The sequence below is a fragment of the Eucalyptus grandis genome, chromosome 4 (genome assembly GCF_016545825.1).
Source record: "Eucalyptus grandis isolate ANBG69807.140 chromosome 4, ASM1654582v1, whole genome shotgun sequence".
Lineage (NCBI taxonomy): Eukaryota > Viridiplantae > Streptophyta > Magnoliopsida > Myrtales > Myrtaceae > Eucalyptus > Eucalyptus grandis.
Genome location: NC_052615.1, coordinates 24,107,187 through 24,251,365, shown reverse-complemented (window position 1 = coordinate 24,251,365; position 144,179 = coordinate 24,107,187). Strand labels below are relative to the sequence as shown.

At 39.0% G+C, this 144,179-nt stretch overlaps 1 protein-coding gene, 2 long non-coding RNA genes and 6 pseudogenes across 8 annotated transcripts; 2 read left to right on the top strand and 7 right to left on the bottom strand.

Annotated features, from left to right (window-relative positions):
• Window positions 1–28,823: 28,823 nt before the first annotated feature.
• Window positions 28,824–37,749, bottom strand: LOC104441322 (beta-amyrin synthase). Of its 6 annotated transcripts, none has more exons than XM_039311741.1 (18): window positions 37,267–37,749; window positions 34,525–34,635; window positions 34,075–34,355; window positions 32,898–33,173; window positions 32,590–32,787; window positions 32,372–32,456; window positions 31,944–32,110; window positions 31,660–31,848; window positions 31,439–31,552; window positions 31,153–31,272; window positions 30,925–31,047; window positions 30,731–30,829; window positions 30,460–30,516; window positions 30,153–30,343; window positions 29,898–30,075; window positions 29,704–29,784; window positions 29,520–29,603; window positions 28,824–29,208 (listed from the first exon to the last, which is right to left on the bottom strand). In XM_039311741.1, the coding sequence occupies exons 3-18, from the start codon at window positions 34,273–34,275 to the stop codon at window positions 29,086–29,088; spliced, it is 2,286 nt and encodes a 761-aa protein (XP_039167675.1). In that variant the 5' UTR covers window positions 34,276–34,355; window positions 34,525–34,635; window positions 37,267–37,749; the 3' UTR covers window positions 28,824–29,085. The 6 variants fall into 6 exon arrangements, 5 of the variants coding, with proteins under 5 accessions (XP_039167675.1, XP_018727606.1, XP_010052734.1 ...); XM_018872061.2 differs by having other exon boundaries at window positions 34,578–34,635; XM_010054432.3 differs by lacking the exon at window positions 34,525–34,635.
• Window positions 37,750–46,511: 8,762 nt separating this feature from the next.
• LOC120293019 lies at window positions 46,512–50,546 on the top strand. Its single transcript, XR_005550682.1, has 3 exons — window positions 46,512–46,644; window positions 47,203–47,257; window positions 49,970–50,546. It is a non-coding gene; the product is annotated as an uncharacterized LOC120293019 (long non-coding RNA).
• Window positions 50,547–65,137: 14,591 nt separating this feature from the next.
• LOC104442859 lies at window positions 65,138–66,747 on the bottom strand (annotated as a pseudogene).
• An 869-nt stretch (window positions 66,748–67,616) lies between these two features.
• On the bottom strand, window positions 67,617–69,094 carry LOC104442856 (annotated as a pseudogene).
• A 557-nt stretch (window positions 69,095–69,651) lies between these two features.
• On the bottom strand, window positions 69,652–71,294 carry LOC104442853 (annotated as a pseudogene).
• A 393-nt stretch (window positions 71,295–71,687) lies between these two features.
• Window positions 71,688–73,265, bottom strand: LOC104442852 (annotated as a pseudogene).
• Window positions 73,266–73,957: 692 nt separating this feature from the next.
• On the bottom strand, window positions 73,958–75,463 carry LOC104442851 (annotated as a pseudogene).
• Window positions 75,464–76,740: 1,277 nt separating this feature from the next.
• On the bottom strand, window positions 76,741–119,525 carry LOC120292438 (annotated as a pseudogene).
• Window positions 119,526–127,549: 8,024 nt separating this feature from the next.
• Window positions 127,550–129,823, top strand: LOC104441321. Its single transcript, XR_724900.3, has 2 exons — window positions 127,550–129,422; window positions 129,554–129,823. It is a non-coding gene; the product is annotated as an uncharacterized LOC104441321 (long non-coding RNA).
• Window positions 129,824–144,179: the final 14,356 nt, after the last annotated feature.

The following is a 144,179-nucleotide window of genomic DNA, read 5'->3' as shown; positions in this document are numbered from 1 at the left end:
TATATATTCTCCTGTTTTTTCAAACGAAATCTAGACACACAGGATCCAGCCAACATGATAAGGCGGTGTAAAAAAAGTGCGTACGTTTTACTTTATTGTGCACCAAAGCATTGACAATCGTGCAGTTGGGTGTACCTGTCTCTAATTTTGCTCCATTTTCTTTTCTTTTCTTTTCTTTTCATTTTGATTTTTCTTTATATTTTCTTATAGAAAATTCAACAATCCATGTGTGGGCCGGTCATCACTCCTCTCCATTAATTCAAATCTCCCGCTTCCTATTCTCGTACGTGGACTTTCCCAACAAGAAAAAGTGGATAACATAACGCGGGCATTTAATGTACTCTACTCAATGCTCGCCCCACCTCCAAGAAAAGACTTTTGGGTCCTCTTGAAGAAGATATTTATGCAATTATTATATGACAGGCCATCAATACATGAAAATGAGAGTTTGATGACGAGTGATAAGCTTTTTCAAAATTTAAATACAGGACGAGTCAAGATTCTTATCGTGCGGGTATTATAAATTGGCTCGTTAAACAAGTTCGTCTTTGAAACGATATGTTTTGCCATGATTGTCAAGACTGATTAAAAAAATCGATTTACGGTGCCATGCGATAGCACCTATTTTGGTATGTAATGGGGCTCCCTTGTCCACCTTGTCCAGTGAACAATTAAATTATGTCGCCAAACTTTGTACGCGAATTTTGCAAATTAATCTTAATATTGTCGATTATCAATTAATGGGTTTTTTTTTTCTCCTTTGCAAGAGAATATTACATCTTATCCATCCAAATCACTCTAGTAGGCTAAATGTTATATGTCTAGGGTAATATGATTAGCTTGGATGTCTATAGGAAAATGATTAATTTGAGTGAGTTTGTGATAAGATGTTTTGAAAGCACCTTAAAGTCTTTGTGTTTAGTATAGAGCAATGCTAGGCACACCATTACCGATATAAAAAAAATTAATATGATAACTAGCATGGCGGATTGTGAGAGCAATTAAGTATATGGGCCACTTTCAAATATTCAATAACAATGTATTGTGTCATTTCGATCATAACCTAGACTCAATATAAACATATATATTTCATTTGACATGATGTATGTACTGTCTCACTTGTTAATATGGTATCACATGTCCAATCAAGTCTTTGAAGCCATCGTGAAAATTGAAAAAAAAGAAAAAAAAGAAAAACAAAGGCTAATAGATCTATGACTCAATGAGAAAGTATTTCATGAATAAGGTACACATTTTAAACTTAATATCGACTGTTAGATGTGACGCAATTCATTACCTTCGATAGTCTAGATTTAATTTAGTATGTTCAATAAACACACTTATAATAATTGCTCATAACTTCACGTCAATATGATCCACGGTGCTGTTGAGATTTAGATGTATATTTTCGTCATCCAAAGAGTAGAGTGGGTCCAGAGGAATCCACTATATGCGCTTGCAAGCATAATTTAGAGAGAGAGAGAGAGAGAGAGAGAGAGAGAGAGAGAGAGAGTTTACATGGCGAGCATTCCCAAGCTCAACACTACCTAATCCCCTTAGAGAGAGAGAGAGAGAGTTTACATGGCGAGCATTCCCAAGCTCAACGCTATAGCGAGGACGGCTGTCGACAAAGCTATATCAGCCATCGCGACTGTCATCGTCTTCCTCGTCCGTCTCTTCGCCAACGCGTTCCGATGGAGCCGGTACCCTCCGGCTCTCACTTTTGGCCGGAGACACCCAGCTCCTCCGTATTGCGCAGTATGTCTGCACAATGTCGCCGCCGGCGAGCGCTACCGTAATCTGCGGGAATGCGGCCACTGCTTCCACGCCGAGTGCATCGATGTGTGGTTTGAGCGTCACTCCACGTGTCCTCTCTGTCGGAGTCGCGTCGCCGGGGTCAGTCCTCTGCATAACAAGGGCGGACATGGGCGGAGCAGCGGCGTGATCCTCAGTTTCCTGTTGTTCTCGCAGTGCATTTTTGGGAAGGGAGTTGTGGTTCCGGGTGAGAATTCTCGGTAGGCGACGTGGCTTGAATAAACGTTGATTATGCCGAAAATGATTTATTATCGCCACTACTTTAATTTCTCCCATTTAAATAATTTTTGGCATGGTTCAATTTGCCATTGAGATCAGCTTTGTTTCAGTTAACTGTATTATTGGTAAAGGAAGTGATGAGGGAACTTGCTCATGTTATTGGCTTTTGGCTTTTGGAAAATATGTTCGTTTGTTTCTGTTGAGGGATCGGATGGATGCGCCGAGTTCCCGCGAACCGAGTGCATCCAAGCTCATCAGATAACGTGAGACCAACCGCAAGCAAAGATCGTGATGCGTTAGACTCGTATGCATCCCGAGCACATAAGTATTTGAGTGTTATCAAATTGATTAGACACATAACCTGTCAAATAATCTATTGAGCTAAGATTATTTATGAATTTCCATCTTAATTTAAGTTTCTATGTTCGTCATTGACCAGCGATCCCCTCATCGGCATAGGAGTTGCGTTGTAGGTAGATAAAGCATTCTTAATTTTTAGTCAAGTGAAGTTTTTCCATTCATCATTTATCATCTACACGTGATCTTTAATCTATATTTTCGAATCCGGATAAGTTTGATTTGGTACTTGACTCAAATATGCTCAAATAACCTAACAAATTATTATATCCACATACTTTTAACCTTTATCATCGAACATGATCGGAGGCTTCTTCTGTTCTGCGTTCATATTTTATGTTATGAAGTATTTAGAGTGCTTTTAACATGAGAGAAGAATCCATGGAATAAAGCTTGTATGTCGCCTTCTTCCTCCGGTCGTCCGGGCCCTTGTTCTTAAAATTTCGTTAAAAATGGTTGGTAAGTCGAGATGCACTTTTCTCCCTCACATCCCAAGACACTCCCATCGGCATCAACTATTTTTATGACATTTTTCTTTGGCTAACCATAGATTATTTCAAATCCTAGGAATTGCTGGAGTAATAAGTGTACTCATCCTTGTTACTTGAGACTTAAATTTAAATCGACACACTTGCGCATTCTCTTAAGGCCCCCCATTTTTTTTTTAAATCGAAATAGGTAGCTTTCATTACTTGCCGAAAAATAAGTAGATTCAACATCTAAGCATAGGATTAAGAGAAGAGAGCGGGGAGGATTATCAATCCAACTCGGTGGGAATCCAACTCGGTGGGAGTGAGCCATTACGATGGGCCCTTGCTACCCAATCGGTTGTTTGGTTGGCTTCTTTGGGCTTAAAGATAAGCCGGGCTTGAGAATGAAGGCCCAACAGAAAGGTGCATTTGCTGATGAGGGACTTGGCAGCCCACAGTGCTTCCCTTTGTCCCATAATGTTTTCAACAACCACAAAATTATGTGAGGCAAAGAGAAAGTACGGGTCAGAAACTGAATTGAACTCAGTTCGTGGGGTTCATGTGTCCAACATCTTCTTCAACCAAAGCAGCCCCTCTCTCACAGCTAGGGTTTCCACCACCAGAGCCGAAGTAGCGTGATTGGCTTCGCAAGACCATCAACAAGAATGCCATGCTCATTTCTATAGATCACAGCCACTGATCCAGTCATGGATGAGCTACACCAAGAGCTGTCCATGTTTATTTTCCAAATCTGGTTCTTCATTTGCGTCCATGGTTTGGGGTGTGAATGTTTGTTGATGTTCGTCTTAAGACCATTCTCAAGAGCACAATATTTGCAGTGGGTATGCATGATATCATATGGGAATTAATTGGTGGTCGAACATGCCATCAATATAAAAAAAAAATCATTACACTATTGGTTTTGTAAAATTACGAATGACTTCAATTTTTTCCTTTTTTGTGTGCGACTAATAGATTCTCGATAGAATAAGTTATTCGCATGCTGTAAGCGTGGACAGTTAGATGACATGTCCTTCCATTTAGTACTAAAGTAAGTTCCAATCCACATCTTTTCTTCACGAGACTAACAATGTCATTCGTCCAATGTTTCTAAGTTCCTATTAACATGCGACACAAGTAATCTTAAATGAATTCAGCGCCGTGCCCAAGTTGTTCATTGTTGGTGAATATCAATTCACTAACTTCGTACTCACATTAAAAAAAAAAATTATGATAAAACAAAAATTTTATCCACCTCACTTGAATTAGTTAAAAAAATGAATCAATTCCTATTTAGAAAAATTAATTGTCCCTCCAACTTCAGTGGGTACACTTGATTTTCATGGGTAGGTAGATCTGGTATCATATTTGATTGAATCTGGTGAAAATTCGTAGACTAGTCATGTGACGGTACAGTTAGGTAATGAAAAATATGAAACAATACCTCTGTTAATTTCCTTAGATAATTCTTTCAGTATTTGCATTTATCTACCAATTTTTTGTGTAATTTCCTAAGTCTTGTCACTCTTCGTGTCCGATCTATTTCCTTCCAAAGTCGATAGGTTTCATCTATTTTGTGAAGATGAAGTTCATGGACGATCAGGAGGGCCCAAATCAGCATCCAACAACAACAAATTCATCAGTACTATTAAGAGATTAAAGTACGGTCACACGTTAATCATGAAGTTGTTCTTATTTGGCGATGTCCCTCTCGAGCGTCCGGAAAAACAGATCCAACATCGTATTTTAATGCCTTGAAATTGTGTTCGGTGACCCAATTTTCCGTAGTTGGAAGTTCCTTTGTCCATGTCCTTCGATTTCTTTTATCTATGTTTCCAAGTCCAGCTAATCGTTACCTTGCCATATCTTGGGGTGTTGAAGTAGGTAAGTGGGGACACTTGTTATGGCAAACCCGTTCGAATTAGTGTGAGAAAAACATTAGGATCCATGATAATCAATTAGAAAGAACCTGTAAGTAAATTGTCAAAAAATTTAGCACTAAATTGGCCAAATCAAAATTTTATAATGGATACAATTTATGTACAATGGGCTTAGGGCTTATTTGGTAATTATCATTATTCAAATTAGTATGAGAAGAATGTTAAGGAAAAAAAAATACATGAATTTTCACCCTTTGCTAAAAACATTAGGTCTACTTCTTAGAATATATATCTCATACCTCAGCTTGGTTAGAACGACTACAAGGCCCATCTAATGAAGAAAGCCCCGAAAGACTCCAGCCCCAAAACACCCACAGAGCCAACATCTCAACCCAAGTCTACCACCATCCTCCCTCACCACCTACCGCCGTTCCCGCCGCCTCAGACCACCCCACTGCTGCCAACAACACTGCTCACTATCGTCCCGTGACGCCTAAATGCCCTCTTTCTCTTCCTCAGAGATGGTTCGAATAGGGACCAGACGACTTATATAGGGCTATAATTTAATGGACGGGATTCAACCGAACCCATCACGCTGTTTTTGAGTATCTTATGGGCCCAAATAGCACCTGCCCGACAAGAGATCCGTCGAATTATGATCCTGTGTTTTATCATTCATAACATTCAATCGAGTAATTAAAAAAAACCTTTTCAGTTCCGTATAGAAGGGCAGTATTTAGGTTTTCTCTTAAGTGTGCAAAAAGGGAATAATTTAGAAAATATTTTTCTCAAAATAATTGCTTGTGTCGTCTACAAAAATGAATGAACAAAAAATATTTTCATCATCTCTAAAAATGTTTAGATATAAATTGTTATCCATGGTAAAAATATTTTTCATTAATCAATTATTTCAAGTGATGTAATCAATTTTATCTGAAAAATAGTTTCCAATTCATTCAATTTCGAAAAGTATTACCAGTAAAAGTACACATGCATTGCGTGTGTACGCAGAAACTTAAATTTTCGAGATTGTACATATTATCTCATATTTAAATTATAAATAAATGACAAGAATGATTGACCCAATTTTGCATTCATATACGTGAAAAAGAAACCGAAATAATTTACTGATATAATCATTATTTCGGAATGAGAATGTTGAATGAGTACACTCTTGAGCAACAAGCACAAACTGAGTGCTAAAAACTTAAGAATTAAATTCACATATCTCGCAACATTAACAAGCTCTACAGTTATATGTCGCTCCTAAACCCTCACGCCTCTTCTTTCCGATTTAGGCTCTTGTTGCTTCACATGGCCGAGTGCGCCCCGCGGGCAGAACTCGTGCTGGAGGCTCGCTTCCCATGCTTCCTCTATGTCGAACATCATGCTTCCACACTCTGTTCACGTTCCATCCTTCTAAAGCATGCACTATCCTTGCTACTCGCCAAGTACTCATCACCCTTCTCGGCAACCAATTTTGCTGGCCCAGAAATTCGAGTTAATCAAAGAAAAGAAAAGAAAGGAGAAGAGAAGAAAAGAAAAAAGATATGCTACGAAACGATTTCGCATGCCTTTCGAGAATGAAAAGAGAAATAATGTCATTTTAGAAAAACAAGTTCAAGACGACCTAATACTCGTCTTTACACGATCAACATGGGGTCTGATCTCCTGACTCTCAATCCAATGCCCCCTTTTTCAGAATAAAAAACAAGAAATAAAAATATTCAAAAATTAAGAAAAAATTTAGAAATTAGAATGAGTAGTTTTACTAAATCTTAGTGTTAATTCTAGTTTTTAATTAGTTTGACAAAAAAAAAGTGAAAATATTTTGATGAAAATTGGATTCAAAATTGAATAAACTTTTAGGGCTTTACTTTATGGATTTTTAAATATTGTTTTCTTTTAGAGACAATGCTAGCGAAAGTTTGGTAACTCTGGTTTTCTTCTCTTAAGATTATATTAAAAATTCTTTAAGATTATATGCAATTATGTTTTAATGGAAATTTAGATGGTTTGAAATAAGTTTTTTGCCTTACCATTTGTCTTGTGTTCATAGCAGTTGAATTAGCTTGTGCTCCATGGATTTTCGATGTCATTTACTTGAAGGTTTGATGAGTTTGTGTAAATAAGTGCACCAACTTTAAGATCACCTCCATCCTTAGTTCTTCTATCATTGCCCATTCTGCCAAGTAGCGGTTGCTCTTCATCTTGCAGCAAAAAAAGCTCAAAAGGTCTACACATTTGTTTATTGTAATGCCCAAAGATTTACTGTCAACCTCATCGTATTGTGAGTAATAAACCAACGGACTTTTTGTTGTCGTTTCAAGTCATCCATATTTGACTAACTATTATGTTGGAATTTTTGAGGCCATCTTAGAATATCTTGATCAATTAAATCCTTACAAAACTCCAGTTTTATATTGTTAAGTCTCTATCAACATTTTTATAATAAAATGAAAAAAATTGGGAATAAAATTTTTAGGGTCATATCAAATGCATTTCTATTCTTTTTTTTTTTTTAATAGAAATTTTGTGCATTTCGTAAATGCATTCTTTTGCTTAGAAATTTGTCCGGGGGATAGAAATGAGAAAAACTATTTTTGAATAGAAATTGTTCCCGAGAACAAAAATATTATCTAAGGCACCTAAATTCCCGCCTTTCTTATTAAGACAATATGCAAGTTATGGTTAGTCTTGTATGATAGGTTAATATATGTTTATAATATTATCAAATAATCTACTAATAGGCATCGAGGTTAATACATGATTAATAGGTAGTGGAGAGAATATCAATAACTAGGAAGATAGGTGGCTAAAACAAGGTATTATAAGGGGACCGACCATCTCTAGGGACCCAACTAAAGTTGCTAGTTTGATTATACAAGAAGAGAGAAAGTAGGATGTTGACATGCTCATCGGAATGTTTGATGAACAAATAGTGAACAAAGTTCTTGTAGTGCTACTTAGCTCTTGTGCCACACAAGATAAATTGATGTGGATGGCTTCCAAATCAGGTACCTACTCAATGAAAAGTATCCACAACACAACATGCAAGCAACATCTTCTTTCCAGATGCCTTGTAAATTATGGAATCGTATTTGGAGTATGAAGACCCCTCTAGAGTTAAGATCTTAATATGGAGCATATGTCAAAATTCACTCCCCTGAACATAAAATCTTTACCGGGAAAAATTATAACTTGGCTAGCATGTCCATTTTGTGACTAGGAAGTGGAATCTATAAAACACCGGTTCTTGCTCTATTCATGGACCAATTCAATTTGGTCGGACCCTTAGGTTAAAATTCAAGCATCGCATCACAATATCACGTGAATAGAGATACGGCTCCAAGACTTAATTGAACCGCGAGAGAACTTGATGACTTTTGAAGAAGCCGCAACTCTCTTGTGGTTTTTGTGTAAAGAGGGGAATAACTTTGTGTTTCGAAGACTTCCCCCAAATCTGAAAGCCCTAATCAACTCGGCAAGAATGTCACTTAGAAATTTCAGCAAATGGAACCATCAAAGCTTGAAACTTCACTCAAAAACAGCTCAGTTGACACAAAATTGGATCCTGCTTATTGACACTTAAATTTTGGCGACTTGATCATTTATTTATTGTATAGAAAATTATGGATTAATTTTTAATCCCTAAACAAAAAAATTAAAATTAAATTGTGTAGCATATAGTTTTAGGATTTTTTTTTTATTGCACTTGTATTGGACTAGTTCACAGATGGGTTTCAATTGATGGTTCTAAGCTTTAATCTGACAAGTTGGACTAAGCCCATAGGGAGAGGGAATTGGCCCTAGCCCGTTATTCTATGATAACTGAAAATTGACTTAAGAAGAATGGCGATTTGATATTTTCGAAAATGATTCGTATTATTCTTCAAATATTCGGTAAATCTTTTATATATTCATGCGATATATTTCGCAGTAGATTGGAAGATTTCAGATGAAATATCAAAATAATAAGAGGTAATATCATGCGCGGAAGCATATTTGATCTTGAGCAATATACCTTGCATATCCTTATCGTATATTTGGTTAGCGCAAGGGCACGAAATGGCCTATTCTCTGACCAATCTGTGAAGAGAGAATTGAGTATTGTGCCCTTGATTGACGGCGGACATGAGTAGAACAGGAAGTCAACATTATTTTGTGATATTTTGGTGCCCACTTTTATTGCGTTTAGAAACAAAACAGGAAAGAGAGAAGGGACAATCTTTTCTTACTGGTTCTGAGGTGCAAGAAGGGCACAATAAAAGCACAAGAAGACAGATAGAAAAAAGGGGGCTCTCGGACACACATAGAAAATATACGGCAGTTTTTGAGAGAGGTAGAGACGGAGAAAGCGTGTCGCGGTCGAGCCCCGTCTTGGCCGTGACCTTGCTTTCATCAACTTGCCACGCTTCACTCCCGACGACCAACGCTCCCGCCGCGGGTCTCATGCTGATGCCACACTCTTTGTTCCAGAGACGACTTGCTGCGCTGATTTCTAGCCCGTTCTGACGAGTCTGTTGCGTCGCTGGTCGTGAAGTTCATTGCACCCACAAAGACATAGCTCCCTCTCAGTCTTCGCCACGACTCCGTTGCCGCTCCCTTCAGCGATGCCGATGTTGACGCTACTGCTCTGAGACCACACATCGATCTGTTGTGCGTCGTTGCCCCATTGACGGCGTCCCTACTTTGTCGATCTGGTCGTTGGAGATTCTCTAGCAAGACACCAGAGCTACCATCTTTGCTGGATTTTTCGGACGATCCCTTCTTAGTTGCCGATATTATCTCCATCATCGAGAAACCGATTCATCCAAGATGAGGATTGAAGGCCATGAGTCCTAAGAGGTGGGTTTTGTCCTTTTCCATCACATCTTGCTAACCCAAGTCAATAATATATCGTCAGAGAAAGTCATAGCCGTGAGTCCTAGAAATAAAAGACAATCGGAAGGGAAGTGGCAATTGAGGACTTCGGCTGGCAAGCCACACGACATCCGCATTCGAGAAGAAGTCCATTGCCAAGTTCAGCCAGTTCAGCTGCTCCCGAGATACTTGGCTGAACCATCGTCATAGCCGTGCTACCGTGAACCACTGTTCGTGAGCCGTCGACAAATTCGAATTGGGAAGCAATATCCATACAATATTCAAATTTGGTAAACTTTCTTATACAAAATAATTTGAATATTTTATTTCCTACTTGCTGCATATTGACATCTCCTCAGGTAATAGGCACAATTTCCATTAGGATTTGTTTTCTAATCCGCAACCACACATCGATTTTTTTTTTCCATCTATAAGGTTTTAGATGGAATAATTAATCACGCAGGAATAAGATTGATATTTTGATCTTTAAGGCTTAAGATTAATTTATCGATTTTATTTGTGAAATTAGAAAGTTGATTAGATATTGTTTTCCTAATTTGAACAATGGATGATATCTTTCATGATTCTAAATGATTTAGTGCTTCCTTTGCTTTAATTGCTTTATTTGTGCTGAAAATACAAAAAAAATGCACATCATGTAGATTAGAATTAGTTTCGTAGATAGATTTGCCTGATATAATAGTTTTGCTACCTTTTTAAGGATGCATGTTTAGATAATATTTAGACTAAACAACATCTTTGCATTGAATTGCTTTTTGAGATATCTATATAGGTTAAGATAGGATTTAGGTTAGTCTATAGATAATATTTCACTTTAGGTAGAATTTTTATTTTTAGCAATTTTTAATTACGAATTTTTATAAAAAATACAAAAATATCATGCACATGTCATATAGAATTAGGTTCATGAAATTCATGTTATTTAGTAATTATTGTTGGGTCCATTTAATTAGAAATTATACGTCATTAGAATTAGGTCATTTATTTAAATTGCATGACATGTAGCTTAGATTTCATTAAACAAGAGAAAATCCTAATATATTGAGTGATTGTGTGTTAATTAGAAATCATATGTAGGTTGTCGATATGAATTCTGACCTAATATCACATATGATTTTTGTTGCTACGAGGTAAGTCCCGTAATTTATTTATTACTTTCTTGGGTGTTAAATTGGTGATTTGCGCACCCGCATGGTCACCTCATATGTTAGGAAAGTAAATTAAAATCAATCCAGTCTGCTTGCAAAGATTTTTTTTTTTTTGAAAATAAAAATAATGGTACCGAAAGGGAATTAGAGAAATCTGGTGTAATCAAGTCCCCGAACTCACAATCTCTGGTTCATAGAAGTAATGTTATGTTACTTTGCTTGGGTTTCTAATTGACCCACCAAAGAATAGATTAGTGACGACTTCTGGCTAATAATCTTTTGCATGCTAAATACTTGAACTTGAGTCACGAATTGGTATAGACTTGGGAGAGCCCGAGCTAAGTTTAGGCTTAGTAGTCCATTAGTTAAACCCTAGGTGGTACACTCGAGGTTAGTTGAAACACTACTGAAGGCACTTACCTTAAAAATCAACATTGATGGAGCTTATGTTGAAGGAGCAGAGGAATGTGCCATTGTGGGGGTTATTCGAGATATTACATGGACCTTTCCTGACGGTTTAACTAAAAATGATCTAGCCTCATCGGCGATTTAGACGGAGGCATTGGCCATGCCTAAAGCTTTGAAGCTGCTTTAGTTGAAGAAAGAGAAAAGTCTACAACTGGAGACTGATTGTGTTGAGCTTGCAGATGCGATGGTCAAAGAAGATCACGTGTGGTAGGAAATTAAGGCTATAATGGAGCAGGCTAAATTCTTGTTGGGCTCTTTTGAAAATATCTCTTTGGTCCATCATGGCCGATTCACAAAATGTGTAGTGGATTCAGTAGCTAAAGCTTGTAGAATAAATTTCTTGCTCTCTTCTTGGGAAGTATGACCCCCTCAATCCCTTTAGGATTTGCTTTGTTTGGATACTTTGTCAATGAGGCTTTTGTTTAAGAACTCTTAAGAGTGTGTTTGGTTTAGCATTTTAAAAGCCAATTGCAACCCCAAATGCCCATTGGGGAAAAATTGGGGTGTTTGGCAACCATCTCCTTAGAGGTTTTCAAGTGAAAGTTAGCATTGGGAATATTGAAAATTCAAGGCAGGTGGGGACTTACTTTGAGCTTTTAGCATTTTCAAAATGCTGAAGGGCTCATTTAATGAAAATTAGTAAGTTGCCTATTTTGTCTTCAAAACTTTATTGAAAAACCACTTTTACTCATTTTGAAAACTAAAACCCTAGATCTCGTTCTCTCCACACCATTCCATAGCTCTATACCCTTCCATCGCTCTCTCCCTTGTGATGACTGCTTCTCGCTTGATTGTGCTCTTCCTTCTGTCACTCAAGTGCTCATCCTTTGCAAGTACGGCTCTCCTCTCCCCCCTCCGTCTGGTGGATCCGCTTCCGATAGCTTAGATATGAGAAGTAACCAAAGCCCTCCCTCTTTTTTCATCGTGCTTGTCGTTTTTGTTGTGATGATTGAGTTTTCAGTGATGGTGATAATGATTTCCATTTGTGGTTGTTATGAATTATATTTGTCTTGGAGTTTTTATCTACTCATAATTTTTTTCCCAAATTGTTTGGCTTCGATTTTTTTGTTCATAATTTTTCTCTCGGTATATCCCAGTTTTTTTTTTTTTTTTGGCTTTTTAGTGACTAGTGAATTGGGATTCTAAATAATAGACTATTTTCTTGCTAGGAAAAATCTAATTGGGGAATGAGATGGCGTATAAATGTTATGGCTTCACTAAGGCTGAAAGTTAGTGAGAGTCATGGATTATAGGTTGTGTTTGGTGGTGGCAATGAGAAAGCGATGAGTAGGTAGAGGAAGCAACGTTGGTTCCTGATCTCGTCAACCTAACAATTTCCTCCATTTGTGTCCATCTATTAATTGCTTGTGAAAAGAATTTGGTCTTGTTTCTTTTTTCTTCCTTTTTATAGAGCTGGAGTTCTGAACCTATTATTTCTTCCCTCTTTCATTCAATTTCTTTTCAGCTTCTTAACCTTTTCCTCACCCATTAATTTCTTTCATTTTGCTTGGTGGGATTCAATTTTGGTCTTTCAGAGATTCTTATTCTTCAAGCTCTATGCTTCAAAATGATCACTAAGTTAAATTTTATTCAATTCCTATTCCAGCTCCCAACCGATCCGATCTCCTTTGCATTGCTCTAGGCTCAAGTTAAAAATGTGAAAAATGATGCTCTACCCTATGATCATCTAGAGATTGTTATGCTGATACACTCCTCTAATGTGAAAGCCTTTCTCTACATCTTCTGCCACCATATTATTCCTTCTCCCTCATCCATGATCACTTGTCGATTGCTTTGCTATAATTGAATATTGCAAATGCTAAAAAAAGAACGCTATTGTGTCTAACACCCCGCACCAAGAAAAAGTACATAAAAATGAAGCTTGCTCTCGGAAGAGGCACAATCGGTGATTACTAGAATGCTTATCAACCTACCACTGGCATAATGTAGTAGCTAACTTAAGGCTATGAGCATTAAATCAATGCAAGATTGAATCTGTCTCATCTCATCTTCAAATGTATGGAGATTGAGTTCATAATGACATCTTTTAAAGTTATTGTCTCTTGACTACTTACTTTTGAATTTAGCAAAAGGTTACAAATATCTAAAATTGAAAAAAAGCAATTCAATGTGGATTGCATATGTTGTCTATTGTCCCGAAACTCATGCATTTGTTTATGTTGCATTTATTAGTAGATGACAAGTTCATCAAACGAAAAAAGCATTTTGGAGCCCTGAAGATGTTGAATTTTGTAAGTTGTGCGTTGAACAAATTGACAATGGCAATCGTCCTGCAAATAACAAAAGGGATGGATGGATAATTAAGAAGTTTGAGGACCTAATGGGCAAAAAGTATGATAAAGATTAAATGAAGAGTAAGTGAGATAATCTTAAGAAAGATAGGAAAAGATGGAGGACAATGATCTTAAAGGAAACTGGATTAGGATGGGATCCAAAAAAGAATACTATTGATGCAAGTGATGAATGGTGGGAAAGGAAAATTCAGGTTTTTTTTTCCTTCTTTTGTTAATTCTTTTTAAGTTCATATTTTTTCTATAAAACTCACAAAAATGGTTGTTATAACAAGAAAATCCTAAGGTTAGAGCTTTTATAATGAAAGATATACATTTGGATCTTCAAGTTTTGTTGGATAGAATGTTTGGAGATATTGTTGCCATTGGAAGCATCATATGGAATCTCGCACAAGGCTTATGTGTGTGATGAGGATGTTGTGGCCACACAATTTAACATCAGTGATTGTGCAAGATTTACTGATGATAATATAGAGTGCAATGTGGTTTTTGAAAAGACTTAGGAACAACCTTGAAACGATTAAAGAATGATGTAGAGTACAGTGAGGCAATTTCAAGGACAGAAACAAAAGAAATTGAGTACAACTAATAAGCTAGCAATGCAAATGGAGATAATTTGTTCAGCTATTGAAAATAGAAGCTATGCCAAAAAGTTTGATCCTTACAAGAAACTCATAGAGATGTTGAAAGATATACCTAAGATTAAGGAAGACCAAGAGTTATACTTTTTTGCACTAGATTATTTTTTAGAAAAGAAAGATAATAGGCAAATCTTCATAAACTTGGATGATGATCAAGAAAAAGTCGCATTGCTCAAGTATAAGTTCGCATAGCGTAATTGTCACTAGGATGTTTGCTACTTATTTGAATTTTTTTCATATGTAATGTTGTAATGTGAGACATATTTGTACTAGATGTAATGTTGTAATGTGAGACATATTTGTACTAGTCATCGAGACATATTTATGCTATATTGTGAGACTTGTTTCCAATTGGTGTTTTTTTTTTTTGTGTGTGTCAAGTGGAGTTTGCATATCTATATATATATATATATATATATATATATATATATATATATGTATGTATGTATATGATATTGATAAGTGTTTTTTGTTGATGGATAATTTAGATAATTTGTTATATCTCTTATTCTAATTCTATTTTGTTACTTTAACCAGTTATGAATAATTCTCCTGAAAGGGAAAACTATGAAAAATAGAAAGAAGAATATTGGCAACTTTGTGCAGCTGCACATACCTACGGTATTTATCAAGCAACATATGGTCAAAAAATACTGTGCATGACTTCATCATATACATGAAATGCATGGTTAAGAGAGTTGATGGGCATAGATGCTCATCCTGAAAGGTTTTATCGAATGTCTAGAATAGATAGAATTGTGTTTAAGAATTTAATGCATGATTTAGTGACACGGTAGGAATATTGATGTTGCTGAATGCTAAGATTGTATTTTCATATTTTAGGACATAATATAGGTAAGTTAGAACAAGAACGCTTTTAGCATTATGAGGAAATGATATGCAGGTATTTAGCTTAGTTTAGAATAAAATATGTGAAATGGGAGCAGATTTGATCCAACCATCCGATCATCAATTTAGGAAAGTTCTAAATAAGATCAAGAATAATACAAGATTTTTTTTTCCACATTATAAGGTAAGTTATGATTATACAATATAAAAGATGAACTAAATATAAACAAAAAATAGTTTTGTTCTTATTTTAGGACTACATTGAACTATAGATAGTATTCATATTTCAGTGATGGTACTATGAGTGAACAACTTCATTTTATCAATCGAAAAGGAACATCGACACATAATATAATGGCCAAGTGTAATTTTAACATGGAATTTACTTATGTTTGGGCCTGTTGGGAGGGAATGGCTCATGATACTCGTATCTTTTATGAAGCCATTATGAGACATGATTTACAATTTTCTCATCCTATGAAAGGTTCATTAATTAATGGTTTTTACACATTAATATATGTACGTGTCGTATGTTGATTATATTTACAACGTTTTTGTGTAGGTAAATATTATTTGGTAGATGTTGGATATCTAAATTCCACAGGTTATCTGAGGTCATATAAAGAAGTTAAATATCATTTGCTTGAGTTTCAATGAGGTCCTCAACCGACAAGTTATAAAGAAGTGTTCAACTATGCTCACTCCTCACTACGACAAGAAATTGAGCGAGCTTTTGGCATAGTGAAGAAGAAGTGGGAGATTCCAAAAGAGTATGCCAAGTTTTCCATAAATAAAACAAGTGAAAATTGTGATAGTAGCGATAACTTTGTACAATTATATACGAAGAAATGTCATGAATGATGCGCATTTTGCTGAAGTGGATTTGAATACCAATTTATATATAATAGATTTTGATGGTATAAATGAGGAAGGTAATGCTTCAAATGATGACGTAGCATTTGGCATGGCATGTTTACGTGATCAAATAGCTATGAATTTAGGAAATAGTTAAGGATGTTTGTAATTTTTAAGGATAATGAGTTCCTCTCCTCGAAGCATTTGTTACCATGTTTATTGTAATGAAAGTATTCCTCTTGTAATTGAGAAAGAGAGAATGTAAAATTTTTTCATTTGATATTTTTTAGCATAAAAAAGAAATTTTAATTATAATAAAATTGTCTACACAACATCTTCAACATTGTTGTCAAATATAAATTAAAAAAGTCGCAAACATTATTTTTATAATTTTAAAAAACAAAAATTCAAAAGTTTAGATTAATCACCAAATGGGCATTTCAAATGTGTTTTCTACCATATAATAATTCTCTCAAAACAAGTTCTACAAGCAGAATTTCCAAACAGTCTTTGCATTTCCCCCTAAAGCCCTTTAGGCTAAGTTGTTTTGCATTTCCTTGATGAGCTTTCAAAATGTTGAACAAAGTGCACCATAAGTATTTATATTATCGTCATATTTGCAAAAAAAAAAAAAAAAGGAAAAAAAGAAGAGCTCAAGCTCCTCTAGGACATTTTCAATGAACAACTATTTAATGCTTAATATATTTTTATCCTTAGTTTGATTTTCCCTTAAAAATTTTCTTTTTGCAAATTGTCCTTTTATAAATAAATTTTTTCAACATCACTTAAATGATTCATTGAAGGCTTTCCCTTTTCTTTTAATAGTGTGAAAACAGTAGGTATATATATATATATAATGAAATCAGATTATGTATTGTGGGACTTATGATGAAGTGTACATTAAGTACTTGAAAGGTGAAAATCTGTTGAAGAGCTAATTAGTGATGAGCTAAGTTGTAGAGACCTATGTTGTTCATGAAATCAATGCACATGATGTAGTTGGTGAGGGACGCCATCTAAGTAGTTCTTGTGATCAACATTGTGAACAAGGGTATCGCGAATGGCATAAAATATGCTTTGTATTCCATGAATGGATGAGTCACAACGGCATAAAATATGCTAATAATTCCATGAATGGATGAGTCATAATAATGCAAAAAGAAAAGTGAAAGAAAGAAAAAAGGTAAATAATAATAATAATAATAATAATAATAATAATAATAATAATAATGGTTAATACCCTAAAAAACCCAAAACTGGTACACTTGTGACAAATTTACCCCAAACTATTTTTTTGACCACCAAAAACCCCAAACTGGTATACCTTTGACAAATTTACCCCAAACTGGTACATTTGTGACAAATTTACCCTATGCTGGTTTTCGTTAAATTTTATTCACAAATTATTAAGTTAAATGACACGTGATGCTTAACCGGTATATCAATTTAGGATTTTACGCTCCATTTATCACAGTTTACAATTTTTATGATTTTTTTGTGGTATTAATCCAATTTAGCATATGGTATATTTAACAAAAAATTACCAGTTTAGGGTTTTTTACAGTCGGATAAATTAGTTTAGGGTAAATTTGTCATAAATGTACCAGTTTAGGGTTTTTTTTTTATAGTCAGTCGGGGTAAATTTGTCACAAGTTTACCAGTTTGGAGTTTTTATGGTCAAAAAAATAGTTTGGGGTAAATTTGTTACAAGTGTACCAGTTTGGGGTTTTTCAGGGTATTAACCCTAATAATAATAATAATAATAATAATAATAATAATAATAATAATAATAATAATAATAATAATAATAATAATAATAAAAGTTTGTTTGACTATATCAATGAAGCAAAATGTAAACAATAAGAACCAGCTTTAGTTAAATGCAACAAGTATGTCAGCTATCTAATCATGATGAGTTATTGGGGCTTGCTAAGTACCACGTACGTGCCAATAATCCCATAGGATAAATAGATGTCCATCTTTACAAAGAGAAGTGTGACACAAAGCGCGATCCAATCAAATTTTGTAAATCATCTTAGTATTTCTAACTTGGGTGAAAAGAAATTGCAGTGGGTCGTTGGTCTAGGAGTATCAACTGGTTTTCAACATAAAAGACATGATAACACATTCAAAGATCGAGTTGTCATGGTTCGGCAGTCCTTTTATTGCGTAATAGGCTCAAAGAAATTGAGTTAAATGTGATGCGAAACATAACTTACATGAGATGTGCTTGGTGACAATGGAGAGTGGTGGTGGGAGTGATAGCAAGAGTAGAGAAAATGATGGTGTAGGGTTTGCTGAAGCCAATAATAGAGGAATTTTACGACCAAGGCATGAATTAGGACGGTGATGATCACACCGTTTGTTTTTTAATGTGGCAAGTGAGAGGCTTCTGGGATTGTCATGTAATCCACATAAAATAGAGTCCCATTGAGCAAGATCTGGTCATCCTTGCAGTGAAAAAAAAGAACATATTTCACCCAAAAAATGAGTAAGAACTGACTGAACTAGGACTCCCCAGAATAAAATGGAATACAAGGAAGTAGCCCAAGGCCCCTCGCCGGGTCCATTCGGAATGAATTAGTACGTCTCATGAGCCATCCATGGGACCAAAATCATGTACTATTCTAATGCCCGGAAAACCCCAAACAAATATAAGTCAATCACAAGTGAGTCATACTATAGAGTGAAAGACAAGTACCTAATCAAAGTTCGCAAGTATGTGCATATACATCTCTTATGCAAATAAAATTGAAAGATTATTGCCTGATGTTCGTTTGTTGTGGGGGTCTGTATCGTGGTTAACTAGTTATGCATTTAATAATATGATCTAGACATTAATAACATTGACATATGTTTCTTGTATGATATATAATTGCTGCATGTTGAAATTGACATATTATCACGGCTCTTCGCTGTCTAACTAGTAAAATTTATTTTTGCAGTTACATGTCAACCATACGACAAACCGGGGCACTACCAAGTGAATAACTTTTGCCTGAAAAGAGATAATGCATACAATATGTATCTATACAATTCTAATATATGTTCGGGTAACAGACACGGTATCGTAAAGAGCCTTAGACAATGATTTTGAAACCAGCCAAGTAACAGAATTAAGAGATCAAGAGGCTTCCATGCCCATTCGGTGAGAATTCGTGGTCTGGAAGCCATTTCTTCTCTCCGCTTTTTGCCAGATTACCCTTCTAGTGAATGCAAGACCCTTTGCGCTACAATTTTACAGGCACGTCATGCTTTAGAGAACTTTTTCTCTTACATTAGGTGCGTCCACCCTCTCCATGCACACTAACATGATGTTCCACCAACCAACGCTCCGGATGCTGACTTGGCCAACTCCTATTGGCGTCTTTTGGGCTAGTCATCGTTCTCCGCATGAAAAAAAAAGTACCAATCGGGACGGACTGAAGGGAAGGCTGAGGGAGGCGCCGCCCCTGACCGCTTGACATTCGGTGTGATTTTGTTAATATTTGTTGTATACTTTTAGAATTTTCATGCAAAGTCTGTGTATATAATCCTTGAAGTTAACGTGTTGTGAATTAGTTTGCTTGCTCAAGTTAGACTCAAGTCCCTCGTTGATCACAGTGCATAGAGGAGCATGCAATTCTTTCTTTGTGAAATTTAACGCAAGTGTCGCAACAGCTGATGCGACGGAGCAAATTAAATTGCAGCGTGATTCGCAGGAAGCATCATGTGGTTTTCTTAAAACCAATCGTGGGTATTATAGGAATAAATCTGTTGGCAAGTGCATCAAGGGAATTAATACGGCACGACAACTGAGGAAGTTGTTGAAATTTCGAGTGTACGGGCGTGGTTCGTCGCTTTAAATGACATGGTCCCTGTAATAATTTTGTGCGAATCACTTCTCCACTTATTGGACTTCAAAAGTATACGGGTACGACTCGAATTTCTTGATGCTGAATTGTGCTGATTTTTTGGGGTCCTTTCCCTTTTGAATTTATTTCTAGAAACAGCAGTAGAACCAATCAAAGGCCAAGTGTGTGCCCGTCATTGGTTTATGATGGCACACGGCTAACTTCAACATTTATAGGCTCCACCCAACCCAACTCAGATGCATGAGTTGTTGAATTAGCTGTAACTTGAAACCACTTTGTAGGAGTAGCTGGGTGAATACTACAGCGGCTCCTGTAAAATATCTTTCTCCTCACTTTTTCGAATTTTTTGGTTAAACGTTTTAATGATAGTGGCGTAGTTTAATAATTAATTACTCTACTACATCTCTCATTTAAATATCGATTTTTTGTTAATATTCAATTAAAACTTTTTGTTCAACTTTAGTATCTAAGTTGATGCATACGTGAGATACATAATTACTTCGATGAATGGAACGTAGCTTATGAGTCATGATATTTATAGCCCCATCATTACAATTCATCATGGACCAAAAAATGACCCGACTTTGTGGCGTTTCAATCAAGTCCCACTGTATAGCATGAATCAGTTAATTATACTAAACCAAAACATGACTCTCGTACGATACAAAGTCGGAGCAGAAGTGGGGAAAAAAAAAAAAAAATTATCTGACGAATTGTATTCTCTCATAAAAATAGGGCTAATAAGGTTGTTTACAATCACCGACCAAAAAAAGAGGTTGATTTACAATCCTTCGTTCTTATATTTCTCAATGAGACCTCAAATCTTTGTAGCTCTATATATAGAGATTATATCATGAGTTTGACCCAGTAAAAGAAATCCGATTTGAGTGTATTTTCTAATTTGAACAGATTTTCTAGTTCAGTAGTTTTCTAATTTGAGTGCAGAATTTTTTATTTTGTATCTAAATCTTTTCTATAAAAGAAGTGGCTATTATTTTGTGAATTGCCTCCAAAAGGGGCTTTTGGTGTGGGAGCTAATAAATCTTGCGGTAAAATATGTGAATGCTTTTGTGAAATTGATATATTATTTTGCAGGAATGATGAGGGCTCGACATTGTTTGGGGTATTACTTTAATTAGGGATAGGAGATAACTGAGAGTGTTCGAGTTACTCAAGTATGGTCGTAATCTCTATTAGCACTTCATTTATAGCGAATCATGCGTTGCTCTCCCCATGGGGCAAGTCACATAGATTAAACCACTTGAACCTAGTGTTCGGGTTTATTATGTGTTCTTTTGAGACAAAATTGTCCAACAATTCTTAATGTAATTTAATTGGCTGATTTTGAGTAGAAATTACTGACATAAGATCTAATCATCATCAGCCATCCTAAGTGGAGGTGGAATAGCCAGAGATGTGGCTCTATCAGATGACACCGTTTTGGGGTAATTTTATAAATTTTTTGAGTTTTTTTTCCCTTTTCCTTTTCATTTTTTTAAAAGAGATGGTCGCGGGGCCCAAGGAAAAAGTGGAATGGGGTTCAACGCCGAGCCACCTCTAGCTGACTCATGCGGTTGAAAGGATGCTTACCATAGTGGGGTTACACTCCATCCAATGATCCGCTGTGCCCTCGTCTCACGAATTGCAGACCAACAACTCGACCTCGGCGTTACCCTTCTTCATGAGCTCTGTGTAGGCGGTCTCCACCTTGTTCTCACCATCCTCATCCTCATTCAACAAGTCAGCAAAGTAAGCCAGCTTGGTCGGAGGGAAGTTGTGGGTCTAAATGGCTTGGGGTGGGCCGCGACCCTCACCCATTGCCAGCAAGGCTTGCTGGGCAAGAAACTCGGCGCTCACCTGTGGTCAACGAGCAATTGAGTAATTATGCCAAGAAATCCTCAGGCACAATGATCAAATGTGACAATACAAGTGCAATCAACCTATGAAGAATCCTATTATGCATTCAAGGGGTGACAAGCATTGAAATTCGTCATCATTTTATTTGAGAACATGTGAGAAATAGCAATATCTGTATTGAGTTTGTGGAATCGAAGTATCAATTGGTGAACATTTTCATAAAACCTCTAGACAAAGTTGCATTTGAATTCTTAAGGAATGAGTTTGGCATTTGCAATCCACTTGATTGAATCTCTAGCATCGGCAAACAAATAATCATCATATTACAGAAGGAAATACGTCATCAACGGTGCACCTGGTAAGTATAATTGTATAGGTATGCATGCTTTCAAAAACGTTACGGTTACATCGTACTTTTTGTTACCGATGATATATGCAGATTTATTGTTTCTGTTATGATTAATTGTCACATTGTGATTAATTAGGTAATTAATATTGTACTGTTATCCGCGGCCCCCCCCCCCCTTTCTTTCCTCTCACACTCACATTTACCACTCACCCACGTTCACCTATATATATATATGTACGCATGCATACGCATTCTTGGTGGTACAGCTACTGTCACAACCGTTGCTCTCAATCGCTCTATTCTCTTCTATTTCTACTCGTTTTACCCCCTCATTCTTAATCAGCAAATTCTCTCTTCTCTCCATCTTCCCCAAAATTCTTCAATCATGCCTCCCAAGTCCTTAAAGGGAACTGGCAAGCCAATGAGAAAATCATCTCGGACAGCTACTATTCCGTCTCGTGCTCCTAAGGGGCCCTCCAGGATCAACCTGACTCAACTTTCTAAGGGATCTATGGAAGTCAGCTAGTCCATCTCTCCATCTGGTGGTACTTTAAACGTATCGCAACAATCTGAACCAACCAAGAGGACTCATACTGATTAGACTCCTCAATCTCACTTTGAAGGACCATGAGAAGCCATTCCAGTTCGACCTATTCAAGGGGACATCATCTTTGCCCCTTAGATTGTATCAACCATAACTGAAGCACAGCAACATGACCTACTTGCTGAGCTTTTTCCTCGGCTTGAAGGCGCATTATCTCCCACTATAAGTGATCTATAAGTTGCTGCTCTCAATTTGCTCCAGCAACAGAAAGCCCTTACTTTAGTAAGCAGAACAATGGCCTCCAAATCTACATATGCACTAGCTCTACTGAGCACTGTTCCTTCAACTGAAGTTCTTACTGAGGAAATCATGCCTACTACTGCTGAGGCTCCGCCCAAAGAAAGGGGTGGTGAAACTACAACAGAGCATCAGGAAGAAGTAATTCTTGAAGAAGAAGAAATTCCTGAAACAATTGAGCCTCCCAGTATAGAAAAACAAGAACTTCCAAAGGACGTCAACACTCATGCTGGTGAACCTGTTTTTGATCCTTGCCTGAATCTGAAGAGAAAGACAACAATAACCGAAGCTACGCTCAAATTTGAGCCCTTTCTAGGTTTTGGATCCGATCCCTCTTATTCCTCTTGAGAATTTCTTTCTGTTGTTCATGAAAATCATTTTCTGTTACTCATATCCCGTGAACCCTTTGCCAATCACACTATCAATTTCTCTTAATTAGAAAGACATCGGATTTTCATTTTCAAGCTTTTTGAAAAGCTTTCTGTAACCTTCTTTTGTACCTTGCAAGAAGAAATCTACTCGTCTATAGTGGCACATCTCTACTCCTATCTTCATTTTCCAAACCATAACAGTTTCATTTCACTTTTGGCAATTATTATTACTTTGTTAATGTTGGAGATTTGGTTGATCTTATTCATCATCCTTTGACAAGCTTTGAAATAATTCCCATCTCTTCTCCTAAGGCATATGCATATATCTTGGAAAGCCCAAAAGCTGTCCGTCGTGATTGAACATGCTGCCTTTGAAAATGAATTTGATCTACAAAATCCTGATCATGTGTCTCTGACCCAAGTCCAACTCAACCAACAATCTCTCACACTATGATGCTCGAATCATCTAGACCATCTTGAATGGAAGGAATTTTTCTCTGGTTCACATGATTGTTCTGCATATGGCTCGTGTGGCACAAAGAAAAATTAGAAAATTGCCTTGCCGTGCCCTGATCACTCTCTTACTAAGGGCAAAGGGTATCATCATTAGTGATGATCTTAAGGTTGACAAGCTAGCCAATGTGGAAAATGGCAAAGAGACCCTTAAAAAATGGCAATTAGGATAACTCCTCAAGGTTGGGTGAATCGGTGAAATGAAATTCTGTAACGATGAAGTTGTTCAGCAAACTGTGCAAGCTAGACTCAAGGAAGGTGCGGAAAGGGCAATGCGTGGGAAAGAAATAGCATTAACAGCTCCGATAGGTCTCCAACCCCTCGTACCAGACAAGAGATCATCGACTCAGGGGGAGCCTATGTATCGAAGACAGAAGGATGAGATCTCCAATGCAGATTTCTATGAAGCGGTTAAGGAACTTGAAAGCACGGTCCAAAATCTTGGACATTTTCTCATGCGTATAGAGCAAACCATCCTCGGCTTTCAATGCTACAGTCGTGTTCACCCTACGCCCCAGCCATTAGTTGAAACTCCTCCCTCCACAAAGAAAAGATTCTATTGTTCTTAATTCCTTTTTAGAATTGTTGTTTGATTGCTCTTTCGTGTTACCATCCGCTATCCTCATCATTATTAATGAATGAATTTCTTTGATTATGACTATCAATCCTTGACTATGACAAAAAGGGGGAGAGTTTTAATGTGAAATATGAAATATGTTTAGAATGCTGATACATATGAAGACACGTCGGTAATGATCTACGAGATAGTTTTGTCATCATAAAAATATGGAGAGATTGTTGGAAACTATCCCTATAAGATTTTGATGATCACCAAACTATCCTTTGTTACTAGTAGTTATAATGATGAATGTAGATAGTGAAATAGCTTAATATCATCCATGATCCTTCCTATTGGCAAGGATGAGATACCAATTGAGATGGTGATCTTAAAAGTCTTTGGTACTGGTGACAATGGAAAAGATCATTGATCCTAACATTGCATATCATTCAATTGATATTATTATTGAAGATGGTTAGCCTAAACATTTACAATCTGCATTGGTGATAGTGTGCGTTAGATTGTGGTAGTGATGTATCAGGTCTAATGATAGTGAGATATACATTAAAAGAAGACCATTGGCAGTTCAGAAAAGAGCCGTTGCAATTCTAGATTCCGTAGCTAAAAAACCGAGTAAGGTAGTAGAAAAGTAGCTAACACGTTTCAAATAAGAGATATTAATGAGAGGATATTTGGTGTAAACTGCTCTAGACAGTGAAGCGACTGCTGAAGTAGTATAAATATTGTTAGAGAACTTCCTAGTGGCTCTCAAATGACTAGCTGATTATCCTTTAAATTCCTCAATGAATATATTGAAGACCTAGAGTATATAAGGAGGAGTGAGGCTGTGAAAAGGGTTAGCCATAAGAACAGAATACGTGAAGTATTGCTATTGTTTTCTAAGCTAAAAATTGTCACTGATCTTGATTTGTAAACCTCTTTGCAATTGATTTAGCACTGAAACAGCTTATAGCCAAATGTACAAAGTAAGTGTAATGTACAAAGTAAGTGTAGTGTTCTTGTATCTTGATACTATGATCTATCAAGTGAAGGGAATGACGCTAGCCATTTGTAACTATACAATTGATTACTAGTAGATTCTAGTTGCTGCTAAGGCTATTAGTCCAAGAGTGGACGTAGGCTTGATCATAAACCAAACCACTATACACCGATGTGTGATCTATGCACTTTAATTTACTTATCAGCATCACACATATTGATTAGTTTGCAATATCATCTTCAGTGCTGATTATTTGATACTTTGTAAAAGTTTTAATCCATCAACTCTCAGCCTATCATCCTTGCTTTTAGGTTGCATTGTTAGCCCCAGCAACCTTTATTGAATAAACAAAAAACCATCTAATTTTTTTCCCTTCTCTGGATAAAGAGTAAGGATGATTTGTAGTGAACGCCCAAGTAAACAGGCGTTTCTCGCTGCCCATCTTATGTGCCAAAATTTTGAAAAAAGCCGTTGCTCTATGAATGAAATAAACCAGTCGTATGGGGCTCCATGGAGGGTTTGGCATAGATGAGTAAATTAGGTGCTCTGAATATTGTCCATATTCATCTGACCTTACAAATTTAAGTACCCTTTTTAGACTTGCATTTCTTTTCATTATTATAATAACATAAAAGAATTCAAAGAGTTGGTATATATTGTCTAAGAAAATAGTGTTGTTAGGGAGTCTGTTAAAAGTTCTTGATAAAAAAAAATGTTATAATTTTCAAATTATTGATTACAAATAGTATGAGGTACGCACTGCATTTTAATCTGCAAACATTACTTTTTGCTTAATTAGTAAGCATCCGAAGGGCACTTGACAACAGAATCCTAAAGAAAAATGACTAATGACTTGACTAGAAACTAAGGCTATTGTTGTCACAAGTTAAGCTTTGCCTATTTAAGTACCAGAAGGTCCAATATTTACAGCTGTGGATGCAAAGTATGAGCATCCTCGGAAGAATGACCGGAAAGATTTTCAATTATTTCTATAAAAAATTAAGAGAAGCCTTGTGAACGACAGCTGCTTGATACAACCATTGTGCTTATCCTCAATCATAGTGCACTGAGTTTATGACTTTTTTGGTACTCTTCTTCCTCAATTCACTGCTTGGTTTTCTTCTCTCTATATAGTTAACTACACTCAGTATCTGTTTCCGAAGCCCAATTCCAAATGATGTCTCAGTTCTTTACCCTGTCCTTCATCCTTTCTTCTTCTTTGTTTCTGTTGATACTATTAGAAAAGTGATCTTTAAGAGATGGTTAAATTTTAAGCTACCTCCAGGTTCAACGAAGCTTCTAGTCATCGGAAATCTACACCAAATCAACGGTGAAGTGCCGCACCATCGCCTGAACAAGTTGGGCAAGACATAAGGATCGGTCTTCTATCTCTAACTCGGGGAGCTTCCTGTTGGGACGATAACAACTCCTGAACAGCTGAGGAGGTCCTAAAGACCCAAGACCCCAAGTAAATTCTTTGCTCCATACGGAGAATTCTGGAGGCATCATTTCGGAAGCTAACGATCTAAAAGATACCATCATAGTGATGACGATTTGTAATTTCAGCTGATCGAAGTGACGTGTCAGAAAGACATAAGTGGGTTGACTGTGCACAGAGAACGAAGCATCAGGAAGACAATACGCACTTCAGTACTGTTCACCCGTACGGTGCGGGTATTCATCTTTACAACGGGGGATATATTTACACAACCCGGATATCGACATGGGATGATTATGTGGCTAAAGCTTCAAATATTGTCAATGCACGTGACCCTGTTGTCAACAATGCTCAGTAAAAGTTATATTAGCACACATCGATAAATGTTACCTCCCAATTAATTGTCGACACACGAGGACATATGGTGAACCATGCTCGGTAAAAGTTATCAATTGGTAAGTAATCACATGCATGAGAAGTAGCCACGTGTGGTTGCAAGATCGGAGTTTAAAGGAGCAACCGGACCATAGCATTGAAGTAAAGTTAGGATAGGAAGCATCAAGACACGGTTATGAAGTATGAAACCACTATAAAGTGAAGCAATGCAGGTTGTGGAGTAATTGGTGCCCGATTTTGAAGGAGCAACCATTTGAAAAGAAAATTATTGGATCGTGAGAATATGGACACAAAACTTTCAAGACGAAGAAACAAGACACGTTTATGAAGTATGAAACCACCACAGAGTGAAGTAATGCAAGTCATGAAGTAATTGGCGCTCGATTTTGAAGGAGCAACTGTTTCAAAAGAAAATCATTGGATTGTGAGAATATGGACATGAAACTTTCGAGATGAAGAAACATGAGCACAATTGTAGGGAACCACTTGAGAGCAGTTATAGTATAACCACTATAAATATCTTTGATCGGCTACTGAAATATGCTCATCCCGCATATAGATCAAGCAAAATGCTATATTTCAATTACTTTTATTTTTTTTGCACTTTGCTTTTGATTCTCAGACTCGCATTGTTGATAAAATTCCAACGTTACATCTTTGCACATTCTCAAAGTTTATCATCGATTAAATTCCGACACGGTTTATACATGCAATTTGGTTTGAATTAAACTTTGCAGTTATTCCTTGTTCACTTGTGATATTTTTTGTCCGGAATCATCCAAGAACATGTCTCCTATCAATAAAAACTGAAAAATGACTTTTGATAAAAGATATTTCGTTGTGTAAGCAATTCTAGCAAAATAGTTATTAAAAAAAAATTGTGTATGCAAAGCTCAAATAACAAGGTCTGATCTTTAGTTTTTACCTCAATAATTGGATAAGATTGTTATTCTTTAATTTTTTGGGCCTACTGGGCCCAAAAAAAAAGACCACTTCCTTTTTTCAATGTTAAGGGCTCCTAGCGAGTTGCGAATGCCCTTCTTCCTGTTTATTTTATTTTATTTTCATCTCCATTTTTTGTTGTCAAGGTAGAAGAGTAAAAAACAATTAATAATGAAAAAGAAGACCTGTGTTCTACACGCAAAAAGAAAACATCCGGTGGCTACCAATGAGGTCGGTGGTCATTGTAGGTCGCTGTAGTTTTAAGGCTTCAAGCCAAAGCAAGCAACCTTGCAGATCTAGGAATTTATAAATCTGCAATGTTGGTCTGATTATTTTGTCGTTCAGATTTAGCATTTTCTATTTGTTAAGCTTTTGCGATTTTTTTTTAAGGCAAGAAAAGGCCTACAATTTTTTTTTCCTAAATTTCCTATTATATATACGAAGTTATTATTAATATCGAGGTGGTGTGATGAAGATGTTTAAGAGTAGGAACCAAGTTCGGTTCAATTAGAAAACTAGATCGAACCGACCTGTCGACACTGAAGTAGAAGTGAACTGGCCAAGACATTGTTTATCTGACCAAGACATTGTTTGTCGCACGGGCAAGATGCACCACCCTTCACCTCACTCTTACCTTCAAACTCCACTCAATAACCGACCCCGGAACCCATAGACAAGGTGTTCTCGTATGCCAGCACGGTGCCCACCCACCTCTCCACGTTGCCCATGTGTCACGCAAAGTCCTAGCCCCCAATCCAACCCGAATCTCTCACTAACTCGGCAAGCTGATATACGGAGTCACCCATTTTTCAAAGAAAACAATTTAAGGGGGAAAATATATAAATGCTCCTAGACGCCCCGAAAGGTGTAGGTAGAACGTGTAAAAACTTGTAGTTGATTACATCTCAATAACAGTTTAGATTATATTATAATGAAGTATGGATAACACCGCCATCATAGCTTGGATCCTCAGTTCTTGGACCGCAAGTTCTTTGGGTCTATCTGTCATGATTATGAAACTTGCGTTTTCTCAATATGGAAGCTGTGATGGTGTATGCCTTGCTTCTTCAAAGGGCTGCTGACGGTAAAGGAACCCGCCTACGATACTCTGCCAGAGCCCACAATGGGTGTATGTTCCTGTAAGCGGCATAGTGCAACATGCAGTTCTTCTTGAAAGCCCCAGTGATTTCCTGCCACCCAAAGTTACTGACTATTAATACTAATGGTAGGCACAGTCCATGCTTCGATCACGTCGTTTCGTTGTAAGGCAAATCTTACCGATGGAGTTCTCTCTCTCTTTCAGTTTTTTTTTTGATAGTTCCCAACAATGTTTCGAGTAATTAAACAAACTGTCTGGAAGATAATATGCATGGAATTATCGTCTCTCGGTTCCCCCAGTTGAATGGATTATTGCACAGCAAATAGGATATTGGTGGGGTGTACTCTTATATTTCCAGAGATATTAATCCCATATGAGATCAAGTAATAGAACGGCACAAACCTGTTGGGGATAATCCCCATCTTCCGTTTGTGAATTGATGAGCAACTTGGCGGCCCGGTGCAGCGGAGTCGGATCCCTCTCTGCCTGATAGTAGATGAAATACCAAAGTCAGAAACGTTGGTTTTACTATCATCATAGTATGGTTAATGCAATTGAGACCCCAACAACAAAATCATTCACTGACCTGCCCCGCGTGAATCAGACCCATCACAGCCCAAGCAGTTTGCACCAGATTTGATCTGTTTCCTTCGAGAGGTATGTATTCCTACTTGAAGCGATTGGACAACTAGAAAATTCAAGATTTCCATGTTGCCAGAAAAGCATGCAACTAAAACAGCTAAAGCCACTCATGCTGTAGAAGGTCACTCTAGGAATTACCTTCTTCAGGCAAGAAAGATAGCTCTCTCCCCACCCGCCATCCTGCAACTGTGCTCTTAGAAGAAAAGCGACTCCTTTGCGCATAGCTGCACAATTGTCATATGTCTTGCCAGAAGCTGCTAGTCCACCAAGGGCAAACCATGAGCCGTATGTAAAGCAGACACCCCAGTCCCCATACCTGCAAAATTTGCTCCATTAGTTGTTTCCTTAATTTATCCGAATTCTTCAGAAGTACCTTATGGAAAAGGAACATACCATGAGCCATCTGGATTTTGTGCATTCTCGAGATACTGTACAGCATTTGATATAAAATCCTCAATCTCCTCTTCCCTGTGCCTGGGATAGAACCTCCGGAACAAAGCTAAAGCATGGATAGCTGAGGATGTGCATTCAACATATTCATGCTCGATGACAATATCCTCAAGGAACTCTGTTGGATTTAGGAGCTGCAAGTGACAAACAATAATCGATAATGTCCTGATTTAGTGATTAATGAACAAAGAAACATGTATTAGTCTGTCGGGACTATCAAGGAATTCCTACAAATTTATTAAAAAATTACTTCTAGCCATTCCTGGGCTCCTGCAGGTTCCCATGCTGCCAATCCGCCATTTTTACTCTGGAACAAGTGACACGCATGACCGATGTGATGATACTATAATGTATAATCATACTTGGGAATCTGAAAAAAAAGTTATAAAACTCAAAGAAAGACTTGGATAACAACCTAATTTTGGGATGCATGGAGCTGACAATGTTTGGCCAATATATCTTGTCTAGATCAAATATTTTCTCAAGTCTTGCTCAGGAAAAGAAAACAATGGCGTACTCACTTGTAGAGAAAGTAAGACATTAACAGCATCGTACAATTTCTCTGGCTCCATTTTCTCACCAACAATATCAGGTGGCATCATTGAGAAAAGCAAGCAACACTGAATAGTCAGGATAAGAGATTCGGTGAGAAACAAAGTAATTTAGAATTGGATTGAAATTGTGGACGTAGTGTAGGTATTCCTAGCAGTATTACCTTCAGACTTTCTGCAGTGCAATCAGAGACTTGCCAGCCATGATCTTGGTCCGAAAATGTCCAAGATCCTTTAGAAATATGACGGTGCATGCTTTTGAAGTTACCTGAAGGGTTGTCCTTGACCTGGAATGTCATTGACAGATCAATGCAGTTCAGCTTAGAGGAAGCAAAGGAAACTAGGACACAGTTTGGAGGCAAGCAGATGCTCGCAAGAATCAAATTCAAAACCTGAGATTTTTTAATGAAGTCGTGTCCTCTAGCTAATACTGGTGCTATCTCCTCAGTCATATTACTGGCAAGCAAAGCTTGGATGGCGAAGCCCGTATCCCACTCTTGGCTACCAAAACTCTGCATGTGAATGAGCCAAGCACCAGACTAAGCTTTTCTCTAGTTGGTCCCGCTTTATTAAATCAATCCACTCATTATTATAGGAATACTTCCATCTTTCAAACATGTATTTCTCAGTTCAAACGTAAGCCCAATTCTGTTATAGTTCAGCGACACTACTACTAACCTGCATCTTCATTCCATCTTCTGCTACCCAAAGGTAATCCGGTATCCTAGCAAGATGCTTCTTGAAGGAGTCACCATCCGGGTCTTCTACCCAGCAAGCAAGTATGCATAACACCTGTTCAAGTCCAAAGCAAAAGATATCCTCTCAGTGATGTTTCTCTTGATGTGTAAATTTTGCGATTATGTGTGTCTCTCTCCTGTTTAAATGTATGTATTCATTACCTTTTCTACAGCTCCAATTGTGATGTATCGACTGTTCTCATCTTCATAGTGAATGTGCTTCATCGTCACCTGAAGAGCCTTTTCTCTAAGTTTTTTAAACGGCCAACAGTTGAGAAAAGGCTCAGTGAATATGTAAAGACTGTCCCACATCAGATCCTTCACTAAAAAATGGGGATAGTAGAGATCCTCCTGCGGCAACAATTCAAATCATTTCATTAGAAATTTGCCTACTCGCAAAATATCTTATTCTGGATCAATATTTTGGACCATCTACCGACACTTGCCTTGGCACAAAGATGGCGGACTTTTCTCCAGCAAATCATATTGTAGGGTTGAGTATGAAGTTCTTCTCTCAACTGTTGAACAAGAGGAGTGATTGGGCCAACAAATTTTTTCCCGTACAGGTATGACATGGGCATGTAAACCAACCGACAGTAGCACCATATTTTAGCTACATCATTCAATATTTGACAATTCAGATAAAATATCCATGAAACTAAGGAGAACGCAATTACACAAAACAGAAGTTGAAACTTTCTATCTTTCAAGGGGAATTCTTGAAGGTTGGTGACTTCAATAAAAAGCCAACGCCATATTGTTCTCGGAGCAGCAAAATTGCCACATGGTCCCAACGTGAAATTAGTCCAACAAATTTGTCTTATCACCTGGGTAAAATTAAATGTACAGGACTACTACAGAGTACCAAACATACCTGGATGCATGGGGAGGAATGAAGGCAACATCCAGAACTCAGGGGGCATTGGCTTGCTTCCAGACCAATCAAAAACACCAAGAATCTACAGAGCATGCATGACAGGACAACCCACAAGCACAAGCACAACGTCACATATATGATTCGCTCAGACGCATACACAGAACAATCTTGAGAACAATTTTTTGGCGATTAGCGAAGGAAGAGTGAGACAGTACCGAGAGCCAAGTCTTGCCCCAGGAGGGTATGTAGGTAACCCCTCCATGGTCATGAATCCACTTCCTGGCCCGAGTACAAGCATCCTCCCTGCCACCGTCGGGCCCTTCCCCAAGAATGCGCATGCATATGTAGCTCAGGACGGTGCAGAACATGGTGCTGTGACCTTCAATGTGCAAGCCCCACCCACCATCTTCATTCTGCAGCAACATTAATGCAGGACATAAGTACAGAGTTTCAAGTCGAAGTCTTTCATAGCTCCTCTGCTGTTTCTCCATCGATTGTCATTCTTTTTGTGAGAAAAGGGTACCTGGTGGTTGTAGATGTAGCGGAGAATCTCTTTGCGGTGCTCAACCGTGAAGACAGCGTTGAGGTGGCCAGTGATGTAGACGCACATGACCAGGGGAGGGAGGAAGAAGAGAGGGCCGGCATTCTCAGCAGGCCAATGGCCATCGCTGGCCTGCAGGGCAGAGAAGAAGTGGACGGCCCGCCTCAGTGCCGTAGACACCTTGTCCTCGGAGATCTCCTCACCGTCCTCCACCCTCACCGGCGGGATGGTCTGCTTGAATTGCTTCTCCCTCAGGAACTGCTCAGAAAACATGCACCGTGCGGCAGCTTAAGCTTGCCCATCACTTAGGTAGTACCACACGTTAACAAGTTATAAACTTGACGTCAAGCAACAACAGTAATGGTGCGCCGAACAATAACAAAGAAAATTATGACGGAGATTTAAACAACTGTCAGATAAGTTCAAAAATAACACACCAAAAGTTTTAAAGTGATGAAAGTGATATTTGTATGTTTAAGAAAATTCAATCCCTCCACAAGTGTGTTTATTACATCGTTTATCATTTTGTGAACAGCTTTAACTAAAAAATTTCTGTCCTCGACCGATATAAGTTAGTATTCTAATCTACAAACCCCAACTCCCGAGACCGAGATGATTACTTCGGCTATGGAATGCGTAAAATCTAGCATTTCTCCTAAGGCTACGGTGATGACTCATTTTCAGAGCACAGTTAAAAATTTTTACCTTTTGATGGACTTATGGGATTGAAGCCAGGGTGAACTTGTTTGAAAAGGAAAGAAGAGGAAACGACAAAACCAAGAACAGGGTAATGCGGTGAAGTCGGAGGAAGGTTGGGTTGAAATCTTTTGACCCGAGAAATTTCTGCGCCGCGGATCTTCTGCTTGAAACGTAAACGCCCGACATTAGCAACTGGATAGCACGCTATCTACTTCGCCGAAGTTAATTCCATAACTAGCTAACGCCATTGAAAATTGATTTTGGGCATCCATGTTGGGTTCAATATGTACGTATGTCATGCAATGCAGGGTACCTCTTTGCGTGACTGGGGATCAATTAGTCCTCAAATTTAAAGTCCGAAGAAAAAAAGTACACGACAATTCTTTCACACACTTAAACAAGAAATTGGCGGACTCTGAATGAGAACGGGCGCGCGTATGTGTTTAGGTGCGTGGTGTACCTGCATGCGCCAGAGGAGGTCGTGGGAAGGCTTGACGTGGTGGCGGTGGTGGTAGAAATGTTGGCGAGCGGCCTCCACCTCGGCGCACTCCTCCATGGTGCCAGCCTCAGGATCAAAAGTCCAAATCTGCCTCCCTGCAAAGTTATTGGTGCTGTACAAGGAGGCACCGTCTTCTGCCGCTGCTATCTTGAGCCTCCACATCCTGATCTTCTGCTTTCCTCTCTTCCTTGAACGAACTAGATTGCGATTCTCGGTATTTGCCTACTCGTGTACTCCCCTTCCTGATGATCATGCAAATGAAAAGTAAAAATGACCCACAGAAGGAAATGGCGGATGAGTTGCTGCAGATGCCAGGCTCATTAAACATTCAACTCTGTTTTCTGAGATAACGTCACCATTTGCATGCATGTGCCTTAAAGATATCGAAACTTAATCACGTGGTGATCTTACTGTAGCGCAGCGAGAAAGTGAAGCAGTTAAAGAGAGAGTGTCACGCCCCGAACCTCGAGCGCACGAACATCCCTCGATGGTCAATAGAATTGCGACGTTCCAGACGAGTCGCTGACCCAATCGTTTAATGCACATGCGAAAACGAACAAATAATTACCCAACCAACAGACAAACACATGGGATAGTAAAAGTAGGACAACAATTTTCACGAACCACACTTTATAAACAAACTAAGTTAAACCTACGGCTTCAAATACAAAGGTCCGTCTCCCAAAAAGAAGTCCTAACCGACCTATACCTAGATCCCTTCGACTGCGGCTCTGGACTCTCCATCCTAGGGACTTGAAAATTTTAAACTACGACGGGGTGAGACAAAATCTCAACAAGTCAACACCTAAACCTCGATTAGGATGAGAATTCACTCAGAGGCAGCCTAAACATGCATCATATGAGACTTATCTCGCCTCAGCACCCCCTTGCACATTAATACATCTCATATATCATATAAATACAGCACATGTATTTCATAACTGGAACACATCAATTTATGTTTCAATCAATCATAGGGGTCCCAATTATAAGGCCAAACCGTTATGACATGTCCCATTCCGTGCTACACAGTTTTGTCCCATAATCAGGCGCGGCTATCTCAATCACTCATGCGTGTCCCAGTTATTTACGACCCAACGGTCACGACACTCCACTAAGGAGCTTCGTTCCGGAATCCATCCGCGAATAGCAACGTCTAGTGTCCTCCGCCTAGATGGCATTCCACTCAGGAGCTTCGTTCCAAAATCTATTTGCGAAGAGCAACGTCTAGCATCCTCTGCCTAGATGACATTCCACTAAGGAGCTTTGTTCCGAAATCTATTCACGAATGACAACATCTAGCATCCTCCGCCTAGACGATACCCCACTGAGGAGTTTCGTCCCGTGTAAACGCCTTAGGACAGTTTCCACTTAGTGACCACACGCGCACATCCATATTTGGCCAATAACACCATACTTTGCACTCAAATACCTAATGTTCAAATAATGGATTTGACCATTTTTCTTCGTATTAAAAATCATCACAGTAAAATAATGATATGTAGTCACGCATTTAAATTGAACCAGTAAGCATGGTACACTTTCCTTTCAAAATTCCACAATTTTATATACTATATAAAATTTTGGCATAAAAAACTGACCCCCGGTATTTTTCTAATTAAATACCCATAAAATCCAATTTTGCAATAATGATAGATCACCAAGCACTTAATTGTACATATAAGCAATCAATTTCACATATAAAGTCAACCACGAGAATCAACGTAAAATTCTACAAAATGGCTATTCCGTCACAATTTACGTTAATTAAAATTAATTAAATAAATCTCGATTAAATAAATAAATTGCAATTAAGTAAACTAAATCATTTAATTAACCTAACAATGTAGGCACCTCATCAATCATGTCAACCTTATCCTCCCTCATATATAGTCATGAACACCAAAAATCCATTTTTAAAATTCACTTGGCAATCCTTTTTTTTTTTTTCAAACTTTCCGAAATAAATTCATACGGGGTCCCGTATTGGAAATTAACCAGCCAAAATTTGCATGTATCTCGTATAAAAACTCCTCATTTTATTGAGTACATAAAACTTGACGTCCAAACCTGACGCCGTATTTTTTTTCTAATTTTTTTTCCAATCACATTCTTTTGAAAATAAACCTTAGTAACCCCCCCTTTTTTTTATTTTATTTAAAACGTTTAGAAATAATTTCATAGGTACTCACGTACTCAAAATTAATACGTCAAACTTTACACGCACCTAGTTTAAAACCTCATTGTTTTATTGGGCAAATAAATTTTGGTGTCCATACCTGAAACCTCATTTATTTTCTATTTAATAGTCCATAAGGTCACCTTTTGCATCACCAATAAACACTCACCATAGCACAATCATTCACATATCATCACCCATAAGTTTTAAGCATGCCACAAGTCAACCACATCACCAAATATACACTATCCAGCAAGCACTGCACCAAGAATGAACACAAAACCACTACCGGTCCTAACCGACAGAAACCGGCCCACTTGCGCACCTCCAAGTTTAATTATAGAAACATAATCAAACGAACTTGAAAAATTCTCAAATTTGAATATATTTTAAAGGATAATTAAAAAATTTTTTTTCATGAAGACACCTTGACCCAGATCCTTCTAGATTAAGAGAAGTAAATTGCCCAAAGCATTTACAAAAACTGTGACCGTGCCAAGAAAGTATGTTTTCCAAAATCAGTTTTGTTCAAGGTCCAAAACTTGTCCATTTAATTTGAAATTTGACCATCTTATAAAAGATGTGATGAACAACTTTTGTGAAGGCACTCTTTTAAAAATCGAACCCTAAGAGTTGATAAGAATCATTTGAACACCAAAAAGTCACTGTTTCCAACATAATCCGAGATTCTGTTTTGCAAATAACAAAGCTGAAATATCATTATTTTAAATCCATAAAATCATGATTAAAATATATGTTATAGCTGAAGATGTCTAGAACATTTTTCAAGAAGAAATCAACCTCAAAATTATAGCATATTTTTCCCCACAAAAATGGCAAATGGTGAGTGTCCAGCAAACCAGCTCTGAAGATTAAGCTAATTTAATTAACTCTAATCTAACCAGCTAATTAACACTAATCTAATCTCATAAGCGCAATGAGCAACCTAATCAAGGATTAGGGAGTTAACTCACCGGATTAGGGCGGTGGCGGGTTCACGGGACGGCGGCGTGAAGGCGGTGAGATCCAGCAACTATGGTGACTGGGGCTGAAAATGGCGCACAACTCTCAGCCCAAGCTGAGATTTGATTCTGTGGTTGAGGGCTGATTGGCTCGGCTGTGACGGTGTTGGGAGCAAGGGGGTGCGTGAGGACGGTGTTGCTGGTCAGTCATGGTTGCTGGAGTTGGAGGCAGTGTTGTTGGCTGGCGTGGAGGAACGATGGAGCTGAAGCCGCTGGAATGGTGGCGTTGGACTTCGGGGGATGCTGTGGCGGTGAGGAAGTGTGGGGCTGACGTTGGTGGAATTCTGGTGGGGGTTGCGGCAGCAAAGAAAATGAAGAGCAAAGGAGGAAGGGGCTGGCGGTGAAGAGGATGGGAGGAAGAAATGAGGAAGAAGGGAAGTGAAATGGAGAGGAGTGGACGCGAGGAGGAATGGGCAGAGAGGAAAATGGGCGGCAGGGGAGGTTCACGCACGTAGGGGAAGGAAAAGGAAGAGAGAGGGAGAGAGGAGGGAAATGGAAGTCAAATGCTTGGCCAATCCAAACCTTAGACAAGATAGCAACCCATCATGACTTGAACCCCAAAGTCTTGATGCCAATTTTGTCAAGGGGCCACCCAATAGCCAATTTCCTTTCATTTCCTCATCAATAAAACCCTTTTGGCAGCCAAAAATCCTTTTAAAACAGCTCATCCGAATTTTCTTGATTTTAATTTGTCTAAAATTGATTTTTCCGTAAAAGTCCGGACACAACGGAATTTCTCCGAAAGATGAGACGACGTCCTAAAAATGAATCGTGATACGCTCGAACATTCGATTCCCGAAATCAAATTCAATTTCGTAGTTAAAATCGACCGGACGTGCTTTTAGCGTGACCTAACCTACCGGGTAGCTTTTAGGGATTTTATCGCGTTTGACCCATGGTCGATAATTTCCAATTTACATTTGGGCATCTTCGACTCGTCAGCAACTCTCGTTTGTCGTAAAAATTGCAAGGTTTCAATTACATGCACCGAGTATAAAATCAATGGAAAATCGGGTTAGTATCGTTCAACACGAATTTCGCAATCCTGCGGAATTACCCGCAATTCAATTACGTGTTTCCATCGAATCGGCCTATATCCGATCACTGATCGATTATAACGGTGTCGTATTGACCCTTGCCGATTATCACGGTCAAGCAATCGATTTCTGATCGAATTCTCAAATCTGCCGTGTTTATATCCCTTAATGGCTTCACCTGATAGATCAGTTAACTTGTGGCCAACTCAGAGAAAAATGACTATAGGCGCGTTGACGAAATGCCCATTTCATATTATCGAGAAGGGGTCGAAATTCAGGATGAAAGACATTTACCTCTTGTCTGATGAGAAAAGAGTCGAGATATCGCTTCAAAACCGAAGTGCTGTTGAGGTCTTGTGGAGAAGAGAGGGACCTCCGTTCATAGGCCCAAGTCGTCGGCCTTCAGCTACTTCCTCTTTCTCTGTCATTTTATCATAAAATTTACTAAGCATCGATTAATTGTCACGTGTACAGAACGACCCCCTCTTCTTCCAAAATCCTTTACTCTTTCCTTTTCCCATTTCTTCTCTCCCAGCAGCATCAGGACATTCGAAAGACGGGGGAAAACGAGGGATAATTATGATATTTTTAGATTGACGTAGCTTTAAACCGTAGAAATTGTTCTTTGTTTTCTTTCTTCTTTTTCGTAAGGCGCATATTTATCTCTGGAATATTCTCGAACGAAGTTGATTTCACCCAACCATAGATAACAAGACTTTTGACTCGTCATAGGGCAACTATAGCTACAAGAGAGAGAGAGAGAGAGAGAGAGAGAGAGAGAGAGAGAGAGTAAATTCTTGCATTCCATCGACAAAGCTGAAAGCTTGAGCGAATGAGCCAAGGACCGATACTTCTACAGCACTTGCTCAAACCTCGAGTTCACCGCTTGTGCCTGTCATCATCCTATAGGTTTTCTTCTCCTTTAGTCTCAAATGGTCGTCGAATGCTAACATTTTCCCATGAGATTATAGGCTGCTGGGACAAAGCGTTCCCCAAGTATTGACATTTATAATTCATTTTAAGAGTTGCGTTAATAAGAGCTCTGCAGCCATTAGTTAAGTATAATTTATGTGAAAATCTTCTAATTTCCACGAATTCATTATGCATATCACAGAGACAATTACTATCTTTAGAAAAAGAAATATTGCATCTGATGGTAGTCTTGAAAGACTGAAAGCTCGACTAGTTGCTAAAGGTTTTCATCAAGAAGAAGGAATAGACTTTACAGAGACTTTTAGTCCTGTTGTCAAGCATGCTACAATTCGAATAGTTCTCTCTGTTGCAATGATGAAACACTGGCCGATTCATCAACTTGATGTTAAAAATGCATTTTTACATGGTACCCTTAATGAGACAGTTTACATGGAGTAGCCTCCTGGTTTTCAAGATCCCAAGAAACCTCATCATGTTTGTCTCCTCAAGAAGTCCCTCTATGGACTTCGACAAGCTCCCCGAGCCTGGTTTGACAAGTTCAGCAACTTCCTACTTGAATGTGGATTCTTTTGCAGCTCAACTGACCCATCCTTATTCGTATTTCACACTGGTACAGACACGATTCTTCTACTACTATATGTTGATGACATTGTCTTAACTGGAAGTTCCTCTCAGTTGCTTTCTAATCTCATCCATTCTCTTAGTATCCAGTTTCATATGAAAGATCTTGGTCCACTACATTACTTTCTTGGCATTGAAGTTAAACATACTTCTGATCATCTATTTCTTTGCCAAACTAAATATGCTATTGATCTTCTTACTCGAGCTCATATGTTGGACTGTAAACCAATCTCAACTCCTCTGTCACTAAGACCAATCATTTTGAAAAATGATTCTACTCCTCTATCCAGTCCTATTGAGTATCGAAGCTTAGTTGGTGGTCTTCAATACCTGACTTTAACACGTCCTGATATTGCATATGCTACGAATTCATTATGTCAAAAATTACAGATACCTACTATTGCAGATCTTCATAAACTCAAGAGGGTTTTGCGATATGTTAAAGGTACCATCAATCTCGAAATTTTCATTCATTCTCGAAGCTCCTTACATCTATATGGTTTTTCAGATGCAGATTGGGCTGGATGTACTGAAACCAGAAGATCAACAACTGGTTTCTGTACATATCTCGGCTCCAATCTCATTTCTTGGACAGCTAAAAAGCAATCCACAATCAGTCGATCCTCTACAGAAGCTGAGTACCGTGCTCTTGCTTCCACCTCTACTGAACTTACTTGGATCAGTTTTGTTCTTCGTGACATAGGATGTTCTCTCCCTTGACCAACACATCTCTTTTGTGACAATAAATCAGCCATTGCTCTTACTGCCAACCCAGTTTTACATGCTCGCACTAAACATATTGAAGTGGACTTTCATTTTGTTCCGGAAAAGGTCTCCTCAGGATCACTACATGTAAGATATGTTCCAAGCAACTATCAACTTGCTGATATTTTCACAAAATCTCTGCCTCGCCTTACACATTTTCAGCTACGCATCAAATTGGGTATTGGTTCTCCACCCATTCCCAATTTGAGGGGGGATGTTAAGGAGTATAAATCAAAAACACCGACTGATATTAAAGGAGAAAGAACAGAAGCTGAGACTGATATTAAAGGAAAAAGAACAGAGGCTGAGATTAGAAAGAAGGGAGAGCTGCAAAGCAACAAAGTAGATAACACAGACTGGAGAAGACACGACAACTCAAATAAACGATCGTGATGAAGAGTGATATGGATCATCATCAATGGTGAAGAATTTGTGATGAAGACCGACACGGATTGCCAACTCATGAAGACTCGTGAGCAGTTATTCAGTTGAGAAATAAAACAGATTGAAAAACAGTCTTGTAAAAGTTAGTTTTTCTGTTGTATCTTCGTCTTCTTCAATAGGAAGACATATAAGGAGTCTTAGCAGAGTCATTTTGAGCTGAGTGAGAGTATGCAGGAAAATAGATAGGAGATTCCTGAAAATGAATGTTCTGTATTTTTTACAGAAGAAGAAGAGATAGAGAGGAAGAGCGTGTGTACAAATCTTGCTTGTTCATTGCTGATTCAAGATATACAAAGTCTGTATTACAATCATATAGAAACAAATGAAATCAAAGCTTCTTGATTGATCCTCTGGTCTTCGACATATCTCTCCTTCTTCACATTGTCAAGTTCTTTAGTTCTTCAGTTCTGTTCCTTCATCTTCACAGCTTCAGTTCTGTTTCTTCATCTTCATATCTTCAGTTCTGTTTCTTTATCTTCACAATTTCATGATCGATGATGTTAGTGCAGTATTTTCATGGACTTTGAGCTTGTCTATCTAAGATGGGTTTTCCAGTCATAAAAAAGATGCGCAAACGGAGTGAGCGAGTTTTATCTATCTAAATTATATGATCATCAACTAACGTTTAGAGTGGAAAGTTTGACTTTATCTATTGAATAAAAATTACGCTACATCTACGTAAATGTAAAGCTTGGATAATACAGGATAGCTAGCAATTAATTTGCATTTGAAAATCCATTGAGTTTATTATTCCTTTTGTGAAAAATAAGGGATGAGCAGAGCCCATGCCAATACGTGTTTTATTTTATATGAAACGGCATGTATTAGAAAGGCAGAATGACAAGAAACGAGGAAAAAAAAACGTAGGAAGCAAATGACTAACAATTTAAAATCAGAATTTCTCCATTAGAACTTGTTGAAAAGGAAAATCTTAAAACCTTTAAATTATATGATTACTTGCTCAATTAAGATTACCAAAGTCAGGATCACATGCCGGGTGGTGCAACTGCATTGCAGCTCTTGCCAACGTGGCCGAATCAAAGCATTATTTCTACCCCCATTAATAAGTGGAAAGTTTATCAATACAACAGCCAGATGTATAAAAACAGAAAAAGGCATCCAATGGAACTTGTCAAATCGTAACTTCAAGGACTCACCATCCTCATCTTCCCAGCAGTAAATTCAACGTGCATTTTTTAAAATATGCTTTGTGTCGACGAAGTGCTATATATAGCGTCCGGGGAGAAAGAAGCAAGGAAATTCCACTAAGGAACCAAGGCGGGGCCATTTACTGCGAATCCACAATAGGAAACTGCTATCTAGCTTAGAAATAGGCAGCCACGTGACTTGATGACTTTATTTAGTGGGGATTGATCAAGGATGAATCCTCTTCGTGAGTCAATGACTCCATTTCTGTATGCTTTAAGTCAAGTTGTTAGCCAAAAACAACTTTTTTTTTGTGGCAAAATAAGACAAGCATTCACATTTTAAGAAAAGTGATCATGGCACGGAAGTCTAATAAAGTCTCTCAAGTATAATAATGGGAATCAATAAATTTTTCAACCAAATTAAAACAAGTGCAATTGATGTGACAACCAAATTTTTAGTGGATGGCTAAAATTAATGTTGTTTGATATTGTCTTCAGAAATGAGATTAAGTTTAATTGTTGAACAAGCTCTTATGGATAAGGAAGTAATGAGTAGAGTGACATGAGACTTATTTAGACGAATTATTTGCTGATACTTTATTTTTGCTGAGTCAAAAAGCATAGCACAGGTGGCTTGCCAGCACGGCCTATATTTGACAAGTTTGACTATTCAAACTTCCATGAGTCCACCGCCAAAGAAGTTTGCCCAATTAAGATGAGTAGCGGAGTATATCTTGCTTTCTTGAAATTGAGAGAATTTGCGAGGGAGAAAAGTTCTGTACTTGGAAACATAAAGGAGAGTGAAGCTTGTCCGTGAACACAGGGAAAAGAAATCGTAGAGAGGAGAGAAAGTTTTGCACCCATAAGCCTTGGACGTTTCGACAAACCGAATCAACTGAGAATTGCACCACTAGTTAAATATTCAACCTTATTATTCGTTTACTCGGAATAATTTTTGAAGTCGGGTCTTAAATTCGGAATTATGTGAAAATTTGAACTTAGAGCTATTGAGCTATAGATTTATATGAAAATAATAGATAATGGCATTGTGGAGTTATGAGGATTCATAAAAATTGATTTTAAAGTATGATTGGATTGGAATTTCGCGTTCGAGATATGCGTAGTGCACAATTCTCATAATGGAGAAAGATGAACAATTGTTATGTATGAATTTCTTCGTTAGTGCATAAATGTCGTTTTATCAACGAATGAGTGTCATTAGTTGAGTTGTTCATTAGAGTAGTGTATTACTTGATTTTTTTTTTATATCATTTTTCAATTAATTAGTAGGAATATGAGTGCGTTGGCTTGAGAAACCATCGTAAGTTGGTTTTCGGCTTTTCTAGATGAATGACACTATCTCTTTTATGAATTTACAAATTCATATCTTGAAAATGGTAGAGATTTAATATAATATGAGTTATGAAAGAACATGTTTTTCTACATAAATTGGATCGAACATTTTACTACAATTTTAGTTGGATGAAAAGGCATTGGAAAGCCTTATTTGAAATAATTTTTTTTTTTTTTTTTGGTTGGAAAAGAGGATATATTTCTATTCAAGTTGGGAAATAGGAAGAACCCATTAGTAGGGCTTCATTACACAACATGTCTAGCATAACTTGAGGTGGATTAGTAGCCCAATTTGGTGAAAGGGATCCACGTTCGTGGGCCTTCGCAGCCCAGTCGGCTAGGGCATTTGCATCTCTTCGACAATGCTACAGCTTGAGGTTTAGGAAACAGGACAGCGTAGCTTCAGTTTCAGCGAAAAGGGCGCGACATTCCCACGATGGCATACGGTCCTGGTTGATGACTTCAACAAGAATGAGGCTATCGGTCTCCAACAACAGGTGGGAGCAAGCTTTTCCTTGTTTCGAGAGGTCCTTGAGGGTGCATAACAGTGCTTGAATCTCCGTCTCGAGTGCAGATGTTGCTGGAACACTCCGAGTGAAGCCTCCGATCATTTGGCCTGTATGATTTTGAGCAATACTAGTGATCGTGCCCATTTGATTGGCTATAGGAAAGGCTTTATCAATATTTACCTTGATGATGCCTTGCTACGGTGGGATCCAGGTGCGATTAGGGTTCCGCGAAGGACGTTTACTTGATTGCTGTTGCTGAGTGCTGAGATGGAGTTGAGCAGAAGTGAGAGCTGTTTCAACAAGCTGGTTCAAGTGGGTCTGTTGATGGCGAAAGACAAAGTGATTCCAGACTTTCCATATCTGCCATAATAGTGCTGCAATTGTCTCAAAATCAGGTATGTTCACTTTCTGTGCTATTAAATTAGCTAGCCAAGCGTCGATGCGGTATGTGCTATAATCTGAGATGTTAATTTGCACTTAGGGGTGGTTCCAGATATATTGGGTCCAGGGGCAAAACAAAAATAGATGCTTTATGGTTTCAGGTAAGTGAGAAGAACATAGTGTACATAGTGGGTCGGGGGTAATGCTTCGTCGGAATAGATTGTAAGGCGTTTTGACATATGGACCAGAGAAAAGTGCGTATTTTTTGGGCTGTTTTGGTTTTCCATATCTGCCGCCATAATTTGAAAGGTTGGTTTGTGAATGTTTCGATTAAATGTTCTATGAAGGGAATTGCCCAAAGTTATTCATATTGGTTGCGAAATATTATATGAAATGCATTCAAATTTATAAATGGAATTGTGTAAGGTTATATGATTTGGTTTATAAAACCAGTTTATAGAATGGCTTTCTGGTATTGAATTGGGATAAAAAGATAGTGTTTAGCCAGAATTTGTATGGACAAAGAAATACCTTTCATAAAAAGTCCTTCAATTTTTTTTTTTATAAGAGGAGATAGATTTTGTAGTTATTCTGGACAAGAAAAATCACAAGTATAGGAGAAAACTGATAAATATACTTCAACATAATCTAGTCGACATTAATGTAAAAAATATATACATATATATAAACACAATGTTGGAATTTAATCGATGATGAAACATTCATAATCTATAGCAAATATACAAGCTAGAACCTAATCGACGATGAATTATTTGTAAACCACAATTACAACATGCTCGAATTTAATTGATGATGAGATATCTTGAAACTATAGCTATAACTAGGATACAAGAATTGAAAGATAACGAGATTGGTTTGTTTTGTGCGGGGGCTCTCCATTACACAAACATTGATTTTTATAGCATTCACAATGTAATTGCCCATAAGTAGTTCTTCAGCCATTTTGAGCATGCTTTCACGAAATTTCTGGCCGCATACCTACACATTGTCACGATTTTTTGTATCTCAATGGATATACTTAAAAATTGCGTCCACATCCTCTACTTCTGCTCATCGCCATTTCGAATCCCGTCTGAGTAGTTGCCTTGTCTGGCTCACTTTCTTCCCACAAGCCGTTATGCTTCATTGTATTATCCACAAGCAATTTTAGGTTTAAATGCTACTGCACCTGGATTTTACACCCACTTTATTTGCCAGGCGGTTAACTTTGTGATGATTGTCAATTCAAACTACACCTTTCAATTGGCATCTTTCCCAACTAGTTTTGATAATCGGCAACTAGCTGCTATCGTATGTCGATAACGGATCATGCTATTTAGTTATCATTGTTAGCGTTTGCTAGAGGATTTTGGATCAGCAGATGTTGTGACTGTGATTGCTAGAGGTATTCAGTGACCTTTTTTTGAGGGTGTCATACAACCTCGTAAAAACAGATTTGAAATTCATTTGGTGCCTATCGGCAAGAAGAAATGCAATTTTATTTTCCACATTTCGATGTACTTGTTTAATAATCTCACTTTATATAACTTGGGGCGCAGCAGTAGATAACATGACCCCCATCATGACATCAGCCTTCGCCTTTAATTATCATTGTCAGGGTTTCTGTCCAAGCGAAGTATATGAATAATACAATGTAAGAGCTCATCTGCAGATGACCTAATAAGATATTACAATGTACAAATTCAAAGATTCAAGGGCTTTGAACAGGCTGATATGCTCGAAATCATCGGTGTAGTACCAAGACTGTAAAATATGGGTTTTGACCCAATCAAAAAGAGAGAGAGAAGGTTGAACGGTCAAAAGAAGAAGAAAAGAAGAGAAGAAGAATGAGGGGGAGAGGCCGAGAGTCTTCGGGAGAGAGGAAGAGAAAGAAGAAGAGAGAGAGAAGGAAAGAAAAGAAAAGAAAAAGAAAAAGAAAAAGAGAAAAAAGGAGGAAATAAAAAAGGCAAGAGAGAAGGGAAAAGAAGGAGAGAGAGAAAGGGAGACCATAGAGCTCGTGTAAGGAAAAGAAAGGAAAGAAAGGAGAAGGAGAAGAAGAAAAGGAAGAAAAAGAGGGTTTTGAGCATTTTTGCCATGGGAGCCTTGCCAAGCCACCTCAACTATGTAATATAACGCCTAGTAAGCACTCTGCTCCCCGTTCATTCAATCGAGGTAATTTTCGGACTTAGGGCTTGAAATTTGGAATTTTGAGAAAATCGAGTGGCGAAGTATGATTTTTGAGCCGTTGAACCGCGTATTTTTATAGAAATGATAGTTTAGGGTGTTGTGGAGCCGTAGGATTTCACAAATCGTGATTTAAGCTTACGATTTGTCTGAAATAAAATTTTGAAGTTTATCGTGCGTAATGAACAGTGCGCAACCAGGACTTCAGGGCCATAATTTGTTGGTTTATGGCTTGATTTTGGGTTGACTAAATTATGGTTCTTGTAATATGTTGGAAAGGCTTTCTAATTGACTATAAATACGTTTGAAACGGAATTCAATGGAGAAAATTATGACATGACCAAGTTTCGGGCTCAAGTTCCGCATTGCGGATGGCTTAAATAATCTCTTTGGATATGGTGTTTATTAGCACGTATGTGTCGTTTTATCTATGAATAAGCACAATTTAGTCAAGTCGTTAGTTGGAGAGTAGTGTATTCCTTGGTTTTTATTTTGTTTTTGATTAATTGATAGGAATACGCATGCGTTGGCTCGAGTAATTACATAGGTTGATTTTCGGCTTTCCCAGGTGAGTGGTGCTATCTCTCCTAAGAATTTATAAGCTCATATCTTCAAAATGATAAAGATTTGATATTTTATAAGTTATGAATAAGCATGTTTGTTGCATAAAATTTCGATTGGGCATTTACAACGTTTTGGTATTTGAGAATAGTGTGGGAACTTTCTAGTGTATATGTTTTGTTTGATTAATGAAGTTGAAAAATATTACATGTTTTTGGTTTGTAAAACCTTTTTACAAAGAGGTCAACTTTGAGATGGTTTATAGAATGTCATATAGATATTAATTTGTGATAAGCTTTTTGAGATGCATTTGATTTGATTCAGTTTGTAAAATCGGTTTATGAGATGAGTTATATAATAATTTGAGGAATATTTTATGAAAGTATTTGTTGCGGATGAATTGAGTTGCGAAATATTATGTGGTAGATTTATGAAATGTATTGTGACATAGGAAATGATTCTAGATTTGGCTTTGTGAATTGTGGAGGTTGTTATAGATTGGTGTTGATGCTTAATATCGTTGTGAGCGCAATGAGGGGCTTGTGGGTATGTGAATACTAATTTAAGATATCCTTGTGGACTGAGTCGCTGGCTAATAATAGGTGAAGGCCTTGCCAAGGGGAATCTTGGTCACTTTGTCACTAGGCATTGTACTGTGATCATGGTTTGATATTGAGCAACGTATTGGTCAATGGAATAGACCATTGACATGTGATATGAGTTTGGTCAATGGAGTGGACCATTGATATGTGATTTGAGTTTATTCATTGGATCGGACCATCGATGTGTTTTCATATAAGATGGATCAATGGAATAGACCGTTGATGTGTGACATGAGATTAATCGATGGAATGGACTATTGACGTGTGAATTAATGAGATTGATCAATGGACTTGACCATTAATATTTGTTTTAATATTATTATGAAAAGAATATTTTTACTAAAGCATATGTAACTTATTCTCTTATTTTATGTTTGTTATATGATAGATTTGAGTTAAAAGAGTTGTGGTTTGGTTTTGGAAATATGCATAGTAGGTACTCGATCCACTTAGAAAAGATGCATTACTTACTGAGCTGTGGTTGCTCACCTCTTTATATTCCAATCTTTTTAAGGTTCTTTAGCCAACAATGAGTAGTACAGAAGCGATATCAACGGGGAGACTTTTAGGAGTTGGATTTTGGGAGTTTTGAGATTGCGTCCTTCTAGTGAAAGGATGGCCGTGTCATCCCTCATTCATGATGGTTTTGGGGTGTGACGAAGACTCTTGATGCTAGAGATTCTCTAAAATCAAAACAAAATGCTGTGACTAAGAAATTAATTTACAAGGTGATAGTGTACGGTCTCTAAAATATAAAGAAGAAGAAGAAGAAATATATTTTTCCCTTCGAAAAATTTTCACAGACCGTCACTAGCCTATCTTAAGACACACACATATACACACACAGAGGATGTTAAGTGGTTGATCATTAGTTAATTGAGGATTTAAGATTTTTTCTAGATTAATCGAATTTAAGGTTTTATAAAGAATCTTAACCAAGTCTTGAGCTTGTTGTTGATGGAATTCATGTGTTGGAAATGACACATGGTAGATGACCAAATATTCCACATGGAAATCATGTCAAATTACCGACAATTGAATCCTCGTCAAATTCTGACCAAAAAAAAAAAAAAAAACGAAAGAAAGAAAATCTCCATCCAACAATAAGCTTGAGACTTGATTGAAGTTTTGTATTTTTAATCTAAAGTATTCAAATGATCAAAATAAAACCTTAAATTCCCAATTGACCAATGGCTAACCTTAAGTTATGTTTTTACATGTATCCTGTAAGTGTTTTGACCTTTTTCTATGTTAAATGATCATATCTCCGAATTTCTTTTTATCTCAATTTCTCTTTGAATTTTGATTGTCACTTCAAGTGGATTGACTATTTTGACCACCAAAAAAAAAAAAAAAGTGGATTGATTATATTTCTTTGATTTTTTTTTTTATGTTGATTGGCTACAATTCCAAATTGATTTTATCTTGGATTCTTTTGAGTTTTAATTTCCATTCATATAAGATTGACCATGTTTCATTAACTTTTCCTTATGTCATTGTTAGTTCCCACGCGATTTGAATAGATTCTTCTTTGCAGCCAGAGTTACACTTATAATTGAAATCAATTATAGAGAAAAATAGTTAATACACATGTCAAACAAATGTGGCTATCACAATACAAATAGCACGCGGTTATTGGTTGGCACCACTATGCGGCGGCTTAGACACACAAGTGCCATGCCACATGGCACGACCACGATTGTTCATCCCCAACTTCATATTGAAATACTAGATTAGAATAGATGTTAGATATAGATATCTATGTGTGCTTAATGAAATGTAAGTGAGATTCCTTATCAGTTGGAAAGAATTGGCGACTCCTAGAAGAGAAGGTCCTGAAAGAGAAAACAAATGGTTTAGTTTTTTTTTTCCTGTTTGATAGATTCATGTTAAAGAAAGGAAATTTCAAATAAAGTCTAAATTGAGATCATTTTCTGAAAAAAAAAATTATTCCTAAATGGATTTTGTTTCAAATGAGGATTTCAAGTGACCAAATCAATATCGAATAAAAGCATGAGGTAACCGGGCAATTTTTTTTTTTTTTTTTTTTTGGCAAATAATATACAGGCAATTTTGTCCCAAATTTACAATTGGGATCATGGTTCTTCAATTTTCAGGTTCTCTTCTTCCTCTCCCGCTGCTCAAGTAAATTGTTCTTGCCCGCTCTTCGCCCGATCCTCAGCTGCTCCACGCTCGACGCCTGGTCCTCATCGCTCCTCGCTCACTCTCGAGCTTCAATTCGCCATCATCTATTCTTGTAGGGATCATGCTTTCATTTCCAAAGTCACCGAATTTTTAAGAATCGGCGATTGCACTGCTATTAAATATTGGTTCAATCTCCTTTCCAATGTAAAAGAAAGTTGTTACCGAACTCGGAAAAATAGTTTGTTTTTACTGAACTCTCATCTCTCTTCTGAACCATTCGATAGTTTTCATGCTTTTGTAGGGACTGGGAAAGAGGTGTTATCTAGGCATATGCAGTCTGGTCTACAATTGATTGTCGCTTGAATACGAGATTCATGAAGAATTAATGCTTTCCAGTTTTTTGTAACTTAGCTATTTAGGTTTCTGTTTGTCATCCTCGTTAGTTTTCATTTTTTACCAATATGGCACAAGAGTGTAATGCATATTGGATCCTGTCCATCATGGCATTTGGATAAGGTCCCTCACTATTACGTCAAGTATTACTGCATTTTTATTTGGTAGGTAACATCGATGAAGTTACTATGAAAGCTATGAACTTAAAAATGGAGAGTAAATTGAAGAAATGACTTTACATCTTTGTGTACTAACCCTCCTAACCGAATTGTTTGGGATTTAGAAGTGAAAGAACTCATTTTATCTACTAATGACAAACAAATTGGTGCATTATCAAATCATGCAGCTTCCATAGCTGCTGATATATGTATTTTGAGATATAATCGATTTGTGGATGAAGTTGTAGAGATATAATTGCTTCGTGGCATTAATATTGTGACTTAAGATCATATAATATAGAATTGACTGATTTAATCTAAATAAGCAGTAAAATTACTGCTCATTCGAGTTGAGAGCGGACGAATAATAGTTCCAATTTGGGATTTTCTTTTAGTAAAATAGTTCTTTTTCCTTACTTATATGGTTAACTTTAATGGGTAAATCCCAATAAAAAATCATGCCAATACCATCTGTCACACCAAATCACACGTGACCTTATTCCAATCTGCCGAGTTTCGTTGAATCGTAGCTTTAGTCCAAGAACAAGTTTCCTCGACGCATAACTTGCGTTATCTCGTTAATCTGAAGTCATTTTTACAAGGATTTCTATCCTTTTATTTTCCTTGTGCAAGGATAATACTGGAAATATAACTATTTTGTTATATGGTCGTTCGTAAACGTGACGCGTGTAAGAGAAGGTAGAGTGAAGGGAATGAAATTCCTGCTCATGCTAAAATTTCGGCACCCAATTTTTTTTTTTATAGAAGGCTAAGTTGGAAAGGGTATATATATATAGCTAAGATCATCCTCAGCGGTGATGGTGGGGGATTTCTCTGTGACGATTGAGGATTGGTCTCGCTGGAGTCTTAGAAATCGTCCGTTGTCGATTGTTCTCGTCCGTGTCGGTGATTTTCTAGATTCCAGCGCCTTAGGCAGGGTTGGCCGCCATTCACGGACGACATTATCCGTTTTCAAGCTGTTCATCAAAGATCAAGCTCTATTTTTTGAGATTTTCTTGGCTTGAAAGGCTGAGTCTTTGTTTGAGATTCTTTCTCCGATTCTAGCATTCATCGCTAGCTATCGTTGAAAAGTCCATCAAGACCGATAGCTGGCGATGAAAATCAGCATCGTAGAAGGAATCTCGAACAAAGACACAGTCTCTTCATCTTTCAAGTCAAGAAAATCCCGAAAGTAAAGCTGATTTTTTATGAACAACCTTGGGAACGGACAATGTCGTGGATAAATGGCGGTGAACCGTGTCCAGGGCACTAAAACCTGGAAAATCGCCGAGACCCGCGAGAACAATCCCACCGTTTCCAAGACTCCAGCAAGACGAATCCTCCGTTGAACTTGGGGCTTAAAATTCGAGCTCTAAGAATTGCGCTTCATGTTAAAAATCTGAATTGCCCCTATTTTTTATGCTATTTATTATTTATTTTTATTATTGTTCTTTTTTTTTTATTAGGCCGTTTTTGAAACGAATGCTTAAAATGTCAAGGTATGAACAATAATTTGATTATCACTTACTTTTTATTTTCTACTAAAATTCTCAGATGAGATTAGCAAGTGTGAATCTGAAGCTTCATACAAAATATGTTCATAGTGTGTCAAAATCTACGTTGGATCCAATGGTTTGTGAAAAGACCCAAATGATCACTCTACTTCCTGAGAATCAATTCCTTCATAGTTACAACCATACATATGTAAAAGTTCATCTTCCCGCCTACAAGATGGTTCCTTGAGAGTAAATAAATATATTTTGTTAGATTATCTTAATCTCACACAGCTGTGAAATATATTGCATTTGCTCATATTCCGCTCAATATGTAGCGTATAGGATGTCCTTTTTTTATTAGTTATACTAGATATTTTCAAGGTATATGTGACATCTATATTTTTCAACCCTGTTTTCTACCGAATAAATCAGCATTTCATTGACGCGCATATAGGGTTATTCTCAGAGCCGATCACTCTCGAGATAATTAGACTATCTGGGGAAATTATTAAGGAATTTTAAGGCAATAGACTTGAGAACTCGATCAGGAATCGGCTTCTTGACCGTGTCCATCTTTAGAGGCCATTACGGCACAGTTAAAAATCGATTTGAAATCAGAGATAGACTGGTTTGATAGAGATGTGTGGCTAATCGTGGGTGACACCACTAAATTTGGAAAATTTTCGTCGACCTGCACTAAACTAATTTTCTTATTTTTTTGGTACTCTGTGCCCGTTTTTGGGTCATCGAGATTTTCATGACAATTGAAAGTTGCCAATGAGTCGAGTGGGTTCATAGTGGTTCGAAGAAAATCAACCACGGGTTCTCTGCCTTAAAAAGTTTTGAAAACTACCCGATAGTCTAGGTTACGCTAAAAACGCGCCGAATGAAAATTAACCGCCAATACGAGTCCGATTTCAGAAATTGAAATTTCGGCCATGTCACAATAAATTCTAGGAGTGTCGACTCAGTCTCAGAAGATTTTTCTGACAACTGACACTTTTTGAGAAAAAGTTGTCGCCGGGTTGTTTTAGTGCAGAAAATGCCGGAGATGGTTTTCAGTTGCGAAATTGAGATGCATGTTGGATGCATGGGTGAAGAAAAATAACGATTGAAACATTGAGGCATCGATTGATCTTTTTATGAGAGCCGATTGAGGATGAATTGAGACAGATTTGATGTGTAATTGATGCCTTGTTACTAGAAAATTCGTGTGCCCCCATGAGTAGTGACTTATGGACCAATTCAACTCTCAGAAGGGCGATTTGGGATGAAAATGGTGGTGGATGACGAGATATGTGGAGAGATAAGAAGAAGAGATATTTGTGCGGAAAAAGATCGAGCTTAAGGGGCCCTCACCCCTCATCTCTATCCATCTCTTTTTTCCCTCATTATCAACGGATAGCCTCTCTCTCTCCCCTCTTCGTTTCGTGCGACACTCCCAGCTGAAGAAGACAAAGCTGCTTGCTGAAGACCCCAGCTGCCGGCTGCACGTCACCGCTGCCACCTGCCAACGTATTGGCTTGCTTCGGCCAACAAGAGCAACAAGCGAAGCCGTTGATTGACCGCTTGAAGCCCACGCCTCATCCGCCAACGAAGACCCCTGCAGCAGCTCCACCGAAGCTCTATTTCTTCTGCTGCGTTGAAGATTGATCGCCCACGAAGCAAGCCCGTGAAATCCAGCAGCTTCGTCTCCTCTTGCGTGTGTTTGCAGCCAATTGAAGTTCTCGAGTCCAGTGGCTAGCACGTCTCTACTTCTACCTGCGGCTGCCTCGTCCAAACCTCGCGTCCACGAGTGTCTTCGGTCAGCAATCTCCACAGAATTGAAGCCCACGAAGACCGTCTGCCAGTCTTGCTCCCCTTCGGTCTTCACGCCCCACCATCACGTGGCCAGCTCCACCGAAGTTGATTTCTCCCTCCACATGTCCGAGACACCACCAGAGACGCAAGCTGCTTCCGTTTTCTTCGTTTGTGGCCCATCTTTTCTCTTTCGGGCCCAGCAAAATCCAGTCCAGCGGTCTTCAGTTCAACGTGCAGTCCAGTTCAGTCCTTGTAGGTTATTTGGGCCGCAAGTCAGGCCCAGAAAATTCAGCTCCGAAGCCCAACAAAGCCAGCAGTTTTCAGCCCAAGGAGAGCAGCCCATTTTCAGTTTAATTTCAAGTCCAGCAATTTTTCAGCCCAGTTCAGCAAAGCCTGTTTAGTTCAGTCTAGTTTCAGCGGGCCCAAGCCCAAGAGCAAGCCCAATTCAAAGCAAGAACAAATCTCAATTGGGCTGAGATTTGTTGGGCCAAGCTTAAGGCCCGGTCCAAGCCCGCCGGTGTTGTCGAAAGCCCAATTTCGGCCGCCGTCGCGTCACCATTGCTGTGATTCGATCCCCGCTTTTAACCAAGTGAGTTTTACTCACTAATACTTTCTTAGTTTGCTAATTATATTTAGGGTTGGTTATTTAATTAAATGTAATTAAGTGGTTAGATTAGTTTAGATCAATTAAATTAGAGACTTAATGATGCATGTTAGGTGGTTAGAAATAGACATTAGCAAGTAGGCATGCCATGTTAATTATGGAATGAGTCTCGGTAATTTTCTGAGCTCATCTTGGCGTCCAATTAGGCATTATGGGCCTAAATTGGATTTTTATTATTTATTTATTGATTTAATTTCGAAATTAATTATTTAATTAATTATTTTTCCGGAAATTCAACCGGGATGGTCAGTGACCGGAATTTCGTGCTGATTGTCGTGGTGCTGCCCGTTTATTTATTTGAGCTCTACGTTGTGTGGAATTGAATTAATTGTGGAATTTGAGGACTTGTCCAAAATTGTTTGTTATTAAATATTTGTTTGGTAGATGGCCGAATGTGGGTATATAGCGCCAGTTACGTTGATGGGCTATATAGTAGGGAGAATGGTGAGAGCTAACTGAGAACATTATTGGCTGAGACCAATCAAGTATGATATTATTAGACATACGTGGTTCGGTGATTGGAAGTATCATTGGTGAAAACAGCGCCTTAAAGAACACACGTGAATGACTTATAAACAAACGTGGTTAGGTGATTAAGGAAATATCACTGGTGAAAACGACACCTTAAAGAACTCACGATGTTGTCTATTGCTGATGTCACCTTGGCGAAAACGGCACCCTAGAAAGGACACATGGTTCGGTGATCAAGGATATCACTGGTGAAAACGGTGCCTTAAAGAACGCACGGTGTCGGTGATCGATATGTCATTGGCGAAAATGACGCCCAAGAAACACATGTGATTTGATGAAGGAGTATACCATTAGGGAATTATGGTATGAGTGGGAATGACCTAGAGATGGTCTGACTGACATGTAATCGACTAAGTCGATTGATCAATGCTTGATCGGATGTCGTGAATTGTTTGAATATCTGTGTTTAACCTTAAATTGCAGGTTGGAACTGAGGCCAAGGTAAGTCCTTTGACTTGTGTTGTGCTTAGGCAGCCCATAGTGTATTGACTTACTAATCAAGTCTTAGGGGGTAGGACTTGCTGAGACGTGGTCTCATTGGTTATTGAATAACCATTTAAGGACCATAAGGAGAAGTTGAGAAGGAGAAACTTGAAGGGGAGAAAGACTTTTGAAGAAGAAGATGATCCAGAGAGGGATCTTGAGTATAACCCGGATGTGGATTGAGATCCCATCCCTTTTGTGAACCTTGTCTTACTGTAGATAGGTGTGAGACAAGTATCCTGTGAATAGTATTGTAAATATACTATGAGTTGTGCTGTTAATAAAAGTGTGGTTGTGAATTTCAATATGAAAAATATAGCCTGCTTTTCTATCCCAATGTTTTATCGTTTGAGGATTTATAACTGCTTTCGCATGCGTAATAAAAAGAAAGGGTTGGTGATATTAATCCTGAGATATTGTACTTTAATAATCGACCAAATAAAAGGATGGGCGCGTCCCCGAGGATCAGGGCGTGACAGTATAGCTTCTAATAGATGATAAAGCAATTTATCTGAATATAATCTGGCCCTTTTCCTTGTATCGGGCCGTCAGTTTTGAGTACTAGTTTATCTCCATGTTCATGCTTGAGATCAATTTATTTCTATGTTTGTGTGGTTCTAATCGTGAATGTACTGGTTTTCCAATGGGCGGCGGCGCGATTTGCAGATGCTTTCTGCATTTGAGGATGCGGGTTTAAATGACCACAAGCTATGCCCAAGAAGTTTGTGGACATATTTGAAATATTAATAATGCCTGCTTAAAAAGCACCTTGGTCCTTGTGTTTGCCATTCATGTTAGGGTTACTCCTGTGTAAGGCAGTGATAGTAACAAGCATGCAATGTTGCCTTTTCTTCGCCCTGTGGACTAGTGGTCAGTAAACCAGTGAATGTCCGAGCAAGTAATAGAAGCCTGCCCGGAACTGATGAGTTTGCATACTATGTACACCTAACCACTTATATTGATCGCTCTCTAATGACTGTCCACATTAGGTAGACCCCGGACACGTGAGATTGCACACTTGCATTATTCCTAGTATTGCAGCATAGCAATGCTAATTCTTTCTATGAACGGATAGGCCCTACATCCTTGTTTCCATACCCTTTCAATCACAATGCATGGCTTATTTTCATACTTCGGCACCAATGACAACCAATGTGATTTGGTCATCCATGAGATCAAACAAGGGGGAAGTGAGCAATTGACAATGAAGTTCATTAGTGTTTGAGTTTGAGGTTATTATTGCACCAGCAATATGTCAAATGTAGTTTCTCTATTATCGGTGTCCACCTTTTGATCACATGTTACTTGAAAGCCCCTAATGGACGATAGGTGCACCTTCAAATTTGGGTAAGTCTCGCCCTGATTCGTTTCTTTTTCTAGTACTCCATGTAGGGTTCCAAGAACTAAACTGGTTCAGTAGGTTTTCTTCAGCTTTTTCCAGTTTCTTGGGTAGAAATAATGGCAACACAAGATGTAGTGGATTAGTACCATAAGAGGATTGGTAGCTGGAGTTTGCCTACCTGCTTGGATGAATTTGCAGAGATATATAATTGCTTCATGGCATTGGTAATGTCACTTGAGATCATATAATGCAAAATTGACTGGTTGAACCTAAATGAGTACTAAAAGCACCGTTCATTCGAGTTGGGAGTAGGAGAATAAAAGTTTCAATTTTGGGTTTTTCTATTAGTAATATGGGTCCTCTTTCCTTGCTTGTATGGTTAACTTTAATAAGTAAATCCCAATAAACGTCATGCCAATATTGTCCATCACAACAAATCACACTTGAAGTCATTTCAATCTGTCGAGTTCCATTTAATCGTACCTTTAGTCCAAGAACAAGTTTGCTCAACATAATAATTGTGTTATCTTGTTAATCTAAATCATTTTGTAAGGAATTCTATATATTTTTTCTTTTGCAATATAAGAGATATAATTATTTTGTTAAATAAAACATCTACTTTTGACTTTTCTAATGCTTAGTGACATGGCTGAAGAAGCATGAGATAATAACTACTTTTGAATTACTGAACATTATTTAATTAATGTGTTGTTAAATCATGTTTGTGCACGCATCAATTTGAAGATCAATTAATAAATTTACCAAAGAAGTATGATTCTACACAATTTTTGTGTTAATTTCTTAAGTAATAGATCAAATGTATGTAAGAAGAAATAACTAACTGCAAATCATTAAAAGGTGTAGTACTAAATTAGCAAATCATAAAAAGGTTTAGGATTAAATTGGTAAAATTAAAATGTTTAGGATTCAATTGACAAGTTATCAAAATGTTTAGAATTAAATTGGCACAAGTGAAAGGTTTATTACTCAATTGGCTTCCATACAATGAGTCTAGGACATTTTGGACAATTTTCCGATCATATCTAGGTCTCACAAAGATGACAAGCCCACAATTCGATTCACATCAATGCACACCAGTGTATGCCACCGTTCATGATCATGTTGCCACAGTCTACCAAACATGTCTAATGTGATATACTCATCGATCATATATTCCATGTATCACCATATTCACTTACGGAAAGACACAATTGACCATAGTAACATTTAACCCCAGCATTCAATCACTCGAGCGCTGGGGGATCTAACAAGTTCACATCAAACATCGTGCAAGTGCAAGGTAAGTTTCTGTTTCCTTCTAGTTGGCATTATTTTATTTTATTTTTTTAAAGAAGAAGAAAACCTAGGAAGGTACTCACAAGTGATATTGAAGTCCAAGGTGAGTATTCACAGGTATATTTTTTGACCAATTTTCCTAACATCAAGTGCATTTGCATAAGATGTTGATAAAATTGAAGTAATTTTTTTTTTTTTTTTGAAATAAACCCCTTCGAGTTCCCTTTAAAAAAGAGGCAACTATTAACACTTAAATTTTTGCCAAAAAATTGAATATGCAATTTCTGTGAAAAAAAATAACAAATAAATGACAAAAAATAAAAAATAATAATAAAGCCGCGTGGCCTAAGTCGGCGACCCAAAACAGTATATTTCAGCCCATACAGTGAATCAAATGGACTCATGATTTTAGAAGAAACGACAGAAAGCCCACAACATACAAGGCCCGGATAGATGCACAGAGCCCCGGTCCTCTCTTCTTCCTTTCTCATCCACCTTTCTCTCTCTTTCCTTTTTTCTTTAGTTCACTGAAACTTAGGACAAAACGGGGAAGAGGTGCGCATGCCTACTCTCTCTATAACGGCCTACTAAGTATTTTGAAACACTTACTAAGATGATGCAATTGCTAATGCGAATGTCTTGGATTTGCTCTCTTACTTTTGATTACAGCCATCCTGATCTTGTATGGCCGTTGATCAATACCACCGATTCAAAGTACTCATACCTGCACAGAAAAAATATGTATTTGAGATTTCTTGAGTTCTTAATTTTTAGAATTATGGTGTTAATAATTATTATCATTATGATCTTTTTTGGTCAATTGGTTGTGTACAAGAAGATGCGGGGATAAGAAAGGAAATGGTTTTAGATGCTTGCAGATTTTTAATCTCATGGCCTAGAATTTTACCTAGCAAGTAAGTTTGTGTCATTCTCAATACATACTCTTCATGTGAAGTCTTTGTTTATCCGAAGTAGTAATATTGTTGATTTTTGTGTTATGAAATGTTGTTGCCTGGGAAATTCAGAGAGAAAGCTAAAAGGAGGAATCAAGGAAGGATTGTAATATCACAACAACCTCATCAACAAGCTCCTAATTTGTAGTCTCATTGTGCTTCGATTAAATTTTCCAAGTGTTTGATTATTCTTAGTGTATTTTAGTCATATAGTTTCTCTAAATATAGTATTATGAATATATCTATTATATTGTATTTGGCCTACATGAAATGCAGGCATTCAACCTATAAGCCCCATTAGATATTTTTTGTTCTCTCACTTTTACTTCATGTAAAAGTTATGTCTAATCAAAATTTGGCCAAATTTGATTAAAAAAAATACATAAATGCCACTTTTTGAAATTTATTCTAATTAGATGACTTGAAATGCTCGACATTGTGCGATTTAGAGTTTTTTAATAATAAAAAATAATTAGGCTCAATCACAGCAATCGGATTTTTAATGAAGAAAATGTAACTAGCTGTCCATTGGGTTCACATCTTGAAAATTTACGAACCCGTTTTTTTTTTTTTTTTTTTTTTGTTTAAATAGAACCACATTTTGAAACAATCGGATCACACATTTTCCATAGGATTAGAAATCAAGTGAATGGAAAAATTATGCTTGGTTAAAGTTTGCCCAAATGAAGTAAAAACTACGGAAATATCACTTTTCAATTTTTTGTCAATTAGATATGATTTGATATGGTTGATTTTGTAACGTTTAAAATGTCCTATTATCTAAATTACATAGCTTCAATCATGGGATTGGATTTTCAAAGAAGAAAATGTTATGACCATTCGTTTGGTCCAATTTTTAGAAATTTGCAATCAATCACTTTTTTTTTTTTTTTTTTTTTTTTTTTAAAATGGAACTTAATTTTTAAAACAATCGAGTCATGGATTTTCCGTAGAAGCAGAAATCAAGTTAATAGGATGTCAGGTGGAAAAATTATGTTGGGTTTCTTACACTAAATAAAGGGATGCAATTTCTAGAGTAGGAAGACTTCTCGACTTCAAGTCCAATGACGCTTGATTAGAAGGATGAGAAGAAAATTGGGGCTTCTAAAATAACATACCATGAAAGAATGTCACATACTAATTCTCTCCAATAAAGTAAAGATCATATTAATATTTAAAGACTTTGCTAATGCACTCTCTACAATTTTTCTTGTAGAATGTAGTCATTTGGGAATTCCCGGACATTCGTAATAGTGGGAGAAAGTTACTATTAGGAATAAATTTGTTTTCACCCGAATTTTAAAATGTATCATTTTTTTAAGTACTTTGCTAATTCGTTTTCTACAATTTCTTTTTTAAAAATGTGGTCATTCAGGAATTCCAAGATATTTTAAATAGAGGTAGTAAGTGATAAATTATTAGGAACAAATTTGTTTTTCACCCTAATTCAGAACCTTTCTGACCATCGTTGTTCGGTCTTCTATAGGGAGGAGCCAATGAGATTAATAGCAGAAGCTTATTCTACGAAATATGATCACTCGAATAATAATTGCATGAACTAAGATGATGGTAATATACACGAATGACTATTAACGATCAGTAAAGTAAATTTTTAGATATGGATAGCTGGAGATGACATAACGGAAGAAGATGAGTTAAAAGCACCAAAAGGAACACTATTCATACCCTACTCGCAATTCCCTCCCAAAAAGTTGCAAGGTGACTGCTTCTACCACCACACACCAGCCAGGGTCGCTCCTCCGTTGCTTGAGAATGTGCATTCTTGTGAGGTATGATATGGCACATAATTCCCATTACAGTTAGTCTCTACTTGATAATTTTTGCGGGGAAGAAGACACGTGCTTTTATTACAAATACAAAACCGACTATACTAACATTCATAGTAAATTCATAGTGTAAAAAGATCGATTCTACCTGCTAGTTAAGACCAGTGACACGTGTCATTGTTACTTTGGTCGAACCACAATCCTTACATCGCCATATAGCCGTTTGAATTAAAATTGATTAATTCCACTTGAAATAATAAATTAATGAAAAATATTTTTATTATTGACAATAAAATATGTCTAAATATTTTTGTGGACTTTGTTATTCATTTTTGAAAAAGATACAAACAATAATTTTTAGAAAAACATTTTTCAAATGATTCATTCTCCATGAAATAAGGAAAGCCTAAGTGGAACCGTGGGAGTGAGTGCGTGAATTAGACAAATTTTTTTTACTTTAGGTAGACCGGTTTTTTCATAAAATAAAAGATATATTCTTTTAATATTTGTAATAAATATATTCAAAATTGAACCCTTGTAATTTAAGTGCATTTAAATGTATTCTTATGACACCAGTTCTCGCGACAAATGGACTTTTAGTTAAAAATTACTTGTGAATCATAATATTTCAACGATTTCCATTCATTGCACTACGCCCAATTTCGGACAAACCATAATCTTTTTATGTCGATCTACGACTGCATATACAGATCAATGGACCGGTCAATGAACGCCACATACGAGACATCCCTTCGAAGAGCAAAAGATTCGTCCGATGTGGTGCATTTGACGCACCTGACAATGCCAGAGTCTATCATCTATCGCTGGGATTCGCCTTGCTCGCGTCTTTGGCCTCACTCACCCAAGTGGTAACTGTGGATGATGTGGCCAGTTACGCTCACCTCCGCAGTGTGGACTGGATCTACAGCCACTCTTTCGTCTTGGAGAGGAACAGCTTCATAAAACTCGAGTTGCAATGTTGGGTGATTCCAAGATACAATGTCCAAGTAAGAGCTGAGAGAAACAGATTGTTATGTTTTCACACTTTGGTGTTTACTTTCCCTTGTTCCTGGTGTATGAACTTTGATTATATTCTTTTCTGCGGTATTGTTCACTTTAGGATTAGCAAAATGTCGTAGCGGATCACCGACCTGATCCCACCTAGGGGATGGACGGCCCCGTTTGTCCCAAAGTGGGAGAGATGGCGGTGGTAGAATGGAGGGGCAGAGACCGAGGGGATTAGGGTTGGCTGTTAATTTTTGGGGTAATTAATCTCTCGAAGCAGGGGCATATTACTGTTGGTAATATTGCTCAGGAGCTTCCAGCAAAGCCCATAAATGTGAATTTGTAAAGGGACTTATCGAGCAATAACTAAAACTTTGAGGGTCCGCAGAAGAAAAAACGTTGTTGAGCCGCACTTGATTCTGTCAGTTTAGCTGAGCAAATGCCATTTGCTAGGTCCAAGAAATGTTCTTCTCTTATATTACTAGCTAGCTTATGAGCAAAAAGTGTCAAAAAGTTTGGTATAACACTCACTTTAATATCAATTTTTTTTTTGGATAATTTTTTAAGTGTTTTTTTTTTAAAGAACAATCACTTATGTGTCAATTCTAATTTGGGTCGCTGGAAATTTGAGATGGCAATTTTTTAATTAATTTCTCTATCCGACGTGGCTCGCCGGCGTGCCTAGTTATCATATTATTCTCTAAACAATGTCGCTTATGAGTTTTGCGCCAAATATAAACCCTAAATTGGACAATCAAGCATTTTCTCAAATTCCCCAAATATAAACCCTAATTCTCAAAAGCCATCAATTAACAAAGAAGTTATACACGTGGTCACTGTAAATTGCTCGTTGAAAGATTGTCATCTAGTGTTGTAAATTGTCCGTTTATAGTGGATGTTGCAGTAACTCTAGCTCATCTCCCTTGGATCAAGGACGAAACCTGTACAATGAGCATGTCATACGAATCCACCTCCTAATTGTCTCTCCTCGTAGAGAAAGCCGAAATGATGTGTAGGCGAAGTCCAAATCCACCCCCTGCCAGATCCCAGCATTCAAAATTCCTCAGTCATGCCATCATAAGCATCCAATTTTTCAGAAACTTCCCTCCCCTAGTTGATTAGGACAATAGAAATCGGCACCAGATGCAAAAGCACTTAGAATTTACCTTTCACAACTTCCCTTCATCCACAAATTGCTCAATCCACCATCCACTATCTTCAATCCCTGTCAATCTTCATCGCCGACCACCTTGAGCTCATTGCAGCCAAAATAGAGCATAAACACTGTTGGTGATCCTTCTCCATCATTCTTTGGACATTGTCGCCATCGTCAACTGATGCCGTCCGTTGCTTCCAAGTCTTGTCGGCCATGCCTCTCTTCTCCCTTGTTTTCCTGATCCGAGTGTTTGAAGGTCCTCGTGCTCACTCAATCCTTCTTCGTTGACCCTGATCACCACTGCTTGATATTTTGCTTCAAACCACTACATCTTTCCAACCTAAGGTACCCAAGAACAAGGCTACCCTTCAAACCACAACATCTTTCCTTTAAAATTGCTGAACAACACTTTAATGAGAGTAAAAGAGAGAGAGAGAGAGAAAGATTAAAATGCTTTAAAAGCGGCGTCGTGTTGTGAAATTGCGCAAAACAAACACTATCTCAGAATAATTTGCAACTCCCGTTGAAGTTATAAGGACATTCGACAATCCTCTCAAAAATTTGGAAATTAAGTGATTTACTTTTCCATGGAAGGATGGGACATTTTCTCATCTCCTATCCCCCTCTCCACGGTAAAAATAAATGAAAATTCGGCTTGACCGGTTCATTTCCAAGTTTCACACCGTGAACTGTTGGTCTTAAACTTGTTTTGAACGGGTTTTACTTTTTATTTTTATTTTTTTATGTTGCCTAAAAAAAGATAATTATATCGGAGATGGGTTTTGAATTTGGAAAGTCTAAGGAATTCATTGATGCCTCAACTAATATGACATAGATCGTTCTCATGGTATAATTTGCAACAGTAATAGTGATATTATCTAAACTTAGACCAAACCCAATTCCCGAGTCAACCTTAGGAATCTTTCCAAGGGTGCGATTATGATAAAGTAAATTTCAGGTTTTAGAGCTAAAATCTATTAATTTTGAAGCCGATCGCCTCTATAATAATTCTCTTCACAAAGTAAACACAAAAAAGGGGTAGTTTCTTTCAACCTTGTTTTCATCTTGCTTCACGAGAAACTCTAGATGTTGCTAATGATCAATCCTTGTCAAGTCATCCGTATCATCTTTGTGTCTGTACTTTATCTGAATAAAGTTCCCATTGGTGTACCAAATAAAGCTAACAAGTTCTTAGGCCCACGTTATAATTATTTTTTAGTCATTCAAATATATCCGAATACATTGCATTTCTTTTAATACACATTTTGTTGTAAAATAGATTAAGCATATTCCTAACAAATTAATCAACTCTCTGAAAGAACTAAATCAGCCTTTTCAACAATAGCCTAAGACTGCTCTACATAAATCATACAGAAATTGGACATGTGAACCTATGAAAATTAATGTCAAATTTATTAACCTTTTCAATTAGTATGATAGGGAGAAAATTAGCCATGTTTTGGAATTATGATGTACCTAAAATTAAAAGAAATTTAAGGCCCACCTTGAACAATTTTTAAAAAATACGGAGATTAAAGTGAATATCGCATGGCTAGAGCTGAGTAATCATATGACATGTCCAACTTTTTAATATAAAAAATGCATACTTCGTACAAGATTCAACATGTGAACCCACGGAAATTAATGTCCAACTCATTAAATTGCCCATTTATTTTGAAAGGTTTAAGATCTTAGGATTTATTAATCATGATGTAGCTTTAACCAAAAGAGTAATTCATGGCCCAAATTGTACAAAGTCTAAAACATGGGGTAAAATTGAAATATCACTTGATGACGAGAGCTTAGGGATCATATGAAATGTTGAACCTTGTAATAAAAATATACATATCCCTCTTTTTGCGGTTCCGTAGCCTCCACTATCCCGGACAATCACAGTCAATCACAATTAATGACAGTTTGTATAACCAAAGAAAAACATGATGTACGAAGATGGAAAGAGTACATTATCGCGTGTATGGGGTCCTTTATTAAACGCATGTTATACATGAAGTTGTTCTTTAAGCGATGGATGCAGATATCCTTGTGTTATCTCTCTCTCTCTCTACTTTGGTTTAATCAAGCTTTGTGAGGATATAGATAAACGGAGAGTCCCTTCGTAGGCATCGGCATAGGGCCAACGGCAATTTTCTCGTCCGGAAGCAACTTCTCCCACCTGAACCTCTTCAACAGATTGTGCATGAATATGAGTATTTCCAGGTGAGCGTACTCCTTCCCTGGGCACATCCTGGGGCCATCCCCGAAGGGCACGAATATGTATGGTGCCGGTCCATCCCCTTCGAACTAGGTTGGGTTAAACTTCTCTGGCTCGAGGAAATATTCGGCGCTCTTGTGGGTTGAGTTCGCACTCCAATAAATCTAAGAAAATAATTCAATCTTAAGAGTTGTTAGTTTGACTGTCAAATTACGATTTCGCTAGTTAAGAGATGAACAAGCAGTGGATAGGGTGGGGTTGTGTTTGCCTTCCATCCCTTTGGAATGGAGAAACCATTGAAGATAAAGTTGTTGATGACTTCCTTGAACGCACCCTAGAGAGGAGGGGCAAGCCTCAAGACTTCACAGGCCACGTTCCACGAGTATTTCATCTTCTGAATATCATCCCAATTCAGCAACTCACCCGGAGCTTTCGACTTCGCGATCTCCATTTGCTCTATTTATTGCACGATTACATACAAAAAAAAATAAGAGTCAATACGTACAGATAAATATGGACAAAGGCATGGATCATTTACTAATTGCTGGGCAAAGCTGGGAGCATTTCACTGGTTATATATACCTTCGTTTTTCTCAAAGAATTTCAAATTGTTGGAGAAAACTTCCATATTTATTTTGAAGCTGACAAAACGTTTCCATTAGTCTAGTCTGAAAACTTGCAGACTCTTTCATCAAAGTTTGAAAACTATCGGACCACCAAACTCAAGATTCAAAGTCTACCCTCATTGGCAGTTTCTAGATCGTCGAAGAAGACTTATCTAGAGATGAGTATTTCTTTAAGGATTTAATTCTATCGACTGAAGAAGATCTTTTGACTGGATATAGCATCTTAGAATCTATTATTCGTTTTGATTCGGGTAATTTAGATCCGTTGATTGGCGAAGTATACTTGGAAGGTTTTACTTATGGACACCTAGATCTTGATTGTATGGGCGAGCATGATTGGTGGGCTATCCTCATATTCCTTAAATAACTCGAGATCTCCCTTGTAAACTTGTTCATAGATCACGGGAAGTTTAGCAAAATATTTAACGAAGAAAGTACAAGAAGCACTGGCAGTGTCGCGGCCACCAATCAGCAAGCCGAGAATCTTGTCGGCGATATCAAGCTCGGTCATGTGTTTTCCATCCTCGTCCGCCGCCAGGAGCATGTGGGACAATATGTCCTATGTCAGCGAAGCCTTCCCTTCGGCCAGATCGACCTTCCTCTTGCTTGATGATTACCCTCGACTCCTTCCTGATGAGGTTGGAGGCCTCAATGGCATGGTTGAACGGCATCTAGGGTAGGTTAATGGGGATCAAGAAGATGCCAGAGGCCAAGAGCTGGAACGGGTCAACCAACCATGCAACATAGCTTGGGTCCTCAACGCTGAGGAACAGGCGGACGGCGAGCCAGAAGGTGTACCTCTGCGTGAGGGGGAAGACGGTGACCTGACCCCTGCCCTCCCACCCCATGGCGAGTGCTCGGTCGAGAAGTAGAGATCTTTGGAGCTCGGAGCTGGGGTACTAAGCTCTTTGATGAGTTCTTGGTTCCTCTTAAAAATGATTCAAAGAAAACAAAATTGTTAAATTGACATTGGCCTTTATGAGCAAATTATTTCAATGATGTATTTGAAACTTAGATCCTTAAGAAACTTAGGGTGCTTATGGCAATGTTTCTATTCCGGAGAACTATTTATTTTCAGAAATAGTTTTTTTCTATTTCTACTTCGGGAACAATTTATGAGTAAAATAAGGTGTTTGATAATTATACAAAATTTCTATTCTTGGAATAGAAAAAGAATATAAATGCGTTTGGTAAAAATTTATAAACTTTTGTATTTATTTGTTTTTTCTTCTTACTCACGAACCATCGACCGTCGCCCACCGCCGCACGACTGTTGCACGAATGCTGCACAACCATCGCACAATCACCGCACAACCACTGCACAATCACCGTACAACCACCGCTTGACCATCGCACGACCACCGCACGACCGCCATCGCAGGATTGCCGCCCACAGCCCACTAGCCGCTGCCCCCTCCGCGGACAATCACAGTTAATCACAATTAATGACAGTGTGTATAACCAAAGAAAAACATGATGTACGAAGATGAAAAGAGTAGATTATCGCGTGTATGGGGTCCTTTATTAAATGCATGTCTCACATGAAGTTGTTCTTTAAGCGATGGATGTAGATATTCTTGTGTTATCTCTCTCCCTCTCTCTCTACTTTGGTTTAATCAAGCTTTGTGAGGGTATAGATAAACGGGGAGTCCCTTCGCAGGCATTGGCATTGGGTCAACGTCAATTTTCTCGTCCCTCTCTCTCTACTTTGGTTTAATCAAGCTTTGTGAGGGTATAGATAAACAGGGAGTCCCTTCGCAGGCATCGGCATCGGGTCAACGTCAATTTTCTTGTCCGGAAGCAACTTCTCTCACCTGAACCTCTTCAACAAATTGTGCATGAAGACGAGTATTTCCAGGCGAGCATACTCCTTCCCTGGGCACATCATGGGGCCGCCCTCGAAGGGCACGAATGTGTATGGCGCTGGTCCATCCCCTTCCAACCGGGTTGGGTCAAACTTCTTTGGCTCGGGGAAATATTCGGCGCTCCTGTGGGTTGAGTTCGCACTCCAATAGATGGAAGAAAATAATTCAATCCTAAGAGTTGTTAGTTCAACTATCAAATTATGATTTCGCTAATTAAGAGATGAACAAGCAGTGGGCAGGGTGGGGTTGTCAATGGAGAAACCATTGAACATAAAGTTGTTGATGACCTCCCTGAACGCACCCTGGAGAGGAGGGGCAAGCCTCAAGACTTCACAGGCCACGTTCCACGAGTATTTCATCTTCTGAATATCGTCCCAGTTCAGCAACTCACCCGGAGCTTTCGACTTCGCGATCTCCATTTGCTCTGTTTATCGCACGACTACATACAAAAAAAATAAGAGTCAGTACATACAGATAAATATGGACAAAGGCATGGATCATTTGCTGCTTGGTAGGCAAATTTGGGATTATCTTCACTGGTTATATATACCTTCGTTTTTCTCAAAGAATTTCAAATAAAAAACTTTGTCACATGGGTGTCTGATTCACCAATTAATTTGTTGAGATTAATTTAAAAAATGATTAGAGAATTTAAATGTAAAAAATCTCGTCCTAAAAAAGATTAGTTCAATTGATTTTTTGAATATTAACAAGTCACGTTTAGAGATTTTGTTTTTTTAATTATAGTTCCACAAAAAAATTTACTATCTCCTTAATTGTGTATATTACTCATATCATAATATTTACGTGGATATAACCAAAAAAGAAAAGAAAAGAATAGACTGAAAAAGAAGATCTTACCCTTGTAAACTTGTTCATAGATCGCAGGAAGCTCAGCAAGATATTAAACGACAAAAGTACAAGCAGCACTGGTGGTGTCGCGGCCACCAATCAGCTAGCCGAGAATCTTGTCGGCGATATCAAGCTTAGTCATGTGTTTCCCATCCTCGTTTGTTGCTAGGAACATGTGGGACAATATGTCTTGCGTCGGCGAAGCCTTCTCTTCGGCCAGATCAACCTTCCTCTGCTTGATGATTGCCCTTGGCTCCTTCCTGATGAGGTTGGAGGCCTCGATGCCACAGTTGAACGGCGTCCAGGGTAGGTTAATGGGGATCGAGATGATGCCGGAGGCCAAGAGCTGGAACGGGTCGGCCAACCACGCAACATAGCTTGGGTCCTCAACGCTGAGGAACAGGCGGACGGCGAGCCAGAAGGTGTACCGCTGCGTGAGGGGGAAGACGGTGACCTCGTCCTTGCCCTCCCACCCCATGGCGTGTGCTCGGTCGAGAAGTAGAGATCTTTGGAGCTCGGAGCTGGGGTACTAAGCTCTTTGATGAGTTCTTGGTTCCTCCTAAAAATGATTCAAAGAAAACAAAATTGCTAGATTGACATTGGTCTTTATGAGCAAATTATTTCAATGACGTATTTGAAACTTAGATCCTTAAGAAACTTAGGGTGCGCATGGCAACGTTTCTATTCCGGGGAACTATTTATTTTCAGAAATAGTTTTTTTCTATTTCTACTTAGGGAACAATTTATGAGTAAAATAAGGTGTTTGGTAATTATACAAAATTTCATTTTTGGAATAATGCATTTGGTAAAAATTTATAAACTTTTGTATTTATTTGTTTTTTCTTCTTACTCACGAACTGCCAACCATCGCCCACCGCCGCACGACTGTTGCACGAATGCAGCACGATCGTCGCACGATCGCCGCACGACCACTGCTTGACCGTCGCACGACCGCTGCACGACCGCCGTCGCAGGATTGCCGCCCACAGCCCACTCGCCGCTGCCCCCTCCGCGGACAATCACAGTCAATAACAATTAATGACAGTGTGTATAACCAATGAAAAACATGATGTACGAAGATGAAAAGAGTAGATTATCGTGTGTATGGGGTCCTTTATTAAATGCATGTTTCACATGAAGTTGTTCTCTAAGCGATGGATGTAGATATCCTCGTGTTATCTCTCTCCCTGGGTATAGATAAACGGGGAGTCCCTTCGTAGGCATCGGCATCGGGTCAACGTCAATTTTCTCGTTCGGAAGCAACTTCTCTCACCTGAACCTCTTCAAACTCTCACCTGAACCTCTTCAATAGATTGTGCATGAAGACGAGTATTTCCAGGCGAGCGTACTCCTTCCCTGGGTACATCCTGGGGCTGCCCTCGAAGGGCACGAATGTGTATGGCGCTGGTCCATCCCCTTCCAACTGGGTTGGGTCAAACTTCTTTGGCTCGGGGAAATATTCGGCGCTCTTGTGGGTTGAGTTCGCACTCCAATAGATCTAAGAAAATAATTCAATCCTAAGAGTTGTTAGTTCGACTATCAAATTACGATTTCGCTAATTAAGAGATGAACAAGCAGTGGACAGGGTGGGGTTGTCAATGGAGAAACCATTGAACATAAAGTTGTTGATGACCTCCCTGAGCGCACCCTGGAGAGGAGGGGCAAGCCTCAAGACTTCACAGGCCACGTTCCACGAATATTTCATCTTCTGAATATTGTCCCAGTTCAGCAACTCACCCGTAGCTGTCGACTTCGCGATCTCCATTTGCTCTGTTTATCGCACGATCACATACAAAAAAAATAAGAGTCAGTACATACAGATAAATATGGACAAAGGCATGGATCATTTGCTGCTTGGTAGGCAAATTTGGGAGCATCTTCACTGGTTATATATACCTTCGTTTTTCTCAAAGAATTTCAAATAAAAAACTTTGTCACATGGGTGTCTGATTCACCAATCAATTTGTTGAGATTAATTAAAAAAATGATTAGAGAATTTAAATGTACAAAATCTCATCCTAAAAAAGATTAGTTCAATTGATGTTTTGGATATTAACAAGTCCAGTTTAGGGATTTTTTTTTTTTAATTATAGTTCCACAAAAAAATTTATCCTTAATTGTGTATATTACTTATATTACTCGGGTCATAATATTCACGTAGATATAGCCAAAAAAAAGAGAAAAGAATAGACTGAAAAAGAAGATCTTACCCTTGTAAACTTGTTCATAGATCGCGGGAAGCTCAGCAAGATATGTAACGGCAACAGTACAAGCAGCACTGGTGGTGTCACGGCCACCAATCAGCAAACTGAGAATCTTGTCGGCGATATCGAGCTCAGTCATGTGTTTCTCATCCTCATCCGTCGCTAGGAACATGTGGGACAATATGTCTTGCGTCGGCGAAGCCTTCCCTTCGGCCAGATCAACCTTCCTCGCTTGATGATTGCGCTTGGCTCCTTCCCCGATGAGGTTGGAGGCCTCGATGCCACAGTTGGACGGCGTCCAGGGTAGGTTAATGGGGATCGAGATGATGCCGGAGGCCAAGAGCTGGAACGGGTCGGCCAACCACGCAACATAGCTTGGGTCCTCAACGCTGAGGAACAGGCGGACGGCGAGCCGAAGGTGTACCGCTGCGTGAGGGGGAAGACGGTGACCTCGTCCCTGCCCTCCCACCCCATGGCGTGTGCTCGGTCGAGAAGTAGAGATCTTCGGAGCTCGGAGCTGGGGTACTAAGCTCTTTGATGAGTTCTTGGTTCCTCCTAAAAATGATTCAAAGAAAACAAAATTGTTAGATTGACATTGGCCTTTATGAGCAAATTATTTCAATGACGTATTTGAAACTTAGATCCTTAAGAAACTTAGGGTGCGCATGGCAACGTTTCTATTCCGGGGAACTATTTATTTTCAGAAATAGTTTTTTTCTATTTCTACTTAGGGAACAATTTATGAGTAAAATAAGGTGTTTGGTAATTATACAAAATTTCATTTTTGGAATAATGTATTTGGTAAAAATTTATAAACTTTTGTATTTATTTGTTTTTTCTTCTTACTCACGAACCGCCGACCATCGCCTACAACCGCACGACTGTTGCACGAATGCAGCACGATCGTCGCACGATCGCCGCACGACCGCTGCACGACCGCCCTTGCAGGATTGCCGCCCACAGCCCACTGGCCGCTGCCCCCTCCGCAGACAAACACAGTCAATAACAATTAATGACAGTGTGTATAACCAAAGAAAAACATGATGTACGAAGATGAAAAGAGTAGATTATCGCGTGTATGGGGTCCTTTATTAAATGCATGTCTCACATGAAGTTGTTCTCTAAGCGATGGATGTAGATATCCTTGTGTTATCTCTCTCCCTGGGTATAGATAAATGGGGAGTCCCTTCGTAGGCATCGGCATCGGGTCAACGTCAATTTTCTCCTCCGGAAGCAACTTCTCTCACTTGAACCTCTTCAAACTCTCACCTGAACCTCTTCAATAGATTGTGCATGAAGGCGAGTATTTCCAGGCGAGCGTACTCCTTCCCTAGGTACATCCTGGGGCCGCCCTCGAAGGGCACGAATGTGTATGGTGCTGGTTCATCCCCTTCCAACTGGGTTGGGTCAAACTTCTTTGGGTCGGGGAAATATTCGGCGCTCTTGTGGGTTGAGTTCGCACTCCAATAGATCTAAGAAAATAATTCAATCCTAAGAGTTGTTAGTTTGACTTCGCGATCTCCATTTGCTCTGTTTATCGCACGATCACATACAAAAAAAATAAGAGTCAGTACATATAGATAAATATGGACAGAGGCATGGATCATTTGCTGCTTGGTAGGCAAATTTGGGAGCATCTTCACTAGTTTTATATACCTTCGTTTTTCTCAATGAATTTCAAATAAAAAACTTTTTCACATGGGTGTCTGATTCACCAATTAATTTGTTGAGATTAATTAAAAAAAATGATTAGAGAATTCAAATGTACAAAATCTCATCCTAAAAAAGATTAGTTCAATTGATTTTTTTGGATATTAACAAGTTAAGTTTAGAGATATTTTTTTTTTTTAATTATAGTTCCTCAAAAAAAATTTATCCTTAATTGTGTATATTACTTATATTACTCGGGTCATAATATTCACATTGATATAGCCAAAAAAAAAAGAAAAGAATAGACTGAAAAAGAAGATCTTACCCCTGTAAACTTGTTCATAAATCGCGGGAAGCTTAGCAAGATATTTAATGGCAAAAAGTACAAGCAGCACTGGTGGTGTTGCGGCCACCAATCAGCAAGCCGAGAATCTTGTCGGCGATATCGAGCTCAGTCATGTGTTTCCCATGCTCATCCGTCGCTAGGAACATGTGGGACAATATGTCTTGCGTCGGCGAAGCCTTCCCTTCGGCCAGATCAACCTTCCTCTACTTGATGATTGCCCTTGGCTCCTTCCTGATGAGGTTGGAGGCCTTGATGGCACAGTTGAACGGCGTCCAGGGTAGGTTAATGGGGATCGAGATGATGCCGGAGGCCAAGAGCTGGAACGGGTCGGCCAACCACGCAACATAGCTTGGGTCCTCAACACTGAGGAATAGGCGGACGGCGAGCCAGAAGGTGTACTGCTGCGTGAGGGGGAAGACGGTGACCTCGTCCTTGCCCTCCCACCCCATGGCGAGTGCTCGATCGAGAAGTAGAGATCTTTGGAGCTCGGAGCTGGGTTACTAAGCTCTTTGATGAGTTCTTGGTTCCTCCTAAAAATGATTCAAAGAAAACGAAATTGTTAAATTGACATTGGCCTTTATGAGCAAATTATTTCAATGACGTATTTGAAACTTAGATCCTTAAGAAACTTAGAGTGCGCATGGCTACGTTTCTATTCCGGGAAACTATTTCTTTTCAGAAATAGTTTTTTTCTATTTATACTTCGGGAACAATTTATGAGTAAAATAAGGTGTTTGGTAAAAATTTATAAACTTTTGTATTTATTTATTTTCTCTTCTTACTCACGAACCGCCAATTGTCGCCCACCGCCGCTCAACTGTTGCACGAATGCTGCACGACCATTGCACGATCGCCGCACGACCATCACTTGACCGTCGCATGACTGCCGCACGACCGCTGTCGCAGGATTGCCGCCCACAGCCCACTGGCTTCTACCCCTTCCGCGGACAATCACAGTCAATCACAATTAATGACAATGTGTATAACCAAAGAAAAACATGATGTACAAAGATGGAAAGAGTACATTATTACGTGTATGGGGTCCTTTATTAAATTCATGTCTCACATGAAGTTGTTCCTTAAGCGATGGATGTAGATATCCTTATGTTATCCCTCTCCCACTCTCTCTACTTTGGTTTAATCAAGCTTTGTGAGGGTATAGATAAACAGGGAGTTCCTTCGCAAGCATCGGCATCAGGTCAACGACAATTTTCTCATCCGGAAGCAACTTCTCCCACCTGAACCTCTTCAACAGATTGTGCATGAACACGAGTATTTCCAGGTGAGCATACTCCTTCCCTGGGAACATCCTGGGGCCGCCCCGAAGGACATGAATGTGTATGGCGCTGGTCCATCCCCTTCGAACCGGGTTGGGTCAAACTTCTTTGGCTCAGGGAAATATTCGGCACTCTTGTGGGTTGAGTTCGCACTCCAATAGATCTAAGAAAATAATTCAATCCTAAGAGTTGTTAGTTCGACTGTCGAATTACAATTTCGCCAGTTAAGAGATGAACAAGCAATGGACAGGCTGGGGTTGTGTTTGCCTTCTATCCATTCGGAATGAAGAAACCATTGAACATAATGTTGTTGATGACTTCCTTGAACACAGCCTGGAGAGGAGGGGCAAGCATCAAGACTTCACAGGCCACGTTCCACGAGTATTTCATGTTTTGAATATCATCCCAGTTCAGCAACTCACCTGGAGCTTTCGACTTCGCGATCTCCATTTGCTCTGTTTATTGCACAGTTACATACAAAAAAATAAAATAAATAAGAGTCAGTACATATAGATAAATATGGACAAAGGCATGGATCATTTGCCGCTTGGTAGGCAAATCTGTGGGCATTCACTGGTTATATATACCTTCGTTTTTCTCAAAGAATTTCAAATAAAAAACTTGGTCACATGGGTGTCTGATTCACTCATTAATTTGGTGAGATTAATTAAAAAAATGATTAGAAAATTTAAATGTAAAAAATATCGTCCAAAAAAATATAAGTTCAATTGATTTTTTGGATATTAACAAGTCAAGTTTAGAGCTTTTGTTTTTTTAATTATAGTTCCTCCAAAAAATTTACTTCTCCTTAATTGTGTATATTACTTATATTACTCGGATCATAATATTTATATGGATATAGCCAAAAACAAAAAGAATAGACTGAAAAAGAAAATCTTACCCTTGTAAACTTGTTCAAAGATTGCGAGAAGCTCAGCGAGATATTTAACGACGAAAGTACAAGCAGCACTGGCGGTGTCGCGGCCACCAATCAGCAATCCAAGAATCTTGTCGGCGATATCTAGCTCGGTCATGTGTTTCCCATCCTCATCCGTCGCCAGGAGCATGTGGGACAATATGTCCTGTGTCGGCGAAGCCTTCCCTTCGGCTAGATCGACCTTCCTCTGCTTGATGATCGCCCTTGGCTCCTTCCTGATGAGGTTGGAGGCCTCGATGGCACGGTTGAACGGCGTCCAGGGTAGGTTAATGGGGATTGAGATGATGCCAGAGGCCAAGAGCTGGAATGGGTCGGCCAATCGTGCAACATAGCTTGGGTCCTCAACACTGAGGAATAGGCGAGCGGTGAGCCAAAAGGTGTACCGCTGCGTGAGGGGGAAGACGGTGACCTCGTCCTTGCCCTCCCACCCCATGGCGAGTGCTCAGTTGGGATGTAGAGATCTTTGGAGCTCAGAGTTGGGGTACTAAGCTCTTTGATGAGTTCTTGGTTCCTCCTGAAAATGATTCAAAGAAAACAAAATTGTTAATTTGACGTTGGCCTTTATGAGCAAATTATTTCAATGACGTATTTGAAACTTGGATCCTTAAGAAGCTTAGGGTGTGCATGGCAATCATTCTATTCCAGGGAACTATTTCTTTTCAGAAATGGTTTCTTTCTATTTCTATTCCGGGAATAATTTCTAAGTAAAATAAAGTGTTTGGTAATTATACAAAATTTCTATTCTTGAAACAGAAAAAGAATAGAAATGTGTTTGGTAAAAAATTATAAATTTTTGTATTTATTTGTTTTTTCTTCTTACTCACGAACTGCCGACCGTCGCCCACCACCGCACGATTGTTGCACGAATGCCGCACGACCATCGCACGACCGCCGCACGACCACCGCTTGACCATCGCACGACCACCGCACGACCGCCGTCATTGGATTGCCGCCCACAGCCCATCCGTCGGCTGGTTGGTTGTGGGCAACGGCCAATGGGCTGTGGGTGGCGGTGACCGTCGCCAACAGTCATCAACGGTTGGTTGTCGACGATGGCCGCAAGTGGCAGGAGGTGACCGACAACCCCCATCTAACAAACGAATTGCCTCAAGTGACGAGATTAAGGGAATTGAGGATCCTCCTCAACTCCCAATAAACTCGAAAATTTCACTCGCTAATGGTTAAACTGAATCGCTTTATGATAGCAGTCTATCTTAGCTCGTTGCTTGGTGAGCCAGTCCATGTCAATTATCACATCAAAATCATACATGGCTAGTACTATCAAATCTATCCTCCCCTCTCACTCACTAATTACTAACTTGCAACCAGAATAGCCCATTGCAAACAACACCTTATCCTTTAATGGTGTAGATATGCTAACCATTGATTCCAACATTTCAAAACTCAATCCTAATAGCATAACAAATTGCTCAGCTATAAACAAATGAGTTGCCCTGGGGTCAAATAAAGCATAAGCAGTATGGTCATTTAACAAGATCGTACCTGTGATCACATCAAGCGAGTCCATAGCCTATCATCTGGTGGTGGTGTACACTCTCCCTTGCGCTGGAGGTCGGTTCAGTCCACCTTATGGTGTGTTCTACGGCATGTACCCTCGATTCTAACCCATCGGTCTTCTAGGACAATTCCTGGCTATGTGACCCTGCTAGTCACACTCATAACAAGCAGCCGGCCTAAAGTGGCACGGGGCTAATCCATGTCGCCAGCTCCTGGTATTTCGAGATTGCCATTCTTGTCACCCACTTGGGAGGTGACTAGACTGTACAGCGTCCACGCCACTGGTGAAGCCTAGTAATACTACCTCCACCATATAGGAATTTGCTGCATCTGTCAAAATGAAACAAAAAGATCAACACACGGTTCTCATGTTGCTGATGATGCTGAACTCTAATGTTTCTTTTTCCATGTGCCAAAGAATCTAGTGCACAGCAAGAAGCTTGAAATGTGGACTAAGCTTCAGATTGTGATGTTTTAATCCGAACGCTGCTGTCCTTTGACAAGATTATGCCATCAAGACCAAGAAGAAATATGTTTTGTCCCAAAATTCTGTTCTTAAATTGACAAGCTATAACTTCTCCAAAGTGAGCTACTGAAAATGCCTTCAGGACATAAGTAATGCGCCAAATTAACGAGTGTGACGTTTTGTTCTGAAAGCTGCTGTCCTTTGACAGGGTCATGCCATTAAGACCAAGAAGAAATATGTTTTGTCCAAAAATTCCGTTCATAAATTGACAAGCTAGAACTTATTGGAAGTGAGCTACTGAAAAATGCCTTCAGGACATATGTAATGCAGCAAATTACTGAGTGAAAGCAGACATACCGGCCTAGGGATAAGGAAGCCAGAGAACGAGTTCCAAAAGCTCAGGAAGAAGGACATCACAATGGCAACGATCTGGTGGCCCGACGTCAATGCTGCAATCATCATCCCAGACATCATGAAGTAGATGAAGCACATCAGCATGTAGCAGTAGAACCACAAGAACTTCCCAGCCTTCCATTCAAACCCGAACATTGAGTAAAGGAAAAGACTGTAGACAAATGTCTGAATAGCCACGTAAATTGTCTCAATGGCCACCTGCAAAAAATCATTTTATACTGTTCAGCCTTCATATCATTGGGGTGGTAATTGTTTTCTTATATCCTTTTATGCTTCAAAGAGGACTCGACCTTGCTAAATTAATGTGTTCATACCTGAGCAAATGCGTATGGCAGAGGAGAGTACATTGCAGCTGCTCGTTCACGGTAGAAGACCGTCCTCTCAATGGCAACAATAGACTGCACAGCAGAAGCATTTCACGCCCCAGGGAACAGCACAGCTGCATACATGGCTCCTAAAAGACTCATCGGGTCTTGTTGCTTGGTGCTGTCGAGATTAATCATAGCCAAAGTCTGAATATGCAGATATCATGAATGACTTGCATCTCTAACATTTAATGATGGGGAATCTATTTATGTTTGGTCACTTTGAAGAGTTTACTCAGCAAAACACATAAGATGAAATAAATCAAAACTTACGTCCGGTCTCCTTTATTTAAGAATATCAGACCGAACAAAATGCCAACGATTGTAGTCATGAAGAACCGAATGGCATTGTACTGAGGATTTCTCCAGTAAGACCAGTGCTGTTTCCAAACACAAGCCTTGCATTGTGTGAGAAAAGGTTGCGAGTGCTTGGTTGAGAAGTAGAGATCTTTGGAGGTCGGAGCTGGGGTACTAAGCTCTTTGATCAGTTCTTGGTTTCTCCTGAAAATGATTCAAAGAAAACAAAATTGTTAAATTGACATTGGCCTTTATGAGCAAATTATTTCAATGACGAATTTGAAACTTGAATCCTTAAGAAACTTAGGTTGCGCATGGCAACATTTCTATTCCGGGAAACTATTTTTTTTTCAAAAATAGTTTTTTTTTCTATTTTTACTCCGGGAATAATTTCTAAGTAAAATAAGGTGTTTGGTAATTATACAAAATTTATATTCTTGAAATAGAAAAATAATATAAATGCGTTTAGTTAAAATTTATAAATTTTTGTATTTATTTATTTTTTCTTCTTATTCACGGACCGCCGACCACCACCCACCGCCGCACGATTGCTGCACGAAAGCCGCACAACTATTGCACAACCGTCGCATGACCGTCGCACGACCGCCGCACAACCGCCGACAGCCATCACAGGATTGCCGCCCATAGCCCATTGGCCGCCGCCCCCCCTGCGGCGGTCGTGTGGCAGTTGGTGACGGCAGGCTGTCAGCGAATGGTGTTGATCGTCAACCGGTGGGCTGTGGCAGTGGTTGGTGGGCTACGGGCGGTGGCGACCATCGCCAACAGTCGCCAGCGGTTGGCTGCTGATGATGGTCGCAGGTGGCAGGAGGTGGCCAACGGTTGGCAGGCGGCCGGCAGTGGCCACAACAAGAAAGAAGGATAAAATATAAATAGAAAAGAAAAAGAAAAATCTTTTTGTAGAAATTGTTCCCGGGAACAAGCTATTTTTTTTTTTTTTTGTTTCTTGCTTCTGTTCCAAATCTATTTTCCAACCACTTTTCTATTATGAGGAAAAGAATAATAAGTTGGCATTATTAAAAAGATTTATGTTCTTTTTTTGTTCCAGGGAACAAAAGAATAGAAATCGGGAGAAATAAAAACGTTACCATGCATGCCCTTACTTATCAAGATCAGAGTTTGCATAAATGTCATCAAAGTCGATATGGAGCTGAGCCTCAATTGCCGAAGCACTCACTTCCAGCATCCACTTGGCCGAATTGTAACCATTCATGATCTTCGGAACCCCTAGGACAGCCTGGTGTAATTCACATATTTACCAAAATTCAAGAATTACCTGAAGATTCTGAGGGAAAGAGGCAACCGGGTAGACGCTAGGTATTTAGGAAACAGAAAAGGCTCACCTCAAAATATTCTACGAGCTTGTGGGAATGGCGACCAAGAGGTCCAGCATAAACGACCCGCCCGCCTCTTTTCATCAATAGCAACTGCAATAGGAACATTTCTGAGTCAATTACTCAAGAGCAAGGCATTTCAAACAATAAAGATAATAACATCGAAGGATTAGCGACCAAACCTCATCAAATGCCTCAAAAATGCCGATGCTCGGCTGGTGAATAGTGCAAACAACAGTCCTCCTATATCTACTGTGTTCCTCACTGTACGCATCACCATGGCAGCTGCTCTAGCATCGAGGCCGGAGGTTGGTTCGTCCATGAAGATAATAGATGGATTAGCCACCGACTCTACAGCTATTGTCAGCCTCTTTCTTTGCTCAGTTGACATGCCATCAACATCGGGAAGCCCAACAAGGGTGTCCCTGATCGGGTTGAGCTCGACTAACTCCATGACTTCTTCCACAAACATCTGTTACGAAATTAGAAGCACAAGTCCAAAATAGAAAGATTACTAAACCATCCGATTTAAGTTTTTCCACGAGAGAATGCGAACTAGGCCCTAACAAAAGTGGGGCATCTCGAGAGACAAATATTCCCTACCTTGTGGGTTTTAGTCTTAATGTCGGAAGAAAGACAGAGCCAGGCTGAGTATAGGAGGGATTCGTAGACGGTGACAGTAGGCGAGTGAATGTCACTGTTCACAGTAACTGCTGACCTGAGCAAACGTAGATTGGTTTTTAGGGTATCCGGAGATGTTAATACTTCCTTCTATGTAACTACCCGTCTTCCTTCTGGCTAGCACATCCATGAGGATTGTCTTTCCGGCACCACTAACCCCAACCAGTGCTGTGAGTACCCCGGGTCTGAGAGCGCTGCTGACATCTCTCAACAATTGGAGACGGTCTTCCTCTAGTCCTTGACTCTTCATTTCCTAATATCATGAAAGTAGTAGTTATTATCACTGCTCCTTTGCCTTGTGATGACAAGAACAGGAAGTTCAGTCCATCACAATTGCAGGTAAAGTAAAATTGGACATGAGTAACGCCGGACAAAAGAAAAAATGACACTGAATGATCATATGTAGTATTAAAGATTCGCACAAGCTCATGGTTACATTTAGGAAGAAGTTACTGCTTCCAAGATAAGAATAGACTCTTTAGGAGGAAGGTACTCACTGCAGGCATATCCACATAGTAGTTCACATGGTTGAATGCGAGAGAAAGGGGTTGGAATGGCAGAACCATCCCTCTTCTCTGTATATTCTCCGAAGTACTAAAGATTTCTGAAGAACTTCTGACTTGCATTTCGATTCCTGGGATATCATGACATATGTCAGAGATCAGGCAATTCTTTTTCTTGATAACTGATCAGGCAACTTATTTTGGAAGTCAATTATAGAAATTCCTCGATCTTAGTTTTCTTGAGAAAATTGCTCTATCAGCTATACGATCATGACTAGAGTCTTAGCAAGTTTATCATCAAAAGTAGCCTAAAGTTGAAAAGCATTGAGCAACTGATGAATTTTGAGAATGTGCAAATCTTCTTTCGCAGGTTGAGAAGACAATGATTTGTTTTTCTTCTTATCTGCCTCTTCATCCAAGACAACTGCTTTTGTATCTCCCAAAGCTGCAAACAATTTCATGCAGGGAGTGTCAACACTATTACATCACTTGTGTATATGAGCTGATATGCTAATTTAGCCAACTTACGACTTAACCAAGTCGATGCTAAATTAAAGAAGATGTTGAAGAGGAGTGAAAACCCAAACAGTGCTCCGATGCAGATCCAATACCAATACTCTTGCACAAAGAAGCCTCGAGACTGCGAAAGCATTCTTCCGACCGTGGGCTCATTAATTCTCGGATTCAAGTTAGGCTTCAGCTCGCATGATGGCAATCAGGTTTCAATAATGCATTACCTGCGTAATATGAAGGACAACTGATTGGTGAAAGAATAAATAGATTTTACCTTGCTCCATCTTTTGTCGAGGAATTCATTTATCACTATAGCATTTTGCCCATACATCACAGGAGAAATGTAATATCCCCATATCATCCATGGCTTGATGTCATCTGTAAATGCAAGGAAGAATAACATGTCCCCATTAAATTAAACATTAATGTAGGCACAAAAAAACTGGTAGAATCGATTTAACGGCACCCAAGAATCTATGAGCAGCCCGGCAACAAATGCTTTAGTCAACAAATAGACATGGTTGGCAAAAGTATGAGGTAAGTTGTACTTGGTAAGTTGTACTTACTTTTGGCAATCCTTCAAGAACGAAAATCAGTAGCAAAGTGAAGAGTCCCAGGGTATTTGCAACAACCAGAGTTCGCCCAAGTGATGCAATGAGCCGAAAGGGGGACAGTACCATCTGATGGACGCTGAAGAATGCCAAGAATTGCTTGAAGAACCTGATAAGAGTAAGATTGATTAGTTTCCTAGACTTTTCCTTCTTATAAAGCACAGTGCGCAAATATTATGAGTAAATAAGCCGAGAACCATTAGCTTCAAATATCTATGGAAAACCCAATAGCAAATTTTCACGTACCTGCTGGCAGCAGTAGCGAAACCGATGGTGTAGTATGTTAAGATGATCCATATCCCGATTCCATGAATGACAACGGAATTCGGAGTACCCGAATAGCCAAGCCTAAAGCCCAAGCGGGGTAAAACAAGAAATCTCTCTGCTTATAGAACACAGGAAGCCTGAAAATGGTCATTGCAAGTTCTGCCATTCCATTGAACATGACATTGATCAAGCTGAAGAAAAGTACTCCAAAATGTTTCCCTCCATCTTCCAGGGTCCCTACTTGTCACACCCCGGATCCCAAGTGCGTGCACATCCCTCGGCAGTCAACTAAAAAATGCGATGTTCCAAAACGTGTCATTGACCCATTCTTTTTTTCTTTTTCTTTCGATTAAGCACATGCGGAAGTATATTTAAATACACCATCCAGTCAATCATCAGAAACAGGGATAGTACAAACACACCACAAAAGTTGCCGAAAACAACTTATTCAATTAACCATTGTTCGGAAAAAAAAATCATTGTTATCTTTAGGGATGTTGGAGAAATCTTTCCAGAATATTTTGAAGCTGACAAAACGTTTCTATCAGTCTAGTCTGGATATCGATAGTTAAAGTCTCAAGACTTTGTAATCTCAAGACTCAAGACTCAAGACTCAAGATTATTCTCACTGACAGTCTTTCTAATCCAGTGACGAAGGATATCCAAAACTGAAGTATATGGTTGAGGATTTGATCCTATCCTCTGGAAAAGATCCCTTGGTTGGATAATCATTTCGGATTCTTTGATTCTTATCTAAGATCAATTGAAGATCCAATGTTCGACGAAACATTCTTGGAATGTTCTATTCTTGAAACCAAAATCCTAATTGTATGGGCGAACGGGATTGATGGGTTATCATCGATTCCTTAAATAGCTCGGATGATCTTCTTAATTGATTCCGTCCAACGGGTAGATTGGAGGAATTCCTTTGGTAAGTGCCCACGGCTATGATGGCATAAAGGAGTATAAAAGGAAGACGTTCTAGTTGTTTTAAGTGTGTGATCGATAGAAAAATTCCAGAGTCACCTTGATTGTTAGTCGATACAGTTCGAGCGAAATTGTATACACAGAGAGTGTTTATACTTGGTGATACCTTAAGCGAGTGTAGTAGATCATCTACATCGAGAAATCAAGGAAGTGGAATCCAGCCAATCGGCTGTCAGTGCAGAAGAGTGGACGTAGGCTTGAATCAAGCCGAACCACTATAAACCTCGTGTTTAATTCTCTCTTTCCCTTACTCAGTCTTACGATTGATCTTTTTAATCCTTCATCTGTCTAAGTATTGTGCAATCTTCAAGAAAATTTTTATAAACCTATTCACCCCCCTCTAGGTACTCATACTAGCATTATCAATTGGTATCAGAGCATGTGTTCTTACTTTATTTGAAGTGTTTTACTTCAGAGTAAAAGATCCATGGCTAGTATGCTAGCACCAGGGCTGGTGGAAGGGCAAAGCAATACCAGACCACCCTACTTTGATGGAAAGGATTACAACATCTGGAAAACAAGATGAAAGCTTTTCTACGATCAAAGGATCCTCTAGAATGGGATGTGGTGGAAAGAGGAATTACTCCTACTGCTGCATCAGCATCCGAAAGAGGGAAAGAAACTGTTGAAACCAGCGGAATGTCTCAAGAAGAGATAAACAAGAGACAAGCACTCGATGCAAAAGCAATTTACTCTTTATATTGTGCTTTATCACCAACTGAATATAACAGAATATCTTCTTGTGATACAGCAAAAGAAGTCTGGGATAGATTACATATCACTTATGAAGGGACAGACCGAGTGAAGGAGACCATAATTAACATTCTCCTTGGTCAATATGAAGCCTTCAAAATGAAACAAGGAGAATCTATAACTGACATGTTTAGCCGTTTTACAGATATTGTCAATGGTCTTGAGAATCAAGGACAGAAAATTTCTGATCCTATGAAGGTGAACAAGCTACTTGCGTGGACTCTCCAAGGATTGGAATCATATAAAGACTTCAATAAGAGAGACGCAAAGAATTATGCCATTATCTGTAGACGAGCTGATTGGAACTCTTCAATCTTATGAAGTGGAACGAATTAATGAAGACGAAGATCCAAGAGGTAAGAAATCCATTGCATTAAAATCTAACGATGATTCTGATGATACAGACTCTGAAGAAGATCTAGACGATGAGGAGCTTGCACTTATGATTAGAAGGTTCAGAAAGCTGAATAGAAAAGGAAGAAGGTTCAACTCGAGGAAACAAAGTCTTCAGAAACAGCAAACCAAGTTTGTTGATAATGAGGAACCAAACAAAGATGTAGTTTGCTTCGAATGTAAGAAAAAGGGACACATCAGACCAAATTGTCCTCTCCTGAAGAAGAAAAGAGGAAAAGCTGAAAAGTCTCGAAAAGCTCTCAAAGCCGAAACTTGGAGCGATACAGAGTGTGAAGAAAGTGATGAGGAATATGCCAACCTGTGTCTAATGGCACAATCAGACTCAGATTCTGGATCGACTCGACAAAGTGAATTTGAGGTAAGTGATTATAAAATCCCCTCCAAAGTCTCTAAATACATTGATGAATTATGTTTTAGTCTTAAGACTTCTCTAAAAAGGATTTCCGAACTTAAAAAGGAAAACTCAGTGTTAAAACAAAAGGAAAATATTTTAAAAGAAAAAGTGAAAAGTTTAGACTTGAATGTTTCTACTCTTAAGGAGAATGAAGATAAACTTTCAAAAGAAAATGTTTTCTTAAAAACTGACTTATCAAATATTTCAAAGAAATTTTCAATAGGGTCTGAAAAACTTGAAAAAGTTCTTTTAGTCCAAAGACCTTACTTTAATAAGTCTGGTTTGGGTATGACAGCAGAAACAATTCCTTTAATTGATTTTCCAAAAGTAAAAGAAAGAATTAAGAAAAGACCGTCAAAAGAGGCTTACAAAAATCATTTCAAGAAAGTCTTTGTAAAGTCTCGTAGGTCGAAGTGCTTTAAGGTGTTCAAAGTGTAAATCGGGATCATTTTGAAAAAGAGTGTCCTATGGTTTGGAAGCTCTGTTAAGAAAGTATGGCCTAGTAATGCTTATTCTACTAACGCCAAAGGACCCAAGAAAATTTGGGTACCAAAGAAAGCTTGAGACTCTCTTTTGAATGCAGGTCTCTGTCAAAAAGAAAGTTAAGTGGTATCTTGACAGCGGATGTTCAAGACACATGACAGGAGACTCAAATTGCTTCATAAAGCTTGTTCAAGTGAATGGTGGAAAAGTTTCATTTGGAGGAAACAGCAAAGGAAGCATTGTGGGATTTGGAACTGTGAAAATTGGAAATCTCACAATAAGCAATGTCTCTCTAGTGGAAGGACTCAACTACAATCTTCTAAGTATTAGCCAATTGTGTGATACGGTTTCAAGATCTCCTTTCAAGAAGGCACATGTTCTGGAATTAGCAAAGACTCAACTCAGTCTTTCATGGGTCGAAGGCATGGAAATATCTACCTCCTTGATGTAAAACCAAATGAAGCACAATGCCTAATCTCAATTCAAGATGAAGCAGTCTTATGGCACAGAAAGCTTGGCCATGTCAACATGAAACAATTAGCCAAAATCTCATCAAAGAAGTTTGTTCGAGGTCTACCTAAATTGCCATACCAAAAGTCTCGATTCATGCACTCCATGCATTGGGAAAGCAGGTAAGAAATTCATTTAAGCAAATAAACCATGTTTCTACTAATCATGTACTACGGTTGCTTCATATGGATCTCTTCGGACCAACCGTAACCCGAGCATTGGAGGTAAGAAATATTGCCTAGTAATTGTGGATGATTACTCCCGCTTTTACTTGGGTATATTTCATTGCAAGTAAGTCGAAACCTTTTCGTATTTTGAAAAATTTGCTAAAAAGGTTCAAAATGAAAAAAAGGATGTGCAATCTCAAGCATAAGAACAGATCATGGAAGTGAATTTGAAAATCAAGATTTTACGAAATTTTGTGATAAATTTGGTTTTAATCATATGTTTTCCTCTCCATATACTCCAGAGCAAAATGGAGTTGTGGAAAGAAAGAATAGATCTCTTCAAGAAATGGCTAGAACACTTTTAATTGAAAGCAAAATTTCTTCACGATTTTGGGCGGAAGCTGTCTCAACAGCATGCTATATTATAAATAGAGTCTTTTTAAGACCTATTTTAGAGAAAACCCCCTATGAATTGTTCAAAGGTAAAAAGCCTATTGTTTCATACTTTCATGTGTTTGGTTGCAAATGCTTTGTTTTGAAAAATGCAAATGATCGAGTTGGTAAGTTTGAAGAAAGATCAGATGAAGGCATCTTCCTTGGATATTCTACATCAAGCAAAGCCTACAGAGTCTATAACAAGAAAAGCCAGTCAATGGAGGAATCAACGAATGTTAAATTCCAAGACTCAATGCAAGATGAATCCAGCCGATTCAGCATGAAGAATCGAACCTACCTGCACCCTCCATCGCTTACAACTCAAGAAGCATCTCGGTTTCGGAAGTCCAACATCAAGAATCTCATGAAGATTCAAATAAAGAAAGAGATCATCAACCAGGCAGATCAACCAGTAACTGGAAGCATAAATCCAGTCATCCTAAAGATCTCATTATTGGTGAAATCAATGAAGGAATCCGCACCAGATCAAAAAGGCGTGAAGAATCTAGTGCTGTGGCTCTTATTTCTGAAATCGAACCAAAAAGCATAGAAGAAGCTTTATCTGATGAAAGTTGGATCGAGGCTATGCAAGAAGAACTCAGACAATTCAACATCAATGATGTCTGGGAATTGACATCTAAACCAAAAGGTAAAACTGTTATTGGAACCAAATGGGTATTCAGGAACAAGATGAATGAAGAAGGAAAAGTCGTACGAAACAAAGCAAGACTCGTGGCCAAAGGATATACGCAAGAAGAAGGAATAGACTATGATGAGACTTACGCTCCAAAGAGCAAGGTTAGAAGCTATTCGTCTATTACTTGCGTTTGCTTGTTATAAAAATTTCAGGTTATTCCAAATGGACGTCAAAAGTGCATTCCTAAATGGATTCATCCATGAGGAAGTTTATGTAGAACAACCACTTGGGTTTGAAGACCCAAAGAAGCCAGACTCAGTCTTCAGACTGAAAAAGGCATTGTATGGTTTAAAGCAAGCACCTCGAGCTTGGTACGACGTGACTAAGTAAGTTCTTATTACAGAATGGTTTTGTCAAAGGTAAAGTAGATACTACATTGTTTATCAAAAAGGAAAGCAAAAGCTTTTTACTTGTTCAAATATATGTGGACGATATTATTTTTGGATCATCTAATGAAAGTCTATGCAAGAAATTTTCTAAGTCTATGCAGGATGAGTTTGAAATGAGTATGATGGGAGAGTTAACATTCTTTCTTGGACTTCAAGTGAAACAAATGAAGGAAGGAACTTTTATCCATCAAGAAAAATATGCGAATGATCTTGTCAAAAGGTTTGGATTGGTAAAGTGTAAAAAGACCGACATACCAATGTCATGTTCTCGAAGATAAACAAGGATGAAGAAGGGAAGAAAGTAGATCAAAAGCTGTTTCAATCGATCCCGAGAGAATCCCATCTCGGTGCTGTAAAACGTGTTATCAAATACGTTGCCTCATCTTCAAGCATCGGTCTCTCGGTATCCCAAGAAGGGAGACTTTAATCTTCTAGGATACTCAGATGCAGATCTAGCCGGATTTGCGAGTCGATAGAAAAAGCACCTCGGAACTTGTCAACTACTTGGAAACAGAACGGTGTCTTGGTTTTCGAGGAAGCAAAGCACTGTAGCTCTTTCTACAACAGAAGCAGAGTATGTAGCTCTTGGAAGCTGCTGTTCACAAATTCTATGGATAAAACAACAGCTACAAGACTTTGGGATTGAAGACTCATGCACAGAAATCAGATGTGACAACACCAGTGCGATCAATCTCACCAAAAATCCAATCCTTCAATCAAGAGCAAAGCATATTGAGATTCGACATCACTTCATTAGAGATCATATTCAAAATGGAGAAATCTCGATTAAATTTGTTGATTCAAAGAGTCAACTAGCGGATATATTCACAAAGCCTTTGGAGAAAAATCAATTCGACTTTATCCGTTCAAGACTCAACATTTTGAAGCTTGAAGAAGTTAAAGTCTAGAGACTCACCAACTCTAAGACTCTAATCTTTCGACTTTAAATCGATTTCGGACATTCGTGGCTATAGACTGTAAGTTGTATTTCATCTAAGAGGTACGAATTTTCATTTAGTTATTTTAACTCGAAAAGGTACGATCTTTTATTCAGATATTCTATAATCCGAATGAAATTTGAAGATTTTTTAAGAATAATTTTGGCAGTTATTGATTTTGAAAAGAAGTGATCGTTCACTTTCCTTGCACCGATTGAACTTCCCTTTTCAAAACTGAGTTATATATATATATACAGTTTTTCTTTTTCCCATTCTTCAAAACCCTAAAAGGCACTCTCCTCCCGATACTGTTTCTACTACTTGTTCGTTATCGAGAAAGTGGTCATTTTACTTGGGAAAGCAAATGAAGGAATCTTCCAATCGACAGAGAAAGATGTCTTCTTCGAGGAAATCATCAAGAATCGCAAGCAGGGGACCACAAAGAATGGAGAAGGGACCGACTCACTTCGATCTTACTGAGGAAGAAGACTTAGCAAGTCAGCGACAAAGTCCGATTCGCTCTCATCCACGTCATTCAACACCTCCTGGCCCACAAGGTGAAAGTCATTTTCTAGAAGAAGAGATAATCGAGGATGCAGACCCAGTAAGAGTTCAAAAGCCCTCCTTTTTGTATAAACTTTATCGTGCATTGAAAAGCATAGGTACTCCATTGAATTATATAGATGAATTCCTTAAGGACAAAAATTATGGGAATGAGTATCTTTTTGAAGAAAATGGAGGAATGGGGAATTGCCCCGAAAGGAAAAGCAGAGGAAGCACTTGCGAACATTCCAAGTGATCCTCGTATGCCAGACAAAATTTAATTGAAGGGAACGATGATGACAGAATGTTCCTTGAATTTCAACCGAAAATGGGAGTGGCAGCAAAGGTGAAAGGAAATCGGATGGATTTGTTCAAATCCAAGGATCAAGAAAAAGTGTATTTCAGGCTGTTGAAAAGAGGGGTGATAAACCCTAGAAGTGTCGATTTTGACTTCCTGGACGCCATCAACATAAACTTAAGAGAAAAGTTGAATTTGTTTCAACTTGAGAATTTTTGCTCTGACTCTACGGACGGGTATGCTCATCTGACCGCTTATTTCTATTCAAATCTTAGCTTTCTGGATACGAATAGAATATCATTTAGTGTACGAGACCAAGTCTACTTGGTAGATGTGAATATGTTGGCTGATATAGTTGGAGTTGAACGAGGACGCTATCTACCAATCAAAGTCTCACCGCCGCACTACTCGGAACCGGTCAAAGATAGGGACGCAGAGAAGAAAGTTACCTATTCCAGGATGAATGCCATCAACATCGTGCTTCATAAGATTGTGATCAACTGTCTCGAGACCAAAGTCTACGTCAAAGACTTCGTGTCTCTTTCTGAAGCAAAGTTGATGTATGCGATCAACACAGGACGGAAGTTCTCTCTTCCGCACACTATTCTCTTCCATATGTACAGAACAATGTCGAAAGACAAAGGACAATTGCCTTATCTTGGTCTGGTGACCAAGATCTTCAGACACATGAATATTGAACCGCCTCAAACTCTTTGTGTTCAACCGTGTGATAAGATGGTGGTAGGCTTGAAGATGTTAATGAAGATGCGTCTGCAAGAACTTTCCAAGGAAATGGAGAAATTCGAGTGAAATCTCCTGTTCAGTCCGCTTCAAAGAGAAAAGGAAAGGAGGCCATTGGAGCCCCATCAAAAAGGAAGAAAAGATCTCTCATCCTAGAGGATGAAGATGAAGAGGATGAAGATCCTACTATCCAAGCACTGACAAGAACCAGACGTTCTGTGTCTCAGCCGAGAGAATTTCAGAAGAACCAGAGAGAAGAAGAAGAGCAGAGAGAGAAGGAGAACGAAGCCGAAGAAGAGAAAGAAAAGTCTGCTGCTGAATCTGGAGAGAAGGGAAATCTAGAGCATGATCATCACTCTTCCCCTTCGGATGTCCTAGAGACAGGGGGAGTTGGCGAGCAAGAAAAGTCTACACCTCATGCCGCAAATAGTGAAGGTCCAAGACAATCTCAGTAGACCCGGTAAGAATTTCAGGCTTCTCAATTGCCCGAAGAAGGTGATACGTCGACACCAAATCTGCAAGACTATACAGAAGCACCATCGTCTCCATCTGAAAAAGCTCATGCCGCATACACGGACGGACAATTCTGCAGATTTTCATCGCATCATGGATATTCTTCGGAAATGCGTGGCCAAATATATGCTGGAATGTGAAATTCAAGCCATGAAGAATGCTGGACAAGCATCTTGAGTCCCGGAGGACAAGATGAAAGACCTCGCTCTGCAAATTCAAGCCAATGCCAAAGGAGAAGAGGTAGCTCATCTAAGGCAGGACTTCAAGAGGCTAGAAGGCGTAGTCCAGTCAATGGGAGAATTCTAGATCGTGCGCATTCCCAAGCAGACATGACTCCTTTCTCACCCTCTTTTAATGATGACAAAAAGGGGGAGAACCAATTTGAACAAACAAACATTATTTTAAAACTTTGACTTTTGTGGTTATGTTTATGACTTGAGAACTTGAACTTGGGTGTGAGACTGAATTGGCTGTGGATTTTGATGCTTGATTTGTTTGCATTTATATCAAGTATTGTTATATGGTATTACTCATGAAAGACTAACCTATTTGCTGTGGATGCAGAGTCTGGTTGTTTATTAATCTTTATGAGTTACCCATATTGCTTGAGAAATGTTTTTGCAGGTCAAAGTTGTTCAAATCTACAAGAAAGTTTTGTCACCATCAAAAAGGGGGAGATTGTTGGAGAAATCTTTCCAGAATATTTTGAAGCTGACAAAACGTTTCTATCAGTCTAGTTTGGATATCGATAGTTAAAGTCTCAAGACTTTGTAATCTCAAGACTCAAGACTCAAGACTCAAGATTATTCTCACTGACAGTCTTTCTAATCCAGTGACGAAGGATATCCAAAACTGAAGTATATGGTTGAGGATTTGATCCTATCCTCTGGAAAAGATCCCTTGGTTGGATAATCATTTCGGATTCTTTGATTCTTATCTAAGATCAATTGAAGATCCAATGTTCGACGAAACATTCTTGGAATGTTCTATTCTTGGAAACCAAAATCCCGATTGTATGGGCGAACAGATTGATGGGCTATCATCGATTCCTTAAATAGCTCGGATGATCTTCTTAATTGATTCCGTCCAACGGGTAGATTGGAGGAATTCCTTTGGTAAGTGCCAACGGCTATGATGGCATAAAGGAGTATAAAAGGAAGACGTTCTAGTTGTTTTAAGTGTGTGATCGATAGAAAAATTCCGAGTCTCGAAGAACCTTGATTGTTAGTCGATACGGTTCGAGCGAAATTGTATACACAGAGAGTGTTTATACTTGGTGATACCTTAAGCGAGTGTAGTAGATCATCTACAGAGAAATCAAGGAAGATCAACACCGTAACATCTCTTTGTTCATAGTGGAATCCAGCCAATCGGCTGTCGGTAGAAGAGTGGACGTAGGCTTGAATCAAGCCGAACCACTATAAACCTCGTGTTTAATTCTCTCTTTCCCTTACTCAGTCTTACGATTGATCTTTTTAATCCTTCATCTGTCTAAGTATTGTGCAATCTTCAAGAAAATTTTTATAAACCTATTCACCCCCCTCTAGGTACTCGTACTAGCATTATCAAGGGAGATTAATGATTTACCAGTCCTTACACTGTCATCTTTCAATTGACCCTCTCAAAAACCTTAAGGGATCATGGTCACCCTAAACTTCGCTAACGGCAGGGTCAGCCAAAAGGTGTTGCATCTTGCGCCCACCACATTTGCACTAAGCATTTCTCCATACTACGGCCCTGAAAAAGGTTAACCCACAACGGGGTGAGACAAAATCTCAGCGAGTCAAATCCTAAGCCTTGATTAGGACGCAAATTCGCCTCGAAGACGGTCCTAAGCACACACTATATAGAACTTACCTCACCTCAGCGCATGCCTGCACGTTAGCTCATCACATATGCTATTATTAGTACAGCAAGCGCAGTTCAATAACCGGAACACATCATTTCAATCACAACCAATTACATGGATACCGATTATAAGGTAAAACCGTTATGACATGTCCTATACCATGCCACACAATTTTACCCTATAATCAAGCACAACTATCACTGTCATGCCCTGATTCTCGAGCATGCGCACATCTCTCGGTGGTTGACTAAATTGCGATGTTTCCAGGACATGTCGCTGACCCAAACGATTCATGCACATGCGGAAGTGAACTATAACTCTAGACAACAATCAACATGGGATAGAAAAGCCAGACAGTCGAATCACAAAAGCCACACTTTAAAAACACAACGAGTTTATATACAAAAGAGTCTACACCAAAAAGAAGCTACCAAGCTCACTAAACTGCGGGCTCTACAGCCAAGGGCTCCATGTGACTGCCTGAATTTTCAGATTTTCTTTTCGATTAAATAAATCAGGCCTTTCATCGACGCACCTATAGTACTATTCTCTGAGTCGATCACTTATGAGATAACTGGACTATTTAAGGAAACAATTAAGGAATCTAAATATAATAGACTTGAGAATTCGATAAGGAATCGACTGCTCGACCGTGTTGGTCTGCAAGGGTCATTACAGCACTGTTGAAATCGATCATAGACCGGAAATAGGTCGACTTGATTGAGATATGTGATTAGAGTGTGGGTGATTCCACCTGGTTACAAAATACTCATCGATTGGCACTAGACCGATTTTTCTATCGTTTTGGTACCCGGTGCCTGTATTTGAAATCTCGAGATTTTCACGACAACCGAGAGTCGCCAATGTGTCGGAGATGTACATTGTGATTCGAGATAAATCGATCACGGATCAATTGTACCAAAAAATTTCTAAAAGTGACCTAGTAGACAGGTCACGCTAAAAGAGTGCCAAAGTGAAATTAACCCATAATTTGAACCCGATTTCAGAAATCAAAAGTTCTATAGTGTCACAAGCTATTTTTGGAATGTCAGCTCATCCTTCGAGAAATTTTCAGAGATTATGAGATTTTTGTAGAAAATCGGTTGGATGTTGCGGGAAATTAGTGGAAATTTGTACAAGCCAAATTAAAGGAAATTTGGACTTCCAAGCCAAGCCTTTGATTGTTGAGGACTAGCAGAAAATGGTACGGATTTTTCCTTCGAAGAAATCGGACCTCAATTTGAGAAATTTCACAAAGGAATTGAAGATAAATTAAGTGAAATTCGGATCCTAGGAAGAGGGCTGAGTTTTTGGCTTCAATTTGGATAATTGGTGAGATTAGAATGTTGGAAAGTATTAGGAAGCAAAGCATTTAATTAGATAGCTAAGGTTTGTTGACTTTCTTCCATCCGTGCTTCTCAAGCAAGCGTCGACAGCTGCTCCTCTCCTTTGGCTCTTCTCCCTCGACTTTGGCTTTGCTTTCACTTGTCGATCGCTATCTCTCTCTCTCTCTCTGCCTTTCGCTTCACCGAAATCCCATGCCCACGTAATTCTTCATGGTTGTTCCCGTCTCCCTCATTTCCTTCGTCTGCTGCCATCAATGTCCATGGAAGACCACCTCAGCGCCTGCACCATCCTTGGTCGGCCACCCAATTCCCTGCAAGTTGCTGCTGTGCCTTCTTTCTCTCGGTCTCAATTCCATGAAGCCTTTCTGACCCGAAGCATCGCTAGCAGCTCACGCCAGCACAGGGGCAATAGAAGCAGCGAACTTCTCTCCATCCACACGGCAGTCCACCACCACCGAAGTCATGATCCCTGCCCTGAAGCTATTGATGCCACTTGCTACATCTTCGTGCCCTCCTGCTATCTCACGCCACAGCCCTTCGTCCATGCGTCCTCGACGGTCAATGAAGCAAATCTAGTTGACTCGAACGGCGAAGCTTGAAGCCCAGCAGCTCGCCCATGCACGAAGTTGCATGCGTGCGTCTCGGCCCAGCTCCAGCGCATCTTCTTGCCAGCAGCCCACGTGAATTCTATCATCAAGTCTAGCCCAATGAAAATTTCCAGTCCAGCCTTTGAAGCCCAGCAACCCAATGAACTCAGCGGCCCAGTCCACTTAGAGCAAGCTCAACTTGTGAGCTTCAGCTTCAGCAATCAGCCCATCAACCCAATAGCCCAGCCCAAGTTGGTTCGGCCCAGCACACATTCTTTTCCAAGCCAGCGAAGCCAAAGCCCAGCTTTTTGAAGCCTAGTGAATTTTTTAGGCTCAAGCCCAACGTCTGCAGCGAGCCCAATCCAACGCAAAAACAAATCTCAAATTGGGTTGAGATTTGTTGGGCCAATTCCAGGCCCGATCCAAGCCCGTTGGTGTCATCGTGAGCCTAAGTTCGACCGACGTCGCATCGTTGTCGTGGTGATCCGGTCTTCACTTTTAATCAAGTGAGTTTTGCGCATTAATCCCTTATTAGTCGGTTAATAATGCTTAGAGGTTGATTAGATTTAATTAAGTGCAATTAAGTGGATAGATTATATTAGAGTAATTAAATTAGAGACTTATTGGTGCATGTTAGGTAAGTGGATAGTGTAGTTAGCAAGGAAAAAGGTCTTGGTATTTATTGAACGAGTCTCGGTAATTTTCCGAGCTTGCCTCGGCTTCCAATTAGGCATCACGGGCATAAGTTAGATTTATTGCATTTATTTATTATTTTCCATAATTATTTATTTATTTATTTATTTATTTTTCGAAAATTAGGCTGGGATAACTGACGACTGAAATTTTGTGCTGAAAACTGTGGTGCTCTTTGTCTATTTAATTAAGTACTGATTTGTGAAAATTGAGTGTGATTGGTGATTATGGGGATTTATCCCAATATTGGAAAATGTCGATATTTGAAGGGAAAATAACCGTGTGAGGTTGTGAGTTGAATTTAAAATTTGCCAGGTGGGGTCGTGATGCCACCAAGTCTAGAAAGTTTGCTAGGTGGAGCCGTGATGCCACTAAGTCTAAAATCGCCGAGTGGGGCCATGATGCCACTAAGTCTAATTATGCCTATAGGGCCGCGATTCAGAGTCGAAAACGAATAGTCGGGATGATCGTGTGATGGTCTTGATGACATGTAATCGACTGAGTTGATTGATCGTTAAGTCGTTCTGATTGATTGGATGCTATGATTGTCAGTATTTATTATTTGAACTAACTTGCAAGAAGGAAACCGAGGTCAAGGTAAGCCTTGTGACCTGTGATGTGCTTAGGCAGCCCTTAGGGCGTATCTTCTTACTAATCGGGTCTTAGGAGGTAGAACTTGCTGAGACGTTGTTTCACTGATTATTTAATAACCATTTTTAGGTCCTTAAACGGTGTTCGTGGATGACTTGAAGTCTTGGAATCTGGGGAAGTGAAGGAAACAGAATCGGCAAACCTGTCTGACTCACTAGTCATAGGACAATACCTTTTTTATTAGGGATAAGTGTTCTAGAAGTCCTATAACTTGTCACGAAAATGCATTTCAATCCTAAAATTTGCAAAAAGTGCATTTAAGTCCTAAAACTTGTCAAATTGTTTCAAACGAGTCATAAGATCAACGCCGTTAGCATTTTCCGTTAAAAATGCTGACATTGCATTTTAAATAATTTTTTATTTTCCACGTGAATTTTTTAATTATTTTTTAAAAAATTAGATTTAAAAACTAAAAAAATCAAATTTATTCATTTTATCTTATTTTCACCAAAAATTTAAAAAAAAAATTAAAATATTTATTAAAAAAACATTTTAATTTAAAATAAATTTTTTAGTTAAAATATTTATTAAGAAAACATATTTAAAAAGTCAACATTATTTTTCTAATTTATTTTTAAAAATTTTAAAAATAAATTTTTTAACTTTTCTTTTTAGTTTTTGTTGAAAATAAGATAAGAATAATTTTTTTTTTTTTGGTTTTTAAATCTAATTTTTTAAAAAATGGATAAAAATTAATTAAAAAATAAACCTGGAAAATAAAAATTATTTAAAATGCCACGTCAGCATTTTTTACGGAAAAGACTAATGTCGTCAATCTTAGGACTCATTTGAAACAATTTAACAAGTTTTAGGCCTTAAATGCACTTTTTGCAAGTTTTAGGACTGAAATGCATTTTCGTGACAAGTTGTAGGACTTCTAGAACACTTATCCCTTTTTATTAAGCCGATAATTTTGTAAGCGACCTGATGATGTAAATAAACTTATGTGTTTATAAAAAGTTGATTTTGGTTTGAAAAATTTATGGCCCTACTTTCCTATCCCATTGTTTTATTGTCTGAGGATTATTTATATGCTTCCGTATGCGTATATTAAATGAATTGGTCAATGATGCGTTATGGGACATCGCTATTATATTAACCAAGCAGGGATGGACACGGGTCCGGAGGATCGGGTCGTGACACTCCGGGTCTACCATGACACCACCAGAGGCATCGAGATCCTCTACATACTTGCCATTGACGACAGATTCGTCAAAGCCATCCAGGGGGCCCTCCCAAACTCCGTTGGGCTCGTGGCAGAACCACACCTTGAATCTATGAGGGACCAATTGAGGTAGGCCCTCATTGACCCAAATAGTAGTGATCACAAGCTCACGAGTCTAGTCGGGGTTCCCGTGGATAAGGAATACGATGCACTTGGTCTTGGCCTCGGCCTCTCGCGACCACCCAAAATAGACCAGTTGCACCTCCATCTAAGGACCTGAAAAGATAAGCCCACAATGGGGTGAAACAATGTCTCAACGAGTTCACGTCCTAAACTCCGCTTAGGAAGGAAATACACCTAGAGACGGCCTAACCACATAACCAATGATACTCACATCGCCTTAGTTCCTTCATGTGCGTTAGTAAAATTCATATAACAGATATATGCAGTAAACACACTCAACCATTGGAACACCTCACTTAACAACTAAATCAATCACAAGGGTCCCGATTATAAGGCCAAATTGTTATGACACGTCCCATTCCATGCCACACAATTTTGTCCTATAATCAAGCGTGATTATATCTCACTTTAACACGCGTTCCAATTAATTACGGCCCCACGGGCACGGCTTACTCAATGTTCGGTGGTCTTCTAACGTAACCGAGCATTGTCTCGCCCCATCGAGCACGGCATCATCTATCCGTTAACAGCAATCTTGAAGGAGCATTGGTCTGGCCTCTACTGCAACCGGCATTCGTTGGCAAGGGCATTCCATATAGGAGCATCGTCTAACGTAAAAGCTCGCAACAGGTTCTCATACTGTTCACATGCACATCCAACATCGGCCAAGGACATTATGCTTTGCACTCAAACGCCTTAATTAAAATTATGAACTTGATATATTTTCTTCATATAAAAAACACTCGGTTGTAATCGTGTGTGGGTACATAGTCAACTTGAGCCATAAAATGCAATATCCTCACTTTTAAAAATCCCACTATTTGATATAGTACTTAAAAACATTTTTGGTATAAAAAATTGACACCCAGTATTTTTCTAATTAAATACCAAAAACCCATATTTTTGAAGTAATAAATCAAAATTCATCAATTAGCACTCAATTTGCACAAACTAATTGCACTACGACAATCAGCACGAAATTCTAATGACCGGCTATCCCAGTATAATTTCTGAAAATATTAAATAATAAAATTAATTACAAAATTAATTAAATAAATGCAAAATAATTAGATAAATGCCTAATTAAGCCAAATACACTAATCTAATCACCTAATTGGACTTAAATAAATAATGGACTAAGCTAGATAAATCACAAAGTCTAATTAGCCCCTAATTAAACTAATATAGCCACAAATTAGCCTAATTAAATAATTAAACTAACTAATTCACCTAAACTAATCTTAGCCTAAATTAATCCTCCCCTAAGCATAATTAACCCCATAAGCAAGGTTTAGCAAATAAACTCACCGGATTAGCGAGCCGGTGAGTGCATGGCGATGGCGATGCAGAGGCAAGCGAGACTCATGTGACATCCTGAATTTTCAGTTTTGTTTTTAATTGAATGAATCGGGTTTTTCATCAATATGCCAATAGTTCTATTTTCTCAGCTGATTACCCACGAGATAACTAGTATGTCTGGTGAAGCCGTTAAGGGATTTTAACACAATATATTTGAGAATTCGACCACATATCGACTGCTAGACCGTACTAGTCTGCAAGGGTCAATATAGCACAGTTAAAATCGATTAGAGACCAAAGATAGGTCGAATCGACTAAGCCATATGATTAAGTGTGGGTGATTCCACCTAATTACAAAATTTTCGTCAATCAGCACTAGACTGATTTTTTTGTCGTTTTGGTACCATGTGTTCGTATTTGAAATCTCGAGATTTTCACAACAATCGAGAGTTACCAATGTGTCAAATATGTACAATATGGCTAAAAAATAATCGAACATGGGTTAATTGCACTAAAAAATCCTAAAAGCTAACCAGTATATTAGGTCACGCTAAAATCGCACCAGATTGAAATTAACTGCTAATTTGAACATGATTTTCGAAATTAAAAGTTCTGTCATATAACGATTTATTTTAGGAATGTCGACTCATCCTTCATTTGTTTTCTACAAATCGAGATTTTTGGCAAAAATTCAAAATAAGTGTATTTTGGACTAGAAAAATCCAAGAACCGTTTTTTGTCGCGTTTTTAGGATTCAAGTTGGTTCAATTGGTGAGTAAAAATGTTGTTTGAGATGATGGCACCTTGGTTGAACATATGGGGATCGATTTAGATCCAATTGAAGGAGAATTGAAGTGGATTTGGGGGAATTTGTTCCAAAATTCGTAGGCCATGGGGGAGGGAACAATTGGACCACTTGGTTGGCTTGTTAGGGAAGTTTATGGGTTGCAAATTGGTTGTGCATAGGGCAGAGCCGGTGGGGGGCCAAGCAATGATCAAACTAACGGATATTTAGGCATTTTGGGCCCCTCCAAGGGCAGTTGTCTTCATCTTCTCCATTTCAGATTACTCTTGAAGCTTAGAGAAACCAGAGTGACCGAGCAGCCTCCCCCTAGCCGTCGGACACTCGCTCAAAGCTACTAGACCACTGCTCACGTTGTGCGTCATTGGCAAGCGTTGTTCGCCCGTTTCGCTCGTTTCGTGCCCAGTTGCCATCCCCCCAAGCTCGTGGTCGTCGTAGGAGCTCAGCCGAAGCTCCACTGTTGCTGTCCAGCAACCACCATCGCTCGTCGTCGCCCGCTACAGTCGTTGGTCCACCGCCTTGCCCGTTTCCAACCCAAGCCGAGTCCACGCCAGTTCTCTCAACCCAGCAACTAGAATCGAAGCCAACAAGGGCTTTGTGACTTCAAGGCCCGTTTTCAGGTCTATCCGGTTGTTGTTTGGTGTCACCGCTTGGAAGTTTGTCGTTCGTCTTCGCGTCACCATCTCACCAGATCGCTAAACCGGTGATTTTACTTGCTAAACTCTATTTAGAGATTTAATGATGATTAATGGGTGATTAGTTTTTGCTAAGTATGGTTTAGGTGGTTAGTTAGAATGGATTAGCGATTTAATTATTCGTTTATGCATATTAGGTGGTTAGAACGGATAAATTAGAGACTAGATAAATTGTGCTATTTATCTAAATGGGTTTGAAAATTCTCTAGGTCTTTTCAGGCAGTTGATTAAACATTTCCGGCCTAAGTTTGCATTTTTGGTAATTAATTGTATTTATTTAATTATTTTTTGTATTTATTTGATTATTTATTAATTTTCGGAAATTATACCGGGATAGTTGGTGACCGAAATTTCGTGTTGATTGCAATGGTGTGTTTAGTTTATGTAATTGAATGCTATTTTGTGTAAATTGAGTGGCGATTGTAATTTTGGATATCTATTCCAAAATTGTGTAATTTCGGTATTTAATTAGAAAATACCGAGGCGTCAGTTTTTAATGCCAAAAATATTTTCAAACACTATATAAATAGTGGGATTTTTAAAAAGAAAGATATAGCATTTTGGCTCAGACCAATCATGTACCCACACATAATTATTTTTATTGAGTATTTTTAACACGATGATATTAGGCTAAGTTCATTATTTTAATTGAGAAATTGGTGTGCAAAGCACAATGTCCTTGGCCGGGATTGATTTATCGTGTATCAGCTTGTGAGAGCATTATTAAATCGTCAGCTTATGCGAGCATTATTGTATGGTAGCTTGTGAGAACAGTATACTATATCAGCCTATGTGAGCTTGATATGTCAACTTGTGAGAGTAGTACACTATATTAGCTTGTGTGAGCAATGATCGTTTATTAGCTTGTGAGAGCAACGATATATATATTAGCTTATACAATCTACCATCTATCTATACATCAGCTTGTGTGAGCAGTTATCATATCGATGATTGATAGATGGTGTTGATCGTATTGATGGTATTGAATGGATTGAATGATCGATTGGATGGAATTGATTGGTTGAGATAATGAACTGTACTGACGTGCATGAGGGAACTAAGGCAAGGTAAGTCTTTTGACTTATGTGTATAGCTGTCTCTAGGCGTATTTCTTTCTTAATCGGAGTTAAGGGGGTGAACTTGTTGAGATATTGTCTCACCCCGTTGTGAGCTCAATCTTTTCAGGTCCTTAGATGGTGGTTCCTCCGGAACGTTCTGGCCAGCCTAAGAGGATTACCGAGCAGGTCACCAATATCCTTGTTCCCGAGGGGTCACCATCGTCTAGGTCGATGCAAGTCTACCTACCCCAAAGGGTACCCCCATCAATTCAAAGTATGGTATCGTCGCAGGCTCAATGGATATGGAGAGGGTCCCCTACAGGATTTTGAGGTCTCAATATCGATGTTAGAAGTCACTTTTGCAAGGGTACATCTTGATAACGCTAGTATGAACACATAGAGGGGGGGTGAATAGGTATTAAAGAAGTTTTTGCAAGACTTAACAACTTAATTCGATTTTTATGAAAACAGTAGACTGAAGATATAAAAGACTGTAAACGGTTATATAAGGCTAGGAATTAAAGTAAAGAGCTTAGGGAAAGAGAATTGAAACATAAGGTTTATAGTGGTTCGGCTTAAACCAAGCCTACGTCCACTCTCCCACACTAACAGCCCATTGGCTGGATTCCACTAAGAACCAAAAGAGATTTTACAGTCTCATGCCATTCATTCCACAGTGTAGAGACTCTACTACACTTCCTCAAGATCTCACAAGTATTTAATCTCTCTTTTGAGTACAGTTTAAACTCAACAAATTATAACAGCAAAGAACTAAGAGTTTCAAACTTTGGAATTCTTCTTTCACACACTCTCGAATAACTTGAGCGTCCTCCTTATATACTCCTCCATGCCATCATAACCATTTGCACCTTCCAAAGGAGTTTTTCCAATCTACCCGTTGGACAGAATCAATTAGGAAAATCTCGAGTTATTTTGGGAATGTGATGATAGCCCATCAATCATGTTCGCCCATACAATCAGGATTTAGGTTTCTACGAGTAGAACATTCCAAGTATACTTCGCCAATCAACAGATCTAATTGTTCAAATTGATTTCAATAAAAATAATTGATCATGAGATGCTATCTCGAGCCGTGAGATATCCTTCAACCGTACGAACCAAATCCTTAAAGATATACTTGTATCTGGATTAGTCTTCTTCATTGGATAAATATTTTTTTCGTCGGTCTGGAAACTATTAGTGATGGTAGACTTTGAATCTTGAGTCTGGAGGTCTTTAGACTTTGACGATAGAGTCTGCAAGTTTTTAGACTAGACTGATGGAAACGTTTTGTCAACTTCAAAACAGATAAGGAAGTTTTCTCCAACAATCTCCCCATTTTTTATAATGACAAAACTTTCTCGTAGATTTGGACAATTTGCCTTGCAAAACAATACTTAAGCAAACCAAGATTCTTAAAAGATAATCAGATATTAGGATAAGGATAGTAGCAATTTTGCAATCACAGAAAACATATTAGTCCTATAAAAGCAACTATCGTTACCATAATCAATACTATAGCTTAAGCATCATCAATCCAAACTAGTCCAAAACATAACCACACCCAAAAAATAAGTCCAAATAGTTAAAACAAAAAGTCATCAAATCTGCATAAAACCTCTCCCTTTTTTTGTCAACAGCAAAAAGTGGAGAATAAATGAAAAAGAGTTGGTTGAAAAGAGAGAAAATCAAGGCTGTCTGGGAAGGCAAACAAGCTCGAATTCTCCCATAGAATGCACTGTCTTTTCAAGCCTTTCAAAACTCTGCTTCAGTGATTTAAAATCTTCACCCCACACAGTAGTCTACACTTGATTCTTCAGGGCGTTCAACTAGTCATGCAAAGACACTGAAGTGGCATTAAAAGCACTTTTGAGATCCTGCATCTCAAATCTCACAGCATATTGTTGTTTCCTAACATCCAATAGAATTTCCAACAGTCTCGAAAAGTCTGCTGTTTGAGCTATTGCAGAACTAGGACCAGCTGAGTCAATTCCAAGGATTTTGAGAATCGATGGAGCTTTAGCAGATTGTCCACCATGACTGTCTCCTAGGAAATGCGAAGCATACACATCCTTTGGGTCTGTTGTAGAATGACTAACATCACTAGCAAATACAGGTGAAGAAATACATTTTGGTCCAACAGCTCCTCCTGTTTCATTGCCTTCAGGTGGAGTAGGTAAGATTTCTTCTTGATCAACTTTAGCTTCAGAGTGATGAGCGTCAGCAGTTCCAGTTCCTGCCATCTCAGAATTACTTGACAGGGAGACAGCCAAAGTTGGCCCGAAAGAGTCTTCTTGACCCTGATCTTTTTCTCTTTCTCTCTCTTCTTATTCCTCTTCTCTTCTTTCTTCATCCGTCCTCCTTTGTTCTTCATCTTCCTTCTCTGTGTCTTCTCTCTCTTTTCCTCCTTCTTCTGGCTCTTCTCTTGTCTCATGAAAGCTGACAAAACTTTTTAAGTTTTTTAAGGTTGAAAGAGTCAGTTCATCCTCATCTTCTTCATCTTGCAAGATGAGTGTTCTTTTCTTCTTTGCTGGAGCAACCATGGGCTCCTTGCCTTTCCTCTTCACTACAACAAACTCTTGTTTAGCTTTGACGAGAGACTTCTCCTTCATACGTTCCAACATCTTATTTAGCTCTTTCAAACACATCTTTGTGACCATTTTAAAACCAATCACCATTGGAGAGATGGATGTCAAACGTAATGATGCAAGAATGTGAATTTTAAAGTGTTTGAAGAGACGCATGATAAGAGCAGAATAAAGGAGTTGTCCCTTATCTTTTACCACTGTTCGGTACATGTGAAACAAGATGGTGTGAGATTGAGAGAATTTGAATCCAGTGTTGATGGCACACATCAATTTCGCTTCAGATCGAGAGACATCAGTCTTGGATGTCGACTTGGGACGAATGCAGTTGATCACAATTTTGTGTAGCAAGATGTTAGAAGCAGTCATCCTTAAGTAGGAAATCTTGCCTTCAACATCCCTATCCTTCACCAACAATAGAGTAGCATGAGCAATAGATACGCTAATTGGTTGAAAACTCATTATTTCCACCCCAATTATGCCAGCCAACATATCCATATCCACCAAAAATTCCTTATTCTTTACTGTGAAAGAAAAACTGTTTGCATTCAAGAAAGATAAGTTTGAGTAAAAGTATGTAGTGAGTTCTAGATAAGCAGTAGAAGATTCAGAATAGAACCATTCCAATTGCAGTAAGGCAAGCTTCTCTCGTAGATTGACTTCTATTGAATCAAGGAAATCAAAGTCAACAGTCCTAGGGTTCATAACTCCTCTCTTCATAAGGTTTGAATAAACCCTCTTGTGATTTTGCGATTTGAAAAAAACTTGAGCCATCACTAACAACTTTTGCAGCAACACCTGTTCTAGGTTGAAAATGAGTAAACATCCGTTCATCGTCGTCCAAAACTTGTGGTTGATTTGTGGTGCCGTAAAATGGGTCACTCGAGAAGTTCGCAAAAGTTTTTTCAGCCGTTCCTCTCTCTACAACTCCTAACCTTTCCAACTCCCGCAAGGACATGGTTTCATTCTTGTATCCTCTATCTCTTAAGAATTCATCAATTAAAGACATCGGTGTTCCTCCTTTCTTCAAATTAGAGTAAAGTTTGAAAGCAACCTTGGGAGTTAGCGTTCTTACAGGTTCAGCCTCTTCTATAACTTCATCGTCTGGTTGAGTCGATGGAGAAGATAGATGTTGTTGGGAAGGTTGTTGCTGACTTGGACGCAGTGGTGGAGAAGAATTTTCTTCCTTGGCCAAGTCAAAATGCGTAGGACCCTCAGGCATATGTCGTGGTTCCCTGCTTGCAATCCTTGAAGACTTTCTTGAAGATAGAAATTCACAAACTTGCTCAAAAAATGTGAAAACTTTTGGACAAATCGAGAGAGAAAGTGAAAGCAAATATGAGTTTTGTATTCTAGGGTTTCAGTGTAAAAACGAAGAAGACAAATCTCAATAGTATATAAGGCATGTGAAGCGAGATAAACGAAACGTCGTAAAAGGAAAAATAAAAAATACATTTTCAAAAAGAATAACTTCCCTTTTCGAAAATAACTGTCTTTTCAAAATTGATAACTACCTTTTTGAAAAAGAAAGACGTGGAAAGATAATTTCAATCAATCAGCAATTAATAAGTAACCATACATTTTTCAAGTTTAAAATACTGGAATAGAAATAACTTACAGTCATAACTTTTGGTCTTTTGAGTTTGAACACCTTCAAATTTTACCTTTGAGTCTTGAGCACATCCAGACTTTACTAGATAAGAGATATGATGATCAGTCTGGTGTGAATAGACTCGAATAGGCTTTTCTGTAGAGGCTTTGTAAATATGTCTGCTAGTTGATTTTTTGAGTCAATGAATTGAATCATAACTTCTCAATTTTGAAGATGATCTCTAACAAAATAATATCGAATCTCTATATGCTTTGCTCTTGAATGAAGAATTGGATTCTTTGTGAGGTTAATTGTGCTAGTGTTGTCACACTTGATCTCAGTGCAAGAGTCTTTGATTCCAAAGTCTCTCAATTGTTGTTTTATCCATAAGATTTTAGAACAGCAACTTCCAAGAGCTACATACTCTGCTTCTGCTATTGAAAGAGCTACAGTGCTTTGCTTTCTTGAAAACCAAGATACTGTCTTGTTTCTTAGCAATTGGCATGTACCAGATGTACTCTTTCTATCGACTCTGCAATTTGTTAAATCTGCATCTAAATATCCAAGAAAGGTAAAGTCTCATTCTTTGGAATAGCACAGACCTAAATTTGAAGTAGTTGCAATGTATTTGATGATACGTTTAGCGACGCTTAGATGAGATTCTTTTGGATCAAATTGAAATCTAGTACAAATGCAAACATTAAACAGAATGTCAGGTCTAGAAGCAGTAAGATAAAGAATGTAACTAATAATACTCCTGTAAAGCTTATGGTCAACTTTCTTTCCTCCTTCATCTTTATCCAGCTTTGAAGAACTAGACATTGGTATTTCATTCTTTTTGCAATTTTCCAATCCGAACTTTTTAACAAGTTCTTTCGCATATTTTTCTTGGTGAATGAAAATTCCTTCCTTCAATTGTTTTATTTATAGTCCGAGAAAGAAGGACAATTCACCCATCATGCTCATCTCAAATTCATCTTGCATAGACTTAGAAAACTTTTTGCACAGGTTTTCGTTAGGCGATCCAAATATAATATCATCAACATAAATTTGAACAAGTATAAATGTTTTACCTTCCCTTTTAATAAATAAGGTAGTATCTACTTTTCCTTTAACGAAACCATATTGCATTAAGAAATTACTTAACCTGTCATACCAAGCTCGAGGTGCTTGTTTTAATCCATATAGAGCCTTTTTCAGTCTGAATACTGAGTCTGGTTTCTTTGGATCTTCAAATTCAGGAGGTTGTTCCACATAGACTTCTTCTTAGATAAATACATTTAGGAATGCACTTTTGACATCCATTTGGAATAACTTGAAATTTTTATAATAGGCAAAAGCAAGTAATAATCTAATTGCTTCTAACCTAGCTACTAGAGCGTAGGTTTCATCATAATCTATCCCTTCTTCTTGCGTATATCCTTTGATCACGAGTCTTGCTTTATTCCTGATCACTTTTCCTTTTTCGTCCAACTTGTTCCTGAAATCCCATTTAGCTCCAATAATGGATTTACCTTTTGGTTTATGAGTTAACTCTCATACATCATTGATGTTGAATTGTCTAAGTTATTCTTGCATTGCTTCATCCAGCTTTCATCAGCTAAAGCTTTTTCTATACTTTTGGGTTCTATTTCAGAAATAAGTGCCATGGCACTAGACTCTTCTTGCCTTTTGGATGTGGTGCGAATCCCTTCATCAATATTACCAATGATTAGTTCTTTGGGATGATTAGATTTGTGCTTCTAGTTGCTTGATGTTCTGGCAGGAAGCTATTCTTCAACTTCCGTTGAATCTTCAACTTCCATTCGCTGATTTTCAGAGGTCTAAGCTACTTCAGGGGAGGTAGACTTTACAGAGTTTGAAGCAGGTTCAGATTCTTCAGGATGAGTCTGAATCAGTTGATTCTACAAGGAGTCTTGAAATTTGACATTTGTAGATTCTTCCACAAACTGAGTTCTTTTGTTGAATACTCTGTAGGCTTTGATGGTGGTTGAATATCCAAGGAAGATTCCTTCATCTGATTTCTCTCCAAACTTACCAATTCGATCATTTGCATTTTTCAAAACAAAACATTTGCAACCAAATACATGAAAGTAAGAAACAATTGGCTTCTTTCCTTTGAATAACTCATACGAATTTTTCTTAAGAATAGGCCTTAAAAAGACTCTGTTCATAATATAACATTCTGTAGAAATTGCTTCAGCCCAAAAATGAGAGGAAATACTACTTTTTATTAAAAGAGTTCTTGCCATTTCCTGCAAAGATCTATTCTTTCTTAACATAACTCCATTTTGTTATGGAGTATATGGAGAGGAGAAAACATGCTGAAAACCTTATTCATCGTAGAATTTTGCAAAGTCTTAATTTTCAAACTCACCTCCATGATCTGTCTGAATGCTTGAAATGGTATATCCCTTTGAACTTTCTTAGCAAACTTTGAAAAGTAAGAAAAAGTTTCAGACTTACTTGCCAGAAAATAAACCTAAGTGAATCGAGAGTAATTATCCACGATTACTAGACAATATCTCTTTCCGCCTATACTTTTAGTTCTGGTTGGCCCAAAGAGATCCATATGCAGAAGCTACAAAACACGATTAGTAGAAACCTGATTTATTAACTTAAAAGAACTTCTAACCTGTTTTCCCAATACACATGGTGTGCATAGGTCATATTTTTGAAACTTCAGGTTGGGCAGTCCTTGAACCAGATTCTTAGAGGAGATTTTGGCAATCTACTTCATATTGATATGGCCAAGCTTTCGATGCCAAATATTCGCTTCATCTTGAATTGAAATTAGACTTTGAGACTATTCTGGTTTTATATCCAGAAGATAGATGTTCCCATGTTTTTGTCCAGTAAAGGATTGTGACAAATCTTTACTAGTTCCTGAACATATTCCTTCTTTAAAATTGATCTTAAATCCAGTGTCATACAATTTGCTAATGCTAAGCAAATTGTAGTTGAGCCCTTCCACTAAAGAGATGTTGTTGATTATAAGATTTCCAATTTTTACAGTTCCACATCCAACAATTCTTCATTCGCTGTTTCCACCAAAGGAGACTTTCCCACCATTTTACTTGCATAAGTTTTATAAAATAGCTTGAATCTCCAGTCATATGCCTTGAACAACCATTATCCAAATACCATTTTACATTTTTCTTGATAGTGACCTGTAATCAAGAAAGAAACTCAAGCTTTCTTTGGTATCAACATTTTCTTGGGTCCAAAGGAGTTAGTGCGATAAACAGTTTTTGTCCATTCCTTCTTAACAGGCCTTTGTTTGATTCTTTCTTTCACTTTTGGAAAATCAATTAGAGGAAATAGTTTCCCAAGCCTAATTTGTTAAAAGGGTCTTTGTCAATATTTTCTAACTTTTCAGATCCTATTGAAAACCTTTTGAAATATTTGAAATGTTATTTTTTAAAAATGTATTTTCTTTTGAAAGAGAGTCTGCATTTTCTTTTAAAGTAACAAAAATTTTATCTAAATTTTCAAATTTTTCTTTCCATAAAATTTCTTGTTGCTTCAATGTAGAATTCTCTCTTTTTAGCTCGGAAATCCTCTTGAGAGAGGTTTTGAGACTAAGACACAGTTCATCAATGTATTTCAAAACTTTAGTAGGGATTTTTAAATTGCTTACCTCAATTTCACTATTCGAGTCTGAGTCCATATTAAATTCGGAGTCTGAGTCTGATTTTGCCATTAGACAAATATTAGCATAATCTTCATCACTTTCTTCACATTCAGTATCACTCCATGTCTCTGTCTTGAAAGCTTTCTTGTATTTCTCAGCTTTCCCTTTCTTTTTCTTTAGCATGGGACAGTTGGATCTGATATGTCCATTTTTCTTACATTCAAAACAAATCACATATTTACTGGATTCATCATTCTCATTTGATTTGTTTTGAAACTTTTGAGTGTTTTGTTTCTTCCAATTGAATCTTCTTCCCTTTTTGTTCAGTTTCCTGAACCTTTTTATCATAAGAGCTAACTCTTCATCATCCATATCATCCTCAAAATCTGTAACATCATAATCATCATTAGATCTCAAAGCAATTGACTTCTTACCTTTGCGATCTTCTTCCTTGTTGATTTGCTCTACTTCATAGGATTGAAGAGTGCCAACCAATTCGACTACAGAAAATGGCATGATCCTTTATATTTCCTTTATTGAGGTCTTTACGTGATTCCAATCTTTGGAGAGTTCTCGCAACAATATGTTAACCTTCATGGGTCCTGAGATTGGTTGTCCCTGATACTCTAGACCATTTACAATTTCTATAAAACGACTAAACATGTTAGTGATAGATTTTCCTGGTTTCATCTTGAAGGCTTCTAACTATCCAAGTAGAATATTTATCCTTATTTCTTTCACTCGATCAGTTCCTTCATAGGTAATGTGCAGCCTGTCCCAGACTTCTTTGGCTGTTTCATAAGAATATATTCCGTTATACTCAATATGAGATAATGCACAATATAAGGAATAAATTGCTCTAGCATCAAGAGTTTGTCTCTTGATTATTTCTTCTTGAGTCATCTCGCCAGCGTCTGCTACTTCTTTTCCCCTTTCTGAAATTGATGTACATTTAGGAGTAATTCCTTTTTCTACCTCATCCCATTCTAGAGGATCTTTCGATCTTAGGAATGCCTTCATCTTGTTTTTCTATATGTTATATTCATTTCCATCGAAATAAGGTGGTCTGGTGTTGCTTTGGCCTTCAATCAAACCTGGAGCCAACATACTAGCCATAGATCTTTAACTCAAAAGTAAAAACACTTCAATTAAATGAGTACACAAGCTATGATACCAATTGATAACGCTAGTATGAATACCTAGAGAGGGGTGAATAGGTATTAAATAAGTTTTTGCAAGACTTAACAACTTAATTCGATTTTTATGAAAACAGCAGATTGAAGATATAAGGTTGTGAATTAAAGTAAAAAGCTTAGGGAAAGAGAATTGAAACGCAAGGTTTATAGTAGTTCGGCTTAGATCAAGCCTACGTCCACTCTCCCGCATTGGCAGCCCACTGGTTGGATTCCACTAAGAACTAAAAGAGATTTTACAGTCTCACGCCCTTGATTCCACAATGTAAAGACTCTACTACACTTTCTCAAGGTCTCACAAGTATTTGATCTCTTTTTTTAGTACAGTTTAAGCTCGACAAATTGTAATAGCAAAGAACTAAGAGTTTCAGACTTTGGAATTTTTCTTTCACACACTCTTGAATAACTTGAGCGTCCTCCTTATATACTCCTCCATGCCATTATAACCGTTGGCACCTTCCAAAGAAGTTCTTCAAATCTACCCGTTGGACAGAATCAATTAGGAAGATCTCGAGTTATTTTGGGAATGTGATGATAGCCCACAAATCCTGCTCACCCATACAATCAGGATCTAGGTTTCCATAAGTAGAACCTTCCAAGTATACTTCGCCAATCAACGGATCTAATTGTTCAAATTGATTTCAATAAGAATAATTGATCACGATGCTATCTCCAGCCGTGAGATATCCTTCAACCGTACAAACCAAATCCTTAAAGATATACTTGTATCTAGATAAGTCTTCTTCATCGGATAATTTTTTTCTTTGTCGATCTAGAAACTATTAGTAAGGGTAGACTTTAAATCTTGAGCCTGGAGGTCTTCAGACTTTGACGATAGAATCTACAAGTCTTCAGACTAGACTATTGGAAACGTTTTGTCAACTTCAAAACAGATAAGGAAGTTTTCTCCAACATATCTAACCCTCCTAGTGGTGTAGTGGTGGACCCAAATCCCCAGGAGACCTCGAAGTTTTCGGTTGGGGATTCGTCAGCCTAATGGGCTTGTAAGCTTATCTACTTTAGTAGACTCCTATTTATAGACTATTCCATATATAAATCGATGTGTTTATAAAAGTGTTTTGGTTGTGAATATGTTTATAAATGAATCGGCGATGTGTCCTGAGACATCGCAAATTTATCGACCACCGAGGGATGAGCACGCGCTCAAGGATCGAGGTGTGACAACTCAAACCTGCGGCGACACCTAACGAGGTCTGGAAAGGCCCGAAAAACAACCCACAAGTCTTACCCCACGGCTAAGACTAGCTTATGCTTTGGGTTGGTTCAAGAGCTGAAGGGGCTGGTCCAGCTCGGTGTTGGTGAGATGGACCGAGTGGCGCTGTTAGGACGGCAGCTGGACAGGCGATAATAGCTTAAGGACGCAACAAGAGGTGGCTAGGCGAACGACGACACGCGATTAGGTAGACGACAAGCGCTGGTCGCGAGCACGGGGACAATGCATGAGCAGGACGGCGAGCGGGCTCGAGCGGCTACTCAGCGATCAGGCGAATGGCAGAGGTTTTGGAGGTTGATGGCAAGGGCTAGCTCAGCTCTCTCTAGTTCTCTACTACTGTTTTCAGTAACAATGGAGCACAATGCAACAAGGAAGAAGAAGAAGAAGTTATGCTGGTTGAAGAGGGACAACAAGCCCTATAAGTCAACATAAATATCTCAAATATTTGAGTGGCTACCCCCAACATCTTCAACCTCATCCACAGCCCATTTTCCTCCCTCAAATCTTCCTTAGCAAGCCGAGAGGATGCTGAAATGTTGTAGTAGCCCACCCCCCCCCAATGGCTACGAATTTCAAGTTTCCAACTTCAATTTCACTTCAATTTCTCTCCAATTCAATCCCAATTGGTGCCCAAAATTTCCAACTAATGTATCCACATCAATTCCATGTTTTTCCTCACTTATTGCTTCCACTTGAAGGCCAAAAGCGTACTCAATTTAGCCCATCCGAATTCTTGAACCAATTTCACCAAATCTTGATTTTTCGCCAAAAATCCGAACTTGTCGAAAATTCTTCAAATGATGAATCGACGTTCCAAAAATAAATCGTGACATGCTAGAACTTTCAATTTCTAAAATCGGATTCAATTTCGTGGTTAATTTCAACCGGATGCGATTTTTGCATGACCTAACCTACCGGGTAGCTTTTAAAAAAATTTAGCGCATTTGACCCGTGGTCGATTATTTTCAATCCACATTGTGCATCTTCGACACATTGACGACTTTTAGGGGGTGCATGATAAAAATTATTTCTATTCCGAAATGATTTTTCTGTTCGCACCAATTTCTGGAACATAAACTTGTTTGATAACGCTTATCAAATTTTCTATTTCGGAATAGATTTCTATTCCGTAAATAGAAATGGAGGAGAAATCAAAAGTAGAAATTTTCTACTTCTGATTTCTTCCAGAAATCAATTTCTGATTTCTCCCAACCCTAATTTCACTCTTCTCTCCCTCCTCCGCCTCTTCTTTGCCTCCTCCTCCGCCTCTTCTCTCCCTCGTACACCTCTTTCTTTGCCTCATCCTCCGCCTCTTCTCTCGCCTCTCCTCCACCTCTCGCTCCGCTCCGCCCTCGCTCCGCCTCCGCCTCCGCTCTCCTCCACCTCTCTCTCCGCCTCCGCCGCCTCCGCCCTCCGCCTCCGCTCCGCCTCGCTCCGCCTCCCTCCGCCCGCCGCTCGCTCCGCTCCGCCTCCGCCTCCGCCTTCGCCTCCGCTCCGCCCCCCGCCTCCGCCTCTCGCCTCTTCTCCGCCTCCGCCTCCTCCGCCTCGCCCCCGCTCCGCCTTCGCCTCCGCCTCGCCTCCGCCTCTGCTCCACCTCTCCTCCGCCTCTACTCCGCCTCTCCTCCGCCTCTTCTCTTGCTCATCCACATCTGCTCACGAATCCACCCCCTCGCCGCGACCCACTGTCCCCGCTTGTTGTCCGAGCACCCCTCGGCAACAGATCTCCTCCGCCTCTGCTCCGCCTCCGCCTCCACCTCTCCCCCGCCTCTGCTCCGCCTCTCCTCCGCCTCCACCTTTGCTTCGCCTCTCCTCTGCCTCTCCTCTTGCTCATCAAACGAATTTCTATTTCTAAAATAGAAATTTTATTCAGTTATCAAACAGTTTTTTTTCCTTAGAAACTCGTCCAGAAATAGAAATAGAAAAATTCATTTATGTTCCAGAAACTATTTCTGAAACAGAAATGTTGTCATGCACCCCCTTAGTTGTCGTAAAAAATCTTGAGGTTTCAATTATAGACATAGGGTATAGAAACGACAAAAAAATCGGTTTAGTGCCGATCGACAAGAATTTTGCAGTCAAGTGGAATCACCTACACTTTAATCACATGCCTCTATCAAATCGACCTATCTCCAGTCTCTGATCGATTTTAACGGTGTCGTATTGACCCTTGCAGATTAACATGGTCTAACAATTGATTTCTGGTCAAATTCTTAAGTCGATCGCCTCTAGATTTCTTAACAGCTTCAGTAGATAGATTAGTTATCTCATAAATGATCAGCTTAAAGAAAAAGACTATAGGTGTGTCAATGAAAAGCCTAATTCATTCAATTGAAAACAGACTTAAAAATCAAGCTGTCACAATCACAACCACTCAGGCGTGTTCCAATTATTACGACCCATCGGCCATGGCTAACTCAACAGTCGACAATCATCTAGCGTAATCGGGTATCGTCCCACTCCGTCGGGCATGGCATCATCTTGTGTATTCATATGCATCAATGACATTCCACACAGGAGCATCAACTCGGCCTCCACCACGACGGGCATCCGTTGACGTGGGGCATCCAAACTTAATTAGGTATCGTCTCGTGTAAACGCATCAGGACGGGTTCATTACCCCATGTAAATGCATCAAGGTACTTAGGTGATCACACGAAAACATATTTAGCCAAGAACACCATGCCTTGCGTTCAAATGCTTCGTTTTCAAATAATGAACTTAGTCAATTTTTTTTCTTATTACAAATCTCCCAGTAAAATAATCGCATGGTCACGCTTTTAAATCGAACCCTCAATTCAAAGCTCCACGATTTGATATAGTACATAAAAATTGACGTAAAAAACCGACACTCGATATTTTTCTTATTAAATACCCATCAAATCGAGTTTTATACTAAAAATCAATAACTATCATCCAGCACTCAATTACACATTATAGCACATATAAGCCATTAAAATCACGCATAATGCCATCATATAGCCAAGAACATAAATTCATACGGGGTCATGTATTTGAAATCAATCCATCAAACTTTGCACACATTTAGTTTGAGACTTCACGGTTTTATTGAGTAAATAAAACTTGGTGTCCAAACCCGACACCATATTTCTTTTCTAATTCTTTGTCCAACCACCCTCTTTTGAAAACCATTTAGAGTAACCCTTTTTTTTTTTGGTGTTCAAAGCTTTTGAAAATAAATTCATAGGTGCTCTCGTACTCAAAATTAATCAGTCAAACTTTGCAAGCACCTAGTTTAAAACCTCATTGTTTTATTAAGCAAAGAAGTTTTGGTATGCAACCTAACGCCTCATTGTTTTTCTAATTAAAAAAGCTCATAAAGTTATCTTTTGTAATAACAATAAACCATCACCATAGAAAAACCATTCACATATTATCACACATAAGTTCTAAGCATGCCAAAAGTCACCCACATCACCAAATACAACTTATCCAATAAGCACGACACCAAGAATAATCACAAAACCACTACCGACCCTAACCGGTAGAAGTCGAGTCCACTCGCACATCTCCAAGATTAATTCCAAAAACCTAACCAAACGAGTTTGGAAAATTCTCAAATTTGAATATGTTATAAATGACACTTAAAAAAACACTTTTCATGCAGACACTTTGACACAAATATTTCTAGAGTGAGAGCAGTAAATTGCTCAAGTCGTTACCAAAACTGTGTCCGTGTCCAGAACTTAGGTTTTCCAAAATCAGTTTGGTTCGAGATTCAAACCTTGTCCGTTTGATCTAAAAATTGACTATGTTAAACTAAAAAATGTGATGAACAACTTTTGTGAAGAAATTATTTCAAAAATAAAACCCTAAAAGTTGATAAAATTCTTGGAACACCAAAAGGTTATTGTTTCTAGAACAATCCGAGATTCTGTTTTGCAAATAACGAACTGAAATCTCACTATTTTAAATCCCTAAAATCTTGAGTAAAATATATGCCATAACTGAAGATGTCTAAAACATTTCTCAAGAGGAAGTAACCTCAAAATCATAGCACATTTTTCCCCACAAGAATGGCAAACGACGAGCGTTCGGTAAACTGATTCAGGAGAAATCCACTAAACCAAGCTAAATCACCCTCATTAGTACTAATCCAACCAATTAGATCAACACTAATCCATCTTAAGACTAATCTAACCAAACTAGACTAACTTTAATCTATCTTAAGGCTAATCTCACTTAATACTAATTTAACTAAGTTAATTTGCACTAATCCAACCGCCTTAAGCGCAATTAACAACCTGATCAAGGATTAGGGGTTAACTCACCAGATTAGGACGGCGGCAGGTTCATGGCAACGGCGGTGCGACGGTGGTGAGATCCTGAGACAATTGTGTCTCCAACGAAGACTCGACGGAGGCGGGGCTGGCCTTACAAGGGCTCGGCCAAGGAGGGGAGGTTCTGCTGGGGTTGCTGGTCAGGGCTGCTGAGTGGTGCAGTAGGAGCCGAGCTGCTGGTCGTGACTCGGCTGGACGGGCTATTGAACAGTTGGGGCTGCGGGCTCTGGCGTGAGGAGCTAGACGGGGCCATGTGCTGGTGTGTTGTGGGGGAGACGTGAGGGTGGTTGAAGCGGTGGAGAATTTGTGAGGGAGAGATGGGCTGGTGTTGGGATGAGGGGCGTGTAGGTGGAAAGTGGTGGAGGCGTTGGCGTGAGTGGAAGGGAGGATGAAGAAATGAAGGTGGCGGCAACAGAAAGGAAGAAGAAAATTGGAGGTGTAAAGGAGAAGGAGAAGGAAGAAGGCGTGAGGGAGAAATGGGGCTGGTTTGGCAGAGAGGGGAGGGGGTCATCACGCATGAAACAAAGAGAGAGATGGGAGAGAGAGAGGGAAAACATGAAAGTCCAACCATCAACCAATGAGAGCCTAGGTCAAATATCTATTTCATGATCACTCTTGCCCCCAAAGTCTTCATCCTTAAGGTCAAGCGCTCCTCCAATGGAAATTTAACTTCAAAATCCCCTAATTAAACCATTTTGGTGTAGAAAAACATGTCCATCTTCAGCCATCCAAATTTCCTCTTCTTTTCCTTTCATTTCTTCACAAAATAAGTCATTTGGGCAGCCAAATTAGTCCCTTTCACCTCCCATCCGAATTTCCTTTTCTTTTCTGAATTGTTTGAAATTGATTTTCTACAAAATTCCAGACTTCACGGAATTTCTCTGAAAGATGACACAATGTTCTATAAATGAATCGTGACACGCTTGAATGTTTGATTCTTGAAACCTAATTCAATTTTGTGGTTAAAATTGACCAAACGTGATTTTAGTATAACCTAACCTACCGGGTAGATTTTAGAGATTTTAGCACATTTGACCCATGGTCGATCATTTTTTATTCACGTTTGTGCATCTCCGACTTGTAGATGACTCTCGGTTGTCGTAAAAATCGTAAGGTTTCAATTACATGTCCCGAGTGCACTATCAATAAAAAATCAAATTATAGCCTTTCAACGTGAATATCGCAATCGCATGGAATCACCCACAATTCAATTATGTGTTTCTGTCGAATCAAATTAAATCCAATCTCAGCTCGATTATTCAATGTCGTATTGACCCTTGCCGATTATTATATTCGAACAACCGATTTTCGATCGAATTCTTAAGTCTATCGCATTTATATCCCTTAGTGGCTTCACCTAATAGATTAATTAACTCGTAAATAGCCAAACCAAAGTAAAATGACTATAGATGCGTTGATGAAATGCCCATTTCATATAATCGAGATGGGATCGAATTTCAAGATGTCAGACTACTGGTATCTCAGTCCTAAGGAATGTTGTCATAGTAATAAGCAACATGATAGTGATTTGGGTCATCTTGAATATGTAAACAAAGGAGTTTCGCTTCATTAGTAGCCATTCTCTAGCAAAGCATGCCTTGGACAGCTCCATATTTGAAATCACATATTTCTCTTTGACTAGTGCAGCTGGGTGAGTTTTAGATTTGTCATAAGGAACACTAAGATCGGATGAGAGCTGTTGGCCAATGTGAAAAGATTTGAACCCATGAACGAAATCATCTTCAGAAACATATCGTTCAGGTTGGTTATTCTTCAACCAATACTGTTCTTGATCTTTTTTAGATGTCACTTCTCACAAGAAGTCGGCAACTCCTTTCCTTTCTGGTTCAAGAATAACCAACCTTACCAATATGTTTCTGTAGATGATTTCGTGCATGGGTTCAAATCTTTTCACATTGGCCAACAGCTCTCATCCGATCTTAGTGTTCCTTACGACAAATCTAGAACTCAGCCAGCTGCACTAGTCAAAGAGAAATATGGGATTTCAAATATGGAGCTGTTCAAGGCATGCTTTGCTAGAAGTCGGCAACTCCTTTCCTTTCAGGGCACTCGAATCCCATGTGCTCAAGAAACTCGAGGACGTTCTCTCGTGGACCTTGGTAGACGACTTGACCCTCCGAGAGAAGGATAATGTCATCAACGAGATCGTAAGTCTCGGGTGCTGGCTGAAGCAGTGAGATGATCATGGTGACATCCATTATATGAACCAGCTGCCTCATGAATTTGCAAATTTGAAAAGCAGTGGAACTGTCCAACCCTGTGGATATTTCATCCATGAAAAGAGCCTTTGCTGGTCCTACTAACATCTCTCCTGCAACAGATCAAACAAGAAGACTTTAGTGTGGAGAATGGTGCAATGAGGAGCACGAGCAATGTAACACTAGCAGAATCCCACATTTTAGCAGTTGTCATATCATAAGCTAATATTAACCTCAAAGTTTATTAATCACCAACTTAAATTAACAAGTCCTGAAGAAACTAGACAAACGGAGAACTATCCTATAAAATGGAGCAGAAGCTCCAAGGACATACCGGTCGTAACACACTTTTTCTTCCACCTGAAATGCCCCTTTGCATCTCATCTCCAACCATAATGTCTGCAAATATGTCCAATCCAAGAATCTGCAATGTGTAATTTGGGAGGTTGGTTTCCATGAAGCAACTCCTACCAAGGAATCAACTATAGAAAGATATTTGAGAAAAGTACATAATCAGTGACCAAGCTTGTCTCTTGACCCGACACAGCTGTGGCCCTCATAAAAGCATTGATTTCGGGATCCGGTTTGATTCCGGATTCACCCAAACAGCTCTCTCTAACTGTCATTTCTCCATAGTGAAGATCCATGTTGGCTGATATAAGCACATGTCCTCCAAGGAACGAACTCATTTAGCTCATGACCACAGAAGGTGATTCTTCCAGTTACCTGTCAAAAGTTTAAACAAATGGATGTCACGAAAAGCATAATATTTGTTGGAATCTTACACTAATTATATGAGACAGAAATCAGGATTGGCACCCTCAGATCGCTGTCAAGTTTCCCAGCAGTGGCCAGCAACAATGTTGTCTTCCCAGCTCCGGGTGGACCCAAAAGTAGGGTCATCCTGAAATTAGCAGCATCAATTGAGGATTGATCCGCATCGAAATTCAAACATGACAAAAGAATGAGCCAAAACATAAAATACTTTGCCTAAAGACAGAATGAGAAAAGAATACAGAATTTGGTATTCTAGTCAGTGCAAACTTGAGGCATATTCGACAAGTTAATGTCCCCATGATACCATTTAAAGTGTTTTGCTTTCCAATTGTCAGTTCAATGCGTCCAAAAAGGACTCTGTAATGCTGGTAAATGCATGAAAATACCTTGAAGGCCTGACTAATCCGCTCACATCCTTAAGTATCTGGATTTTTCTCTTCTTTGATGGGGCTAGGCGAATAAGTCCAAGAACACTGTTGCCACACACAGGAAGGGAAGGAGTAATCAATAAATTCAAATATTTCTAGTCAGATGATGACTACAGCAGTAATCCAGGCAAACGAAATAGTCAGGTCAGTCCGAAAGTAAAAACTCATCCCATTCGAAAGTAAAAACTCATCCTAGAGATGCTAAACTATCAGGAACAAATACGCAAGGTTAACTTCATATAATCCAGAAACCATCTGTATACAAAATCATTGCCAGCTCCAACAGCTACCACCAGGTCATGAATTCACATAATTTGAACTTGAAAATTGATTAAACAGATTACCTCTATTGTGTTCAGAGTGGCATTGAGAAGGGTAGGGAGGGCTCTGCTTCCAATGTACGCATCTCCTTCCACAGATAAATGCTCAAACCGGATTTCGATCTTCGGAATTTCCATCCCGACCCTGCACTCGATACCCCCCGCCCCCAAAAAAAAAAAAAAAAAAAAATAAAGGAAAAAAAGAAAATCAATGCCAGAACACAAAAAGAACAACATTAAATAAATTTTATATATGATCAACCCGAAAAAACAATTCGCTGACCTATCAGTCCTGTCTCTCAGTCTCCTCAGGAACTCCTGATTGTCTTCTTCTGCAACCTTAAGTACGCTCTCCATCAACTGCTTCTTGTCCTGAATTCCGAGGTTGGTCACGTCCACTTCATGCTGGACCCCCCTCCCAGTGTCGAGTACTTCCTTCAGTATGCCTTTTCGGAGGCAGTCATACGTCGGCAGCCGCTCAGTGGCCCTCCACCAGAGCTCCTCCTCATCGTCCTGCCTCCCGCTCTGTGCAAACACTTCCGGCAGGGCATTACTCGCCTCCTTGAGGCTCGTGGAGGCCCAGCTCTGCTGGCTGCTCATGGATCTAGCCAGATCATCCCCTGCTAGAGCCGACGCCATTGATATTCCCGGCTGATTTCATCAGTCAAATGCCAACGCCAACCTATATCAAAACCGAAAACTGCATGTTCATTGAAGCTTGACAGCTTGCACTCCCTTCTCCGAAAGTGGAGTCTTCCCTTTTTCAAAACAAAAAAACAAAACCGAACTCGTCCCTTTGGTTCTTAAAAAGGAAGTATACGACGCGGTCTGATGGGATTTAATGATTCTTGCCATTTGGGGGAAATATAATAAAAAGCTCTGCCATGGGTGGAGCAATGGCGTGATCCTCGGTTTCCTGTCGTTCTCGCTGAGCATTTTTGGGAAGGAAGTCGTGGTTCTGCTTCCGGGTGAGAATTTCCGGTAGGCGACGTGGCTTGACTAAACGTTGATTCTGTCGAGAATGATTTATAATAGTCACTAATTTAATTTCTCCCATTTAAATTATTTTTGGCACAGTTCAATTTGGCGCTGAGATCAGCTTTGTTTCGGTAAATGTATTACTGGTAATGGAGGTAATGAGGCAACTTTTGCTCATGTTATTGGCCTTTGGCTTTTGGAAAATATGTTAAATAATCTCCCGAACTAAGATTATAGATGAATTTTCATCTTAATTTGATTTTCCATGTTTGTCATTGACCAGCGATCCCCTGTGGGCATGGGAGCTGCATTGTAGGTAAATGAAAAAATATTAACTTTTATTCAAGTGAATTTTTTCTATTTGTCATTTATCATTTGCACGTAATCTTTAATCCATATTTTTGAACCCGAGTAAGTTTGATTTCGCACTTCCCTCAAATGCGCTCAAATAACCTAACAAATTCTCGTATTCACGTACTTTAACCTTTATCATCGGACACGGTTGGATGCTCCTACTGTTCTATGTTCATATCCTTATTGGATATCCAAAAATAATGCTTAAGATAAGAAAATGACTTACCAAAATTGATTTGCTTGGTAATATCAATAGACTTTTATTTAATGGTTAAATGTTCAGATAAATTTTGGATATAAAACTTATATAATCCCTTTTAATATGTATTTTTTATATCCAAGATTTATAAGAACGATATTAACCCCGAATGATCTTGAAATGTTTCTAATACATCATTGTCGTTGAATTGTTGAATTTGACAAATCTTACCGAATATAATCTCACCACATGATGCCACAATCATAGTCCCACCACAACAAAGACAGTCTCCACGGGGCGAAAGTTTGGTTCGCCACAACATACATCTATATCCATGCTTAGTCGCCAACCTAAAGTGCATGGCAAACCATGTAATAAATCACTGCCCTGGTATACACGGGTTGAACCAAACGAGTTAATGCCAAGGCACTCTCAATCGTTAACTCTTAAAGCATTCCATGGACTCCCAGCCTTGAAGCATCTACAAATAGTTAACTTCAAATGACCCTATGAGCAACAAAATAATTGGGCTATGTCACAAATTCTAACTTGAATCTGCGCACTAAAGCCTCTAATCTAGCTGGAGTCTAAAACCAGCATGAATCTAATATAATATTAGCTAGTCCCAATTGAGAATGCAAACCAGAATCATAGACTTGAGCAGAGGGCCAGGGGATGCCATTCATCATGCCACATAAAAGATAGATCTTCTATCTCCAATAACATGCTTGATGAAAAGCCAAGAATCATTTCTAGACTACTTAATAATTTGGGATAAGTGCATTAAAAGTTTTAAAATTTGTTATGGAAGTGTAATTGAGTCATAATACTTTCAAATAGTGTAATAAGATCCTAAAACTTGAGTGAACATGAAGTCAATACTTGTAATTCTGTTTGCACCAAAAATTAACCCAACTCTTTATAGTCAACCTGAAGTCAATATTGGTAAGTTATCAATGATGAAGCAACCACTGATGACCATAAGCAATATTATCAATAACTAGAACATGTGACCATCGATATACAGCTTCGACTTCGATACTAGGAAACGAAGAAAGGAGACAAAATGAAGATGTTGATTGTAGAGGAAATATTGATTGATGGTTGAGCCATGTGACACTTAAGTTGTCACCTATGCATAAGGGCGATATGCAACCATGGAGCCTAAAATTGTGAAATTCCAGTTGTAACCATAGGTAGAATATTAATTGCTCATAGTATAAAAGGCAGGGTGTAATTACTATGAGTGGGATGATCATCACCAACGAGCACAAATTCGTCATGTGCTCTTTTAGTTTATCAATATTAATTCGTTTCAAATTCCTATCCTTTGCAATCTTTTATATCTAAATTTATCGTTCTTCATCCTTATTACATAATTCAATTCCTAATTGAATCACCATTGAACCCATTTTACAAAAAAACCAAAGATCAACCTTCCGTGAAATTTTTTTCACTATTTCGGTCAACACTCATTTCTAGAGAAACAATTTTGGGGACAAATAGGTCAGAGAATTAAATCCGTAACACAGACACACACCATTACAAATCTAGGTGTATGAGGTACAAATAAAAATTGCAGAAAAGGAATGGCATAAGAAAAAAGAATATTTACCCCCGAAGTTTGGCAATAAACATCAAGTGAAACGTGTAAAATCCCTTTTAGTTGTTGTAAGTCTGTACTTATTTTCTTCCTCTCTACTCTTCTGAAAATTGTACTCCCTTGTCTAACGATTCTAAACTAGAGAGTGAATCACCCACTCAACACTACTTCGATCTTGCCATGGATATAAATAGCTCGCAATCATTAAAAGTAAAATCAAAATTGCAAATACGTAAATAAAAAAGGGAAATCCCAGACTAAATGTCTATAAACCCGTGGATTGCATGCTGAACGCCCAAAAACCTCGCGGCTCCTCCTGGATCCAAATACCCCATCCAATTCCTTCTTTTACGAGTGCAACACGGGTTCTATTCCCCATATTGCCGTTGCAAACAATTTCTGGTTGCCAGCTCGAGTTTAGGTTTGAGACTCATTTCATGGTAGATGATGTTAGTGGAGTATTTTCATGGACTTTGAGCTTGTCTATGTAAGATGGGTTTTCTAGTCCTGAAAAAGAAGCGCAAACAGAGTGAGCCATTAATTTATCTATCTAAAGTATATTATCATCAACTAACGTTTAGAGTGGAAAGTTTGACTTCATCTATTGAATAAAAAGTTCCGCTACATCTATGTAATTGTAAAGCTTTGATTATACAGAATAGCTAGCAATTAATTTGCATTTGAAAATCCATTGAGTTTATTATTCCTTCTATAAAAAAAAAATAAGGGATGAGCAGAGCCCATTCCAATGCGTGTTTTATTTTACATGAAACGGGATGTATTAGAAAGGCAGAAAGCCAAGAAACGAGAAAATAAAAACGCAGGAAAACAAATGACTAACAATTTAAAATCAGAATTTCGTCATGAGAACTTGTTGAAAAGGAAAATCTTAAAACCTGTCAATAATATGATTACTTGCTCAGTTAAGATTACCAAAGTCAAGATCACATGCCGGGTGGTGCAACTGCATTGTAGCTCTTGCCTACGTGGCTGTATCAAAGCATTATTTCCACCCTCATTCATAAGTGGAAAGTTTATCAATACAACAGCCAGATGTATAAGAACAGAAAAAGGCATCCAAAGGAACGTGTCAAATCGTAACTTCAAGGACTCATCATCCTAATCTTCCCAGCAGTAAATTGAACGTGCAATTTTTTAAATATGCTCTGTGTCGATGAAGTGCTATATATAGCGTCCGGGGAGAAAGAAGCAAGGAAATTCCACTAAGGAACCTAGGCAGGGCCATTTAGTGCGAATCAACAATAGGAAACTGCTGTCTAGCCTAAAAATAGGCAGCCACGTGACTTGATGACTCTATTTAGTAGGGATTGATCGGGGTTTTATCCTCTTCGTGTGTCAATGACTCCATTTCTGTATGCTCTAAGTCAAATTGTTAGCCAAAAACAACTTGTTTTTTGTGGCAAAATAAGCAAAAGTTTTCACATTATAAAAAAGTGATTATAGCACGGAAGTCTTATAAAGTCTCTCAAGTATAATAATGGGAATCAATAAATGCTTCGACCAAAGTAAAACAAGTGCAATTAATGTGACAACCAGATTTTTAGTGAAAGGTTAAAATTAATGTTGTTTGATATTGTGTTAAGAAATGAGATTAATTGTTGAATAAGCTCTTATGGATAAGGAAGTAATGAGTAGAGTGACATGAGACTTCAGGGACGTATCTTTAGATGAATTATTTGCTGATGCTTTATTTTTGCTGAGTCAAAAAGCATAGCACAGGTGGCTTGCTAGCGTGGCCCATGTTTGACAAGCGGAGTTTGACTATTCAAACTTCCATGAGTCCACCGCCAAAGAAGTGTGCCCAATTAAGATGAGTAGTGGAGTATATCTTGCTTTCTTGAAATTGAGAGAATTTGCGAGGGAGAAAAGTTCTGTACTTGGAAACATAAAGGAGAGAGAGACCGCAAGAAAAAGTATTTATTTTAGATAAGAACATTTCTAGCACCCATATAATTGGCTGGAAGTGTTAATTTGCCTGACGATTGAAAGTGTTAATTGCTCCTTTTTCACCATATTTTATAGCCTGCTGCCATTTTCACACATGTTTTACCTAATATATATATATATATATATATATATATATATATATATAATTTTTACATTAAATCGTCAAATTAGCCTTCAACTTCATTAAGTAAGTATTAGTATTTCGTTACACCCCTTTTTAGACAAATTAATTTTATATGAATTGTTAGCTTCCTATCTCCTTTCTATACAAAATTTTAATATTCTTTTCTTTCTTGAACTTGGCCCCGAGGAAAACAATTCATTTTTTCCCTCCAAAACAGCAAAAGCAAAACCGAATTTGTATGTAAGTAGAAACTCAATTCAAGAATTTAGTTTACTTGTTCATTCCCACATTTAAACCTAGAAATTAGATATCATATTTGTTCACGATCGCAAACTCAAATTTCCCGACATGAAACATAATACAGATATCATATTTGTTAGCTTCGTATCCATGCAATACAAACCACATCTTTTCAATCTTCTTCCTCTTGCAAAGCCAGAAAGGATCATTCTCTCAACTCGTGCCCCCCCTTGCAAACTGAGAGTTCCCACAAATTACATTATTTTTGCTAGGCTTTTCTTATAATTTTAAACATTTATCTTTGCATTTCCGAACCGAACCTTTCTCGTAATTCATGCAAAAAAAAAAAAAAAAATCATTGCGATGAGTCATCAATGGATCCAGAAAACAAAAGGGATGAGATCCATCTAACAAGAAAGATTGCAGATTATCCTAATTGAGTAGCAATGCCAAAATTAGGAATACGAGATCAATTCAAATTTTCATTTCATTACTTGAAAAGGCTGTTGGATCTTTTGTGCATTAAAACATGATATTTTCAAATGATATTTCCCAATTTGCACGTTTCAACTAGTCATAGATTTGTTATAGACATTTCGCCCAATTACATTGTTTGTAGTTACCCCTGAAATTCAAGAAAACACAACCGCATAAGAAAGGAAAAACCTGTGAGAACGTTGTACAATACTATCATTTCTCGGATCCGTGAAAAATTATCATAGAAAACGAGAGGATTCCTTTCGTTTCTATTCAAAACAGTTTAATGCAAACTCGCGCAAAGTGCAACATATACAAATCAGAGACAGGGCCGAGAAAATCAGTCTTGCCGCCCATTCCATACACAATCGCCGTGAAGATTGATGGTTCACTGAGATCACAAGAAGCCACTAAAGCAACGAAAGATTGCCCAGAACTTCGATTCTCACCGGAGGACGAAGTTTGTCTCCGGCGTTCGCTTCACCAGATCGGAGAACTTCTAGCGGAACACCGAGTTCTGTCTATTTGGACGGTACAAAAATTTCTAAGCCGCTAATAAGGTATCAAAAGTGAACACATAGTTTTGATCATGTTTTCATCCTCTGTCTCAATTGCTCTATTGACTGTTCATTTCAGCCAAACATCGTCTCATTTTAGCTTATTCCAAAGATATTCATAGGATTTATAGTCAATTATGATGGTGTAAAAAATTGGTTTTTGCCTAAAATCTCCTTAATATTTTAGATTAATGTCACAAAAAACTCCAAATTAGTACACATATTACAAATTTAGCTCAAAGTAATTTTTTTAAAACAAAATCCAAAACCGGTACATCTATGACAAATTTAGTACATCTATGACAAATTTATCTCAAATTAACATTTGTGAAATTTTTCCTCTTTGTTAATTTCCGTTAAATTGGATCAATGTTGCAAAAAATCATAGCCTAACTTGTGATAAATGGAGTATAAATACCCAAACTGGTATATCCGTCAACTATCATATATTATTAAACTCAACAATTGGATGAAAAAATTTAATGAAAACTAACAGACGTAGATTTATCGCACGTGTTCCAGTTTAGGGTTTTTCATGACATTAACCCTATTTTTAGTTTCTACCAGCTAGCGGTTTGCTTCTACTTGGTAGATTGCATACGCCCCTTGCTTTCCATGGATGATTAAGGGCCAGAATTTAGAGCTTGAAGAAGATGCATTCAGATATTCTGTACATGCTTGGAGTGAGACTTTTTGTTATGCAGCGGCTGATTCAGCCCGGGTTTCTGACCGGAAAGCTTTGCACTCGGCACCGTGGCAAGCGAACACCTATGCCGGTATCGCTGAAAGTTGTGATCTGAAACCCTAAGTCGACCCAGATTTCCTCCACAAATCCAATTCTTGGCGTGACTTTTTGCGATTTGGATTTCTGATAATTTCGTGAGTTCTCTCTCTTGACCTATTCTTTCTACGAGGCAATTGCCGGAGAAGATGGCTTTGGGTGCATTGCTGCTTGAGGGTGATGATCATGAGTTCTGGGCGGCATTGGGACGTTTATCTGATAATTATGTGTGGAAACGACAATGATTGATCAGAGCATTCCAGTTAGATGCATTTCTGGCAGTTGCTTGGTAGGTTACATGGTATCTACTAGCCGATGCTTCCATTTTAGCATCTTTGTGAATAGTTATTATCTAGCTCTTCGTTTCGACATCGTGAAAACTGCAGATGGTTCGTTGCTCGTTTGATTGATTAGCTGCTAAAAGGGGAACTAATTTTGAAACTTGGGTCGTCTTGAATATGGTGAGCACTGTAATGTAAATGAAACGGTTGAAACTTAAGGCTTTATCAAATGCCCAAATAATGAATTTGCTTTTAAGTGTTACTTGTCAATGTCCCGACTTTTAATTGATTTGCTATATCTTGTTGCGTTTTCTCCGAACCGTCTATTGGAAGATATGCACGAGTCATACAACATTCCTTGGGATTTAGATTGATATGCTAGATCAATCAATATCAATCTAATATTGGAATTGATTTTGTAATATACTTTATTTCCTTTTCTTGTACATGTCTAATGCTATAATTGTAGAACACTATACATTGAATGAATATGGAAAAGAAAATACAGAACTTATTCCCATATTTTTCCTCGTTCTTCCTTCCTTTCCTCGCTTTCTTTCACCATCGTTCTGAGAGTTAAATTAGTCATAAAATAATATCAAAAGCAGAATTTATGCCAAAGCTCCAAGAAAACATGATTGTTGAACAAAGCATTTATATGTGCAAAATTAATTAGATTGAAATAACCTCATATAATTTATCGCTCTTTTAGTCTTGTATTTAACACGAGTGCATCTATTTGATTTAATTACCTAATTTGATATTATTTAATTTTATTTTATCGAATTCACAATACAGACTTGATATCATTCCACGAAGCTAAAGATAAATGGTGAGAATTTAAGCAAGTGTTCACAAATTTAAGTCCCCATGATAATGATAATAATAAGAATATCGAATAGTTGTTTGAGGAAATAAACTAAAGCTTGATCACCGGATACTATTAATTTCTCATCACACACGAATTTATTATCTCGAGGTATTTTTAGCAAGATAATTGGCCGAATTCTAATAGTCATCGACACTTTATGACTTAACGACAATTAAGTATCCCCTTCCTTACGTGAATCAATTTGTGTTATTAAGTACAATTTGTCAAAGGGCCCGACGTTCCGGAGCTTACGGATGATTCGGAGAAGATGCATCGTCAACTGAGCGGGTGCGAGGAATAGGTTTCTTGAAGCTTGTTTCTGTTTCGTTTAATGTTCAGGCCACTTCGATTGGTTTTGACGTATTGCATATGAAAAGCGGGTTGTTCAAATGCATCGTTTGCATCTTTTGCATGAGTGAATAATGGGAATTGTGTTCGATCGCACACACTGTGGAAGTGCTTCTTTTTTGTTTATTTTGGGATAGCGATTTAGGGTAGAAGTCATGCTTGCCGTGTTGCAGATGCATTCTTACCTTGCATTTTGACATTACTGTTGAGGGATAAGCTTTAGCTGTCCCTGATCTAAAGAATGATGTGGTAATGTGCGACAGAGACACAGCTGGCAAATATTTTCTTTGTGAGATGATCATTCGCAATCTATATGTTACTTGTCATGGTCACCTAATGGTAAACACATGGCAACATCTTGTTTGGATAGGCAGGTTTTAATTTGGGATGTTTGATTAGAAGCAGGACATTGACAGCCAGAAATTTGATGATAGGATATGTTGCGTGTCATAAAAGCCCATTGGCAATGCCTTGGCTGTCGTTGATACCACGGGCAGGTATGGTGTGTGGGTATCTGCTATTCCTTCTATAATGAAATCTCCAAGTGAAGGAATTCTAAATTCACGATCAAACAACAGTAATAGGTTGCTTTTATTTGATGAGAAGGACGCAGAGCCTAGTGCTCCTGGGAACATAAGTGATCCTGGTGAAGATAGTTTTGGTATATCTGGGTCACCTTGCAGAAAGAAGTTAAGAAAGTGGTCCTCTTATCATGAACGGTGAGAGGAAGACGACGGTGACGATTTAAGCTTCTCACCAAAGCTCAAATCTCAAAATGGACATCGCGATAAAAAAGCATCAGATAATGGTCTTGAGGGTCTAGGAAGCATAATGTCATCTGCTATGTCCAGAATGCAACTTTACAGCTTGGTAGCACTACTGTGTAGCCAGGGAAAAGGTGGTTCTTATGCTGTAACATGATAGGAGGTATAACTACAGTTGAGTAAGAGGGGTACTCCCACATACAAGTGATGGTCTCTTTAGTTTATGTGCACTCTTTTTTTCCACACGATGGATGGCTGTCTAATTATGAACGCATCTCGGATATTTCATGTTGCACTAACTATTTTTGCTGCAAATAGATTTTCACGATACTGGACTAGGTCCACGAGTCCCATCAAATGACAGATCACTCTAGTTTCTCTATGGCGTCCATAAATGAGAATGGTAGTGTCTTTGGAAATTTCTGCAAGGGTGAGAAAATCTTGAGCACCCTCATGTATCACCCGTATATTCACTAAGGGTGGCTTGCAGGTTTGTCGCACAAAAATAGAGACGAAGTTTCTGCATTCTGCCTTGGGAATGGTCGTCCTATACGATTCATAGCATCTTTCTTTTATTACTGTCCATGCTTATCTTGGAATCCTAAATCAACTAGTACTCATCAACAAGAACATAGAAGCATTTCTCTCCTGTTTTATCGGTAGTAATTAATATCCTCTGTTTCACCATAACAAGTGGGGCCACATATCAAGTTACTGGGGTAGGGTTACCATTGGTGAATAGTTGCTTTAACTAACAGAACATAATGGAGAAGTTGCAATGACAGCAATTCTTGCCTTCATTTGTCTCTGTGCATGTTCATGCTAGCTGAGCCAATTCATTCCAGATCTGCACTCAATCTCTGATTCTCTGCCCTATATTATAGAAACACATGGTCTCACTTGATGGGCCTATGGTCACTGCAGCAGGCTTCAAGAATGAGCTTTTGCAGTTGTCACTCGTGCTTCTGATGGTCTTACTTCTGGTGATTAGGTACTGAATCCTCATGTTTGTGCCTCAATGAATTCACCATTTCTACTCAATGGTGCTTGATAGCTGATTATGCACAAGCTAGTATTAATTTGTTAACTTCTTTTCAATTTTCAATGAGCTGTGGAAAGAAGCTGGAAATCAAAACCCACTCTTCACCGCAAGATGCTCGGCATTAATGTGGTTTAACTCCGGTGAAGAGCGGCTGTTGAGTTTCTATGACTCAAAGGTACAATTGGATTTTAGCCATGTTGTTTTTTCTTTTCCTTCTTGTGAAACATCTGGGGAAAAAAATTAGTTGACAGAAAGTTAATGTGCTTTTCTAGATTACTGAAGTAGCATAAAACTTTGGTTTTTGATGTAAACATTTTCCTCATATGTTTGGTTCATTCTGATATCGCCAAGCTTTTTGTGCCAAAGATCGTTCTCATGGTTGAGAGAGAGAGAGAGAGAGAGATCTTGACTCAAATTACTCTGGGTCAAACATGCTCCAAAGAGTAGTGCAATTTATAAGAGATCTTGACTCAAATTACTCTGGTCAAACATGCTCCAAAGAGTAGTGCAATTTATAACTCAAAAATGGCACAACTGAAAAGAAGCAACATTCTTAACATCGGCGAAGCATTGGAAAGCATGTCATCTCAATCATTCAAACTAAGTCAAAGGGTACTCCAAACGGAGTGCTCTTGAGCTTATCGACGGTCATATATTACCAGCAGTTGCAGAATTCGAGCATAAAAGGTTCGACTAAAAATTCCTTTAGAAGCTTATATGTTTGAATTTTTCAAAATCAAAACTTGTCAAGAAAGAAGCACCGACCGTTCCAAATTTCGCTTCAAGCTGAAATTATTCTCCACACATAATATAACATAAGCTAGGCCGGTTCAAAATCCGACTTTAACCCAATGGAATAAGGAAAACTTAATCTAACAATTGCTTGTCCATTACCATTACGAGTCCTAAACTTACATCTACAGTAAGCCTTGAGTTTCGAGAAGCCCTGGCACAGCAGTTGCAATGAGATTTGGGAAGATAACTGATCAGAAGATCTCGTTTGAATAAGGGTTTATGTCCTCCACATCTCCCGCACCATCACCGTCATTGGCATTGACCTTGAGATGACAGCCAAATCAAAACGCTAGTCAAAGATTTGTGTATGTAATATGAGAGAGAACCTAGGGATTGGACGGAGTGGATTGATGATTGGACGGTGACAGAGAACGCATTAAATTGGAATTGGAACAGGCATCATATGTTAAAGTTTTCGACTGAAATTCATTTCATTGAGCAAGATTTTTGTGTGTGTGTGTATATATATATGGTGGCTAAATTTTTGATAGGGCACCTTGTAAAAATGATTAAAAAATAAAATATGCTCATCAGGTTTATGTAGTCAATTTTCTCTCGTTGCCTCTATATAAGTTGCGCCATTTCATTTACATGATTAAACAAATTTTTTTGAAATATTAACGCGCAGGAATGACAAATGAGTCGTGATGGACCGCATGAGCCCAGTAGATGGGCCTATTTTTCAGCCCATTTAGGGAGTAAAAAAGACAAGGGTGTGGCATTGCTCTGTAGGATGTGGGCCCACCGAAAGGCCTTTCTTCTGAGGGCCTAGCATTATTGAAGTAGGAAAGTGCGCTATTCAACCGTGCGTTTGCTCCGATATTGCGTTTCAAAGAATTCTCGCAGGGAAGAGTGAAGAGACCGAAGGCAAAGTTAATTTGAATTTATCAGTGTGTGAAATGGCGATTGACCTAGTCGGTTGTTTTTCTGTGTAATCTGAGTGGAAGATCCATCTCTTTGATAGAGAGATCGAAATTCCCTAGTTTTCAGAGTTCCGAGAATTGATGGAAAAAATAGTTGGGTTATTAGGCTCAGTATGTTATCAGCTAAATTAACAGCCTGATAGATCTTTCTGTTAATGTCCAAATTCATAATGGTACATGGTGATATATATATTTGGTAAAATGTAATAATATATTGAACTTTAACCAATAATTATAAAAGATCCGGTATCACAAAACTTGTACTCAATAAGACAACAAGTCAGAGTGAGTGGAAGGGATACATGGTGATTTTTTTATTACCTTAAGAATCAAGAATCAGACTGGTCCAATGGAAAGCACCCAAAATCAACCAATTCAGTCCAATTCTAGTTTCAATCAATTGGCTATAATTCCAAACTTTTTTTTTTTTTTTTATCTTGAATTCTCTTTTGAGTTTATATTCATTTGAATATGATTGGTCAAATTTCATAAACTTTTTTTTACCTTATTGTTATTTCTTACACGATTTTACATAGATTCTTCTTTGCAGCTCGTGTTACACTTTCAAATGAAAATCAGTTGCAAGTAGAAATAATTAAAGCACATGCTACGACGAGATACAATTGTGGCTATCACAATACAAATAACGTCCGTTATTGGTTGTGTTTAATGCAGTGCTAAAGAGATCGTTTGATCAGTTGGAAAGAATTGACGAGAACTACAAGGGAAGGGACTGGAAAAGGAAACAATAGGTTAGTTTTTGTCTGTTTGATAAATTCAGACTGAATAACATTTTAAAGATTTCAAATGCTCAAGCTTTCTAAATTAAGGTGTAAGCATTCTGCCAAAAGAAATAACTACGGCGCAGCACATTCCTCAGGGGCCAAAGTTCATCAAGAATAACACTACCTTTTAACCTTTAGAGAAGAAGGAAAGGAGGATAGCTCTAGAAACTTTTCTTATTCTATATACAAGTCTATCAATGTAGTGAGAGTTCTACCCAGATTGCAATGTTCCTGTGAACTGCATTGAGATCTACAGAAGAAATGCATTTAAATCAATGGACGTATCATTCCTTTTAAGGCACGTCTGCAATGTGATTGAACTGTCAAGCATAATAAATTTTTATCATGTTCACATCTGCAAATGAACTCGAGAGAAATTTAAGGTTTGATAAAATTTAAAGAGAGTGACCAGAATGAAGCCACAAGTTTGATACACAGAAGCAAATCAGCTTTAAAGTCCCGTCAACTATCGGTCACAAAGAGGGCTCCAATATTACTGAACTGCCAGGTGCTTTTGAATAAACAAAGGCCAAAACCATTGGACGATAATGTGAAACTGCTTAAGGAGACTATAGTACATAAAAACTTTGCCGATTTATACTGGAACAAACAGAAAAAGTGTAGAAAAAAGGAAAGCCTTCTTGGGCATACATGTTTGAATCATCAAGCTGAAAGCTAACAGTCTGAAAAACCCTGTAGATGCTAAAAGACAAAATAAAAAGTCTCAGGCTCTCAGCATTTTGAGCATTGATATTGTAATTAGGAGTCTTCACTAATTACCCTTATGCTCATCGATACCGGAATAATAGTGGCGGAAAACGCAAGAAAAGTCCTTGCTTTCGTGTCCATCTTTGCATAGCCCCGAGTATCTAGAGAAACAAGTCATATTGAGAAAACAGTATTTTATCTGAAAATAATCATCACGAACAATAGTAATCAAACATATAGAAAATTATACAATTTTGCAGTTGTTTTGAAAAACAATCCTAAGAATCAATGTTTGCCTTGAGACACAACATGAGAATGCTTTCCTCTTCATTATTTTCTGGCAATGGTGAAATTTGTCATCTCAAAGACTTGTCAACTTGTTAATCTGTATGTTAGGCTGCTTACTTTAACACCGTAGTTAAATTTTAATGAGATAAAATAAAATGAAGCGAGTCCAACCATGCCCGATAAAAGTACTCATCTTAACATCTTTTTAAAGGAGGAAATGGTGAAATGAAGTCAAGAACAATGAAATTCTGAGAATCAGCACAAATGGGCAAAGTACTTACATGTCTTGTGCTTGGAATGTCATTGGGCACTTGACACCGACCTCTTCAGCTGATGATTTGGCAAGATTTAAATCTTTAGCCTGCATCTCAGATAGGAGCTCGATGATTTGTATTTTATTCTAAAAAACTGCACACACACAGAAACGGATCACAAAGAGAACTCCCTCCTATAGAAGATTCTTCTAATTATTCTAGTGTTTCTTCTCTTTAAATTTGGCCAGTGTAGAGTGTGTCTAACTTTCCAGTCTACAGAAGCTGGGTCGTGCCACTAGGCCCAACTACTCATGCAACAACATGAATAAATGTAACAGCAGAACAAATGCAGAGCAATCAACTGCATATACTTAGTAGAAGCCAGGTACAAAATAGTGATATAATAAACCGTACAAAGATAGGGACCCTTAATATTCCATTCACGGTTACAGCAGAACGCTCACGCTATATTTTTAATGAAGAGAGAAGGAAACAAACTAAGGAGTGAAATCAATGAATATTGCTTTCATATTGCCGGTTATAGATGAAACAAAAAGGCCTAAACATGCTGCATCATGTAGAGAATGACAGATTTCACGTTAGACCTCTAACAAAGGAATCTAAAAAAAAATATGTTAACTGTTAAAGCCAAAATGCTCGCACGGGTACTGTTCATCGCCTCTCTTCCTCTGGGGTTTTGAACTGTAGCTCGCCGGCGTCAGCTGCTCGATCCGGCCGATCCAGACCTCCGATTGGCGTGAAAATTGGGGGTTCAGCTCCTCTGGGAAGGCCCTCGCTCCTCACCGAACGGATTAGACTCTCTCCATCCCCGCGGCGAGATCGAGCTTCGGAAATCGCCTTCGCTGCGCCGCCGGCCCTTGGAGGTGCGGATCGGTGCGGCTCTGGTCCGTGCTTCGCAGCGCCCCAACAACGTTAGGTAAGCTTCCCTCGGCTCATTGAACGGTTGCTGGTGCTCCTCTGCTGTGCCGTGCCCTGCACCGAACTGCTGCTGGTGCTCGACGCTGTGCTGCGGCTCATTCTTGAACGAGTGCTGGAGCTCCCCTGTTCGTCTTGAACGGGTGCTGGAGTTCCCCTGTTCGGACCTGCCGTGCCGCTCCTGCTCTTGAACAGTTGCTGGCGCTCCCTTGCTCCGCCCCTGCTGTGCCGCGCCCTGCACCGAGTTGCTGCGTTGCTCGGCCCTTGAGGAGCAGAGCTGGTGCGTCCCGGACCTGATTGAAGCGGGAAGAGGGCATCAGGTAAGCCGCCTTGCTCCTGAGCGGTCTGTTGGTCCTCCTCCCTGCCCCGTCCTTGCTGCGTCCAGCCAACCCGAGAGGTGCGAGGCGTCCGAACGGTTAGTCTCTTACTCTCTAGATGGCTGATGTGTAGAGGACTGGGTTTAGCTGGTTGGGTAGTGTTATGGCTGCTCCAATGGCTGTGGGTGGTGAGCCGAGTAATACGGCACAATTGAGGGATGAATCGGAGAGGACGTCTAGCCTCCTCAATCGAGACAAGGAGGCCCGGCCTCCATGCACACGGGCAAGGCTCCCGCACTAGCGAGACCTCAAACCGTGGCCCCAAAGCTACAAAGCGGTGGATAGGCGCTCGAGAGGACGAAGTAGAGCAAGGTCGGCTTCCAAACGGCCTCAAGCCTCGCAAAACAAGCGAAGAAACCAGACGCCCGGCTGTCCGGACATGGGCGAATGTTGCGAAACTTGCAGCGAAAGGGTATGACCTTACCTTTGTTCCTCCCTCGTTTGAGGATGATGTCCCGGTGGTGGATCTTCCTGAAGAAGTGTTAGATGCGGTGGATCCCAAATGGCATGAGTGTCGGTTGGATATTATATAGGGAAGAGTTTGCCGTTCCAGCTCATGGAGAACTCGCTCAAGCTATGTTGGGGACCGAAGCTTGTTGAGGTTTTTGCCGATGACCAGTGGTTTCTTTTCTTCCGCATCCCTGACCCCGAGTTCAGAAGGAAGATTTTGGAAGAAGGTCATATAACGGTTGCAAGGGTTGCACTTGTTTTGCAACAATGGAAGCCGCTCCTAGAGTTGAAGAGGGAGAAGCAAACCTCGGTGCCAGTGTGGATTCGCTTGAAAAACCTACCTCTTGACCTATGGACAGCCCGGCAATTAGCGCCATCGCGAGCACCATTGGCAAGCCGTTATTTGTTGATCAACGCACGGAGCAATCTCAAAGGATCTCTTTTGCAAGAGTGTGTGTGGAGATTCAAGTAAACAAGCCAAGGTTCTACTTGACCAGGGTAAGACTAAACGGAGTTGTTCGGTCGATTGCCATTGAGTACGAGTGGAAGCCAGCGGAATGCTTGAAGTGTGGCTCCTTTGGGCACAATTGTGCAACCTCTTTGAATGGGCGGAAGGCGGTGCAAGGCCGAAACAAGTTCAGACCATTCCCCCCCCCACCCGGGAGGCCCGCCCCTCTGAGACTTCACCAATGCTGGTGGTAGACCTGAATGAGGCTGATTTTGGATGGAAACAAGTCAAGGGAAAGAAGAACAAATCTCCCCCTCCCAAGGAGACATATTTAGACCATCCAGCAAGCTCTGGAGAAGAGGAACCACCTTTCAAGCAGTCAGAAGCAGCTCTTAAAAGCTTGCCATCAACCTCCACCCGGAGGGCTCAGAGTGGGTTTCAAGCACTAATTAGTGTGGATGACCACACCTCGACAATGGAGGAAGATCCCATTAGCCATCCGGATGCGTGCTTAGGGAGTGGAGCGGAATTGAATGAGTCTCAACCACCTTAGCTCAAATGAAGATCTTCTCTCGCCTTGTCAATCACCGAAGGCCCCTCCAGATCTATCGCCGAAGGCTCCTCCAACGAAAAACATGGAGGAGAACACCTGTGACAAGCCGCTCGTGCTTCCTCCCCGACCCACCTCCTCCGCCGCGGCTCGAGCGGCTCCCTCTCGCAGCCGTCGCAAGCCTCCGAAAAGGAGGTAACCCTTCCTCGTTTCCTCTTTTGTACATATGTATATAGGTTGCTGGAATATTAGAGGTATGGTTGATTCGACTAGACAAGCGGAGATTCGTAATTTTATTACTTCGAACCACTTGTGCCGTGTTGGTTTGGTGGAAACTAAGGTGCCACAGATCGCTTTAACTCCATTTCCGAAGCTCTATTGAGAGGTTGGTGTTGGACCGCAAACTATGACTTCTTCCCTGTGGGTAGAATTTGGGTCGGATGGGACCCCATGAGAGTCAAGTTTGAAACCTTCTCTCTTTCCAAGCAGGCAATTCATGGGAACCTTGAGACCCTAGACTCTGGGGTGGCTTGTTGTGTTTCTTTTGTTTATGGAGATCACTCCTTTTCGCTGAGGAGACCGCTGTGGGAAGACATCATCATGAAAAGCACCCATCTCCGAGACACTCCTTGGCTTGTCTTGGGGGACTTCAATGCTATTAAGGATCCATCGGACCGGGTCGGTGGCTCCGAAGATTGGCTCCCTTGTTTCAATGAGTTTGGACAGTGCTTGGAGCAAGCTGAGCTAGAAGACTTGAGGTTCGTTGGGTTTAGATACACTTGGACTACGTCTTCAGGGCATACTAGGAAAGCAAGGAAGATTGACAGGGTTCTAGTGAATGCAAAGTGGAGCTTGGATCTATCTTACTCTGAAGCCTCCTTCCTTCCTCCTGGAATCTCAGACCACTCGCCTATGGTGGTGAAGATTCTTAATCCGACTCATACAAGGAAGCCCTTCAAGTTCTTCGACTGGATGAAGCACCCGGAGTTCAAAGAAATTGTCTCACAAGTGTGGAATGAGCCGGGGAATGGTTTCCCTATGTACAAGCTTGTCTCTAAACTCAAGGCTCTCAAATGTCGGCTTAAGCAACTCAACGAGATTCCTTCTCTAATATATCCGCTAGAACTCTTGATGCGCGGAAGATGATGGAGGCCACCCAAGCAGAATTACAACTAAATCCCTTTTCTACCGACCTTGCTGAAGTGGAGAAAAGCCAAAGATGTATCTTTGCAGAGCTGCGCTCCTCGGAAGAGTCCTTCTACAGAAAAAGTCCAGGTTAGATGGCTCAAGGAGGGAGACCGAAATACCAAATTCTTCCATCAATATGTCAACAAAAGACAGTTGAGGAACAGAGTCCTATCCGTCCTCGACTCTTCGGGGAACATATGCGACGGAGCCACACCGGTGCAACGAAGGTTTGTAGAGTTCTTTGAGGACCTCTTGATGCCACAAGAGGAGATTATTAGACCTTCGTTAGAGGACTTGAGAGAGGTTATCCAACATCCACTTTCGATTGATCAGGCTGCTCTTCTTGCTCAACCGAGCATGAGAGATAGAGATCCGGAACACTATCTTCTCTTTGCCCAAGAAAAGGCTCCCGGGCGATGGTTTCACAAAGCGGAGTTTTTCAAAGAAAACGGGACACGGTAGGTCCCTTAGTAACGACGCAGTGTTGGACTTCTTTAACTCCGGAAAACTCTTGAGGGAGGTTAACAATACCATCTTGGTAATGGTTCCGAAAGTGCTCAACGCCACTTCGTGGAGGATTATAGACCTATCGCCCGTTGTAACACTATCTACAAGTGTATTACAAAGGTGCTAGCTAATCGGGTGGCCCTAGCTTTGAAGAACATGATAGGCCCTTTTCGCATGCTTTTATAAAAGGTAGACGAATTAGGGACAATATATTACCGGCCTAGAGCTATTCTCTAGCTTTCACCTTCAGCCTTATCTACCTAAATGTGCGATAAAGGTGGACTTCAGAAAGCATATGATACGGTGGATTGGAGCTTCCTTGAGAATGTGATGCTAGCCTTTGGCTTTCCTCACTCGTCACTAGCCTAATTATGACGTGTGTTCGCACTCCTAAATTCTCAATTGCTTTGAATGGAGAGCTCCACGGGTTTTTTTGCGAGCGGTCGAGGTCTTCGCCAAGGGGATCCCATCTCGCCTTACCTTTTCACTATGGTCATGGAAGTGCTCTCAGGGATCATTCTTAAGCAATCCTCGAGACCTGATTTCAAATTCTTTTGGAGGTGCAGGGCAGTGGGTCTTTCACATCTATTCTTTGCAGATGATGTCTTCCTTTTTTGTGAGGCGCACCTTCCTTCGGTAACTCTCCTTAAGGAAGCTCTAAACATATTTTCCTCCTGGAGTGGCCTTCGTCCTAACTCGTGCAAGAGTGAAATTTTCTTGGCGGGTGGCAATCCTTCCCTAAGGAATAATATTCTATTGGAGTTGGGCTTTCGAGAAGGAAGCCTGCCAGTTCGGTACCTGGGGGTTCCCATTATCACTTCGAGAATCAATAAAGCAGACTGTTGTACCCTGGTCAATCGCATCACTGCAAGGGTTCAGTCTTGGACTCACCGTTTCCTCTCTATTGCTGGTCGGCTTCAGCTTATCAGGTCAGTTCTTCATGCTATACAAGCCTACTGGGCTAGTGTCTTTGTCTTACCTTCAGCTGTGATAGAATAGATAGAGAAAATATTTAGACAATTCCTATGGAAAGGTCCGGACCTAGGCAGGGGTGGTGCGAAGGTAGCCTGGGATGACGTTTGCCTTCCAAAGGATGAAGGAGGGCTAGGTGTTAGGAGGCTCCAAGATTGCAATAAAGCCTACATGCTAAAGCATATTTGGATCTTGTTCTCCGACAAGGAAGCGCTATGGTGTAGATGGGTCCATTCCACGTTCTTAAAAAACAAGAATTTTTGGGTTGCTAGGAAGCCAACTTCTGGCTCCTGGGCCTGGAAGAGCTTGTTGACCCTAAGAAGGAATTTTAGGATGGCCTTCGTCTAGAAAATTGGCGATGGCCAAACAACCTCTCTGTGGTTTGACAACTGGCATCCTAGAGGGCCCTTGAACCTGTTCTTTTCAGACTCTCTTATCTATAGCTCAGGGCTCTCTAGACAAGCTTGTGTTGCTGACCTCTTCTCAGATGCTGGCCAAGCTCTTAGATTGGTGCTTCAATCGTGGGGGCAACCTCTTCCGACCCTGACGAATGACCCGGATCGTTGCTGTTGGCGAGGAAGCTCTTCGGGCCAATTCACTATGGCATCGGCGTGGAACTTCATCAGGAAGAAGAAGACACGGGTCCACTGGTACTCCTTTGTATGGGACAACGCCATAGTGCCTCGATATCAGCTCAATCTTTGGCTCATGGCCAGACGTAGGCTTCCAACCCAGGATCTACTTTTGGCCTATGGTATTATTGGAAATGCTACCTGTGCATTTTGCAAGAATGTGCCCGACTCTCTTGACCACTTGTTTTTTGACCGCTGTGTCACGGCTAGTGTTGCCTTCTTTTGGGCGTCCGATGCAATTTACCCCGGCGCAACAGAGGTTGGGGGGAGAATTTCAGATGGGCAACTACCTATTTGATGGGGAAAGATTTCTATAAGTGCATAGCCCGTTTTTCATTTGGCGCGCTGTGTCATATCATTTGGAAAAATAGGAATGCCATCATCTTTAGAGACCAGCCTCTCTCTATTCCGGCCATTAAAACCACCTCTTTAAAGTGGTTCGCGACAAGGCTATCACCTTCAGAACGTTGAAGACAATTTCAGAAAAGAAGGCTGCAGAGAAGTTGGAGTCTAGACCCGATTATTTTCAATGGGGACCCTTAGGTCCTAGATCAGACGATGGCCTCCTCTTTGTTTTTTGTCTTCGCTTGATAGCTGGTCGAGCTAGTCGTGCTTAGTTTGGCCTTGTTGTTGTAGTTGTTGTGCCGCTCTCGGCTTTTTGCATCTCGTCACCCTTCCACTTCTTTTGTTACTACATTTGGAGTGCAAGTTCTGGTGACGAGATCTTTTGTACATTTGGCTTTTCTTATTATTTATCTTACCTTTACCAAAAAAAAAAGGAATCTAAAATACGGAAAGCGCAGACAACGATAGATTGCTGCCAGGAGGAAGTAGATAGGGGATTTTGTCATGCACAGAAATTTTTACGGAGTTTTATTGCAGATGCTGTCAGAAGAAAGGTCTCATTTAGCAAGCACCCTTCTTGAGTATCATATGTATGCACTATCATGGTAGGAATATCTAAGTGCACACATGTCACCATCATTCATCTGTGCGAAGAAAAATTTCAATTAAGGGCTTTTCTTGCATGACTTCGCATTGCGAATGACTTTACTTCTAAGTTCCTAATAGTATAATACTAGAAGGTTCTGTTAGCAAGTCTGCCACGTTCTGTGTTTCGGACAATGAAAGCCAGCCTATTCAGGTAACTTCCCGTAAATTAGGAACAACAATGGAAATATGTACATCCATATACATTCAGGTCATACATTCTCAGCTTATTGGCTTGAGTGAGAAAGAGAGGGAAATACAACAGGGGAAAGGAAGGTGTAGAGAATTCAATGCATTATGAAGATCCAGATTCTCAAATCCTTTCTTCTTGATCATCATTTTGTTTAATGTCACTGTAAGTTGGATAGCTCCCTACTATTTGGTAATTCATCAAATATCAAGAGAATATCAACCACAGCCCAAACAAAAAAGGGTTAATGCAATAAAAAAAATCCTAAATTGATATCCTTGTGACAAATATACCTCAAATTAATCTTTTGACCACAAAAATCCAAACTGGTACATTTATAATAAATTTAGTCCAGATTAATTTTTTACCACCAAAACCCTAAAAAATGGCACATTTGTAAAAAAAAAAATTGCTCTTTTTTAATTTCCATTAAATTAAATTAATATCACAAAAAATCACAAATTGGTAAATTATGACAAACATAAAGTTTGTACCATCTCACTTGCTAGCATGGTATCGCTTGTCCAATTAAGCCTTTGAAGCCATTGTGAAAATGGGGAAAAAACAAAAGAAAGGCTAATGGATTTATGACTTAACGAGAAAATATTTCATGAATCAGGTACACATATTAAATTTAATCTCGACTGTTAGATGTGATAAAACTCATTATATTTAATGGTCTAGATTTAATTTATTATGTAAAACAAACACACTTATAATAATTGCTCATGACTACACGTCAAAATGGTCCATGGTGTTGTTGAGATTTAGCTGTATATTTTCGTCATCCAAAGAGTAGAGTGCGTTGAGAGGAATCCACTATATACGCTTGCAAGCATAGAAAACGCCAACCTAATCCCCTTAAAGTTAGAGAGAGAGAGAGAGAGAGAGAGAGAGAGAGAGAGAGTTTACATGGCGAGCATTCCCAAGCTCAATGCTACAGCGAGGACGGTTCTTGACAAAGCCGCATCAGCCGTCGTGACTGTCATCGTCTTCCTCGTCCGTCTCTGCGCCAGCACGTTCCGATGGAGCCAGTACCCTCCGGCTCTCACTCTTTGCCGGGGACATCAAGCTCCTCCGTACTGCACGGTATGTCTGCATGAAGTCGCCGCCGGTGAGCGCTACCGGAATTTGCAGGGATGCGGCCACTGCTTCCACGCTGAGTGCATCGACGTATGGTTCAAGCGCCGCTCCACATGTCCTCTCTGCCGGAGCCGCGTTGCCGGGGTCAGTCCTCCGCATCACGAGGGCGGACATGGGCCGAGCAGTGGCGTGATCCTCGGTTTCCTGTTGTTCTCGCAGAGCTTTTTTGGGAAGGGAGTTGTGGTTCCGGGTGAGAATTCTCGGTAGGCGACATAGCTTAACTAAACGTTGATTATGCCGAAAATGATTTAGTATTGTCACTAATTTAATTTCTCCCCATTTAAATTATTTTTGGCATGGTTCAATTTGCTACTGAGATCAGCTTTGTTTCAGTAAACCGTATTATTGGTAAAGGAGGTGACGAGTACTTTTGCTTCTGTTATTGGCTTTCGGCTTTCGGAAAAGATCGTGATGCATTAGACTTGCATACATCCAGAGCACATGAGCATTTGAGAGTTATCAATCGAAGCGCTTAGATACATAATTTGTCAAATAATCTCTTGAGCTAAGATTCTAGATGAATTTCCATTTTCTATGTTGTCATTAACAAGCGATCCCGTCGTTTGCATGGGCATTGCGATATAGGTAGATGAAACAATTTTAATTTTTATTCGAGCAAAGTTTTTCGATTCTATCATTTATCTTTTGCACATAATCTCTAATCTATTTTTGCGAACCCTAGTAAGTTTAATCTCATACTTGAAACAAATGCACTCAAATAGCCTGACAAATTCTCATATCTACGTGCTTTTAACCTTTATCATCGGACATGATCGGATGCTCCTGTTCTGTGTTTATATTCTATGGTATGAAGTATATAGAGTGCTTTAAACATAAGAGAAGGATGCGTGGAATAAAGCTAGTACGTCGCCCTTCTTTCCCCGGCATCCGAGTCATTGTTCTTAAAATTTTGTTAAAGAGGGTTGGCAAGTCAGATGCCCCTTTCTACCTCGCATCCGACGACACTCCTATCAGCATCAACTATTTTTATGACATTTTTTTTCTTTGGCTAACAATAAAATTATTTTAAATCCTGAGAACTGCAGGGATAGTAGGCGTATTCATCTTTCTTACTTAGGTCTGAATTCAAATCAACACACTTGCGCATTCTCTTGAAGCCATTCTCAGGAGCATAATATTATCAGTGTTTAAGAGGCAAGCGTGATATCATATGGGAAATAATCGAATGTCAAAAAACTACTGAACATCCTATCGATATAAAAGAAAAGTGATGACACAATTCATTTTCCAAAATTACGAATTACTTTGAATTTTTCTTTTCCGTGCGCAAAACAGTTTATCTACCGATCCTTTCTTTCTTTTTTCTGATCTTCAAGCACTAAATTCTTGATAGAATAAGTAATTTGCACGCCGTAAGCGGGGATAGTTAGATGACTTGTCCTTCCGTTTAGCACTAACGTGAGTTCCGGTCCACATCTTTTCTTCATGTGACTAACAATGCCGTTCGTACAATGTTTCCAAGTTCCAATTAACGAGCGACACAAGTAACCTCAAACGGATTCAGTGCCGTGCCCAAGTTGTTCATTGTTGGTGAATAGCAATTCACAACTTCGTTGCTCACATTAAAATATTAATTATGAAAAGACAAAAAAAAAAATCAACCTCACTTAAATTAGTTAAAAAATGAAGCAATTCCTACTTAGAAAAACAATTTGTCCCTCGGACTTCAGTGGATACACTTGATTTTCATGGGTAGGTAAATCTTATATTATATTAGATCAAATCTGGTGAAAATTTGCAGACTTGTCATGTGACGGTACAGTTGGGTAATGAAAATAAAAAACAAGGCCTCTTTCATGAGACCTCTGTTAATTTCCATAAATATTTCTTCGAGTTTTTGCATTAATCTACCAATTTCTCGTGTAATTTCCAAAGTATTGTCACTCTTCCTGTCCTATTTATTTTCTTCCAAAGCCTATAGGTTTCATCTATTGTGTGAAGATGAAGTTCATGCACAATCCGGACGGCCCAAATCAGCATCCAACAACAGCAAATTCATCAGTACCATTAAGAGACTAAAGTACGATGTCACGCGCTACTGCACCACTAATCATGTAGTTGTTCTTGTTTGGCGATGTCCCTTTTGTTGTTTAGACGACCAGCGTCCGGAAAAACAGATCCAACATCGTATTTTAATGCCTTGAAATTGCGTTCGGTGACCCAATTTGTTGTAGTTGGACGTTTCTTTGCCCATGTACATCGATTTCTTTATCTATGTTTCCAAGTCGAGCTAATCGTTACCTTGCCATGTCTTGGGTTGTTGGAGTAGGTAGGTGGGGACACTTGTTACGACCAACACGTTTGAATTAGTGGGAGGAAAACATTAGGGTCCATGATACTCAGAAAGAATCAGTAAGTAAATCGTCAAAGATTTAAAATTAAATTGGACAAATTAAAAATTTTATGACTGATACAATATATGTACAATGGGTTTATGGCTTATTTGGTTAATATCCCTATTAAAATTAGTATGACAAGAATATTAGGAAAAATACGTGAATTTTCACCCTTCGCTGAAAGCATTAGGTCTACTTTTTAAAATACATATC

Coding starts and splice junctions, on each gene's coding strand:
- LOC104441322 (XM_039311741.1), bottom strand. CDS start 34,275: ATGTGGAGGCTCAAGATAGCAGCGGCAGAAGACGGTGCCTCCTTGTAC. Junction 31,048..31,152: donor ACTTCATTAAAAAATCTCAG/GTTTTGAATTTG, acceptor ATGACATTCCAG/GTCAAGGACAACCCTTCAGG. Junction 29,209..29,519: donor ATGGGGATTATCCCCAACAG/GTTTGTGCCGTT, acceptor TTTGGGTGGCAG/GAAATCACTGGGGCTTTCAA.